This window comes from Bidens hawaiensis, unplaced genomic scaffold (genome assembly GCF_021521415.1).
Source record: "Bidens hawaiensis isolate Kalapana, Puna unplaced genomic scaffold, B.hawaiensis_p1.1 tig00009159_1, whole genome shotgun sequence".
Classification (NCBI taxonomy): Eukaryota; Viridiplantae; Streptophyta; class Magnoliopsida; order Asterales; family Asteraceae; genus Bidens; species Bidens hawaiensis.
The window spans coordinates 618,780-762,958 of NW_027491673.1; the positions used below are offsets into that span (position 1 = coordinate 618,780).

A 144,179-nucleotide genomic window follows, 5' to 3' on the forward strand; every position below is an offset into this window, starting at 1 on the left:
TGTCTAACCAAACTACTCAACATTTTAAACACACATTTCTCCATATTTCAAAAAGGTTATCAAAAGGTTCATATGCTCCATATATATGTAAATCATATATAGTTATATACCTCATCATAGACGAGAAACATATCCCCCAAAGACTTGGATGAAAGTTTGCAAGCGGACGAACAGCCACCTTCTGTTTAACTTCCATGCTTAATTTATATTAAGTAGGTTCTTATGTTCTTCTCCGATGATAATCTTCGGTTTAATATGCATGTATTTATAGAGTTGTGATGAAGTAAGACCCTCATGACGTCAATCTGAACCTGAGAAGAAAAAAAAAGTTAAATATATTGACGATGTACTTTTTAAATAAACGAGGTAGCAACTAACAAACTTTTGAATCTTTTGTTAAATCAGGACCACGTACCCGGTAGTACACTAGATAGCTTTTCTAGATGACTCACAAACTATGGAGGTGTGCTACATTTGTAAAAAAGACTTAAATAACAAGTACTGCATAAGTTGTACGTATAATGTGAAACATCAAGCGAACACGAAAAAATAAAATTACAGCCGTGTTAAAAACATGTGATTTGGGAAAGCGTACGAAGAGACAACATGTGTTTTTGGAAAGAGAGGTAACTTCGTCCACGTCATAAACACACACAAATCTAAATAATCACGTAATTTGTATGAAAGTTATGCACACACATAAATACATACATCTATAGTTACGTAACTTATATAAATAACTACATAACTATAGATGTATAGTTATTTATCAAATCATGCATATAAATGTGGCACCGCTAATGGTCCGCCAACAAATTGTGATATATCTATAAGATTTTGTATCAACGTATGTTAGTTATATTACAATGCAAATATTTATACACCAAATATGGAAATTATAACAAAATATCATCATCCAGAAATACATCAATTAGCTGAGATGTGAATGTTAAATATCTTTAATTTGAATATCTTTTTGTTAGAGCGATCAAGACGTACACGTTTCTCGTGACTCGACCAAAATAAGGACTGACGAACCACCGTTGAATCTCCTAAGGTTCACCGGGTGTGAGCTCTATCAGTACAAATATCGGGAACCAGCGAGCTCATTCTACCCATCTCTCCTCACATCATACCTTGAAAATCGTTCCCTAAACCCCAATACTCGATTCCCGATGCTGACGAGTTGTTTTCGATCTATTACGACATCCCAACGATCCGATCAGAAGTCATAGAAGAATTCTTGAGCTCTTAAACTAAGTAGAAGTGTTGTCCGGCCAATTTCCAATACCTTAAGCTATCAAGGTAGTAGTTATGCTAATAATATGTGAACACACGACACATAACTAGAGTGTTCACGTATGCTGACACATAGACTAATACCATCGATCTATAAACCTTCGACCATTACCTACGAGGACACAATTATATTCACTTTGTTAAAAATTGAAGACCTGAACTTTGTTTTCAATGGATTTTAATCGGTATGGTTTCTATTCATTCACCTACATGTAGGGGTGTACACGGACCGAACCGGACCGGACGAGAGCCTGTCCATGTTCGTCCGTTAAGCTTTTGACGGACAAATGGACAGTTCACGAACAGTCTACCGAACGAAAATTCATGTCCGTGTCCGTCCATTAGGAAATTGAGTTTGTCCGTGTTCGTCCATGTCCGTCCGTTAATATTTTGAATGGACGTTAACAGGCAATAATTGACAAACAGACACTAATGGACATTAACGGACAAATGAACATGTGGACACTAATGGAAAAATATAAACGGTTACATACTAATACCAAACAAAAATTTAAACAACTTCACCTACAAATTTTGAATTATACTATAACATTCAAATATACTTAACACTTAATATATAAACATAAAGTGGATCACTATAATATAAGAGACATCAGACATGAGTAGTAATGCAAATGCATAATTAATAACACTAAAAATTCAACAATTAAATTACAATACCGGATAGATCTAAACACTAACGATACCGGACGGACATTACCGGACGTAATCAGACGAACTTTACCGGACGTTCACGAACACTATCGAACGGACTTGGCCCTTGTCCGTGTTCGTCCGTTAAGCTTACCGAACGAAATTTTTGTGTCCATGTCCGATTCGTTTATTAAACGGGCGGACATAAACGAACTTATTGCCAAACGAACGACCGGACGTCCGCCGAACGTCCGGTTCGCTTACAGCTCTACGGCTACATGTACTTCCAACCCTAAAATTATTGATCGGTAACTGCTTAGATTACACTTTTATATCATATACTAGGTTATTGACCCGTGTACGACACGAGTGGAAATATATAAATCGTTAAACAACAACAATTGAAAATTATAATTTCATAAAGAACAAAATAACTTTCGTTTTACAATTAACACAAACTTGAAAATTAAAATTTCATAAATAACTAAATAGTTATGTGTGGTTGTTAGATAATTATCAGTTGCTTTAATCATAAAGTATAAAGTAGTATTTAATCGTATGAAGTTAGATACAACCGATTATGTATGCTAATAACATTATAATTCATGTTAAGTTATAATACAAACATTAAATTTATAAAGTTACAATTGCATGTTGAAGAGTGAAACTTGCATACCAAAATAAGTTTATGAATTTAAGTTATGAATAGAGTACAACTATAAATCATATTAATTATTAATATACCAAATATAAGTGAAGAGATTTGTCATGATTATTGTTGTAGATGTAGATGTCCAAAATAGGTGTATCATTAGTCAAATTGCATGTTGGTAGTACCAATGTGTGTAATAATGCTAGTATGATCACATTGACAAAGATTCCTTATTTTAAAGTTAAAAAAAAAATGTTATTATTAAACCAACATTATAAATAATAAACATACTAGTTGGTTTAAACTTATAATCCAAGGAGAATATAGAATACAAAGGAAAACAAAAAATCATTGATATCCATATGAAATTAATTGATAAAAAAAGACATAACATAAGGAAAACACAAATTCATTGATATCCATATCAAGTTCAAACATGAAAAATAAAACCAAACTCACAATGTCAAATAAAGGATAAAAACCTCAAAAACAACCAAACTCAAAACCGAAAAAAAAAGAATCCATAAATGCATGCAAAACGTTTAATTTATTACGAAAACTCAAAATCCTTTCCTTTTATATCTTTTTCCACTCCAACGATATCTCCCTGACCAACATTAGCCTCAACAATTTCTTGTTCGTCAACCTTCGTCTTGGTTGCAGACATACCAGTGTCATCATGAACATCGAAGGTGTCATCCAACTTGCGCTTGAGTTTTACATCAACGATGAGGAGGAAAAATATAAGGAGGAAAAAAATTATTAATAAAAAAAAACAATGTTAGTTATTAAATATATAAAATAAGGAGGAAAAAAATTTACTAAAAACAAATATATTTTTATAGAATAATACCATCTCATCTTGTAAAATCATTTCAATGGACCTATCCTTTCCGGTTTTATTGTTGTCCTTCAAACGCCATAGTCTGAATACGAACCTTCAGTACACAATCGTTGTTGGAAACATCCAAATCCTTGAACATGGTAATGTTTGATGCTTCCATGTTGTTGTGTCAGAAAAAATAAGATTAAAGCAAAGATTAAAGAATCAATAACTCATATTTATAATTTGAAGAAAATTAAAAAACCTTGAGAATGGCACAAATATGAATATTAAGGAAGGAAGTGAGAAATGTGAGATTTTCTTTATTCGATTTTGTAGTATTTATAAATGAACATATTTTGTTTCAAAATTTGAATTGTTAGATTAAAAGGAAATGTGTAATTATAGTAAATTTATGAAATAGAATTAGGGATTTCAAAAATGTAATTGATAATTCATATTTAGTTAATTTGAAAGTAATAACCGATTCTAATTAGGGGTTGATTAATAACACAATATCAATAATAAGTCATAACTCATAGCATACGAATGAAATGATATTATAATTCATGTTTACAAAATTAGACATATTAAGTTGATTTTAGAATCAGTTACACATTAAAAATTGAATATTTAAGAAATACCATAATTGCCCGAAATAAACATAGGAAACATAGTAAACATATCAATATGATCAATATGAATCAATTAAATAAAATGGACGATTCATGTTTACAAAATTAAACAAACTAATTTGAATTTGAATTCAAATTCAAATCCGTAAAAAGTTGTAAACTTATAGTAATGATATGATTTAATAAAAAGCAATTACTGTTAATAAAATTTGGAAACAGTTACACATTAAACAATTTAAAATACTAAGAAATACCATAATTTATTAGGAAACATGTCATCATAACAATTACATTCAAAATATAAGAAATATCATAATTTAAATTTTTTAACATTAGACATTAAACAGTAAACATTAAACATTACACATTAAACAAAGGAAACATATAAATTTACATAAACAATTAACAATTCAACCTGATAACCTAAGAATGTAAAATACTAACCTAGGTTAATAATTTAAACTATAGGTTAAAAAAAATTTACATTAAACATTAACCATTAACCATAGGAAACATATCAATTAAACATTAAACATAGTAAGCTAAGAATGTAAAATAATAACCTAGGTTAATATGTTAATGTAATACTAACCATCGATGTGAAGATACAAACCTAACAATGTAAAATACTAACCATCGATGTGAAGATCTGAGTAACAATCGCCATGGATCTTCTGAAATCGTTTCCAGGATTGAATCAAAGCAATCGTTATTATCCAATACCGTCACTTGCCCAATTTATAATCCGATATCCGGTTTCGATTTTATATGAAGAACATAACGAAATCATTATCCGATTGATATACAATAATGGCCGATTGAATGGAGGCTTTGGTTGATTAGGTTAAAATGTTTGGTATGAAAGAATGCGTGTATTAAATTGAAGATGAAAGAAAACAAAATTGGAAACCAGGTTTCTCTTTCATGGTTACATAACTATTTTAATTAAGTATTTTAATTATTAGTATTTTTGAATTATTTAATTGGTAAGAAAAATAGAGAAGTGGTAGTTATATTTGGAAGATATGGAAATCGTCTAATAGAAAAGGGCCATGTGGAGGCAAACTAATTTGTTTTAATAGTATAGTATGATTAACATTTTTTTACTTTATATTTTGTTATTTTTCAACCAGTGTGATACACGGGTCTATAACCTATTTGTTTCAATTAAGCTTTCTAAAATTAGATAACTTAGTCGACTTTCCTAAATTTAATTATCTTCATTGTTTTTTTTTTTTTACATTTTTCTAGATATAGTTTTTTGAAAGTGAAAAAAATAAAAACAAATAATAGTTATGTATAAAAAATACACAGGCCTACATAAGATTAACTATGTGTGGGAAGAGTGTAAGACTGTCTAAGTGCATTGTTCATTTTTTTTTACAATAATCACCAATTAATTTGTGTATGTAACAACCAAGTTGTATAAAGAAAATTTTAGTTATTTAGGTTGTTAAAAGCTTGTGTATGTATATGTTACTCTAGTTCTCAAAATACATACCGAATGCTGAATGTGTAAACTCTTAAAAGTTTGTGTGGGTATATGCTGATTTGGTTCTCCGAATACATATAACCTATGTAGACTCTTAAATATTTGTGTAAGTATATGTTGGTTGTGTAATGATATGTTATTTAATGGTAGTTCATGAATGCTTTCATGTGTAGATTTTATGCTAAGCGTAGATGAATGTTTATATGTTAGGTTGCTTGTATTATTTATATGTATAATTTGAAGTTTTATATATGATGTAATTATGAATATTAAACGAAATATATGACCGCTAAGAAAGATAGTATATATAATAGGTTTAAAAGGATTGGCTTAGGTGTCAGGTAGGATAAGAAATGGTATCAGGTACTGGTATCGATTTTATTCATAGTGTGTTTTAATTCTTTTTGTGTTAAGATGATTAAAGGATATTGTGTTTTTAGTTATATGATGTTCAAACATATTTGTGTTTTAGTTCATGATGCTATATTATGGATGTTTATATTTGTGTTTTAGTTCATGATCATGATGTTATATCATGGATGCTCATGATGGTACTCTGGTAACAAGTGTTCTAGAAAGATTAAATGATGCATGTGAGGTTGGAATCCTTGACGTCAATCTTAAAAGAGATAAAGCAATTAACCAGGAAACTTAATCATTAGAAGCCTATATATAACAAAACTAAAACATCATCAAAGGTAGGAGTGCGTAAAAAAGAATTGGTTGGGATACTATTCGTCACTTCTAAATTATTATATATGTAAACACGCGTTTAATAAGAAAATAATTTACTACAAAAGTGGATTTCGGCACGTGTAGTAAGATAATACTTAACTACAAAAGTTGATTTCGGCTAAACATGTCTTGTTTGACAAAAGAAAAAAAAATGTTTAAAACTGTAGTAATAGGTAGTTTTTGTTTTTCCTTTGTTAATGTGGTAGCATTTTGACTTTCATTGAACTCTTAAACCTAGCACTTTTATGTGGACTTGTTTTTGTAACTATCACTACAGGAAAAATATCATACATGGATGAAATCTGCAGAGACAATACAAGTTGTTTCTATAGTTCATCATATAGGGACGACATATTGTCTCTATAAAAGTTTCCTTCTTCTTAAGTTTGATAATCTTATAGAGACAACAGGTCGTCCCTATAGATTGAATATAATTTTTTTTATAACTTTCTTTAATTCGGGTTCGATGAAAATAAGCCCTAAAATGCGCTACTTTCCTTTAACTTCCAGGCTTCGAAGGATGTATAGTTCTAGATTCATAGCAAAAGACATGATTTGGCATAATACTAGACGTTCAACGGATGGTATGATGCGTCATCCTTTCGATGGGAAGGTGTGACACCCGGTAATTTCCCAATCCTATAAATTAGGTGATTGTGAATTTTATGCGCGCTATGTTAGAATCAGCACGGGCATTTGTTATATGCGCCCTGCGCGAGCGCGCTATGTTAGTCAGCGCGGGCATGTTATGTGCGCCCTGCGCGAGCGCGCTATGTTAGAATCAGCGCGGGTATTTGTTATGTGCACCCTACGCGAGCGCGCCATGTTAAGAACCAGCGTGGGCATATGTTATATGCGCCATGCGCGAGTGTTTTGGTTTTATGTTTCCATAACTTTATTATCTAATGGGTTGACCGTCCCGCATGATGCTAAGGCGGGTGCATCCCAAAACGTTTATGCGCATGCGGAAAGGGAACTAACCTCCCCGCATGGCGGGAACATTGAGAGCTAGTTTGTCTGAAGCTCCAAGATGGAATTGACTTCAACATGACTGATCACTATGTTGAAATACCAAGACCACCTGGAGAATCTACAAATGAAACTCAATGTCCCTAACTGCGAGAAGGTTACGCACCTACCCGCAGCAAAGAAATGTCATTCACGCAGAAAGCTATGCGCACAAAGTTATACGCGCAGAACACTTAGTCTATTCTCCAGATGTAAGGAGATTATTCCCGCCCAAAAGGAAACAGTAGCGTGTTTCAGAGATTTCCACTTTTTACTGTACAACTGACAAAAGCACCTAAAAAAAAGCACACTGTAACATGAAAAGTCAACTGTCAGCCACCCTACTCCCACCAACCACAGACCTGCATGTCCTGTCCAAATCAAATCAGAATCTTTTATCCACTCCTCAACTTTTAAATAAATAATAATAATTTCCATACTTTATCATCATTACACCTAGATATGAAAAGATTACAATCCCCTAAAGCAAGGGATTGTGTTCCCTTGAGTTTGCCTATAAATATGTAACCTAAATTATCACCCAAAACACACTTCAAACTTCTCTCTTAAAGTTGCAAATTGCACTAATCATCGCCCAAGCATCCGTTTGATTTTCAATTCCGTTCCTGTTACTAGGTAAGCCGAGATTATAACCTTGAGATCTACTTTCCAACCCTTATATTCTCCTATTTCTTATATACTTCTTGTTATTTAATCGTATTCTAGACCTTCAATTCCGAGGCCAACACCAAGAAAACCCGAATCTCGATTAATCCCTTAACAAAAACCACAGGTGAGTCTCACAGCCCCTATTTTCACTATTTTCACTGTTTTTAAACTGTTTTCGGGGCGAGGGACACATACTTAAATTATGCTTTATCATGGTACTCTTACAAGTAATGAAAACGATTATGTGTTTAAATTATGTTTCTTTATGGAATATTTTCGAGCAATGCAAACGGTTATCTATGGTTTTCGACGTAGTGCGCAAGATTCGAGTAAGTGATCACTTTACCATTGGAACTCTAAGGATAGGGACTGCTGGTTTGATCAACCCACTCGTAGGGGTCGCACCTCTTTGCATGGACGAGTGCCTAGTATGGTCATGGGGCAGTACTATGGGATTGAGCCCGCTCGTAGGGGTCGCACCTCTTTGCATGGACGAGCGCCTTGTTTTCCGGCACAACGTCCGCGCGTAACCCGCGGGACGGTATTATTATTTAGCTCGTAGTGGCAGCGCCACTTTGCATAGACGAGCACGTTTTTCAGAAATGTTCGCGCGTAACCCGCGGGACGGTATTATTGATTAGCTCGTAGGGGCAACGCCTCTTTGCATAGACGAGCACGGTTTTTCAGAAATGTCCACGCGTAACCCGCTGGACGGTATTATATTATTGATTAGCTCGTAGGGGCAACGCCTCTTTGCATAGACGAGCACGGTTTTTCAGAAATGTCCACGCGTAACCCGCGGGACGGTATTATATTATTGATTAGCTCGTAGGGGCAACGCCACTTTGCATGGACGAGCACGTTTTCCAGAAACGTTCGCGCGTAACCCGCGGAACGGTTCTATCAGAAATATGTTGTCAGATCTATGTTTTCATACGGTTTATCAAGCATATGTTTAGACATGAAATCAGAAGTGTGTTTCAATATGATTTTCGCTAAGACTATGATGCAATACGATTTATCAAGTTACTAAAACTTGTGAACTCACTCAGTTTATACTGATTCAAATGTTTTACGTGTCTTTCAGGAGATAACTAGGTAGCGCATGGAGTCACACTTAGAGCACCTCACGCTGAACATCTAAAACTAGCTTTTTGGAAAATTTTAGTTCTATCCCTTCGATGCGCGTGGTTGTTCCCGCCGCGCAAGGGGATATGGCGTGGAAATCTTCAACAGTTTTTATACTTGGATGTTTTTATGTAATTTTTAAACAATGTAATGTATTTGTATTAAACATTTCATGCGCAATGAAAATCTTACTTTGAATGTTTGCAATGGCCCGTGCTTAATTATCAATCCCCACTCGCGCGCGCCCGGCTGTTTCTGCCGTTCAGGGCCGGGTGTGACAGATTGGTATCAGAGCACTGGTTATAGCGAACTAGGAAAAGAAGTTTTAACCTAGACTATAACCGTTGGGGAATCGCATGAAATATTTTTCAAAGAAATTATTTTCAAAAGAAACTATACACACACTTAGGAACACGGGTCACACAGTGTCTAGTGAATAAAGATAAGAACATTATGTGCTCAGAGTACATGCGCTAAGTTTGATATATTTTCACTCTTTTAAAGCGAGAATGCCTCCAACTAGAGCCAAGGGAATTACCATGACACCCGAGGAAATCGCGGAAATAATCGCGCAAGCGATCGCAACACATGAGGCCAGCAAGGCCGAATCTAGTCAGGGTCGTCAGGAGAACGAGGCCCCAGAACCCGAATCAGGAGCCTTGGACAAAGGGTGCTCTTATAAGACATTTATGGCCTGTAGGCCTTGGCCATTCAAGGGTACCGAAGGGGCCATTGGGCTCTACAACTGGATTGACAAGATGGAGACAGTTCTCTCCATTAGCGGATGTAGTGAGAACCAGAAGGTCCTTTACGCGACCTGCATGTTCCAAGAGGCAGCTTCGTCTTGGTGGAAGCTTCAAGTGAAGACCTTGGGGCGAGAAGTTGCTCTTCACAAGACCTGGGAGGAGCTGAAGGAAATGATGATGAGAAAGTTCTGCTCTCGCGCAGAAATTCAGAGTCTGCAGCAGGAATTCTGGAACCACGCCATGATAGGAACGGATATCGACGCCTACAACAACCGGTTCAACGAGCTTTGCCAGTTGGTGCCAGACATGGCAAACACGGAGGAAAAGAAGATCGAGAGGTATATCTTTGGGTTACCTCCTGTTGTTAGGGTTCCGCTCAACGCCGCAGCACCTCCAACCTTTGATGAGGCGGGGTAGCGCGGGCCATCACCCTTACAAGGGATACGGTCCGTGCGGGTATGTTGACTACGCGCGGAAACGAGCAGCGAATCTCTGACTCTAAGAGGAAATGGAACTCTCACCACCGAGGGTCCGACTCCAAGCAGCCACCGTTCAAGAAGCAAGAAAGCGCAAGGACTTACGTGATTCAGGCCGCGGAGCCACCGCGAAAAGGATACAGCGGGCCTCGCCCATGGTGCAGCAAATGCAAGTATCACCACGAGGGTGAATGCGCAAGAATCGAATGCGCCAAATGTGGCAGACCAGGGCACAAGACGATGAATTGCCGTATCAGAGAAGCTGGAGCGAGCGACAACTGCTACGCATGCGGGAAGCCAGGGCATTTTAGTCGGGATTGCCCGCAAAAGGGAAACCAAGCTCGCGGGAGAGCTTTTGTGATCGGCGCGGGCGAAGCAAAAGAATAGCCGAACGTGGTAACCGGTACGTTTTTACTTAACGGCCATTTTGCATCTGTCTTATTTGATACTGGAGCTGACCTAAGTTTTATATCCGCTGAGTTTAAAGACTCCCTAGGCTTAGCGACCAGTAGGCTAGACACACCTTATACTATAGAACTAGCCAATGGTAGGCAGTTGTGCGCGATCGAAAGGACTGAGCAATGTGTGTTAGTCATGGGAGGTCACGAGTTCAATATTAACTTGTTGCCAATAGACTTGGGAAGTTTTGACATTGTAATAGGTATGGATTGGTTAGTCGAGAACCACGCGGAAGTTATTTGCCATGAGAAGCAGGTTCGGGTCCCACTGTTGAACGGAGAAACCTTGGTAATTCAAGGGGAAAGAAGGGGAGTTGCGACAAAACTGATTTCGTGCCTAAAGGCGCGCAAGTGCCTAAGGAAAGGGTGCTACGCCTTCCTGGCGCATGTAGTAGAGAAGAAAGGAGATGAGCGAAGAATTGAAGACTTACCAGTAGTGCGCGAATTTTTCCAGAAGTTTTTCCTGAAGATTTGCCCGGATTACCGCCGCCGCGACAAGTCGAGTTTCGAATTGATTTAGTCCCAGGAGCTGCGCCAGTAGCTCGAGCGCCTTATCGACTAGCTCCATCTGAGATGCAAGAGCTATCCAATCAGTTACAGGAACTATTGGATAAGGGTTTCATACGCCCAAGCTTTTCACCTTGGGGAGCTCCAGTACTGTTTGTTAAGAAGAAGGATGGTTCGTTCAGAATGTGTATTGACTACAGGGAGCTGAACAAGCTGACAGTCAAGAATCGGTACCCCTTACCGAGGATTGACGACTTATTTGACCAGTTGCAGGGATCCAGTTATTATTCGAAGATAGATCTACGGTCAGGATACCACCAACTTAGGGTCCATGAGGAAGATGTGCCGAAAACAGCCTTCCGAACTAGATACGGCCATTATGAGTTCTTAGTGATGCCTTTCGGGCTAACTAATGCGCCGGCTGTATTCATGGATCTGATGAACCGCGTGTGCAAACCATACTTGGACAAGTTTATGATTGTGTTTATAGATGATATTCTGATTTACTCTCGGACCAAGGCCGAGCATGAGCAACACCTGAGATTGATTTTGGAATTGTTGAGGAAAGAAAAGTTGTATGCGAAGTTTTCCAAGTGTGAGTTTTGGCTTAGAGAAGTTCACTTTATCGGTCACGTTGTAAACGAGAAAGGAATACACGTTGATCCTTCCAAAGTCAAGGCCATCGAAAACTGGGAAGCGCCAAAAACCCTAACTGAGGTGAGGCAACTCCTAGGACTAGCTGGCTACTATCGACGCTTCATTGAGAACTTCTCCAAGATAGCTCTACCTCTGACCGCGCTAACTCAGAAAGACAAGAAGTTTGTTTGGGGCGAAAATCAGGAAGCGGCGTTTCAAATGTTGAAACAGAAGTTATGTAGTGCGCCAATTTTGTCTCTGCCTGAGGGGACGGATGACATCGTCGTTTACTGCGACGCTTCACATCAGGGACTCGGATGTGTCCTTATGCAGCGAGACAAAGTCATAGCGTATGCCTCGCGCCAACTCAAGACCAATGAAAAGAACTACACAACGCATGATCTGGAACTTGGAGCGGTTGTCTTCGCGCTAAAGATTTGGCGCCATTACCTCTACGGTACAAAGTGTATAATCTTTACGGATCACAAGAGCCTTCAACATATATTTGATCAAAAGGATTTAAACATGAGGCAACGAAGATGGGTTGAATTGTTGAATGATTATGATTGTGAAATAAAGTATCATCCTGGAAAGGCGAATGTGGTAGCAGACGCTCTAAGTAGGAAAGAGCGAGCAAGGACGCTACGAGTTAAGGCTCTAAGATTGACCATTCGCGCAGATCTCACCACCCGCATCCGAGACGCTCAGCAAGAAGCCTTGAAACCAGAGTTTGTTAAAAACGAATCCCTTGGGGGTATGATTAAGAGTTTGGAACTTAAAGAGAACGGCAATCTATATTTCGCTAACCGCATATGGGTCCCTCTCAAGGGAGGATTACGCGAGCAAGTATTAAACGAAGCTCACAAGACGCGGTATTCCATACATCCTGGCGCAGACAAGATGTACCAAGATGTTAAAACGCTGTATTGGTGGCCCAATCTTAAGGGCGCCATCGCGACGTATGTCAGTAAGTGCCTGACGTGTTCGAAGGTAAAGGCTGAATACCAGAAACCATCAGGGTTGCTTCAACAGCCAGAAATTCCCATGTGGAAGTGGGAACAAATCTCTATGGACTTCATCACCAAACTGCCAATGACACCTGGGGGTTATGACACAATCTGGGTTATTGTAGATCGGCTAACTAAGTCAGCGCACTTCCTGCCGATTAAGGAAACCGATAAGATGGAAAGGTTAGCCCGATTGTATATTCGAGAAGTAGTTTCAAAACATGGAGTCCCAGTGTCCATCATTTCTGATAGAGATAGTCAGTTCACCTCAAGGTTTTGGAGATCGTTACAAGGGGCTTTAGGTACTCGTCTTGACATGAGTACGGCATATCATCCCCAAACGGATGGACAAAGCGAGCGAACAATCCAGGCATTGGAAGATATGTTGCGCGCGTGCGCAATCGATTTCGGGGGAAGCTGGGATACTCATCTCCCATTGGTTGAATTTTCATACAACAACAGTTATCACACAAGCCTCAAGGCTGCGCCGTTTGAAGCTTTGTATGGGCGCAAGTGTAGATCCCCACTGTGCTGGGCTGAAGTGGGTGACAAGCAAATGACTGGTCCAGAATTGATCCAAGAAACAACAGACAAGATTTTTCAGATACGGGATCGCCTTAAGACAGCGCGCGACAGACAGAAGAGCTACGCAGATGTGCGAAGGAAACCGTTGGAGTTTCAAGTAGGGGATAGAGTACTTTTGAAAGTCTCTCCATGGAAAGGAGTCCCCCGTTTCGGCAAGCGAGGAAAGTTGAATCCGCGCTACATTGGACCATTTGAGATCCTGGAAAGGATCGGTCCGGTTGCTTATAAACTCCGTTTACCCGCCGAACTCAGTGGAGTTCATGATACGTTTCACGTGTCCAACCTCAAAAAGTGTTTATCTGACGAAACGTTGATTTTACCGTTGGAAGAGATTCACATCGACAAACAACTGCACTTCGTAGAAGAACCTATAGCCGTAACCGATTGGAAAGAACAAAAGTTGCGCAGAAGTCGAATCAAGTTAGTAAAGGTTCAATGGAACTCAAGGCGTGGGCCTGAATTCACTTGGGAAAGAGAAGATCAAATGCGCCAGAAATACCCATACCTCTTTCAAAGCATGGCTCCTGCCAGCAACGTCTCCTAAATTTCGGGACGAAATACTCTTAACAGGGGGAGAATGTGACACCCGGTAATTTCCCAATCCTATAAATTAGGTGATTGTGAATTTTATGCGCGCTATGTTAGAATCAGCGCGGGCATTTGTTATATGCGCCCTGCGCGAGCGCGCTATGTTAGTCAGCGCGGGCATGTTATGTGCGCCCTGCGCGAGCGCGCTATGTTAGAATCAGCGCGGGTATTTGTTATGTGCACCCTGCGCGAGCGCGCCATGTTAAGAACCAGCGTGGGCATATGTTATATGCGCCATGCGCGAGTGTTTTGGTTTTATGTTTCCATAACTTTATTGTCTAATGGGTTGACAGTCCCGCATGATGCTAAGGCGGGTGCATCCCAAAACGTTTATGCGCATGCGGAAAGGGAACTAACCTCCCCGCATGGCGGGAACATTGAGAGCTAGTTTGTCTGAAGCTCCAAGATGGAATTGACTTCAACATGACTGATCACTATGTTGAAATACCAAGACCACCTGGAGAATCTACAAATGAAACTCAATGTCCCTAACTGCGAGAAGGTTACGCACCTACCCGCAGCAAAGAAATGTCCTTCACGCAGAAAGCTATGCGCACAAAGTTATACGCGCAGAACACTTAGTCTATTCTCCAGATGTAAGGAGATTATTCCCGCCCAAAAGGAAACAGTAGCGTGTTTCAGAGATTTCCACTTTTTACTGTACAACTGACAAAAGCACCTAAAAAAAAAGCACACTGTAACATGAAAAGTCAACTGTCAGCCACCCTACTCCCACCAACCACAGACCTGCATGTCCTGTCCAAATCAAATCAGAATCTTTTATCCACTCCTCAACTTTTAAATAAATAATAATAATTTCCATACTTTATCATCATTACACCTAGATATGAAAAGATTACAATCCCCTAAAGCAAGGGATTGTGTTCCCTTGAGTTTGCCTATAAATATGTAACCTAAATTATCACCCAAAACACACTTCAAACTTCTCTCTTAAAGTTGCAAATTGCACTAATCATCGCCCAAGCATCCGTTTGATTTTCAATTCCGTTCCTGTTACTAGGTAAGCCGAGATTATAACCTTGAGATCTACTTTCCAACCCTTATATTCTCCTATTTCTTATATACTTCTTGTTATTTAATCGTATTCTAGACCTTCAATTCCGAGGCCAACACCAAGAAAACCCGAATCTCGATTAATCCCTTAACAAAAACCACAGGTGAGTCTCACAGCCCCTATTTTCACTATTTTCACTGTTTTTAAACTGTTTTCGGGGCGAGGGACACATACTTAAATTATGCTTTATCATGGTACTCTTACAAGTAATGAAAACGATTATGTGTTTAAATTATGTTTCTTTATGGAATATTTTCGAGCAATGCAAACGGTTATCTATGGTTTTCGACGTAGTGCGCAAGATTCGAGTAAGTGATCACTTTACCATTGGAACTCTAAGGATAGGGACTGCTGGTTTGATCAACCCACTCGTAGGGGTTGCACCTCTTTGCATGGACGAGTGCGTAGTATGGTCATGGGGCAGTACTATGGGATTGAGCCCGCTCGTAGGGGTCGCACCTCTTTGCATGGACGAGCGCCTTGTTTTCCGGCACAACGTCCGCGCGTAACCCGCGGGACGGTATTATTATTTAGCTCGTAGTGGCAGCGCCACTTTGCATAGACGAGCACGTTTTTCAGAAATGTTCGCGCGTAACCCGCGGGACGGTATTATTGATTAGCTCGTAGGGGCAACGCCTCTTTGCATAGACGAGCACGGTTTTTCAGAAATGTCCACGCGTAACCCGCGGGACGGTATTATATTATTGATTAGCTCGTAGGGGCAACGCCTCTTTGCATAGACGAGCACGGTTTTTCAGAAATGTCCACGCGTAACCCGCGGGACGGTATTATATTATTGATTAGCTCGTAGGGGCAACGCCACTTTGCATGGACGAGCACGTTTTCCAGAAACGTTCGCGCGTAACCCGCGGAACGGTTCTATCAGAAATATGTTGTCAGATCTATGTTTTCATACGGTTTATCAAGCATATGTTTAGACATGAAATCAGAAATGTGTTTCAATATGATTTTCGCTAAGACTATGATGCAATACGATTTATCAAGTTACTAAAACTTGTGAACTCACTCAGTTTATACTGATTCAAATGTTTTACGTGTCTTTCAGGAGATAACTAGGTAGCGCATGGAGTCACACTTAGAGCACCTCACGCTGAACATCTAAAACTAGCTTTTTGGAAAATTTTAGTTCTATCCCTTCGATGCGCGTGGTTGTTCCCGCCGCGCAAGGGGATATGGCGTGGAAATCTTCAACAGTTTTTATACTTGGATGTTTTTATGTAATTTTTAAACAATGTAATGTATTTGTATTAAACATTTCATGCGCAATGAAAATCTTACTTTGAATGTTTGCAATGGCCCGTGCTTAATTATCAATCCCCACTCGCGCGCGCCCGGCTGTTTCCGCCGTTCAGGGCCGGGTGTGACAGAAGGCATGGCAAGAATTTGACAAGAAATATCCTAAATTTGCCCAAGAACCTAGGAACGTTCGTCTGGGTTTGGCTGCTGATGGGTTTAATCTGTTTGGTAACATGAGTCAAGGTTATAGTATGTGGCCAGTTGTGTTGACGACTTATAATACACCGCCGTGGTTATGTATGAAAGAGTCTTCTTTCATGCTGACTTTGCTAATTCCAGGTCCTAAATCACCTGGAAAAGACATTGATGTTTTCCTAAGGCCTTTAGTGGATGAGTTGAAAATGTTATGGGGCGAAGGAGTTCAAATGAAAGATTCGTCAACCAACACTTTATTCAAGATGCGTGCTGCACTATTGTGGACTATCAACGATTACCCCGCTCGTAGCAGCTTGTCCTGATGGAATGGTCAAGGGTATAAAGCATGCGCTACTTGTAACGAAGACACGCCCTCATGCCCCGTAAAAAGTAAAATCGCTTTTGTTGGTCACAGACGATTCTTGAGCAAGCAACATAAATGGAGGCAAGATTTGTCGTTTGATGGAAAAACAGAGACAAGAAATCCTCCTAGACGGTTGACTAATGCAAAAATATTAGGAAAACTAGATCGTCTCCCTGATCGTGTTTCGGGGAAACATCCTAACCATGGAGGGGTGAAAAGAAAACGTGCCTCGTCAGAGTTGAATTGGACTAAACGAAGTATCTTCTTTGAGCTAGAGTATTGGTCTCTCCCCTTTTAAAACACAATCTTGATGTTATGCATGTAGAGAAAAATGTGGCACAGAGCTTGCTGGGTACTTTGCTAATGAATGAAAAATCAAAAGACACGCATAAAGCAAGAGAAGACTTAGAAAAGATGGGTATTCGAGAAAATTTATGGCTAACAACGAATAAAAGAAACAAGGTCGACCAATCGCATGCTCCTTACTCTTTCACAGCTGATGAACGAGAACATTTTTCTGAGTTCATTAGAGGAGTGAGATTGCCTGATGGTTTTGGATCCAACTTTAAAAATAAGGTGCTTTCAAATAATTTAAATATAATTGGGTTAAAATCTTATGATTATCACATACTCATGCAACGATTGCTACCAATAGCAGTTCGGGCAAGTCTGCCTGCAAATGTTTCAACAGCAATCACTAACCTTTGCACCTTGTTTCAAAAAAATCGCATGCTCCTTACTCTTTCACAGCCGATGAACGAGAACATTTTTCTGAGTTCATTAGAGGAGTGAGATTGCCTGATGGTTTTGGATCCATCTTTAAAAATAAGGTGCTTTCAAATAATTCAAATATAATTGGGTTAAAATCTTATGATTATCACATACTCATTCAAATATAATTGGGTTACTTTAGCTATTATGCTAAACTAATTTAAACTTCGTGTTCCTTATCCAGAAAATTTAAAGCTGAATTTCCTCAACGCGACATAAAAATAGAATTTTCCTCATGGTTTAGATGTAAAGCAGATACATCTACATCTTCGTCATCATATAATATGTCTACTCACTATGCAAATGAATTATTTGCATTGGCCTATGGTCCAACGAGAGCATGTTCTTACGATGCTTGCATAGTCAATGGAGTTAGATTTGTGGTACATAACCGTGATAACCGACACATTACTCATAACAGTGGTGTCGTTTCAATAGAAGAAGATGGTACTCTATTTTATGGTCAATTAGAGCAGATCAATACTCGGTTGTACTATTTCGTTGTAAATGGTTCGACACGTCAGGTAAAAGACTAATTAAGAAAAAACAATACTGTTGTTATCGACATCAGTCATGAATGGTTTGTTGGTAAGGAATGGTATGACGATAAGCAATATATATTAGCGACACAAGCTAAACAAGTCTTTTATCTACAAGATCCTTCTCAAAGAGGCGGCAATTGGAGGGTTGTAGAAGACGTTCACCATCGAAAACTTTGGGATCATCCAAGTATGAGTAATGTTAATGAGATAGATATATTGCATGACACTCAATCGTCTGATTACAACTTAGTAGTCGACTCAGGCTTTGATGAAGATTTTACTGAATATGAAAATTTCATTGATGATAATGGTGACACAATAACTATTGCTCCGGTTGTGGATGATGACAATTTTATTGATGAAGACGAAGAAGAGGACGAAGACGAAGACACATACCTTTTAGATGAGGAAGACGATCTTATAATAGACACATGCTATTCTAGTGATGATTCCGATTGAATGCATGTATATAAGTTATTAATGTTAAATTGTGAATATTTATTTAGAATGTTTATTATATCTTTATAACATGTTATTTGTTTATGTGAAAGGAATGGTAGATGTTGCACATGGACACGGGGGGATGGTGGGAGTCAGGACCCCAATAGGAATCAAAATACAATCTCTAGCATTTTGAGTCTTGTAAGTTGTTCAATCAAATAATATGTCCTCGTATATTGAATATTTTTTTTAGTTTGCTAACTTTTCTATTTCATGTATAAATATGTAGCCCAAGCCAAAGGAAAGCGTGGACCAGGGAGAAATATAAAGTTACATAATAGAAGTCAACAAAACGAGGGTGAGCCACTTCCCCTTGAAGTTGTTGAAGGGGCACGCCAATATAAGTTTGTTGGACCGAACGCCTCGGATTTTGTAAGATTGATCTTCAACACTGTTCTAGCAAGAGTTCCTTCGCATTATGAAAATTGGCAGGCTGTTCCAGATGAGCATAAAAATAATGTTTTTCCCAAACTTTTCGTAAGGCCTCCATGTGTAATTAATTATATATTTGTATTTCAATTTTGTAACTTTTACATACTTTCCAATTATTTCTATTTTACAGGATTTCTTTGATCTCAACAAATTTAAAGATGGCGTTCCCATCAGGTGGTCAAGGATTCAACTTGGAATTACTACTGATTGTAGAGACGTTACACATCTCGAAAGTCTAGATTTAAGAAACATTTTGAAAAAAATGGAGGTTATGCCGACGTTGAAACAACAAAGAAATGTCCCTCAAAGAATTATGATGTGGGCAAGTGGGTTAAGCTTATTGATGATTTGTTCATGGATCCCAACTATAGGTTGAGATGTGAAGCAAATAAAGATAACAGAACAAAACAAAGATACCCGAGTTTTCAAGGTAGTCAATCTTTTGCCCAAATTCAACACATATCGGTAAGAAAAATTGTCAATATTACCCAAAGATTTATTAATTTTCATATTGAAATCTAGAAATTAGTATTTTTGGTGTTTAAAAAGGAGGAAAAAACCGGAAGTGCGAGTCGTATTGATATTTTCAAGAAGACGCATTTCAAGGAAGGGAAAGGATGGGCAAACAAGGAATGTGAAGCAGATTGGGTAAGTAAAAACCATTTTTTTGTATGATTTGGTATCTTATTATTATGTGTTGGTATCCAATAGAGCTTAAATGAGGTATTAAAAGTCTTTTGTTAAATAATTGTAAAAGTTTTCATTATGGCTTTAGTAGGTATCTAAAAGAGCTTATATTTTTATAAAAAACTATTTGCTATATGATTTAGTATCTTATTTAATTATGGGTTCTCTCTTTTGGTTCGTATAATGAGTACAATAACTGAATAACAGTTGCGCGAGTTTCGTTAGCTAGTTATTCTTAGGTAGTGTTTGGTATGCAGGAATGGATGACGAAATGGAATAACCCATTGTGAGGGAATGGAAAATAGTGTGTTTGGTTGACCAAAGGAATGGAATGATCTATTACCTAGTTCATTCCATTCCCTCTAAAATACCCCAATTTCATTTCATCCATACCCCATGTTTTTTTCATTTCATTCCCTCCATAACCTCCATCACCCTCCCAACAACACCACTGCCCAACATCAACACCCACCACCGCCACTGCCACCAGCCACCACCATCGCCGTCCACCGCCGCCACCAACCATCGCCATCGGTGGCAGCCACTCAGCACCGCTAGACGCCCGTCGCATATATCAACCATCACCCCACCATCACACATGCCGCCCACCGTCACCGCTGCCCTCCACTGCCGCCACTGCCGCCAATCACCACCATCGGCGTCCTCCGCCACCACCACCCTTCTCCACAAACCATCGCCATCAGTGCCAGCCACCCACCACCTCTAGCCACCCGCCGCATCCATCAATCATCGCCCCACCATCACACACGCCGCCCACTGTCATCGCTACCCACCACCACCTCCACTGTTACCGCCACCACCACCTCCACCGTTACCGCCACCGCTCCCACCACCACCACCACCACCCACTAACATTTTAATTTTATTTTTTTCTTACCTACCAACAATACAAAGTAATGATTCATTTCATTCCCATGTGGTAACCAAACATTTCATTGGAATGGTAATAACTCATTCCATTACCACGTCCATTCCATTCTGTCGTCCATTCCATTATCCCATACCAAACAGACCCTTAGTATGTTGCATTTGTTGAGATAGATGAAAGCTATTGTCTATTATTAATTATTTGAACATGTTGGTTCTGCTCGTTTTATAACAGTTTTGTTGTCATGTTATAGTAAAAAAAAACATCTTATGTATTGTTTAATGTAGGGTAAAATTCAAGACGAGTTAGCAAAAACGTTAAAAGATTCGGCTGATCCAGCAACAGTTGATGAGATTGGGGTACTCCAGCGTGCTTTAGGTCCTAAACGTGGCTACATACGCGGTGTTGGACGTGTTGTGAGAAATGTAACCCCAGAAATATCGTGGATACCCTCTGCCGCAACAACAACAATTGCAAGACATGCAAGAAGAAATGAAAAAAGTGAAACAACTGCAAGAATTGCAGCAGCAGCAGCAGGCCAACCAGCAGCAGCAACAAGTGTCACCATTCTCAAACCAAGCATTACTGGAAATAATGCAACAACAAAACCAACACCACCAGTTTCTAATGCAACAAATGACGCTGTAGTTCCGACAAGAAATAAATGCTTTGAAAAGAAAATTGCCTCAACTTGATTAAGATGATGAAGACGATGACTAGGAACTGAATGTTTTGCCTTTATTTAGAAGTTTGAATATCTTGCGTTTTGAACTTTAAATATCTTGTATTTTGAACTTTCGCTTAATATTATGTGTCGTTTACCTTTTTATATTGTTTAATTCATGTTAAAATGAAAATTAAAAACTGTAAAATATATATATATATATATATATATATATATATATATATATATATATTCCTTTAGAGGTGACATATCGTCCCTATTGGTTTATTAAAATATTTCAATTTTAAAATCTTTTATTTTGTAGGGACGATATATCGTCTTTAAAGATTTCATATAATTTTTTTGTTATTAGTCTGATTTCATATAATTTTTTTGTTATTGGTCTATTGAGACGACATGTAGTTCCTATAAATTGAATATATATTTTTTTACTTTAATTGTATTGAGGCGATTTGTCCTCCCTACAAACTAAAAGTAGGTATTTTCTACTTAAATTTGTTGACACCACATGTCGTTCCTAAAAGTAATCTATGGAGACAACACCTGTAGAGATGACTTAAGGACCTATCGGTACAAGCGTGTAGTGACCAAACCTGTGAAGACAACATGTCCCTACAGGGAATTTAGACCTATAGAGAGGACATGTTTTCCTTAAAAGCCTAAAAGGTCTCGTCCCCATACATCTAATTTCTTGTAGTGTATTCTAGACATCTTACGCTTGTTGTGTAGTATTGGGGTCAACAATGGCTATGGGGAGCTTCTCATCAAATTTGATAAAATGTACATAGGATGTAACAGATACATGTTGTGAATTAATACCATTCAATTCTATCGGTAGATCCAATTTAATGGATGACTCATCTACAATGATATACTTATAAGTTCTAACATAACGAAAGATCCCACTTGAAACTCAATGGGTGTTTTAACTTTTAGAAAAGAAAAACGTTGATTATTTTGACTTTTCAAATTCTTTAAATTGGAGAGTGCCAATGCCCCCAACTCTCACTCTGACCGCCAGAGTGTATTGTCTTAACCGGGTTTCAACGTTGGCTTGGGCATTCCAAGGAAAAAGTATCACCAACCGTCAATTGACGGTAGCACTTGACGGTTGTTGTGGCACCACAAGAGCATCTTGATTTATGCTCTTAATTTAGTTTGCAGTTCTTAATTCTTACAAATAAAGAAAAAAGAAATTTGTTATCCAGAAATCCATAAAACTTTCCACATTGTTAGACTACTTACAAAACATGTATAAGTAACATAAACTTGAAAGAAACCATACATTCATAAAATCATATATAGCTAACACGCATCATTTTCAAACTCTTTTAAAAGCTATAATTCATTGGTGTCGAGCCAGCGGAGGCGGAGTATTTTCCGGGTACCTGCGCTTTCCATCTTCGGTTTCGCGTTTTTTGTTTGCGTAATACAAGTAACCAATTGCGGAAGCGGTGACGATACCAGCAACAACCATGGTGGCGGGGCTCATCGGCGTACTACGCCGCCCCATCCACTTCACTTTCATATCCTCTTGTTGTCCGCTGGCCATCTTTCTTAATGTGTAATTTCAAATGAGAAGACAAGTTGAGTTGTTTTGAGTTTCGGTCATGTTTATAACTTTATAAGTTGTTACAATAATAATAATAATAATAATAATAATAATAATAATAATAATAATGTTGCTTCGTGTAAGAAATAGCAGCAGTCTGTCTATACGCGTGGCCGCCTCTCTTGAAGGATTGTGTCATTCTGATGACAAGTGTTTTGTTTGTGTTGTAGTTGAAGATAAGCCTCAGGGGATGCGAGAATATAATTATATAGTTCAAATTCTTTTGTTCAAAGATGCGTGTATTTATCTTTCACTTTTTTTATTTTCAATGTTTTCGAAGCAACTAGTTGTCGGGACTCGATCTTGAAGGGTTACATTATTAGTTTATTACTGTATACAAACTTAACATATCCGAGTTCGAAAGTTGGAATTGAACCGGCACTCAGAAGATAACTCTTGTCACATGCGTGTTTCGAATCCGTACATCATCATTGTCTCACACTTAATCCAGCGGTGTTAAGAGTTTATATATTTTTTTAAAACTATTTTATATTGTGAAAAAAGTTATTAGATTGTTGCATTTTTGCTAAAGATATTTTTACCGACTAACTGTAACTGCATGTTTACCTCGTATTAAAAATGAAGTTGGACTCATGATCACTATGCAAAAAACTTGGTATGAAGTTTGAGCATATCTACAAGTTTTTTTATGGAAATGAAAACAATGCCCTGGTAATTTTATTACTTTAGAAAACATAACGAGTAAAGGTTAGAAATCTTTCTTAGGACGAAGTTAAGCTTCTAACTCGCTTACTAAGAACAGTATGAAATCTAGACAAAGTGTTGTAATAACATAGCCTAAAACAAGAACACTACTTTTGGTTTCGAACTCGAATACCAGCAATGATCCAATAAGTGGATGACCGGATCTTACTTTTTGGTCTAAATTGACCATAAACCATAAAGGTCAACCACGACCACATACCAATTTTGACCATCAAAAAATCAAAGTCTAACACAAAGTCAGACTTGACTAGAACAATGACATTTTGCGGATTTTCAATAATACCCAAAATACCCTTCATGATACAAACATTTCATTGACCTTACCTGTTACTCCAAAGTCAAAACTGACCCATAAAAGATCAATCTTGACAAAACTGTTAAATTTCATCAAATTATGTGTTTCCATAAAAAAATTTATAATGACGAAACTACCCTTTCTGTCAAAAGACTATTTAAGATTTCTGAACCTGCAATAAATTAACCATACCATACTCAAAATTTGATAATTAGAAGTTTGGGACTCTACTTAAAGATCTTGCCCCCAACATATCCTAAGAGGTCCAAATATTCTAAAATAGAGGTTGAATATTAATAATCTAAACCATTTTGACATCTAAACGTATTTAATACTTTTTACATGTTATATCGACATTGCAACTAACTTAATACTTTTGATGCCATAAATTATTGCTATTTTACTTTTTTCGAACCACAGCCTGTTTATGTAACTTTTTAACTAGAAACACAAAACTTGTTACTTTTCAAAGTTACACTCCAAAGTCCAAACCTCATATTATTATCATCATATATCTTGTGTATAGTTTTATGATATAGTGATAATATATGTTCTTGTAAATGGTACACAATGCCAGTATCATAGGAGTAAAAGAATTTTTAAAGTCAAATACCCGAAATTTCAATTTCAAAATTGAAGTCATTTCATCAAGTCAAGTCAGATGTAATAACAGCCATCACACGGCTTGCTACCGAGGATACAATAGTGTTATCGTGTATTCATCAAGTGAGGAATCAATGTCAGCTTTACAGGTTTTCTCCTCTTCTGTAAAAAAAGCAGGCTGCTTTGGTTGAGGCAAATCACTGTCACTAACAAGCATTAGAAGTACCGATAACATAGTTGGCCTATCTTTTGCATGATGCTGCACACATAATAGCGCCACATGTATTGATCGTGTTACTTCGTGGACCACACACGAGGCATGTAAGGATGCACTCATAAGTTCAATTGACCTTCCTTGTTTATAAAGTCTCCATGCCTACATCATGCCAGAATTAATATTTTAGTTTATATATGCAAAAAGGATGTTGTTTAAAAGAAGCATTGATCACGACATCGGAATTTAGGACAACAAATTAACTTACATGTCCAAGAAGGTTGTCACTGTGGTCTTTGTGCGAGAATTCTCTGTTTTTCTTACCACTCACTATCTCCAACACCAAAACTAAATACATCGGACTTTATAGAGAAACGCCCGTGTACGGCGTACTCAGGAGAAATGTAACCACTCCAACATAGTAGATAATAATAAGAAAAACACATGTTAGTTTCATTCACCTTTAATATACTAGATCACATTAGGTATAGGTTCTTACTATGTCCCGACCACTTTTATTGTCTTGCCAGTGGTATCATGGCCTACAAACTTTCTAGCAAGGCTGAAATCAGATATCTTTGGATTCATGTCACCGTCCAGCAATATATTACCCGCCTTGAGATCTCGGTGGATAATCTGCACACGAGAATCTTGATGTAGATATAGAATGCCTCGAGCCATTCCATGTATGATACCAAAGCGTTGAGGCCAATCAAGCATTGAACTTTTCGTTTCATCTGTGCAAAATAATATATTACTCGATCTGTGTGCTACCGATATGTCAATCTGGTAAGAAATTCTACACTATTAACAGGTTTATTATACCAAAGATAATTGAGTCCAAGCTTTTGTTAACCATGTACTCATAAATTAAAATCATTTCAGTTCGATGAACGCAGTATCCCAGAAGCTTTACAAGGTTCCTGTGTTGAAGCTTAGAAATAGAGATGAGTTCATTCTTGAATTCTTCGATCCCTTGTTGAGATGTGTCTGAGAGGCGTTTCACAGCGACTTCTTGTCCGTCTTCCAACACACCCTAAAACATTATAGTTTAACTCATCCATTTACGTTTGTATCGTAGAAGAATCAATTAATTTAATTACCTTGTAAACAGGACCAAAGCCACCTTCTCCGATCTTATTGGACTCACTGAAGTTATTTGTAGCCTTTGCAACTTTATATAGGCTAACGAACGGTATATCGCCAAGAAGTTGTGTCCGGACACTTTCCTTCTTTTTATCAAGGGCATACTCAATGTCTCCTAAAGAAGACATGCCCAATTACTCTAGATTAATAAATTTTAAATTATAAAAACCATACTGTTATAAACATGCATAAATGCTTATTTGTGTTACCTTGTTTTTTTATCTGAAGCCTTTTCTTTCTCTGTCTACACACATAAACTAACACACACAGAAGCATTGCAGTTGTAAATGATAAGACACTGATAACTATTATTTTCCTTTCGGTGGAATCGGACTGGTAACCTTCCATTTGTAAACAGTAATAGTTAGTTACTTTTGGTAGACACAGAACAAGGTAATGAAGATAATAGCACAAAATGAAACAAAAGAATAAAACAGAGAACACAAGATTCGATCAAAACTTGTTCGACCTGTTTTTTAAACTTGTGTAAACCTAAATAATAGACTACTTCCAAGTACAGATCATCTACCCTAATTATTAACAATTCATATGTGAACTAAAAGATTAAGTCAAACAGAAGAAACATGTGTACCTGCTAACTCAGAGGCAGCCATTCTTATGTAAAGATGATGATCTGCATCGTAGTCTCGTATATCTGTTAGCTCGTCAAACCAAAGCAAACATCCGCTTCCCCCTTTACTGATATCTATATTTGCATAAGCCGTACAATTACATTTCATTCTGCAAGCCATTTCACATTCTCCAAGGGTCATGCTTAAATCATACCACGCCCTTCGAGTGTCTGGTAACTTGACTCCTGTAGTTTTAAGAAACCCATCCGCATTCATATCCGTACAATTCAAATGCGTTGTGCGTTTACACCCACTCGACCAATCAGATACGTCCCATTCTTCTTGATTCTTTGGTTCAAATCCCGGCATACAAATACAAGGTGGACGCTTGTTAATGTTGCAGCTTCCATACGGACCACAGACCGCAAAAAGATCACAACTATCTACTCTAAGATCAGAATAAACAATCCACTCTTGGTTTCGATCGATCCAACGCATTATCTGTAACTTGCCATCCCATGTTATGATCATTCTTTGAACAACAGAACTTCTAAGCTCATATGAATAATATACTTCCTTCTCATTAACAGCAAACTCGGCTTTGTAAATATTAGTTTCTTTTTCAATAGCAAGGCCACTGAACCCGGGACCATCCCATGGTCCAAGTCTTGATATTACATCTTGACCATGCAACCCCAACATTTGCGGATATCCATTTGTGTCAAATTTAGTACTATAAACACCCGTCAAAGGATCATCAGGATTCGTCCAAGAAGTGTACGTTCGTTCTATTCCCGTTATAAAGTCCTTCCCGATTTTCATTCCTGGTAGTAACGTGTCAGCAGGATGATCAAAACTTTGCCAAATCGTGCTATTATCGTCCCTCTCTGACACAAAAAGATTACCAGAATCCAGAAGCTGGACCATCACCATCGGATTAGAACTCCGCCTAGATACAGTCGACTTGGATGACCAAACCAAAGTATTATTACCACTCAGAACCTCCAGGTTTCCATTGCTACTTAGTTTGAACATGCCCGAATTGTCACTAATCGGTTTGTCCCTGTTAGCAACCCATACAACGCTACAGACCAATATCTTGTTGTACCATATCCCCAAGTATCGGTTCGTGGCCCTTCCGGGGCTAAAAAATCCCAACTCGAACATCTTCGCGGTCGAAACAATGGTTTGACCATCTTTGATAATTGGTTGATCTGCATAGACAGTATTATCAAGGGCAGCACAAACTTATAACGGTAACAGTAAAAAAGTTAAACAATAATAATATGCAATGATCATCCATAGATGATACAAAGCAATTATCTTATGCCACATTTTTTTTATTAATGTTGGAAGAGTAAAAAACTGCAACATACCTTTTAGGAAAGTTGTGAATACTAAATAATTCAAATGGTTGAATTTCTAAGTCAAAGTCCAAGTCCAAGTCGACTGCATGCATGATTGACTTACTGGTTATTAATCATTTGATCTGATGCAAGTTGGATGTAATCTGATTCGTTCAATTAAAATATTTTATTATTTTCAATAAATAAAATTTATGGTATTTTACAACCACCCATTGCCAATAGTCAATAATTCAATATTCACGATATTTGATATCTTCTAGTATGAGATTGGCCGGGTCGCTGTTTTAATAATTAATTAAAGCCACTTATAGCCTAATCATAACTTCCACAAGCAACGAATAAAGCCCGCCAATTAAGGGTAACCTAACGATAAAAGGCTACTATCTTGTTCTGGGGAAACCTGCCGGAAGGCGTACTGTGGTAAAACCGGTTGCGAGTGGATTTGAACTTGAGACCTTGCAGTCTGCGGTCCAAATCTTCACTTTCCCTTGTCAGTTGAGCTAAAACACAGAAAAGCTTAGAACTTAAAGAACACAAAAGAATAATTAAATTATATCTTGTTTGATGATAAAGTGAGATATGTGTTATAACAACTTTGATCTTGTTTACATACACTTATACATACGTGACTGACCAGGATATAGTAATGTGGTTCGTGTAAAGTATAATCAAACACAATAATGGCTCGGGCCTAAAGAACTTGACGGTTATTACTAAAAAGTGAAAAACAATGAGCGCTAATTGGAGCGGAATAAATTAGAAGTAATTGAAATAATAAATAAACTAAAACAACAAGTCAACAACTACGTTGAAAGCCATCCAATCATCCCATTGAAGCCCAAATAACTTGGCCCAATCCAGGGCCAACTTCTTCAATGATCTAAGCGAGATTTTGGGGATTTTGATTAAACACTAGACCGTTTTACACCATCCATAAGTAGAGGTGTACAAATCGGGTTTTTCAATTACCTAGGTTCGGGTATGGAACCAGGTTCGGGTATGACTGGGTACTGGAAAATCGGGTATTGGTAAAAACCGGGCCGGGTTCGGGTCCGGGTATTGCCTCTAAAAACCATACCCTATGCATCGAGTTCGGGTCAGGTATGGAACCAGGTATTTGAATACCCTATTTTCAGGTATTGAAAAAACCCTATTTGTGGGTTTTTTCGGGCTTTTATATGGGTATTTTTCGGGTATAGATTGGATTTTCTAAAAGGTTGTGGTTTTTAGGGTTATTTTTCGGGTATTTTTAAGGTATTTTTCGGGTATACATCGGATATTTGAAATACCCGGTTACATGTATTGGAAAAACCCGGTTTTCGGGTATGGAACCGGTTCGGGTTTTCGGGTATTACCGGGTATAAATCGAGTCCGGTTCGGGTTCGGGTTCGGGTTTTAGTACCTAAATGCATACCCTATCTGTACCCTACGGGTAGGGTCGGGTACGGGTATTAAAAAAGCCGGTTCCAGGTTCGGTATTTTATGCACCTCTATCCATATGCACCAAAGAGTAGACAAGATGACCTCATGGACCACTTTAGCCTTTTTCTTAAAAGGTAACGATTCGTTTAGCTAACTCGAATAATATTGGTAACCTTTCCATTTCTGCCCTTCGGGCTAAGATATATTATGACTTTTATTGGCAATAGATTATTCCAATTTAACACATAATTGAACGTTACCCGGTTGACCGATTGCATATGTTCCTTTATGCTCTTAACTAGAAACCTTTCTGCTTCATCCAACCCACACCTCCATTTAAACCATAACGACATCATAGCCATTGGACAATAGAAAAATCATCCATTTCACTCGGCAAAAAGTAAGTGAGGAGAACGGTCGCCTGGACTACTCGCGTTACTAATGACGGTGTAACCTAGGGCCCAATAAATGAGATTGTCTTTAAATTGATCAATTCTGACACCCTTCATTTTCTAGTGAGTTAATACAAGCTATTACACCAATTAAGACCAATATTTATGTCAGAATTCAAACTCCCAACCATTTTACCAAAGGCTATTTTAAGATAATGGGGCTGTTAAATTTTTATAATCAAACTAGAAAGGAAACTAAAACTTATCATTTAAAAGATAATATATTTTTTTGTAGTATTATTTAAAAACTATTATCTAAAATAGATCTATGTATAAACTAATAACATTAAGTACTTACAACCTTACGTTTAAATCTCTCCTAAAAGATTTAACATTTAACCACCCACTATTGTTATCTTCTTGGTGACAACATAATGATGAAGTGTCCCAATAGAATGATATTTGTAAGGAATCAATTGGTTTTCTCGTTTGACTTCCTCATATTTTATTCTTCTGATTATTATTTGTTTGGATTATTCAACCTCCGCAAATAACGATCACATGTAAACATATTTACGTGTCACTGTCCCAAACAAAAGAAAACTTTAATAATGCCTCCAAAAGCACATTAATTTTTGCTGTCTCGAAAATTATTGCGCCACTCAAAACTTTAATTAATTAGTTGCTAGACTGTTCATCTTTTATTTAAACTTATGTATATAAATTTACAATTACGTATTAACATATATATGGAGGACTATCATACAAAGTTTACAAACCAATTTTTTTGATACACGCGCAAATTGAAAAAAATTAGAAAAAAAAGTGTGGTAGCAAACTTGTAATAAATTCACCCTCAAATTTGAACAAAAAAAAGCATTTAAACAAATGAATTCTTCGGAAATCAAACAAAATATCAAACAAGAAATCACAGCAGATGACATAGCGTAATCACTTGGATGGTGTTTAATTTAAATAACTGGGGTTTATCAACTATTTTGCACTTGATTTTTGTTTCTCTTTCTCTCCATACAAATAAATCTTCGTCTCCTATGAAAATAAAGCCCTAACTGACATAACTTCCCTATCGCGCTTAGCAATTCAGATCTACTTTCTTGATGTAAACAACAAATCATATAGTTTGAAAATTTTCAAGTGCATCGACTTGGCGAACTAGATTGAAACATAATGATGGTCCAATTTGCAAGCTCAATTGATAAAGCATTTGATTCACCTTATCTTATCAAGCAATTGATATAAAAAGCAACAACTTCGGTGGTAATATAAGATTCAGACAATGTAAGATTCAGACTCATGAGGAAAAAATAGAGTAAGTGAAAACAAGATTCAGACTCATAAGGAAAAACAGTTAATTTGATTAAGTATTTACACATTTGCCACCGCTCGTTTTTCTAATTTTCTTTGATTCGTATGTTTAAGTATGATAAATTTATTGTATTGGATCCAAACATTATATACACACATCTATAATCTATAATATATATAAACGAAGACATAAAAATACCACGTGTCGCGATTTGGTCGCTCCTCCATTTTTTCGAGTCATCAGATTTGTTTGATTTTTAAATGGAAACTTCTCATGCATTTGACCCGAATTCATGGGTATGGATCTTACCAAACCCAGATATTTCTTAAATGGGTTATAACATCTCATTAAATTAAAAATTATTCTCACCAAATCATTGATGTGAAAATCCTATAAAATAGTATATAATAAAAATTAATATCTGATTTGTTTAAAAAAAGATATATGTTATTTATAATTAAAAAAATCAATTTATAGTAAAAAAAATAAACGGGTCTTTGGTCCCATCAAAATCATATAGCTTTTAAACCGGATTATATCATCTCATTTATTTGTGAAACAATTTAATATCAAACCATGAGTATATTATTAACTTTCATACAATAAAAAAAATAAAAATTCAAAAAAATAGATAAATATTATAAAAAAATAATATAAAACGACCCCCGTAAACGAGTCTTGGGTCTCATCAAACCATAAGTATATTATTAACTTTTATAATATTATTTATAATTAAAAAACAAACTTTATAGTAAAAAAAAATAAACGGGTCATGGGTCTCATCAAAACCATATAGCTTTTAAACTGGGTTATAACATCTCATTTATTTATGAAACAATTTATCATTAAACCATAAGTGTATTATTAACTTTCATACAATAAAAAACATATAAATTCAAAAAATAAATAAATATTAGAACAAACAATATAAAACAACACCCATAATACGGGGGATAAAAATTAGTATACATATATATGTATATCCGCAAATTCGGGTCAAACACATGAAAAACCTCAAATCATAAATCAAGTAATCTGCTGGTTTGAAAGGAGGTATGAAAGCAATAGGCATATAAATTTTTGGTAGAGATTTAGATAGATAGATATAAGAGTTCATCTCACAAATGGTATTTATAATATTATTTCGGCTTTCTTTGAATAAATGGTAAAAGTGTAGGAAAATATTAGAAATAACGAGAAGATGTTACAAACACAGTGAACCCCACCCCTTGACAATACAATGGGAGATAAAGCAAACCAACAAGAAATGATCAAGATATTGTAAACATCTAAACAAGTATCCACAAAATGAAACAAAAACGTGAAAACAATTGGCTACCAGCCAGAACAAAGACAAACTCAAATAATTTTGTTGTATGCTGCCCCTATATTACATGAAAAACAAATTGCTTAGAAAACACCACTAATTAAACGTTGCAAACAAATATTACAATACAATGATATTTAATATTCATTCTATTGCAAAAATTTCTGTATAGTAATTACTAATTAGTAGACGTCTTAATTATGGACTAGTAATTAATACTCAACCTTACGGAAAATATTCACTGGTAACTTGTAAGTAGTCACTTATACGAAAGTTGCTAAATCGTGTGAGGATATTTTTCTTTTGGCCCTTCACCTCCTAATTTGTGTACCAAGACGTTGATGAGCCAAAGAGATGGCGTTACGGATTCACCAACAAATTATGTTTCAAATAAGAATTAACAATGCTTGTAGCTAATATCTCGTGATTGTCTACGGATCCATCAACAAATTCTAAAAATTATATTCCAGGTAAGGTTTTGTACAGGCTTTTCAACCTTGTCAGTGATTTACAAAATTTTTAGTGCTGGTTTCATGTTAGATTTCTTAGGATTTTTAGTCAGTTGTCTGCTGAAACAAACTAGCAACATGGATTATGTCAATTATTCGTCGTAAATGTTTATTATTGATGTTCTAATTAAGCTCACTTTGGTTTCTTTTTGGGTTACGATTTTCACATTATATGTTCGCTCTTGGTGAATTCGTCGAATATATACGATGTTAATCTTGGTTCTCAACCTAACGCGCTTGATGGAATCGATATTGGAATAATTTTTATTAAAATCTGATGTTGAATATTTCATTTGGACTAGTGGGGATTTCTACATGTGTGTCCATAAATGGTGAAATACGAATTATGCAAATGTGTGTGTTAGAATTGGTTGTCTTGGAATTAAAATCGGCCGACAGTATACAATACAAGCTGACTAATGTTGGGATTGATTAGACTAATGGACTGTTTGGTTCATTCAGATCTGAATGAGTCAGATCTGATTGAGTCTCTGTCCCATTCAGATCTGAATGAGTCTCAGACCTAATTTTAACCATTCAAATGTTTTTCTGTTTGGAACCAAACAGTCTGAAGTCTGAATGAATTAGATGTTTACATCTGAATAGTTTCATTCAGATGTAAACAAACAGCCAATATATTAACATCTCTAATGTATTATGTGTGCTCAAGCGAAATGCTATAAGACTTTCACATGACTACGGGTTATTCATAAGTCACTAGAATCTATTCATAAGTCGCTAGAAATTGGATTCGGACTATGTGTGCATCTGAAACTTATAGTGTACATGCATGGCATCCTCTACTTTGAGAAAGGTGTGGTATAATGTAGTAAAAAAATGTTTGTACCAACCTGTAAACCTTAAAATGTATGTACGACAACAATATTTGACTTTTGAAATATATTATATTTTATTTGCATAATTTTATACTAGTACACTTGCGTGATGTGAAGCCACTTGTGCGGCTGAATACAACACAATTTCACATAATAACACATTAACACCTATCAAACATAAGTAATAAGTTACTAACACTTATCATACAAAAATATGACCCACGATGACTTGCTATAAATCATTATGGTAAATTAGATCAACCATGGTAAAACATAGAAAATATGGATCAAGCATGGTTAATTGTGGTTAGACATAGTCAGTCAATCAATCATACCCAGTGGAATCCCACAAATAGCAAAACTATAGCCTATAAGGTCTGGGGAGGGTGGCTTCCAGAGAGACCCTCAGCTCTAAAAAACATATGTACGATGAAATATAAGAGGGAATCAAAGTTCTATATTAATATAATAAATAATAGCACGTAGTAAAAAATAATATGACTAATACATAAAAATATATTGTATATGAAAAGAAAATAGCATAATGTGGTGTGATAAAAGTAAGGTAAACAGAAGCCCTTAAGGCACTCATTTCTCTCTAAAAATCATTAACCTTAATTCTACGTCTCCAATAGTTCATATCCTCAACCATTTCCTCTCATCCCAAGTCAATTTAGGTCGGCTTCTACCCCTCCTTCGCTATATATTATTTTTTTCTACAGATCTAACAGGGTACACCGTCTGTCTTTCACATGTCCAAACCATTTCAATGTCCACTCTCTTATCTTGTCGGATATGTTAGTTACCCCTAATCTCTCTCGAAACACATTGTTTCTTATTCGGTCTAACATTGCGTGTCCACACATCCAACGTTGCATTCTCATATCTGCTACCTCCATCTTCCGCACTTATGAATTCTTGATGGCTCAGCAATCTGTTCCATATAACATTGTAGGTCTGACTGCGACCCTATAGAATTTTCCCTTTAGTTTAGCTGGGAATCTCTTGTCGCACAATATACATGTTGTAACATCGCGTCTTTTACCCTCTTTAATTTAAGTATAAATATATTAACTTAGAAAGTATAGGGACTGAAAATGAAAATTCTGAAAATCTTGTTCCGCCGCGGTACACGAGTGGGTAACATGGAACCCATCGCGTAGCGCGATGGGGTTGGTGAGTCATCGGACACGTGTCCAACACCGTGTCAACACGTGGCGCAATGTGACAGGCCACGTGTCACCACCGCATAAGGCGGCGCAATATTGCGGCGTCGCGGTACGCGACGGGGCTCAAAAATGGCTATAAAAGGGGAGTGACGGGTATGAGCCTCATTCATCCCAAACACACCTCCATTTTCACACACCTAGCCTCAAAAGGCGTGCCTCGTTGCCATAGCAAGCCGACGTGCTGTTTCATTCGTGCAAGAAACGAAGTTATAATCAAGTAGCAATCATTTAAGCGAGTAGATCAATATCCTGCCTTTTTCTTATTATCATTCTAAGTATCCGAACTAAGGTAGAAGTTATGTTTAAGTTATTTGAATTATAGCTTAGACTATCAATCGAGGCTATGGCCTTTAACCTTGATCGTATTTTGCAAATCATTCACAATCATGTTTTCATAAACGTTACCTCATGATGAAGTAATGTTAAACAAAAGAGATATTTTGACGGACATGTAGTAACTGGAAGGGGGATATCATTAGTAGTAATTTTCTTGCCTAAGGAAAAGTAATTTGCATAAATCCCAATTAACCGAGGGACCCGTTTACTTACCTGGAGAAACTTACCAACGTGATAGAACCTATTAGGCCAAAGCATGCTATATCAAACGTCACATAAAACAAGTGTTGTCATTCACAATCAAGATAAACGATTTCAAGGTTAAGCTTACAATCATAGCTTAACATCATTCAAAACATTTATACGAACCTATTTATGTATAGGTTAAGTATCATTCACAATCAATCAATCAGTCAAGGTTTCCAACACCGACGGTACAGGTGAATACGTCAACCTTTTTAATCAGTCAAAACATATTATACTCAATGAGACGAACGGGTGTTTGTCTTAGCGAGTCAATCAATGTCTACATGAGATCATGCAATCTCTAAAACTTTATAATACAAAGTAGAAAATAAAGTCAACTCAGACCGAATACACATGTGTCTGGATCCAAACATAACCGTTCAGCCTAATCATTCTAAGGCTACGTGGCCGCGGGCTAATGGTCATAACTAGTCTCCCGGTAAGGGCTACGTAGCTCGGGAACAATTGTGTGTGTAGGGCAGTGGTACATAGACAAGAAGTAGAAATGCTTCTGCTGAGCTTGTAGAGAAAACTATATTTGTATTATATTGTCATTCAAATGTTTTATTGAGTCATACGTGTTCACCAGCATATAGCTGACGTATTTTTCCAACCTATTGCAGGTAATTAAGCATAAGTAGCATTAGCAAGGATTGGAGTCTTATTGAAGATAGAAGCGCGTACAAGATGGCTCCGTTTTTTATATAAAATCCTTGTAATATGAAAACATATCTTTTGTAAACCAATACTCGGGTATTTAATTCCCGAGTAAATTTTCAATGTAAATTAATATTATATTCAACCTAAAGTCTTACGCTAAAATTTACCCATAAACTCTGATATATTTACAAAACAGGTACCAACTTGAGGTCACACGCCTAGGCCCTAAGTCGGGGTGTGACACATGTGGCTGCTCTGCATCTACACATCCTACGTACCTGAACTTGATGGGCCACATCACTGTATAATTCCCCATCGCTCTGAACATATGATCCTAGATACTTGAACTTCGTTACCTGCGGAACCACTTCCCCTTTAATGGTGATCTGGACGTCCTCATTGCTAATTTCCATACCAAAATCATAGTGAAGGTACTCCGTCTTAGAGCGATTAATCCTTAAACCTTTTGTCTTTAAGGTTGTTCGCCACTCTTCTAGCCTCCTGGTTAGATCTTGTTTTCTCTCAGTAACTAAGACAATATTGTCTATGAACATCATGCACCACGGGACTGCCTTCTGAATCAGATTTGACAACTCATCCAATACTACTGCAAAAAGAAACGGGCTCAACGCTGACCCCTTGTAAAGGCCTACTTCCATGGGGAAGAAATCTGTATCCCCCCACGGGCGCACAGACACTTGTTGCACTTCTGGTATACATATCCATAATTATCTATATATATTTCCTCGAGGCCCCTCTACCATCTAGGCATTCCCAAAGCACTTTGCGTGGCACACTATCGTACGCCTTTTCTAGGTCAATAAACAACATGTGAAGGTCACACTTCTTCTTCCTATACTTTTCCACTAATCTTCTTATAATGTGTATTGCTTCTATGGTGGAACACCCTGATATGAAGCCAAACTGGTTCACCGTAACCTGCGTTTCCCGTCTAAGTCTAACTTCAATCACTCTTTCCCATAGCTTCATAGTATGGCTTAGTGGTTTGATTCATCGATAATTACCACAACATTGGGCCGGCGTCTCCTTTGTTCTTATAGATAGGGACTACGATGTTGCTCCTCCACTGGTTTGACATCTTACCAGATTTGAGGATAATATTAAACAAAGTAGTTAACCACATGATTCCTTCTTTGCCCAGACACTTCCACACATCAATGTGTATATTGTCTTGGCCAACCTCGTTAGCCCTTTCCATCATCTTAAGTGCAGTTTGCACCTCAATGTAGGTCAATCATGAAAGAAAGTGGTCAAACATAGACATATAAGACCCTTTTAGACTCCTAACGCCTCGCTATGACTTATAATAACCACTTATGACACACAAGGTCAAAAATAAAGAAACTTACTCAATGTAGATAACTAGGTATCCGTCATTAATTGTATCAAAATATATGTCGGTCATCTCTCGAAAAGTTAATCAACGTTAACCATTGTTTGGCCTACTTCCAACGAAACACCGACGGACTTTATCAGTTAATAATTATGCATCTATACCCCCAAATAACAAGTTGGATTTTGGCGTTTTGTCTTTACTCAATTGTCAGGACATCCATTTTGTTGGTTTCTTGCTGATAAATACTAAATAATATATTATGTCAATAGCTTTTGAACCCGTATATTACACGAGATTTGTCAAATAATAATAATAAATAAGGTTCGTTATTTCAATTATGATTCTTAAAATACTTATAAATTAATTTAATGTGGATTTAATGGTAAAAACAAACGGGGTTAACGAAAAGTACTAAAATAGCACGAGTTTTTTGGAAACGCCAAGTGTTGATTTGCAAAAAATTTAGAATAAGAACTAAAGTTGGTTAGTTGGTCAAATCTCAGTATGAAAATGACAACTCAATAATAAATAAAATTCACACACTAGGTTATAACCCACTTGATAAATTGGTTTTGACCCATGATCCATGAATAGATAGAATGAATGAGATAATATATTAGAAATTAAAAGAAATATAGGTATGACACCTAGAGGTGCACAAACCGGTTTTTTTAAAAAAACCGGTTCGGTTATTAACCGGACCGGTTTTTTTTGGCCCGGAAAAAAACTGGTTCGGTTAATAACCGGACCGGTTAATAACCGGTTTTTTTCTGTCAAAACCCTAACCGGTTAGGACCGGTTTAGAAACCGGTTAGAACCGGTTAATAAACCGGTTTTTTTATTAACCAGTTTTTTTTATTAACCGGTTTTTTTTATTAACCGGTTTTTTTTTTTTTTTAAATTTCGCGGTTTCAAATACGAATATTTGTTTTTTATATTTTGTACTTAATGAAGACCATTATTTTTTCACAGTATAAACAAACCGGTAACTACAAGGCAAACCGGTAACTACAAGGCAAAACGGACTGACCGAAGCCATTCTTTGCTTTCGTTGTTAGGGTTCTTTGCTTGGAAGATGAGTATGAGTGTGTGTTGGTGAATGTGTTTTCAACAAACCAAAGATTAAAAACACATAACTTTCATTTATAGTTTTTACATTAAAAATACAAACATTAAATCGTTATCGCATATTCGTAACTCAAAAATACAAACATTAAATCATTAACACTGAAGAAATCTCTGCCAAGAACTGTTGTTCATGATTTAACTCAAAAATACAAACATTAAATCGTGAACTAGCAGATGCTCCTGTTGTTCCCAATCGCAGTTTGTTCATGATTTGCCTCCATGTTTGCTGTTTCTTTAACTAAATTAGAAAAATCCAAATCAACAAGTAAATAAGAGCACATATTAGGAAAAAGAATGCTTAGACACGATTACATGAACAACTTGCTGTTTCTTACTCATGATTTGCCTCCATGTTTGCTGTTTCTTTAACTAATTTTCTTCGCTACCCGATCCCGAGCTATTTCTTAGGTAATCGTCGTACGCGGCTTCTTCATCGGTCATTGGTTGAGTGTGTCCTTCATTGACCTCGTCTTCATACAAGCCCGCTTCATACTCCATTTCCCCCTCGAGTGAGCGTTGATGTGCCCTATCTAAAGAGTCCAAGTAATCCTTGTAGCAAATCGACATCTCTATAGCTGGTGCAGTGAGTCAAGTCCTCCTAATCGATATAACCCTGCTAGAAACAGAAAAAGCAGACTCCGAAGCTACCGTGGAAGCTTGGACCGTTAGTAAATCTTTGGCCATGGCGGCGAGGATCGGAAACTCATCCTCCTTACCTCTCCACCAAGCCAGCAAATCAAGACTTCTAAATTCATCCGGAGTCATGTGTTTCACAAAGTTGGTACCACCATACCTTCCAAGTTCACTGCTTGGGGTGTTTACCCTTTGACGTTTACCGGCGTCTTCCCAAATCATGTAGTACATCCCCATTTCAAGGTCGGTTTGGGATTGGGATTGGGCAACAGCTCTTAACGAGTCATGAATTTGGGAAGACGACCCGTATTTTGTAAGGTAGACATCATACATGTTTGACAATGTGGTGTTGAAAGCATTCTTTAAAGTTTGGCTATAATAGGGGTTTTGATCGTCGTTTAACCCAAGCTCATCACAAATTTTTTCTATTAAAGCTTCAACACCACCAACATTGATGCAAGGGTTTAACGCAGCAGCACATGTCAAAACAGCGGGTAGTTGTTGAAAATATTTTCTAAATTTTTCTTTCTTTTTACACCCATATCAAAATAAGGTGCACCCCTACAATCAAGTTCACTCAACTTTGTGCACATGACAGCAATTTTTGGTAAAGCAATGGGGCTTGTTGGATAGTAAACCCGGATAAACTAGTTGTGCAAGATTTAAAAATTTGAAGGACCTCCGTAACGATCTCAATCAATAACCAGTTTCTAGGATCATATGGTGCACATTTACCCCTACTTGACAAAATTTGATGAAACGCAATTAATGATTCTTTTTGTTGGATGGCTTTCTCAAACATATTACAAGTCGAGTTCCATCTTGTTGGACAATCCCAATTTGGCCCCAACCATTGACAATTAGCTTCTACACAAAATTTTTTGTATCTTGAAAATGTTTTATTGTTGCTAAAAACATCTCGTAACATTCTTTTAAAACTGTTTCTTTGCGTTTCGATCACGTTTAACCCATCTTGCACGGCCAAGTTGATAATATGTGCAATGCATCGGCTATGAAAAAACGCTCCATCACAAATAGGTTTATACTTTAATTTTAAATGGCCAACCGCGGCCGTATTGTTGGACGCGTTATCAAACGAAATTGAAAAGATTTTATCTTCAATTTTGTATTGTCGAATGACTTTATCCAAGATTTGAAAAATATTTCTACCCGTGTGCGGGTAATCAAACAATTGAAACGCAACGGTTCGTTTCATCATTTGCCACGACTCGGGGTCAACCCAATGAGCCGTCACACAAATGTATGAGTCGGGCGAACCATGAGGTACCGACCAAACATCCGTTGTTAAGTTTACACCAGTTTATAAGTTTGAAAAGTATGAAATTAGTTCGGATTTAGCGTTTTTCCATGCTTTAAGACAATCTCTTCTAAGGGTCGAACGACTTACGTGTTGGTAGCGTGGTTGAACATAGTTTTGCATCATCTCCGTGAATTGAGGGTTGTCGAAGTGGTTGAAAGGAAGTGTTTGTTGAATCACAAAGTTTGAAAACTGTTGACGTACCGCTTCAACGTCGCACGTAAACACCCCTCCTTGATTCGTCATCTCCGGCTGCGAACTACTTCCCGCTTCGTCCTTCAAGGCCTTGCAAAAGCGCTGTTGTATATGCGCTTTTAAAGTGGAGTTTGCATCTTTGGCATAGAACTTCAAACAGTGCTTACATCGAGCTTTCTGGCGACCGTTAGACAGTTCGCATAGGTCGAAATGTTGCCACACATCTTGGTTTCGTTTCGTGGGGATGATCCGAACGACCGTTATGTCTGTGTTCGAGGCACCCATGTTGACGGATGAAGCAGCACTTTGGGAGGCCATGATAATAAGAGCGTATAATCGAGTATGAAATAAACGAGTACGAGTATGAAATAAACGACTACGAAATAAGAGCGTATGGAGTGGTAATGTGGTATAATTGAGTGTGAGATAACAAAATAATCGCGTATGAAATAAACGTTTAGAGCTAGTAGAGTTGTATAATCGAGTGTGAGCTAACCTACCCAACCTAAACTATATATAGTTGTTTGTGGGGGTAAAATGTTAAAAAAAACGGCTAGAAATCAAGAAAAAACGGGCAAAAAAGGACCCAAACGGTCATATGGCCGTTTTATAACGGTTAAAAACCGGTTAACCTAAAAACCGGTTAACCGGTTTTTAGGTTAACCGGTTTTTGACCGTTAACCGGTTAACCGGTTTTTAGGTTAACCGGTTTTTAAATAACCGGTTTTTAAATTTAACAGGTTTTTTTACTAACCGGTTCAATAACCGGTTTTTGTCCACGAATGAGTAACCGAAGTACTAACCGGCGGTTCAATAACCGGTTTTTTAATAACCGGTTTTTCTATTAACCGGTTTTCGGTTAAACCGACCAAACCGGTTCTATAACCGGTTTATTTGAACACCTCTAATGACACCTAAGCTTTAACATTTTCTTTTATTTGTATAGTAAGAAAGAGTTAGACACAGATATAGATATTTTATTAAATGATAAAACTCATAAATCAACTCTATATCTATATATTATAATTATAATAAATATATAGATAATAATTTATATGCTTGGGTAGATCAACGTGTCACTTAAACAAAAATAAAATAGTATGAAGTATAAAACATTAAATTAAGAGTAATAATATAAATTATAAATTATATTTTAGATAAAACAAACTTGGATCCATTTCATTTTCACCTTTTCCAGTTTAGGGACTAAAATAATTGAAAATGAACCCACAAAGTTTGAACAAATTAGTTTATTTCAGTTTTCAGCTTACACATATACTCATTGGTCCTATATATATTCTCACGCAACCAAACTCAACACTCAAAGTCACTCTCAATTCTTATTCTCCTAAAGCATGTCAAAGCAAACATATAGAGTTTGTTGGTGTTTCCGTCGGCGGTTCAAGCCCCGTGAGGCTGAACCGCCAGCGGACATCAAGGAACTCTTCATTCGTTACTCTGAGAACGATGTCATGACTGCTGAGCATTTGCAACGGTTCATGGCAGAGGTACAAGGAGAGGATAAGGTAACAAAGGAGGAGGCGGAGGCTGCGGTGGATGCTACGATCAAAGAGCTGAAACACCTCCCGATCTTTCATAGGAGAGTTTTAAATCTTGATGCATTTTTTCGGTACCTGTTGAGTGACTACAATCATCCTTTGCCTTTTCCTCATAAGGTACTTCTTAGAAGCTTTCAGTAATTAGTAAATAGTAATTATGTTATCACTTTGTTGGTTATTGGAAGATAAATTAGTGTTGAAGTTTGTTTTTATGTTATTAAAATAAGGAACTAAACATCATGCTAAACCATACACAATCTTAGATCATTTTTAGTCAACCTTTCTAGGGCTACTTTCTCTTGTTTATCTTCTTAAATCTAAACACTAATTTAATCTATTGTTTAGTCACTTATACTTATCCTTGTATTAGAAAAAAGGTAAATTGGATATTTAAGAATTCATATTATGACAAATTGGTTGATAATAAATTCATCGTATATATTAACATAACGAATGGCATTTCAAACATTCCCTTTAGATATCCAATACAATCTCCATGGAGAATCCACACAAGTGGGACTCAAAGCTCCTGACTTGCGAGGAGGTTACAGACCTACCCGCATCATACCCAAAGATCAAGCAGGAAAGTCGGGAATTTCTGCAAGTGACAAGGGCTTCCGCGGGAAGAATCCCCATGGAAAACCTTAAAACTAAACCCTTTTCAAAACCCTTTGCTTAAGTCCAAAAGTTCACCTCACTTTATTAAACATTCATGAGAAGAACATTGGACTGGGGGGACTTGAAGAGGTAGGTCCCAGCAGAGCCCAGTTGGACCAGCAAGACTCACCTTGAAGAGGGACGTCTGCGCATAAACCAACTGGATCCGCAGGACCAACCATGCTCAGAGACGTGACGTCCTTACGCGCAGTACGCAAGCTGTTCCCGCAGGAAATGCCTCCCAATGGTGAAGTAATCTGCATGTTCCCGCAGCTGCGGATACAAGCCATCAGGGAAGGCCACCCGCGCAGCAAGGCTACACGCACAAGGCACTTAGCTCTCACTCAGTGTCACCTGAAGGAATGAGCAAAGCCGGGAACAATCCCGCACAAAGGCGGGAGGGGGAATACTCCCGCCCAAAAGCCAGTCCGTACGATACGGGAAGATCTTCTGTACTGTACCTGACGAGGTATGGGCAAAAGATCTGACTAAAGATACGACAGCTTATTGACAGCAGTATGGCGAGCAACATGCTCCTGTACTGTATGTCACTATTAACCGCTGCCTACTCACCAACTCCTGTCATACCACGTGCATAGCCGGCAGTTGGTGGAAAAGGAATAGTACACAGCAGGCCTGGTTAATGTCAGCCGCTGCCTACCCACCAACTACCAGCAGGGCACGTGCGTAGGCTACAGTTGGTAGAACAGGAATACTATTCAGCCGGCCACACCTCCTTGGAAACCTACCTTCGGCTATAAATACCCCAAATGGTATGATCATCTTATCTTATCACATTATCATCATATTATACCTGATATCTGCTCTAGCAATCTCTTAATATACATTTATATTTAAAGAGCAATCTAGTCTGATTCTCACGCCGGAGGGTGGTCACAAGGAGGAACCCCCCCTTCTCAGTGACAAGCTCACGGTGTCTGTTTTGCAGGTTATCAGAAGAACCATCTTTGCCGGGTCTAACCCATCGTGAGAAACATCTATCTAACCCCCAGGTTACCCGTAATCTGCCCGGGGTCTGGTTAGTGTTTCTTCAATCTCCAAGAATATTTGAGGGCAAAATTAAACATAAATGGATTATAATCATGGGAGTGAGTTTGAGCTTGAGTTTGAGCTTGATAATCAAAATTAAAAGATTTTATTTATGATCGGCAATGAATAGTTGGGTTATTGTAATTCAACTGGTATGAGACAAAAAAAAAATTCAAACCGGCAATGAATAGTTGGGTTATTGAATTCAACTGGTATGAGACAAAAAAAATTAAAACCATTCGAACTAAAATTTATTAATTTTTTAATGCCAAATTGATATAAAACTCCCCGTTTGTTAAAATATCCTAACCGGGAATTAAAACAAATTACATGCTAATCAAGTAAAGAGTTTCTAAGCCATTCTATCCAATTCAATTTAAATTTCCAATTGTGAGGTGAAACCCGTAAACAAGAAACAATCGATTCAAAGAGAGTATCTTTAAATTCAAATTGAGAACCAAAATTGACTCATTCTAAGCTTTTCCAAAATAATCCACCAAATAATAAACATGATCATCTCTCTCTCTCTCTCATTTAAGGCTGAGGGGTGTGGGGGGCTCTAACGGGGGCGCGAGTGGGGGCTCCAGCCAATAATATTGTGACGTGTGGCAGAGAGAGAAACTGGATAAGGTGGGTGTTGGAGCCCCTGGCCCTGGTGTGGAGGGGCTCCAGCAGGGGCTCCAGCGGATTTTTTTTTTATTTTTTTATAAATATATTCAAAAAACGTATTATTAAAAAAACTCATAAATTATTAAAAAAACACACACATTAAAAAAAACACATTAATATCTAAAAATAAAATAAAAATTAAAGTACTAAAAAACATTATTCTTATTCTTCGGCTTGGTCTTCTTCGATCAACCTCTTTCGGATACGTTCCTTTTGCTTTTCCATCAGCATTTGATCGACCGGATTTAGGTTACTGAAGTCTCTTGTAAGGAAGTCCAAATCTCTCATTCGACTTTTTTCCTTTTTGTCATTAGAGACCACCTCCATGGTTTTGTTGAATTTATTGAGGGATTCAACAAGATCGACGATGTTTACGGCTCCCCCCTCAGCCGGTTTTTTCCCCTTGGCGTCCCGTCCCAATGGGCGCCTCCTCGGCGGTGAAGACGTTTACTCCCCCGCAATGTTTAGGTCGAATCCAACGCGGCAATCCGACCCGGCGGAAGTGCTATACGCTCCAGACGAACTAGTTTTAGTCCGTTTCGGCCCTACTTCCGCATCATGGTCCGGCGCCACAAGCTCAACCCACTTGGAACACCTTTTCAACCTCTCCCACAACTTTAAATCGTCCCACGTCTTTACCGTCCCATACCTCCGCAAACACTCCTGCCTCCACTCTTCGACAGTGAAATTGTAAACCGCCAAATCATCACTGCCACTTGGTCTCATACGACCGGCGTTCCTGTTGAAAAGATTAGTAAACAAGCCGACAAATTTTCTGATTTCGGACCACCGACCCGAAATCATATCGGCGTTTCGCTCTGTACTCCCAACGAGCGTATAGAACGTCTCCCTAACCTTTGTCCAAAAAACCTTGCTTTTTTGGTAGTCGGCTGCAAAATGAGTAATTAAATTAGATTTCCAGTTAACTTTTTTATTTAACTTTTTTATTAAAAATCATTTTTAAAAACGTTAAAACAATTACCGCAACGCCGATCCTCAGAAATGACTATCCAAGCCCGACACAAGGCTTCCTTCTCATCCGATGACCACGGAGTGGTTTTCCGTTTCGTCCTCGGAGTCGAAGCCGGTCCCGGCCCGTCCGTTGCAGGTTGTTTTTTCCGGTGGACGCGTCTTCTTGCTCCGGTAGCATCACCGTGTGATTCTTGTGTCTCTGGAACAACAAAGTTAGGAGACGGTTGTATGTTGGATGGTTGAAAGCCGGATGTTTCTTGCGGCCCCGAATAAAACATCGGTTGGTCTGGTGACGACCATAAATCGTCGTCAATATAATCTGAATCTAGGTTTGGGTACCAATTTCCAGACATTTTTGGGTATTATATAGGAGTTTGGGGTATTATATATGAGTTTGGAGATTGAAGTTGTGTTTTGATATGGTTGAAATGGGTTGATTTTGGGGTATTATATAGGAGTTTTTAATGTTTTTTTTTTAAAAGTCGGAGCTCAACGGCTCTTTTGGGCGGGCCCACCAGCTTTTTCTCTCTCTTCTCCCGCGACCACACTCACGCCTGCCTGGGGGCTCACGCTCGCGCCCCGTTCGCGCCCCGGTTCGCGCCCCGTTGGTGTGGGGTTAGCGCCTGGGGGCGCGAGCGGAGGGGCTCACGCGCCCAGGTTAGCGCCCCATACCCCTCAGCCTAATAGAATCCAACCATTCAATGATATTTTTAAGGCCTGATTTGATGGGAAAACAACATCTTATCACAGACCAATCGAGATCCAAATCTTACCGACATGTTGACATTCTTCGAAAACATGGCCAAAAACCTTCGTTTCGAACACACAGGGCATTATTAGACACATAATTTTTCCATCTTGTCGAACGCGGAGCATCCGGGAGGTCCACCGATCAAGGTGAGTTTGAAAATCTTTAATGGTAAAAATATCCAAGAACGAAACAACGAACCAGACTATAAATTATTGGTTTACATTCAAACTATAATTATTTGTTTGCTCACAATTCACATCATAAAATGATGCGATTAGTTCTCATTTCAAATCATAATAATCAATCTAAACACGTAGCCTGATTCCATTATTGACTTGTCTCGAGTCCTATCACACAAATACATTGAGATGTGCATATGAGGATTCAAAGAAATAATAAAAAGAAATCTCCAATATCTATGATTCTTGTTTACATACAATTAAAAACTAACTACATTATATAACAATTAACATTTTCACTGTATTACATTTTGGTCCTTTTGAGTGTGACAACGTTTGGGATGGGTTCTTCAATGACTTTATCTTACTAATCTTTATTTGAATTTTCGTCTTACTTTTAGACCTTTGCAGTAGCGAACGTTAAGCTTTTCAATTATAATCTTGTTACTTCTTGAAGGGCTATATGTATAAACAATAGTAAGTCATTTCTTGAAGGGCTATAAGTGTAAAGAATAGTAACTCATTGACCAGACTTAACAATAAAAACAAATTAGATATTAAAACGGTGGAGCCTTCATATTCAATGTCTAAAAACCCTATCCTAGCAACCTAACCCGTCATCTTTGTCTAGTCGGCTTCAACTTTATGGCAAGTTCATCTTTCGGCCCTAGGGATGCGATTTAATTGAAAAACTTGATGCCCGTAAGTGAAAATGACCAAAAACGAGATGGAAGCCCAAATGAAACATTGTAAGTGAAAGTCATTTCATAGTTTAGGATATGTTTAATTAAAAGCACAAACTTGTAACTTAATTGAATATTTAATCACTCATCTATATTTATTTTATGCGACTGATGTTTTTAATAGTTTCATATGATTGTAGCTTAATAAATATATAATTAAAAAGATAAACTAGATATCGCTAAGTAAATAAAAAATAGAAGATTAATAATATATATTATTTAAGTCGCATATAAGTTGTAGATCGATCAAATATGTTTTATATGCTGCTATAATTTGTATTATTCGTTAATAAAAAAATATCATTTATACTCATATCCATAATTTTTGATATTATGTTTCTCTATACTTTTTATATAATGTTTGGGATTGAGTTTAAAAACTGCTTATTGCCTTATTGACTTTTTCAAAAGCCATTTTAAAAACCAGGATTTTGGGTTTTTATAAACAGCTTTTTAATCCGTTCAAAAAGCTAAAATAAAAGAATTTTTTGTGATTACCAAACACTATTTAACTTATTAGCTTTTTGAAAAAGCCAATAAGCCAATAAAGTGTTTTCAAACTCAATCCCAAACATATCATCTAATACCAAGGATTTGTTTAAATACTTGTTTTAGGGTATATATAATTTGCTATGCGTGTCGAATCAGACACCTTTAAGAGGATGAAAAGTTGTGTATAAAACAGATAATTAATACTTTCTTTCACATAATAATCTCTTTCTGTCCATTTTTGTAATAGTCTTTCGATATTGCTTTGGATTAAATCTTTATCTAAAATGTGTTATATGGCTTGTTCTATATATACATATAAATATACATTTTTTGAACTACCAACAAAACCCGACTACCTGGGGTAATCTAATGGTAAAATGCGACGTCAAACACCCGCAATAAAAAACAACGCTAGATGGTACAAATCCACCATCTCTTGTTCGGAGGAAAACCCGCTACTCAAAGGCCAACCTTGATAAAACCCGATTGAGATCGGATTTGAACATGAGACCTTGCGATTTTCAGCCCAAATCTTCGCTACCCTTCAATGTCAATTTATTTAACAAATTTTAATAGTCCTTTATAATTGGTAGTATATATTTTTTTTTCCATAAGTTGGAATAGAACTACATCCATACTAGAGGTGGCAAATGGGTTGGGTTGGGTCGAAACGGGTTAGGGTCGAAACGGGTCACTTAAAAAAGAGTTGTTTTGGTTTGGGTCGGAACGGGTTAGGGTCAACAGGTTCGGGTTAGAACGGGTCAAGGTTGGAACGGGTCAAATCGGGTTTGGGTCAAAACTCGTTTAAGTGATTTTTCATTTCGTTTCATCACGTAGAAGCTCATTTAAGCGATTTTTCAGTTCGTTTCAGCGCGTAACAGCTCGTTTAAGCGATTTTTCAGTTCGTTTCAGCGCGTAACAGCTCGTTTAAGCGATTTTTCAGTTCGTTTCAGCGTGTAACAGCTCGTTTAAGCGATTTTTCAGTTTGTTTCAGCACGTAACAGCTCGTTTAAGCGATTTTTCAGTTCATTTAAGCACGTAACAGCTCGTTTAAGCGATTTTTCAGTTTGTTTTAGCACGTAACAGCTTGTTTAAGCGATTTTTCAGTTCGTTTCAGCACGTAACAGCTTTTTTAAGCGATTTTTCAGTTCATGTCAGCACGTAGTTTTAGCATCTAATAGCTCGTTTAAGCGATTTTTCAGCTCGTTTCAGCACTTAACAGCTTGCTTTAGCAATTTTTCAGTTCCTTCCATCACTTAACAGTTTGTTTCAGCATGTTTTTGTTTCGTTGTTGTCGACTTTTCAGTTTCGGTTAATTTGCCGATTTTTTTTGAACGAGGACAACGGACGAAACGTTTTAGCTTTTTAACATTTTTTGTTTTTGTTTTATTTTTCGAGTTATAATTTTTTTATTAAATTTTTTGAATATTTTTTGATGATTTCTATTAAGATCAAAATCCCTCAAAAAAAATTCAAAAAAAAACAAATAAAAAATCATAACTCAAAATATAAACGAATAACGAAAAAAGTAAAAAAACCAAAATATTTTCGCCGTTAACCTCGTTCATCAAAAAAAAAAACACGACAAATTAACCGAAACTGAAATGTCGACGAAAACGAATCAAAAACCTTAATCGACCCGTCTAGTGCGAAAACTCGAAAGAAACCGAAACCCAACCCGTCCAGTGCTAAAACTCGTGTCGGCACGAAAGCTGATCCGAGCCGAAACCTAAACCGATATCGTTCCAATCTAAAACCCATTTCAACCCAAACATGTCACTTTTCCTTAAGACACTAACCCACATCGACCCATGTAGTTAAATTTGTCAACCCATTTTGACCCAAAAATAAGAATGTGGAATTTCAAGTGACCCGTTTGGACCCATTTAATTAAACCTATGAACCAAATCAACCCATTTGAATTTTAAAACAACCCAAATTGACCCATTTGGAATGGTTTGGGTCAAGGTTGCCACCCCTAATCCATACCAATCTATTAATTGTTAGTACTTTATTTATAAATATAAATATAAATTGGTGATGGTTGTTACAAAAGAAATGTGATCCTTTGGCTTTCTCTTTCTAAAGGGGTGTTTTCTTTGTTAAGACTTGATGTAGCCAAAGACGTCATAGGTAACATGGTTGTTGAGCACTTACTCTAGACAGGGACATGCTGCCTACCATAAACTTTCAAGATTTAATTTAATATTATTTTTTTTAGTAATTAGCCATGAGAAATCATTACTGAGGACTTGGGATCCTTGTAGATCATAACAGGAAACCATCAAAATAAGATTGGAAAATAAATTCTCTGTTAGAGGTAAATCAGGCTACGTAGATCACCGAAAGTAATGCATAATAATATGGTATTATCCTTTTCACGTCGTGGATCATTTGGTTGGTTTGAAATGTGTTTTTTTTTTAAATATAGTGGACAAAACTAAAATCTATAATTTAAAATGGTTAGGCTAAACGTACTCATCTCTTCTACTTGTCATACCCCATCACATATACTTTCGATTCCTTTGACAATTTATTTGACAAGTTTATCTAACATTTTTTTTCTATTTTACAGTCTCGTTTAAAATATTATATCAAAAACTTTATAGTTTCTAATTTAGTAAAAATAATATTTTTTTTAAAACTAAATACAAATTTAATAGTTATAAAACTTAAAAATACTTTCTCTAAAAAAAATAAAAATCATTTTTTAAATACATATTCATAAAAAATATAAAAGTATAAATGTTTATATAAAATGATAAAAAAAATATTGTATATTTTTTCTTATCATACACCTCTTACCTCATACAAAAAAAAAAGAAAAACAAGCAATTTGAATTATTTTTTATTTAGGTTGATGTGCATGAGATTAATAGCACCTAACAACGGAACCACTTATTGATCAAGTCATATGTTATTTCATCTTTTTTTATTTGCTAAAAACTAATACAACAATTTTTAATGTAAACTATCCCTATTGTTATTTAAAAAAACACTTACTAGAAAATTTAAAGAAAAAAAAATTGTTTAAAGAAGGTAAAAAATATTTTTTTGGTTGTTTTAAAATATTTAGAACGAATGATTTATAATATACATAAAAAAAACTCTCTTTAATGTGATTTGAGTGTAAAAAGGAAGTTGAGGGTAATCCCTATAAGCTATAGAGTAATTCAAAAAAAAAAAAGACTGTCGGATTAAATCCAATAATGTTTTACACTTGTCATTTTTATATTAATCCACACAATTTAAAACCAACTAAATCACCAAACTCATTCATTATTATTTATTTGTTAATTGATAATTATTATATACAAATTTAAAGAACGAAAAAAATAGACATTTAAATTGTAAAACGAGTGCCTCTTAACAATATATAATAAGTTTATTGCTTTTTTGCATTTCATATAATTATAAATTGATTTCATTAAAAAAGTAGTGTTTATAGCGAGACAGAATGCAAACGGTTAACAAGTAGTCCCTTTTAAATTACAAAACTCAATCTTTTAAAAACAAAACTGATAAATCCTAGAGTCATAACATTATTATTATGCATGACACGTTGGATTCAGAGTCTCAGCTAAGTAGCACCACAACACAATTTAAGGTGAAGAAATCAAATTTATTTTAAATCAAATTACCATATTCTCACACTTGCAATCATTGTTTGCAATTAAAATCAAATTTATTTTATGCAACGTGTTGCACACATTTTAAAGTCTCTTGTAAGGAAGTCCAAATCTCTCATTCGACTTTTTTCCTTTTTGTCATTAGAGACCACCTCCATGGTTTTGTTGAATTTATTGAGGGATTCAACAAGATCGACGATGTTTACGGCTCCCCCCTCAGCCGGTTTTTTCCCCTTGGCGTCCCGTCCCAATGGCCGCCTCCTCGGCGGTGAAGACGTTTCCTCCCCCGCAATGTTTAGGTCGAATCCAACGCGGCAATCCGACACGGCAGAAGTGCTATACGCTCCAGACGAACTAGTTTTAGTCCGTTTCGGCCCTACTTCCGCATCATGGTCGGGCGCCACCAGCTCAACCCACTTGGCACACCTTTTCAACCTCTCCCACAACTTTACATCGTCCCACGTCTTCACCGTCCCATACCTGCGCAGACACTCCTGCTTCCACTCTTCGACAGTGAAATTGTAAACCGCCAAATCATCACTGCCACTTGGTCTCATACGACCGGCGTTCATGTTGAAAAGATTAGTAAACAAGCCGACAAATTTTCTGATTTCGGACCACCGACCCGAAATCATATCGGCGTTCCGCTCTGTACTCCCAACGAGCGAATAGAACGTCTTCCTAACCTTTGTCCAAAAGACATTGCTCTTTTGGTAGTCGGCTGCAAAATGCATAAATAAATTTGTAAGTCATTTAACTTTTTTATTTAACTTTTTTATTAAAAATCATTTTTAAAAACGTTAAAACAATTACCGCAACGCCGATCCTCAGAAATGACTATCCAAGCCCGACACAGGGCTTCCTTCTCATCCGATGACCACGGAGTGGTTTTACGTTTCGTCCTCGGAGTCGAAGCAGAACCCGACCCGTCCGTTGCAACATGTTTTTTCCGGTGGACGCGTCTTCTTTGTCCTGCAGCTTCACCGTGTGATTCTTGTGTCTCCGGAACAACAAAGTTAGGAGACGGTTGTATGTTGGATGGTTGAAAGCCGGATGTTTCTTGCGACCCCGTAAAAAACATCGATTGGTCTGGTGACGACCATAAATCGTCGTAACTATAACCAGAATCTAGGTTCGGGTACCAATTTCCAGCCATGTTTTTAAAAAAAGGTTTGAAAGATGGGTTGATTTTGGGTTTTTTTTTGTAGTTGTGGTAATGGTTTTATATGATTTTGAGTGTGGTATGTGATTTTGGGTGTGGTAATTGGTATAGGTTTATATATAGGAAAAACTGATTTTATGTTAATAAAAATATCTAAGCCCAACGGCTCATTTATCCTCCCAACGGCTCTTTCACGCTTTCCCACGTCCCTTTACGCCTCAGCCTTCCCGCGACCTGCCTTGCGCCCGCCTTGGTTCCCGTGCTCGCGCCCCTCTCGCGCCCCTCTCGCGCCTCGGTGGTGTGGTGCTCGCGCCCCCAGGCGCGAGCGGAGGGGCTCTCGCGCCCCCGCTGAAGCCCCACACCCCTCAGCCTTAAAGTTTTGATTTAAACTTTTAACACTAAGGCAAATATACATGCATATATTTTAGATTATTACTAATTGTAATACAAAAAACTGGAATTTGTACAAAATAGATTATCAACAAAATTTAGTTTTCAATGCTTTGAACACTTTGACTAGGTGGATCAACTTAACCAGTAAAACGAAAAATAAAAACCGTCTAAATATGAAGAAAAATTGGCGTACATTGACAGTTTTATAGAACAAGTCATAAAAAACAAGCAAGGATACTTTTTTTAGACAAAGGCCAAAAAAATAAGCCAACAGCTACTTACAGCTTCTCCTTTTATAGCTATTGTCCCACATAATTTTTTGCTTTAGCTTCTCCTTTTATAGCTATTTGTCCCACTAAATTTTTTGCTTTGGATTGTGGGATAGAACGTGGATTCTGGTTTAATTAAGTATTATATCTTCTTGAATAAACAAACAGTTATATTCTTTTTATTGGCCGTTTTCTTTCCTTGTTTTTTTATTTTCATAATAATATCAAATAAATCTAACTAAAGGAAATTGTTGTTTTAGAGTACGATCCCCTAACCATTTATAAACTAGTAGTTGACCCGTCCGGTGAACGGGAATATTAACTTCCGAATATGATGACTACATTAATTTGGTTTTAACCTTTTCTTTTGTGACTTAGATATGATATGAGTCGAAACATTATGTTGAGAAGTAATTATTCCCACGTTCGATCCAGGCTCCACACATTTTTTTTCTTTAAATTTTAAAAAATCAAAATAAATATGAAATCAAAGTACAACTAATATAACTTCAAATATACCAAACCTCAAAACAATATTTATCACTGGTGCACTAATACCAATGCACTAGTCTAGACTTAGGAATAATGTTATATTTTCCAAGCCGCCTACAAAACAATATCTAGGTTAATGTTTGCAAATGTAAAAAACATATAAAAAAATCAACTTAATAGTTTATTGTGCTCATAACATACGCATATGAATGTAAAAGTAAAAGTTTTAATAAATATATTAAAACTACAAGAGAAAACACCGTTATAACGTTGTCCTTATGTTAATAATTCCGTAAGAACTTTATTGTATACTAGTTTTTATCCCCTGTATTACGGGGGTTGTTTTATATTGTTTGTTCTAATATTTATTTATTTTTTGAATTTATATTTTTTTATTGTATGAAAGTTAATTATAAACTTATGGTTTAATGATAAATTGTTTCATAAATAAATGAGATGTTATAACCCGGTTTAAAAGTTATATGGTTTTGATGAGAGCCAAGACCCGTTTATTTTTTTTACTATAAAATTGGTTTTTTAATTATAAATAATATTTATGAAAGTTAATAATATACTTATGGTTTGATGAGACCTAAGACCCGTTTATTTTTTTACTATAAAATTGGTTTTTTAATTTAAATAATATATATATATATATATATATATATATATATATATTTGTTAAATTAAATAAGATATTAATTTTTAGTATATCCTATTTTATAGGATTTTTACATCAATAATTTGGTGAGAATAATTTTTAATTTAATGAGAAGTTATAACCCGTTTAATGAATATCTGGGTTTGGTAAAACCCATACCCATTCATTCGGGTCAAATGCATGAGAAGCCTCCATTAAAAATCAAGCAAATCTGGTGACTTCAAAAAAAGGGGGAGCGACCACATCGCGACACGTAGGATTTTTATGTCTTCGTTTATATATATTATAGATAGATACGTGAGTGTGTGAACGCGTACTTTTGAATAGATTGGATATATTCTATTTTTAAGATTGGTCTTACATATTAATACATGATTTTTATATTTACTTTTTTTTTTGGTTTAATTATTGTACTTAATTTTATTAAATCATTGGTATATGCTTTTGAAATATATAGAAATAAAAAGTGTAGAAACATTGTGCAACTAACAAACAAAAACCATCTTTTATATATTTCATAGCTAGAGAATACTACAAGTAACAAATATAATCAAACATGCATATTAATATATTTCCAAGTTGATATATATAATATACTAACTGAATCTCCAATTAGCAGGTGACCCATGATATGGAGGCTCCGCTAGCTCATTATTTCATATACACCGGACACAACTCGTATCTTACCGGAAACCAAATAAGTAGCGATTGTAGCGTTGTGCCCATCATCGAATCCCTTAAGAGAGGCGTTCGTGTCATTGAGCTTGACATGTGGCCCAACTCCACCAAAGATGATATTGATATTGTCCATGGAGGGTACGTACGTACGCTCCCTATTTGTTTCTCACAAGTTGATCTATACACATTTTACTGTATGATCATACTTATAGTTATATAGACACTTGTAAATGGTGAAGTAATTAGTGTCATCAAGTCATTTTAGTTTAGTAACTTTAGATATATTAACCGGGTCATCTTATAACAATATGGTCAACATAAAAATGCAGGACATTAACAGCACCAGTCAAATTAAATAAGTGTTTGGAAGCCATCAAGACCCATGCATTTGTTGCATCTGAATATCCTGTCATTCTCACACTTGAAGATCACTTGACTCCTGATCTTCAAGCCAAAGTTGCCAAGGTGATTATATATATTTTTCCTATATATATATATAACCTGATTTGCATATTAGCTTTGTAATCTTATGTTGTTTTGTTAGATGGTGACTGAAACATACGGTGATGTGTTGTACTACACTGGATCAGACAGTATGATAGACTTTCCATCCCCCGAATCGCTTAAGAAACGGATCGTTGTCTCAACAAAACCACCAAAGGAATATCTCGACACCGCCAAGAGCATGAGCGAAAATGAGGGCTCAGTGAAGACGAAAACCATATCTGAAGACGATGCGTGGGGTGTAGAATTTTCGGACCCTGTTGAGAAACAGATGCCCTTAGATGAGGTTGGAAAATAAACGTATTCGAATCATATGATAATAATACTTATATGCAAGTGTTTTGAATGGAAGATGGCTTTATAACATAATGCAATTTTTGTCAGGATCATAAAGATGAAGAATTTCACTATGAAGAAGAGTCCATGAAGCATAATTTAGAACCTGAGTACAAACAATTAATCGCGATCCAAGCGAAGAAACTAAAAGGAGGAGTCAAAGACTGGCTACATGATGATCCTACAGCTGCTAAGCGGATAAGCCTCAGGGAAACCCGACTCGAAAAGGCCATTGAGAATCATGCAACAGATGTCATCAGGTTAAACAGCATTTCTATTAGAGTGATTGGTATACTATAACAAATAATATTACTACACTTTTATAAGTACTTAAAAGTTTATAAATGTGTATAAATAAATACATTTCATGCATATTTGCTGTAATGGTAAGTTGTCAATAATGTGTCTCAAGGATGGTTAATGTCTTGAAGGTTTACCCAAAGGAACTTGTTGAGGGTGTTCCCGAAAGGCTCACGAGTTGACTCATCAAACTACAATCCGTTAATTGGTTGGACTCATGGGGCTCAAATGGTTGCATTTAACATGCAGGTTTGGTTCCTTCTCAATTTGTTTATTTTGAAGCAAAAGAGGGTCAAACTGGTTCCTTCTCAATTTGTGTTATTAAAAGACGTGTTTGATTTAAAAAAAAAAAAAAAAAAAAATTAACACTAACTTATGTTAGAAATTCTGTTAAGTCGATGTAAAATGACTATTTTATCCTTTTACGAAACTGTTTATGTAAGTTATAACGTTTACAAAATTCAAAACTTGTAACTTTTCAAAGATATTATATTGGTTATTAAGAAAAAGAATTAATAAAATAGCGGCACAAACCGAATTCGATGTTGTCTTGTTTGAACTTTTATAAAAAAAATTGACGAGATTTGACCCGTTAGCCTACCCAGCTTGGCCTGTTTAGTATAGTAGAGCTAATGTTTTCGGTTACCACAGACCCATGGGAGATCACTATGGCTGATGCAAGGAATGTTCAGAGCCAATGGAGGCTGCGGGTACGTTAAAAAACCAGATCTGTTCCTTAAAAACAGCCCGGATGACAAGATCTTTGATCCTAAAAACACACATCCTGTCAAAAAGACACTAAAGGTATCACAAACTTATAGTTTTTTTTAACTTTCACTATGTAATTAATTCAGCTTTAATTAACTGTAGACTTAATTATAAATGTTTTGAAGGTGAAAGTATATATGGGTGATGGGTGGCATTTGGATTTCAAAAGAACACATTTTGACATATATTCTCCACCAGATTTTTATGTCAAGGTTCACTCTACTACCCATTTGCCAAATTAAGTTGACTTTTTTATGTTTTGACTTTGAAAATTGATGAGTCAAACCTATGTTTTAGATTGGAATTGCTGGAGTTCAAGCTGATTCAGTTATGAAGAAAACAAAGATCCTACAAGATGACTGGACACCAAAATGGGAAGAAGAATTTGAGTTCCCGTTAACGGTTCCTGAGCTTGCATTGCTTCGTGTAGAGGTTCATGAATATGATATGACCGAAAAAGATGATTTTGGAGGGCAAACTTGTCTTCCCGTTTTTGAATTACGGTCAGGGATTCGAGCAGTACCGCTTCATGATCAAAAAGGTGACAAATACAAGTCTGTGAAGCTGCTTATGCGTTTTGATTTTGTATAAGTTATAAACTTGTAATCATATATCTTATGTTTTGTTTTATGATATTGTGATTGTAAATGTTGGACAATAAAAAAATATATGTTTGTATACAGTATCATAGGAATAAAAGAGTGTTTAAAGTCAAATACTCTAAATTTCAGTTCAATATTGAAGTAATCTCATCAAATTTTCAAGATAGGTTAAGTAATTACATAAAAAATGAAAAAAAAACATAAAAAATGATAACTTTTGGTGCTAAATAAGTGATGGTTTTCTCTTGATTTTGAACTTTGGGATATCAAGTTTGACCTTTAAAAGTCAAAGATCATCTATTACTTTAAAAGCAATTGGAATTGATATTTTGGGTAGGGCATTATCATTTACCATATGTTACCATCATAGACATTGACAATGTGTACAACAATTCTTAAATTAACTTCAAAATGTTTCAAAACTTGAAGGGACATAAAGATCCATGGGTATATTTGACTTTTAAGGTCAAAGTCAATATGATAGTCAATTATTTTTCCCCACAGCTTGTAACAAAAGCAGGAGCTTAAGGAAGTAATAAGAGACACCTCCAATGGTGGCATACTGCAACTTCTCTGGCCCCTCAACTTCTTGAACATCTCCTTCAATGGCACGGTTGAATCCGCCGGCCAACCATCCCAAATTAGTATATCCATTGTTATGTAACTTTGATGTTGCCATCATTGACCTGAAACATACAGAATTAATAAACAACTACGGACCGAAAATCAAAATATGACAGCAGTAAGGGTTAAAACGCGTCCAATCAGTTGCAACATAAAAAAACTCGTATTTAAAAAAAAAAAAAAAACCTTTAGGGTAAAGGATAAAAACACTCAAAACACTTCCATTGCAGCACCACTTTTTAAATTTATTATTAACTAGTGTTTCATCTAGCGTGTTGCGCAGGGGCAGGTCGGTGATAAACCCAAGCGTCGATGCGGTAAGTCGACGCGAATTCGGTCGGTTTCGGTTACGTGCGTTATGGTATCGAAACTAAAACAAAAAATATATATATAACAGGGTTGTGTCGGTCGGTAAAACTCGGACGTTGGTAAACCTGAGCGTTGTCGATCCCGGCCATTCAGGCGGCGTCAGTGCAAATTCGGCCGGTCTCCATCACGTGTGTTACCTTACTGAAACTAAAAAAAAAACAATAACAAATCTGGCATTCAATCGGTTTTCGCTACATCGTTACAGTACCATGACTAAAACAAAATACAGTGAGTCTACACGAATTCGGTCAGCTTCCATCATCATGTTCGTTATAGTACTGAAACTAAAAAAAGACATAATTGACATTCGGTCGATTTACCTTATGTTCGTTACTTTATGATAACTAAACAAAACACAAAAAAAAATCCCAATCAATCATTAAGATGCCACCAAATGGCCTAATAGAGCCCTTGCGACACCAAAGTTATCTTTAATAGTATAGATAAAATAACTAATTCATTTATGCATTATAAACTATAATAAATTTTTTAAAATATTAAAAAATACGAAAAAGAAAACCCAACCTAATCCAGCACGTTCGTCTACAAGAACGCGCCCCCCCCCCCCCCCACATCCATAAAAGCGCCCCGAAACCGCTACATTGTGATGCTCCGATATATACACATATAAACATCCATGAATACTTTTAAAGTTACTTAGGTTAGTTATTAATTAGTTAATGTTAATTACCTTAAACCTTCTCCACATGCAACAATAAGTTTGGTTGACTTATCAGGAACCATCTTCTCCACTTGTTCAAGAGACTCACTATTAATCATAGTAAAACTCTGACCAGTCCACAAACCAATATAACCAAAGTGAACCCATTTCTTCAACAGTGTTACGGGTCCATTATCCATATCCTGGACAAACACGTGACTTCTCTCTCTCCCATTCTGGCCTGATATCCAAGAGCTTGTAACCTCCTTCATTCATGGCTGCTGCTGCATCCTTCGGGAGAACGGCCACCACCGTGCCGGACTGTATCAGTTGCTGTGCGTTGGCGTGGACTTTGACGGTGGTGGGGATAGGTGGAGAGAATGTGTGAAGGTGATGATGATTTACTAGGATTTCCATTTTATCTAATTCTCTTCTCTCTCCTTATCAAACACCAACGGTCCAAATAAAAGAAAAACTAGACAATACAAACATAAAATAATGGTGACAATTAAAATAAACGATTTGGATAATGTGTTAGAAAGATAAAGTTGTAGCCAAGTGTAAAAGAAAGATAATGTTACACCCGGAGGGGTTGAATTATTATATTACTCACATTTATATTACAGCTCACATGAAGCCAATGTTTTCATAATCGGACCGGACATTAAACCAGACAGCCTCCCGGTTCACCGGTTCAACCGGTCGGACCGACCGAACAAATTTGGTAAAAAATGACGGGTCAAGCTTAAAAAACGATTTTAAAAAAAAAAAAAATTTCATACAAAACCGGTTTCAACCGGTTCGGTTTTCCGGTCCAACCGGCTGAACCGGTTCGACCGGCCGGTCCGGTCCGGTCTCAACAACATTGCATGAAGCTTAGAATTTAGAATGTTACTTCACTCAGCATTAATGGATGTGTTTAGTAGAAGGTAACGGAACGACTACGAGGGACGGAATAAAATGAACGAGGGAATAGAATGGATAGGAGAATAATATGGATCATTATTATTCATTTGTTTTGTTTGGTTAAAGTATAAAAATAAAATTAATTATTACATTATGTTGTTTGGTAGTAAAACCCCCGCAAATAATGACATACAAATGACAAAAATATACACACCTAGCTAAAAATAAAATAAAAGGTTACAATATAAAAAAAATGGCAGTGGTGACAATGGTGGTTAGGCGGGGACAGTGGCGGTGGTGGTTAGGCGTTAGCAGTGGCCGCAATGATGGTAGCGTTAGTGGTCAAGTGGTGGTGGCGGCGACGACGATGGTGATGATCAGGTGATAGTGGTGGTGTCACGCTTCGTGATTGAGTTTTGTGAGACTCACGTCGCTTATCATGATGGGTTTGTTTATGGATGGGACTAGATATCAATTTTTCATCTTTGGTTCTTCATCTTTTGTAACTTGTCATTGACTCGAAAGTTTCAGGATGTTGCATTTTGTAACCAGCTTGTCTCGGTTGCTGCGTTTGCAACTGTAACACCGTAGGCAAGTACCACATCGGTCGTGGAGATGAGAGATCCTTGGTTCATAAGTAAATGTTTTGCCTTTTAAATCACTAACGCGTTTTGGGCTTAATGGTAGTAGACGAGATGAGAGCTCCACAATTAAGCTTGCTCAGATGAGAGTAGTGGCAGAATGGGTGACCTCATCTTAAGTCTCCACCTGGGCAACAAAAACAAATCCGTGAGCTCATTGTGGGCAAAACAGACACTATTGGCTATGCGAGGGGCCAGATGTTACAAATGGTATCAGAGCCACGCCTGTGTCGTTCGGGATGGTGGGGCAAACCTCATCAGAGACGGTGAGTTCCTAAGGGTGTCGTGAGGTACACCTTGGCAAATCTCACATCTTGGATTGGATGGTGGGTCAATCCTCATTGAGGATGATGAGTCCAAAAGGGGGTGGGGGTTGTAACACCTTAGGCAAATACCACATCGGCTGTGGACATGAGAGATCTTTGGTTAATAAGTAATTGTCCCGTTTCTTAAATCACCAGTGTATTTTGGGCTTAATGGTAGTGGACAAGAGGAGAGCTTCACTGTTAAGCGTGCTCAGGTGAGAGTAGTAGCAGGATGGGTGACCTCGTGGGAAGTCTCAACATGGGCACCAAAAAACAAATATGTGAGATCTTCGTGGGCAAAACGGACAATATTGTTGGTGCGAGAAGCCGGATGTTACAGCAACACTCCTATACTCTTATTTGGTTTACAACTGGGAATAATCGGTTGTCGTCGTTTGGATGACGACGACATTATGTTGTCCCCCCCAAGAAGACACAATAAGATTGGCATGAATCCGGACACCCCCTCCTCCTGAGTCGACATCTGAATATGCAATCAGCTGTTGGGATTATAATAGTAAGATGCATACACCATGTTCAATGGTACCCTTTAAGCAAAGAAGGACCCGTTTTAAAAAATGTAAATGTAAGGTTACTATACCACATAAGTTAAGATAAAGTCGAGTAAATGTAAGGTACTGCAATACCCCAAACTAACTTGTTAGTATAACGTACCATCTGATAGTAGATTGCCACTAGTTGCACTTAGATTTGAGGTTGTGTCAACCGAAGTTGCCAATGATTTACAGTAAGACTTGGTTGCTCGAGCTAGGATTTTGCTGGCATACTTTGAGAAAGAAGCAGGCCACCATTACTTCAAGTGACATGTATCCAAAGAAAATGGTGAAGTCTGAGATACAACATTCATGACTCTTACGATAACTGGTTGATTAATGCGTCGAAGAAGGGTATTATTAGAAGTGGTCTAACCAATATCGTCCACGTATAGTAACAAATAGCCAATTTGGTTTCCTCTTGTATAAACAAAAAGCGAGTTCTCACTAATCGCAAACCACATTTTTGACAATGTGGCAAACCTCTCAAATCATGCTCGTGGTGCTTGGTTTAACACGTATACATATTTTGTTAACCTACAAACATAATTAGGATGGATATTATTTGTAAATCCGGGAGTTGAAACTTGTATACCATCTCGTTTATAAGACCATGGAGGAAGGCGTTTTTAACACCTAGAGAGATGGGAATGCTTAGAACTGTGCGTATGGTCATGGGATTAACCATGGGGTTGAACGCCACGTCACAGTCTATGCCAATTTGTTGACTTTTGCCATTGACCACTAAACGGGCATTATACCATTAAGGGTATAGTCAGCATTAAATACAACTTCAAATTTTCAAAATTCGAACAATTTCATTCAAATAATTAGAAAATTCGAAACGAAACAAAATGAAATTATTGAACACCCATACGCTAACATGTTCATGAATTCTCGGATTGCATATTATAGAATCATTTTCTATTTCTGTTTCATTTGATTTGTATATTTCTCGCGGTATAAATAATGGAATTTTCTTTCCTTTTACAAGTTCTTTTAGTATTTGTTTTACAAATAAAAAATGCTTTTTCTTCTTTTATTTTTTATTTTTTATAAAGCTCTTTAAACTCTAAAATTCCATTTTCTTATTTTGACCTATATCTTTCAAAATTGGGTCAAAAAAGGAAGGTGTTTTTCATGAAGGACTAAAAGGATATTCCGTTAATTCCAAAAACCGTTAAACAAGAAGAATCAAAATCGTTACTAGGCCCTGGCACGACACTTCTAATACGAAGTACACGAACACAAAATAATATTTAATAAAAATCTCCAATCGCTAAAGAGACATATGTAGCATTGTACTTCCAACCTAAATACCAAATCTATAGTCTAGAAGTTTACCAGAAGATCATCCAAAACCACATACGCAAAACAAAATTTATCTCCACAACTCAAAACACCATAAACAACAAAGATTCCTTAAAAAAATCCAACACCCTACTATACTATAACTTCACCCACAAATGACAAAATACAATTAAACCCGAGCCGCTTCAAGAAGAACTCAACAACCGCTTCATCCCGGTCTTCTGCTCTGAAGTAAGTCTAGTTGGAAATTTAATATTAAACTTAACCCGCAAGTTACCTTTTTTACTTGGTTCTTTCGGTATTGGCATACCTTCACCTTTAACCACTTCTTCATAAGTTGGACTAATTACCGAATTAATAGGAATCGTTAAGTTTCTACCGTCAAGTGTTGTGATTTGGGCTGTGTAACCCGTCAAAGCTTCTGCTAGTGATACTTTTTGGGTGGCGACGAGGTCGTTGCCATCTCGTTTGAAAACCGCGTGTGGTTTCTCATCGATAATGAAGACGAGATCTGAAGGGATTACACCTCGCTGTTCATTTCCTTTTTCAGGGAATGTTATTTTTGTGCCTTTTTTCCACCCGGGTTTGATTTCTATTGTGAGGATTTCTTCCACTGTTGTCGGTCTCCTACAGTCATGATTAAAGGATTCATTAGTTACAAGAAATGAAATGATTGTTATAATTAGTTGTTCAAAATGAAAATAGAAAAGGGTTTTTGTCTGGCCCGTTTCAACACGTACTATAAATGACCTAATTACCCTAATATGATACATTAAATGCAAGACTAAATAAAAGTAATATTTGAACCTAATTATATGATAACAATGTTATGACAAGATTTACAGATGCAAATATGTCTAAAGCGAGTAAGTCACATTTGCGTATACTGTCTAAAGCGAGTAAGTCACATTTGCGTATACATTATGAATATTCTTTTTCTTTCAGTTTCTTTTAAGCTTTTGCTATAATAGTTCTATGTCACACAACACTGGGAAGTATATTCATTTTCATATGATTATTTCGTGAAATCAAAAACGTTAAATAGTCAATAATATTGACACCTTTTAATTCAAACAATCAAACACAATATTTTCCATCTATCAGATGATCTTTCACCAGAAAAAACTATAAAAAAACTTATGTGAAATACAGGGGTTTTCTAACAGCTTTAAAAATCAAATGTTTTTAAAACAGTTCTCGATAATTGGATAAACGTCATATCCATGTTTGAAAGTTGCACAAAGTCTCGACCTTCAAGGTCCAACGACGAAATTAGAAACAAAGTGAAAGTAAGTCGAATATTCGTTACTATTTCTTATTTAGGTATACAGTTTAAGATACACCAAATTTGGAAGGTTTATGAACGTTGCCATAACTTGATAATAAACTATCCTAAGACTGCAGCATATATAACTTATTATTCACAAAGACCAAATTCAGTAATCTAGAGCATAACTAATCAACTTACCAAATTCAGTAAAATTGTCTAATATGTCAAAATGCATGCAAATTAATATTGTCAGAACCAAATCTTACCCAGTAGCATCAGTGGTGTCTCTCGAGATCTTCATCTTCTTTGTGGTCCCTTTATACAAATCCTCCAAGCTACACGGCAATGTCCGCTCAATTGCCGCCGCTTTCCTTGGCGGCATACTAGCAGACCCTTCACTGCCGCCGGCCCCTCTAAACTGAGAGAATATATCTTCACCAAACACGCTCCTTGGAAACTGTCCGCCACGTGACCCTCCCATGTCTCCCATCCCACCAAACGGGCTAGAAAACCCAAAAAACTCAGAGAATATATCATCTGCGTTTCGGGGATTAAACCTAAACGTCGTCGAGCCACCATCACTCGACATTCCCGAAAACCCACCGGCACCCGGTGGTGGTACCTGCCCCTTCAATCCCTCCTCACCATACTGATCATAAACTGCCCTCTTTTGTGGATCACTCAATACCTAAGAATAAAAAACAAAAATTTATCAAATTTCATTTCAATACTTAATAAATTTCATAAAACACTAGCTCAACAAAATAATTTATCAAATTCAATCAAATTAATTCATCAATTTCAATACTTGATAAATCCCACAAATCAACAAATTAACTCATCAAATTCAATCAAATTAATTTATAAATTTAAATACTTGACAAATCTCAGACAATCCGAGCTCAACAAATTAACTTATCAGTTTCAATCAAACTAATTTATCAATTTCAATCCCAGCTCAACAAATTAACTTATAAATTTTATCAAATTAATTTGTAAATTTCAATACTTGATAATCTCACAAAACCCTAGCTCAACAAAATAACTTATCATCAAATTCAATCAAATTAACTTATAAATTTCAATACTTAGCTCAACAAAATAATTTATGAATTTCAATCAAATTAATTAATCAAATTTAATCAAATTAATTTATAAAGTTCAATACTTGATAAACCCCAACAAATTAACCCATCAATTTCAATACTTTATTTAATCTCCCAAACCCAACTCACCAAATCAAAAATCAACCAACAAATTTTGAAAATTCAAGCTTAATTTAACAAATACCCAATACACACAATTTAAAACAAACAAAATTAGACAAATAAACATCAAATTAAGGTAATAAAACCAACATTCCGATACACGTACATCGTAGGCTTCAGAAATCGTCTTGAATTTGGCTTCTGCATCCTTTTTGTTATTAGGGTTTTTATCTGGGTGCCACTTCATAGCTAATTTGCGGTAAGCTTTCTTCAAGTCATCGTCTTTAGCGTTCCGATCGACCTGAAAAATCTTGTAGTAATCAACGCCCATGGCTGCCGGAGTTTCAATCGGTTGGTTCTTGAGGCTCGCCGGAGTATTTATCGGTGGTGTAATGGGTTTCTAGAAGCTTCTGTTGGTTTAAATTAATTGGTCCTGGAGTTTGGGCTTTCAAATGCTTGTTTTAGGCCCATTGTGTCTAGCTTGGTCATCTTTTAGAGTTATAGTTATGCGATCCGGGTCGGGTTTGGATGGTTCGGATTTTGACCAGGTGGAGGTGGAACCAGTTTTGGTTTGGTTTTGGGTCCAGGTAAGATTCCTCTGAAAAACTGGAACGTGATCTGACCCGAAGGTTCAGGTAGGGTGGATCCGGTGAAGATATGTCGGGTTGGGTCCGAAAACTTTTGAATCTCTAGTTGAGTGAGTTGAGTTTTTAATGTTTGGAAATCTCTACTCGTACATTCATTAAACTAAGCAAGTGGTTTGAGAAAACATACAAGAAAAAAACCAAGCAAGTTAAAATTAATCGAAATTGAAACTTCGTCATTTCTCTCAATCTAAAGTATTGAGTATGTCTGACCATATGTAAGTAGTTGATTTTTATATAAGCTTATATTTTTCTCCATCTTTCACTCGGTGTTTAACCAATTAGTTGAATTAAATAAAAGTAAAATTTCAATAATAACAATAATATAATATATTTTTATGTATACATTTCTCAATGTTGGTGTGGATATAAGCAAGTACATTATGTCGTTGATCTATTTATTTTATATTCGAATTAACTTACTATCGGTTACTGATTGATTTCCTATCAAAGATACCTTTTTTAACAAATGATTTATGATTCATAAATTCATTGATTAGCTTCAGATTTATGTTTTTCCGGCCACCTATGATGAAGAGTTGTAGGTTTCCAACCACAACCATGGTTTTTAACAGATAAACCCCCACTCGTTGCCAGTCACATATGTTTTCATATGTGTGTATTTGTGGCCACATCCATTTCTTGAGTTTTGACCGACCAAAACAAATCCTCACCCATCGCTTGTGCCATCTCCAATCAACAAAAACATCACATCCTTTTACCCGATTAGGTTTCGACTTGGTATTTGGATAACGGGAGAGAGAGAGAGAGAGAGAGAGAGAGAGAGCAACTGGCTTGATCGTCGTTGTCTTCCTTCTTGATCAGTCGAACCATGAACAATCATGAGTCAAGGTTCGGGGGTGTTTGGCTAAGCTTTTAGAAATTGCTTATTTGTTTATATGCTTTTCAAGAAGCAAATAAGTAATTTAGAAAATCTCTTTTTTAAAGCTTTTAGAAATGACTATTGCTTTTTGAAAAAAACAAATAAACAATTTCTAAAAGCTTTAACCAAACACTCTCTTCTTTGATTTGGGTTCGAGTCTTGTAGGTTATTTGGTCATCGAAGAAAAATGGTAAAGTTGTAATTTTGATAGATTAGAGGAAATATGTAATTGAATTTTTAATCAAAAAGAAAAATAAAAGGTTAATAAGAGGGGGAAAAAGGTACAAAAAGGGTGTTTTTATCAAAGACCCTAATTTCTCATCTTATTTTATTCTTCATATTCTCTGAGTTAGTTTGAATAGAGGACGTTGCAGAAGACTATACTGCCGCCGCCGCCGCCTGAGTCCAAATCAACCTAACCTTAACTTGTTCGTTCATTTTGCTAATCTCACCACAATATATTTCTTTTCTTCTTAACCACCATTATTATTTTCTTCCTAACCACAAAATGTTTTATTTTATTTAATTATCTAAGTAACACTTGGCTACGATGACACATGGACCCCATACACAAAGACGATCTCGATCAGGGGCATGACATTTTTATATAAATATATATACTTTTTTTAAACTTTATTAGTAAACTGGGCTGAAAATGTTTGATAGGAAACACTAGGCTGTAAACGAACATGAACAAGGGTATGTTCGTGTTCATTTAACTTTAAACAAACGCAAACACTTAATCAAACACATATTTTGTGTTCGTGTTCGTTTATTTAAAAAAATGAACATGTTCATGTACGTTTATGTGTTTGTTTAAAATCTAAAAGAACAATTCACGAAAACATAAATGGACATATATGAACAAATTTAAATGAACACAAACAAACGTGAACGAACATAAATGAACACAATGAACAAATATAAAACCATTAAGTAGATAAGTCTTCCAATTAATGTTTAATTATTTGCTATTAATATGTAAACAAACATAAATAAACAGACATAAATGAACATGAATAAACAAACAAAACATGTGTTCATGTTCGTTCGTTTAGTTAAAGGAACACAAACTTTTTGTTCGTGTTGGTGTTTGTTCGTTTATTAAATAAACGGTCCCTCCGAACAGTTCACCAAATGTTCGGTTCGTTTGCACGCCTAGGAAACACCAATAAGTGCCAAAAATACATGAAGAAGTTCATTAAGCGTTAAAAAATCTAATAAACTGTTATTGGGTCTGAGCCTAGTAATGAAGTAGATCAGTAACAGACAATCAGTTTTGGGGAAAAAAAATTATAGAAGGGTATTTATTAGTACTCGTCTTGGGCACTTGAAACCTTGGATACGGCCATGTCAAACTCACTCGGGTATTATGGGTGGTTCTAAACGTTGTTAAGAAAATATCTTTGTAAGTAGTATAAAGTTGAAAACATCAAACAAAATTGCAGAAGCATTTGTATATTCTAATTAATAGTAAAAGAAGATTTAAGTGTAAACATGAAGAGGGCTAAAAAGTAAGGTAATTTAAGATACATTTAGATATTGAATCCAATATTACATCCTTTGCTTTTTGACTTAGGTTTATTTCATTTGATGTTGGGAGAGTATGGCCAGACAAGGAGAACTTGAGATCAATAATGGAGTTGCACCCGCAATTGGTATCGACCTTGGAACAACATACTCTTGTGTGGGAATTTGGCAGCATGGCCAAGTTCAGATCATACCCAACGATTTGGGCAACAGGACTACACCATCATGCGTTGCTTTCACACAAGCTGAACGTCTTATCGGTGAAGGTGCGAGGAACCAGGTCGCTATGAATCCTACTTGCACCATCTTTGGTATGTGCTTTATACATCTTGTCCTTGATTTAATAAACCATTGTGTGAATCTAGCTAGTCCACTATCTACAGCAGACTTCAAATCATTTTGTAAGGACTATTAACAAATACAATAATAATAATAAATATATTTAGATACATTAAAAAGGACTAGGCAAATCAGCTTGTGCTGGTTAGTTGAAGTCCGATAGCAGAGTACTTCACTTTTCCACAGAAGTACCTACTTTTAAAAAAACCAATTCTATGTCATTAGAGTTTAATACATTTTTGAACTCTAGCTTCTTGACTTTTATATGCTAAAATATTGATTGGAAAGAGATGTAGTGACGAATCAGTGCAGAATGACATGATATATTTTGGACTCTATTTTTTTGAATTTCAGATGCTAAACGATTGATTGGAAAGAGATTTAGTGACGCAACAGTGCAGACTGACATGAACTTATGGCCTTTTAAAGTCATAAACGGGACTAGTGGCATCCCCAAGATTGTAGTTACATACAAGGGTCAGCAGAAGCAATTTTCAGCGGAGGAAATATCATCTATGATACTAGCAAAAATGAAAGATGTTGCTGGGGCATTCCTTGGTCAAGTTGTACAAGATGCTGTTATCACGGTGCCTGCTTATTTTAATGATTCACAACGCCAAGCAACAAAGGATGCCGGGTATGTTGCTGGACTTAACGTTTTACAAATAATTAACGAGCCTACTGCAGCTGCTATCGCGTATGGACTAGATATGAAAAATGATATAACTCGTGAAACGAATGTGCTTATTTTTTATTTGGGTGGTGGTACGTTTGACGTCTCTATTGTCACGATTGATGGGGAGGGAAAGATACAAGTGAAGGCTGTAGCAGGGGACACTCATTTGGGCGGTCAAGACTTTGATAATGAAATGGTGGATTACTTTATTAAAGAATTTAACCGAAAGCATAAGAGTGACATCAGCGACAATAAAAAAGCTTTAGGGAGGTTGAGGGTAGCGGCTGAAAAGGCAAAACGGGCCCTTTCTTCAACTGTTGAAACGACAATCGAACTTGATGGCTTGCACATGGGTATTGATTTTTCTGCAAGAATTACTCGAGCAAAGTTTGAGAAACTTAATGCAGAATTGTTTAAGAAGTGCATACAAACAGTGGAGAGTTGTCTGAAGGATGCAAATATGAACAAAACTAATGTAGATGAAGTTGTTCTCGTTGGCGGCTCGACTAGAATACCCAAGGTACAAGAACTGCTGCAAGATTTCTTCAATGGAAAGGAGCTTTCAAAGAGAATCCATGCTGATGAGGCGGTTGCATATGGTGCTTCAATTCTTGCTGCAAAGTTACGTGGTGAGACGACTCAAAAGGTTCAAGATTTGGTGTTATTGGATGTCACTCCTTTGTCACTTGGTGTGGATACATATGATGGTACTATGTCTGTTATGATTCCAAGAAACTCAACAATACCAACCAAAACGTCAGGAATTTATTATACAGTTTATGACAATCAAGGTTCTATAGATTTCCCGGTATATCAGGGTGAGAGAATTAGGGCTGAAGACAACAACTGGTTAGGGAGTTTTTATGTTGAAGTTCCACTTGCACCTAGGGGTATATCAAAAGTAAATGTGGTCTTTGAGATTGATACTAATGGTATTTTGAGCTGCTCGGGTGAGGAAGCAACCACCGGCCTTAAAAGGAAGATGGTGGTTACTAACGACAAGGGAAGGCTTTCCAGTGAAGAGATTGAAAAGATGCTGATAGATGCCGAAAAGTACAGGCTTGAGGATCAAGAGTTTAAAAGGAAGGTATGTGCTCGCAATGCCTTGGAAGAATATATATATGACGTTGAATCAAAAATCAAGACTATAAACAGCTGCTCGGAGAAAAAGATCCATAAGAACGACATGCAGAAAATTGAAAATGTGATTGTGAACGCAAGTCAATTTCTCGACATCCATGAGCTTGCAGGTGCAGATCAGTATGAGATGATGCTAAATCAATTGCAAACCTTATGTGCTTCCATCATCTACTAAATTATGTAAGTGTTACTGTAGTACTGTATGAGTTTCCTTGTCGGGGTTCACCTTTCTAAATGAATGTTTGAAATATAAATTATTATGTGATGGTCTTGACATTAGTTATTTTGTTTAAACTACCAAACACATATATAATTTCTAGTACTACTATGAGTTTTGAACTTTTGATTAATTTGGTTTACTTCTTATACACAACACTTTGTAATCGTATATATTAATTTCTTGTGACATGATCCTGGTAGTTAAATAAATATTGTGGAATCCTATACTGTCAATTGGCGTGTTTGGATAGAAAATGCGGATTAGAGTATATTCGACAAGGGAAATATATACTCAAGCATTCATACTTGGCGTGAATATGGTAGATTGGACCACGTCATTTAATACACCGATCAAATTGGTTTAAGGCTTGAGTTAGGCATGACTCATATATAGCCTACTATTTTATCATGTTGTGTAGGCATTTATCATGTTATTGTTGTGTTGTGTTGACAGTGTTGTGTTGTATTGTCATGTATCTTATAAATAATAGAACTTGTATTTATCTGAGGGTGTTATAAGCATATATTTCACTTAAATAATAATATACTCGTAAACTACTGTAAAAAGTGGCTCCGTCTGAAAGTTGAAAAGGACTCGACCAATTATGAAATCATTACAAAAAAAAACAATGATCTCGAATTCGTTGTTGAATATTGAATCTAGACGCCTAATTGATGTTGAGAAGAAGAATATGGCCAATTGGAACTGTTAGAAATTTAGGCCGAGAAAAAAATTAAGGATTTGAATCAACAAACCCTAATCAAATGGATCGTTGAAGGAGATATATCAATATGCATACGGTGGTAGACCCAACTTTGAACAAGACGAATCTTATATGACAGGGCTGCGCGTGCTTTATGGGTATTGGGTGCAACTTCACGACATGCATTTTTAGTATGTAGAGCAACTTATTAGAAAAAGTTTGATATCAACCTCCACGAAAATTTTGACACCAAACGCCTTAAAATTTTGAAATCGACTCCAAGAAATATTGACACCGACTCTCATGAAAAATCTATTTTAAATTATAGATTATACATATATATTTATCTCTATTACCTTATTGCATATCTATTTCGGGTAAAGTCCGTATTTCACAAAAGTTTAAGATGCTCTACTCAAAGGTTGGCCTTGTTCAATGACCATCCTCGGTTCAACCATATTTAGATGATCACCCACAATTTATAGGTTTTTAAATAAAAACATTTTAAAACAATAACTAGTAACTAGAATGGTGTGTTTCTCGGTTCAGATCATCAAAACACTACCATTTTGGCATGAAAACTTCTTTGAAAGCTTTGTAAAATGCCTTGTAACTTAAATGAACAAGAACAAGTGTGTAGGTGAAGTAGAAATGTCTTAAATGAGCATTAAGGTACGCTTTAAATAGACAATAAACTTTACTCATTAAACATTTGTTGGTATAAGCTTTAGTTAAAACCGAGCTTGGTCAAAATTTATTAAACATTTATTGAACATTTTGATATAAATTTGACACGGCTCGATTTTAATTAAAATTTATGACAACATGTAGATAAAAAAAACACTGTCTCCGCAGTATATTCGAAATTATATATATCTACATATTCTAATAAAAGAAAATAATTGTTGACACATGTTCTTTGAAGATTCATTCATAGTATAAATTTTCCGCTCAAGTTATTCTTCTATTTTTTATAAAAATACATTTATGTCAGTGTAATCAAATTAAACATATCAATTCATCATTTAATCACCAATTATCTAAATTATATGAATTAAAAATATACGCGTATTTGTGTCAATATAACTAAAATATTTATAATTTTAATGAAGACAGATCTATCGTTTTTTTATTACATCAATTTATATACATTTTTTAGTGTAGGAAATAAATGTGATAAAATTCAATAAATGATAATTATATGTCTAAGAAGATAAAGACAATAAGAAATTATGAATGATATTTATAGGTCACGGCGCGTTAGTAGTTAAAACAGGCAGATCACGACACGTTATAGGTTAAGGCAGGTCACGACACATTAGTAGTTAAGGCAGGTCACGACGCGCTAGTAGTTAAAACAGTCAGGTCACGACGCGCTAGTAGTTAAAACAGGCATGCCATGACGCGTTAGTAGTTAAAACAGGCAGACCACACCGCGCTAGTAGTTAAAACAAGCAGACCACAACGAGCTAGTAGTTAAAACATGCAAGTCATGACGCGTTAGTAGATAAACCAGGTAGGCCACAACGCGTTACCGTTGGATAATTAACTCGATCGTCGTATCGATAATCTGATAGGTTGTCGAGGACGAGATGGCTTGGGACAAACCTGGAAACTTGAATTAGGAGAGATATATTTGGAAACTCCATTAATAAAATGGGTCATTTTGGGAATTTTTTCTTTTTTTAATATGTTTCAATGAATAAGTTAATGGGGCTACGTTATTCTACAAAGATCAACAAAAATGAGAAGTGTGAAAAGTCATAATTGACTGACATGTATCAAATAGAGACCAAAGGAAAAATGTATAAAAGTAATGGTACATATTTTATCTCTTCACATGCAAGTCACATGTTATTTCTCTCATCATTTTTAAACGTCTATAACTTTTTCATATGATATTAAAAAAAATCACCATAGTAACAAGCGTTTTTTATCTTTAATATGAGTATGATTTTGTTATATAAAATAAAAAAATTTACGTCATTGTGTCTTTTGCTTACCATTGTATCTTTTTTCATTATTATATTTTTCTGTTTGTCAATGTGTTTTTGCGTCATTGTGTTTCAACTCATCATTTTGTGTTTTTTTTAAATAGTAATATCATCGTTGTGTATAATTTGTAAATATAATGAAAAATACCAAAAAGAAAATATCTAATACATAAAACATATTGATGGATGCATATTACACAATAACCTGAAACGTAAAACACAATAATGAATACATTTTGAAACGTAAGACACAATGGTAAATACATATAATACAATGACCTAAAACATAAACACAATGAAATCTACATATTACACAATGATTTGAACATAATACTATTTTTCTCAACTTAAGTGAATCTTGAGCAGAATGACTAAAACACAATGATAAGTATAAAGACAAATGTTGAACATAAACACACAATGACGAACAAAAGACACAATAATGTATCTTTTTTTAATTTTAATCTTTAATATAAGTACCAATTGAAAAATACAATGACCAAAATCTATAACACAATTCATAGCTAAAAACTTAATTAAAAAACACAATGGACAATCAAATAACACAATATAAAAAAACCACTAACTTTTTTTTTATTTTTAAGTAAAAATATGATGTTCATATTAAAGATAAAAAACGCGTGTTATTATGATAAAAAACCAAAAGAAATTGTCGTATGAGAAAGTTATTAACGTTTTAGAATGATAGAGGAATTGAGATGTGTCTTGCATGTGAAGAAAGTCATCATAAGTGGGTTATTATTTTCATGCCCTTTTCATCAATTTTTATTCTTAAATTAATCTCCACCATCCAAATTTAAAATCAATGAATTAGATTACTTCTAACCATTCTTATTTTTGTTGTATTTTATATTTTAACCTTACCTTGAGTTAATGAGCTTATTATTTGCAACATACTAGGCCAAAATTTAAACATCGTTATTATTGCCTAAATTAAGCTGCTAAACCAATGTCCAAATTCATTCCTGGTATTTGAAAGTGGTAGTATACTTCTACCTTAAAAAGTTTTAGGTATCTCATCATCCATCCAATCTATTTCATGGAGAGAAAACTCATCTATGTCCAAGAAATTGATAAATTTCATCCTACCATAGGTTTCACCTTCTTCCTAGGAAGTTCCAAAAGACAGCTGCTTAATGTAGTTTGTTAGAGAAGAAATTTGGGTGACATGTGTTATATATTCATAGACAAAAAAAGAATGGGAAAAATGAATACGGTGCTATCATGCGTCTAAGCTTACACGCAAAACCTTTTAAAACTACGTAGTGAAGTTGGATGCAAGAATTGGGGAGAAAAAGGTGATACTGGAAATAATGGAAGCAAATCGTGAGATTTAGCTTTCATTTTTAGGATTTTTAATCAAAATAACGTGTAAACTTAGGCGTGTGACAACACCGTATTCACTTTTTCCAAAAAGCATAAAACAAGAAATGTTTTGGATATAGGGTTTTTAAACATCTTATGTCGACATTCATGAAACATAGTGTGCGTAAACACATTGTAGGTCAAAATCATCGTTATGATCCCTGATCTCCCAAGGCATACGGCTCTTAAGTAAGTAGAAACTTCAATATCTAGATTTCGTAGGGTTTGATTTCGTCTGGGTTTGACTACTCTTTACTGAAGGAGTTAAAGAGCGAATGGTGTAAGAAGATGAAAAAAAAAAGACCGGGAGGGGAAGTCATAATTAATGTTATGTGTAGTAAAGGACCTAAAGTAACAAGCGTTTTCAAATAGGGACTATAGCCTATAGGTGCATACACATGTACCATCCATGTAATTAAATTTTGCATTTTAGAGTGGAAATCAAATACAAAATATGAATGGAATAAATAGGGAAAGAGAAATCATAGTAAAAAAAATGTGATCAACTTATCTATCTTCTTCTACAAGCTACCGGAGATCACGTCCTGGTTGGTATTTAATCACCTAAAACCCTAATTTATCATTCTCATCTTAATATTATTATTATCACGTTATGGGAGGAGTTGAGAACAAAAGGGGTGCAAAAGGAGTTGCACCAGCAATTGGTATTGATCTTGGAACAACATATTCTTGTGTGGGATTTTGGCAACATGGTCAAGTTCACATCATACCAAACGATCTGGGCAATAGGACTATGCCATCATGCGTTGCTTTCACACAAGCTGAACGTCTAATCGGTGAAGGTGCCAGGAACCAGATCGCTATGAATCCCACATGCACAATCTTTGGTATATATGTTCTTTATATATCTATAATTAATATAATATACTTTATTATTTATGTTGAAACTGATTGTTAAGGCTTAAGTGTTTGATATATTATCATCCCACACCGACGGCGTTTTGACCAAAAATTATCTAAGTTTGACTGTCTATGGTCAAGATATTGTCCGAACAATATTCTTACCTATAATTTTCAAATATTCGTCTAGATATTGTTCACTTCACATAAATTGTTTTCTAAGTTTTGAGATTTTTGGTTGTTCAGAGTCTAGATATTGTTTAGACAAATAATTTTCAAAGTTTTGACCTTTTTCATAAAAAACGAGTAGTGTAGCTATAGCATGACCTTACATACATATAAACTCAACATTCTTGAATTATAGATGCTAAACGTTTGATTGGAAAGAGATTTAGTGAGGCAACAGTGCAGAATGACATGAAATTATGGCCTTTCAAGGTTGTAAACGGGATTAGGGACATTCCCAAGATTGTAGTTACATACAAGGGTGAGCAGAAAATTTTTTCGGCAGAAGAGATTTCAGCCATGGTACTTACGAAAATGAAAGATGTTGCTGGGGCATTCGTTGGTAAAGTTGTACAAGATGCTGTTATCACGGTCCCTGCTTATTTGAATGATTCACAACGCCAAGCAACAAAGGATGCAGGGTATGTTGCTGGACTTAATGTCTTACAAATAATTAACGAGCCTACTGCAGCTGCTATTGCGTATGGGCTAGATATGAAAAACGACATAATGTGTGAAACGAATGTGCTTATTTTTGATTTGGGAGGTGGTACTTTTGACGTGTCTATTGTCATGATTGATGGGGAGGGAATGATACAAGTGAAGGCTGTAGCGGGCGACACTCATTTAGGTGGTCAAGACTTTGATAACCAAATGGTGGATTATTTCATTAATGAATTTAATAGAAAACACAAGAGTGACATCAAAGACAATCTTAAAGCGTTAGGGCGGTTGAGGGCTGCCTTTGAGAAAGCAAAACGAGCACTTTCTTCAGCTACTGAAACTACCATAGAACTTGATGGTTTGCACAAGGGTATTGATTTTTCTGCAAGGATTACTCGTTCGAAGTTTGAAAATCTTAATGCAGATTAGTTTAATAAGTGCATACAAACAGTGGAGAGCTGTCTGAAGGACGCGAGGATGAGTAAAGATAATGTAGATGAAGTTGTTCTTGTTGGCGGATCGACTAGAATACCCAAGGTACAAGAACTGTTGCAAGATTTCTTCGATGGAAAGGGGCTTTCCAAGAGAATCCATGCTGATGAGGCAGTTGCTTATGGTGCTTCAATTCTCGCTGCTAAGTTACGGGGTGAGACTGCTCAGAAGGTTAAGGATTTGGTGTTTTTGGATGTCACTCCCTTGTCACTTGGTGTGGGAAAATATGATGGTACCATGTCTGTTTTGATTCCAAGAAACACAACAATACCAACCAAGAAGTCCGGAATTTATTATACAGTAAAAGACAACCAAAGTTATATAAACTTCCCAGTGTATCAGGGTGAGAGAATTAGGGGTAGTGACAACAACTGGTTGGGGAGTTTTAAAGTTGCAGTCCCACTTGCACCGAGGGGTAAGTCAAAAGTAAATGTGGTATTTGAGATCGATACGAATGGTATTTTGAGTTGCTCGGGCGAGGAAGTAACCACCGGCCTGAAAAGGAAGATGGTGGTTACTAACGACAAGGGAAGGCTTTCCAGTGAAGAGATTGAAAAGATGCTGATAGATTCCGAAAAGATGCTGATCGATGGTGGTTGCAATAGTTGAAGAAAGTGTCCGCTTTGCTTTTTCAGCCGCTACCCTCAACCGCCCTAATGCTTTAATATTGTCTCGAATGTCATTCATATGCTTTCTCTTGAATTCTTTGACGAAATAATCCACCATTTCATTATCAAAGTCTTGACCACCCAAATGAGTGTCGCCCGCTACAGCCTTCACTTGTATCTTTCCCTCCCCATCAATCATGACAATAGACACGTCAAAAGTACCACCTCCCAAATCAAAAATAAGCACATTCATTTTACGAGTTATATCATTTTTCATATCTAGTCCATACGCGATAGCAGCTGCAGTAGGCTCGTTAATTATTTGTAAAATGTTAAGTCCAGCAACATACCCGGCGTCCTTTGTTGCTTGGCGTTGTGAATCATTAAAATAAGCAGGGACCGTGATGACCGCATCTTGTACAACTTTACCAAGGAATGCCTCAGCAACATTTTTCATTTTTGCAAGTACCATAGACGAAATTTCTTCTGCTGAAAACTGCTTCTGCTCACCCTTGTACGTAACTACAATCTTGGGAATGTCACTAGGCCCGTTTACGACAATCAAAGGCCATAACTTCATGTCGTTTTGCACTGTTGCATCACTAAATCTCTTTCCAATTAATCTTTTAGCATCTAAAATTAATTAAACCAGAGTTCAAAAATGTATTAAACTATAATGAGTAAATGACATTAAATTACAACATATCTTCCATTTTAACCTCTCTAAGCGGACTTGCCTCGTCCTCCCCAAAAATTATTTGAATTCCATAGAATAATTTGGTTTTTTAATGGCCATCTAACAACACATTGGTTTTCAATAAAACACCTACTTCTAAAAATTCTCCTTATATAAAAAATTATTAAATCAAGGACAAGATGTATAAAGAACATATATACATACCAAAGATTGTGCATGTGATATTCATAGCGATTTGGTTCTTGGCACCTTCACCGATTAGACGTTCAGCTTGTGTGAAAGCAACGCATGATGGCGTAGTCCGGTTTCCCAGATCATTGGGTATGATGTGAACTTGACCATGTTGCCAAATACCCACAAAAGAATATGTTGTTCCAAGGGCGATACCAATTGCTGGTGCCACTCCTTTTAAACCCTTTTTGTTTTCAAGTTTTCCTTTTCCGTCCATATTAATCTCTCTACAGAACATGAAAGCCAAAAGGCAAAGGGTGTATTGGATTCAATATTTGCATGTATCTTAAATAGGCTAATAACACCTTCCATTTTTTAGCACTTTTCATGTTGACACTTCATCTTCCTCTACTGTTATAAAATATATAAATGCATGCATTTGAAATACCTGACAAGGTTAAAATACAAAAAGACAAAATAAGAACCATAACTCAAATATAAATAAAAAACTAAAAAGTAAAAAAAAAACTAAAATATTTGCTCCGTTTTTCTTGTTAAAAGATAATAAAAAAAGACAATGTCGAAGAAAAAAGAAACAATGACAAACATAAACAAAAAACACAGTGATAAATAAAAAAAAGACACAATGCCGATCAAAATATAGCACAATATCAAAAAAAAAATACACAATATTAAAGAAGAAGATAAAATCAATGATGGAAATAAACAAAAAACACAATGAATAAATAAAATGACATAATGATCTTTTTTTCTCAACAATGTGTCTTTTTTTAATGAGGGAGACATGGAAAACATTTTATATATTTATTTAATATTTTGAGTTATGAATTTTGTTATTAATTTTTTTTTTTTAGGCTATAAATTTTTCTCATCCTTTTCATGTTCTCTCTTTATAGAATAACTTGACACTTGAAATACTAGCAACTTTGTTTGATATTTTTAAAATAAATATTAATTACAAAAATACTGATTGATAATTAAATAAATATTCTGTTCTCGAAAAAAATTGTGGTGACAGCAAATTATAAATGATTAGAAAGTTAATAAATATGAGAATTTATAATTGATATTTGTTAGTGTTTTTTAATCTTGCAAACTTTTTAACATTTTATCTTCTGTACTTTGTTTAAACAAGTATATTTTAGTGGTCAGTATATGCAAAGTTACGAGGAAAATAATTACAGTTGTGACCTTTGATTGCCACAACATATAATATTTTTTAAACTCTTTATTGCTTATCAACTATTCAACTTACTACATTTGAAATTGTTGGCTCGTTAATTTTTTTTAGGAAAATACAGTGTGATAAGACCCATAACTAAGAAAAGACAAGTGAAACATGTATTTTTCTTTTTCTATAGTTATGGTTTAGTTATCAAAATAGCTTTAAAAAAAACTCAATAAGGCAAAACTTAGTGAGAGAAAAAAAGTGCAATGCAGATAACTTTTCATCTCATTTTAGCATGTATCATTAAGTGACATGTGCCGATCTTTTGTAAAAGTTGCTAAAAACTTTTGTAGTCGATGCTTTTTCGCTTTATCCTTTGACTATTTCTTAAGTAGAATCAGGCCCGCCCGGCCATGGGGGAGGGCTGGGAGGGCTCAGGCCCCAAGCCCACTCCCCCTTTAGGGCCCATGGGATTTTAAAAAAAATTATATATGCATTTAGTTTAAGCCCATCACCAACAATTGAAAAAAGAACATATACGATAATAATGATAATAAACTTGGTCATTCTCAAAACTTAGAAGTTTAAGTTGTTGACTTCCCATTTTAAAATATGCAGTTAAGACTTTTAGAGTATTAAATCTTTTTATTTGTTAATTAGTTATACTTAGTTATACTAATTAGTTATTAATAAACAAAACAATAATTTAGCATAAGTATTGTCTGTTTCTCTTTACTGATTATTGAATAAATGTTCTTAGTTATCAATTTTTATGTTTACTTTTTTAGATATCATGGCTCCTAAGCCTAAACATTTATTCGGTAGTCAAACGTAAAAGTAGGAAAATAAAAGAAGAATCAAGAAATGCACAAATCAAAGAACGCGAAGATACATACGTGTTTTAAAAACAACATCAAAGTTGTAATGTTAATGAAAAAGATGTACATGTTGATGAAGATGGTCAAGGTAATTTTGACGAGTATGCAGCTAATGTCAATATGAACGGAGATGCACATGATCATGCTAAACAAAAAACTTTTGTTTTGTTATTGTTATCGCATTTATCTGAATTATATAAGAGTTTTTTATTTTGTATTTTAGGGCCTTTTGTTTTTCATGTTCCAGGCATACTCTTTATTTTTTTATATTCTCGGAGACGGCCCTGAGTAGAACATCTAAAACTTGTACTGTCTTCTCTCGTAAACAAATGCCACAAGATCTGCAGTTGTGTTGTGTTACATTCCTTTAATTTCAATACTTTTTTTTTGAACTGTTACACACCGTCATCTATCTCTACTTCTACTCATAAACTACTTCAAGAGAATATATACTCTCGTGCCAAGTTTTGAAAGGTGGTCTTCATTCCAAAGGCAAGAGCCTTTAACATCCAGCCAAGGCTTGAATGACAAATTCATATCATCTTTACCTTAAGGTAGCATTGAATGATAGGTGAATGGAATGGATCATTAAGAGTGAATGAAAAAAAAAAGTGTTTGGTTAGTCAATGTAATGAAATCAAAAATTACATAAGGAATCTTATTCCAACAAAACCATTCATTAATTTAAACACCCTATAGCCGTTAGAACCGGTTCCAATCATTAAAACCGACTTTTTATTCTAAAAAATAAAAATAAAAAACCGACTCTACATAGTTTTCGGGTAGAAGCTGACCCGGCTCTAGCGGGTATCCATATAGGTAACCTTGGTGTTTGTCTTATGGTTTCTTACTTGTATTCATCAGTGTTCTCGTTCACTATAATTATTAGATTCAGGTAACAAGTACTAATGTAGTCCATTACTTAAATTTACAAGTGACAAGTAAACTTCGTGGCTTAAAGTAAACTTGCTAAATCATATTTACTTGGTACATGACTCACTTGCAGTTCAGTTTGAAGCTCATTGTCTTTCGGTGCAAAACAAATACCGTAAAATTGTCACAATACCCTACTTTTACAAGGTAACGCGACTCCTCACAACGGTCCAAAATCAAAAACTACCATTCTTTACAAACAACGGACCAAATAACTTAAAAATACATACAAAAAACACGACAAAATGTGAAAAATTGATGCTATTAATACGATCTAGTGTCAACGGATCTGACTTAAAACATATCATTTGAAGATGAAGCCGAATATTGACTTCTAGAGTTTTCTTCAAGACTCCCTCTCATAGTTTGGAATCTTAAATCCTCAAAGGAACCTAATGCTGGTGGAGATGGATCAGGAACAGGTGTTCTGCCTTCAAGCATACCGACAACCTCGGACATCGTAGGCCTCATTGAAGGAGATCCATTTGTGCACAAGATTGCCACTTTCAACACGGCTGCTGCTTCTTCTTTGTTGATCTTAGATTCTAGCCTCTCGTCGAATAGCTCCTCGTACTGTTTTTTAGTTTGCAACCGACAAGCCTGTAATCAATATTCACCCCTTAAACCTCATATTGTTCCATATGAAAAGTATGTAGATATCTATACGTATGCATGTTATCTTGGTTTGGAAAAGCAAATCCGAGGCGCAGCTCAATGTACAACCAAATAAGCTTTATTTACAACCAGAAGCTATGTCTAACTCTATATGTTTACATATCAAACATTTTGTTAAGTAAACATTAAATAAATTCTTAATTCTGTTGGTTGTTTTACATATACGCCTCCTTTAAACTCTATTTGACCCAGAATTACATGAGGCGCCGCATCAAACACATGATGCAATTTCCAAAGTGCCGCTCGGCACTCGCCTTTTAAATCGGTATGTACACACACACACACATAGAAAAGCATTGATTTCAGAACCAATAACATGTTGAGAACTGCGCTAAGATGTTTACTATTTATTACATAACTTTACAAAAATGTATGTAGATTACAATCTTTTTAAGAGTTATAATTAAATAATATAACAGTAATATTCAGCAAAGAAAGAGCAGCAAGAGACAAATAAACACTTGTTTTCTCAATTTACCATGTTAATTGAAGTGAAAGGTACACATTTTATGCAGTTATTGTATTTCTCAACATAGTATTGGTTCTAAAAAAGAGTACACCGCTACACACACATATTTAACAGAAATAAAGATATGGATTAGTACCCAATCAAGAAGACAAGCACTATCGTTGTTTGGTATGTATCTGTTATTACTTTTCCCACTCACAATTTCCAAAGCCAAAACTCCAAAGCTATATACATCCGCCTTGTGACTCAAGTGACCCCAAAGTGCATATTCCGGTGCCATATATCCTCTACAACAAAAAATGTTATGGTTTTCATCACTCTTCCATAATACTCAAAACAAGTAATATAACTACTAAATATAACATGATAATTTAGAAAATTCCATGCACTATAAGTACACGTTGGGTGACTTATGAATTATGATCCCTTTTCTTTTTAACTATCTTTTACTCTGCCAATTTGACCAGTTAGAGATTAAATGAAGAAAGAAGAAGTACATTGTTCCAGCAACGCGTGTGCTAACATGAGTCCGGTCATCCTCATGTAACCTAGCCAATCCAAAGTCTGATATTTTAGGATTGAGATCTTTATCAAGAAGCACATTAGTGGCTTTAATATCTCTATGAACAATTTTAAGTCTCGATTCTTCATGAAGAAAAGATAAACCCCTCGCGATTCCAACACAAATTTTAAACCGTGTGGCCCAATCCAACATCAATTCACTTTCATTCCCACCTACAAATAAGCATCTTACATGAGAATAATAAATCAAAATAATAGAAAAAATAATTTTTTAAGAGCTAATTACTCGGATGGTCCCTGTGGTATGTTAGTTATGCAAATTTGATCCTTAAGTTTATGAAATTACACATAACTACAAAACTTATTGTGAGGCCCATAGTTTTTAACATTTTAATTTTATTTTTTTTAATAGTAAATGCAGTTTAGTCATTTCACATACACTTAACTGTTACTTAACTGAAAAAACTAACGCTCATCCATTTCTAGGACCATCCATGTTATGCTTTCAAAATAGTTGGGACCATACGTGTAAATTTTTCAAACTAAAGAACCAAACTTGCAATATGGACATACCACAGGGGTCATCCGGGTAAATTAACTCCAATAACAACAACAACAATAATAATAATAATAATAATAACCAAATAATAAAAGATAACAAATAAAGAAAGAGTATGATTAACAGATCAAGTAATAAACACTAACCAAAGAGTGCATTTGCAAGGCTATTGTTTTCCATGTACTCATATACAAGCAACAATTGATCTTCTTCAATACAGCATCCATGAAGTTTCACAAGATTCGGGTGCTGTAAACACGATATCACACCGATCTCGTTTAAGAATTCACGGTTTCCTTGCCTTGAATAAGAAGAAAGCTGCTTCACAGCAACTACAGTGCCGTCGCTTAATGTACCCTGTAACGTTATACAATATAGTTTTAGTTTTTTATACATTAATTAAATAAAACCAAATCTACCGCGTGCTAGATTATTACCTTGTAAACAGGTCCGAAGCCGCCTTCACCTATTTTGCTTGTTATGTTAAAGTTTCTTGTAGCGGATTTTAGTTGTTTGAAAGAGAATGATATGGTTTTCAGTTCGACCCCTTGAAAATCGGCTCAAAGCACATCATCGACATTAATATAACTACATGATATATATCAGACATAGATTCCAACACTTAGAGATGTTTACGGTCTGGACTGGCCGGTTTAACGAACCATTAAACCCGCCAATATGTGAAAACTGAGTCGTGAACTGAACCGTTTGGATCTTAAACCAGATGGTTTTACCAATTTAATGGTTCGGTTCTGGTGGTTTGAATGTATTTTAATATATTTTTTAGATCACTAGTTTGTATTTGAAATTTAAACGATTAAGATGCTTAATGATTATAAATTATAATAATAACACATATACATAACTGTGTATTCCAAAAATGAAAATAAATATAAAATAATAAATGTCAAACAGCTGGTTCCATTATTCAAACTGATAAAACAGTTAATACAGCCAAATCGTGAAAACTGAGACGTGAACCGTACTGTTTGGAACTTAAACTGGCCAAACTTGCCAATCCGGATGGTTTTACCTATTCAACCGTTCGTCTTGGCAGTTTGAACTTTTTTATTATTTTTGCTAAAACATTAGTTTTAAAATTTTGAAATGATAAAGATGCTTAACGATTATAATACATACACATAACTACATATTCCAAAAATGAAAAGTATTATTTAAATAACTAATGTCAAATAGCCAGCTCCCAATTTCAAACGACCGAACCGTTAAAACAGCCAAACCATGATGCAAATCGTTTAAATCTCAAACCAGCCGACTAGCCTCAGTTTGGGCGGTTAAGTTAGAACAGCCCTAGATCCCATTTCCTATGCATATATAACATTTAAAAAAAAAGAGCCGTACCGTCATTCTTTTTTCTGCCTTTTGAAAACCATTTCCACCAGATGGCACCAATGATTATCATCACGAGACACAACCCCATAATTGAACCGACATAAGCAACTGTGTTTGTCCCCCCGCGATGACCATCAATTGAACAGGTTTTAGAATCTGCTTTTGCAAGAGTTTACTAATAAGCCAGTATGAGAGTAAACAATAGACACAAGAATGTCAACAGGATGATAAGAGTCTATAATAAGTAGCTTGACTTATGCTTATTGGCCTCACATAAGAAACATGATTCTCATAAAACCATAACAAATATATAAATTGTAACAAAACCGACTCCGTAACACAATCATGTTTTATACTCACATGGGTTGACAGAGATAGCCGATACGAGGGGCCCATAACGTCCTCTTTTGGGAAACCGTGCAGTCCCTTTACCAGCCCAATAAAACCATATCTCTAATATGTTATTTACCACACTTGCATTAAATGGCACTACAAGAGGCCTTCCTATCCCAACCTCATTTTCAATATTAAAGTCCTTTTTAACAAGCTTTCCCTAAAATACCAAAAAAATAAAAATTAACACCTACGCGAAAATAAAACAAAGTATGAAGAAATTATCTTATCGTCCTTTACGTGTGTAGAAAATATCAGGTTTCGTAAAACTAAGAAAATAAAAGAAACGATCCTTATATTCAAATGTGTTTACAAGTTTCGTCCTTTCCACTAACAGGCATTAATTTTCCTGTTATGTCCAGTCATGTGCCTTGCATGTGAGGGCAAATTGGTCTTTTACCATTTTAATAAAATAACTTTGAAAACAACCCTCATGGGCAAATTGGTCTTTTTACCCATTCCTCTAAAGTGGGTTAAATTTTTCTGTTAAGTCTAGTCAAGTGTGTTCCACATGAGGGCAAATCAGTCTTTTAAAAACTGAAATCTACCCGCATTGGCAAATTGGTTATTTTACCCTTTCTGCTAATGAAAGTCAAACTTTTTCTATTAAGTCCAGTCATGTGCCTTGCAAATAAGGGCAAGTCATTCTTTTCACACTTTTAACAAAAAAATATATATACAAAAACTACCCTTATGTGCAAGGCACATGACTTGAATTAACAAAAAAAATTGGCACCCATTGGTGGAAAGGACGAAATATGTAAACTCAAATTTCAACATCAAAAACAAGTTCTGTTATTTCCTTAGTTTAAGAATGAGACCTGAAATCTGCTATATACCTAAAGGGCGAAAAGTGTAACTTTTTCCAAAAAACGTCAAATTTAATCAGATTATTACCTGTATATAGATATCAAATATCCGCCTACCGAGACTTCTGTATGTAGTATCATTAGTATACTGTATTTCAGCAAAGTGGAGATTAACAATATAATCATCATTTTGTAAACAATAACTGACATAAGTGAGAGAAAGAGGAGACAGGCGTGCGGTTGTGTAAAGAGAAGGTAGGTTGTTTGTTGCATTATTTTGCAACGATGCTACGTAATGGTTTGTTTGAATATAGTCATCAAGGAAGTCTCCGGTGCTACTAAGTCCCCAATTATTGTTATTACGGCTGGTATGGAAACTTCCAGCATCACCATCAAACGAGGCGTCTCCTTCATAAAGAACGTATTTATTATTTTCTTTAACTGTTAAATCATTTCCTCCACTGTTAACGTGTAAGGAACATCCATCTGTAATAAATAAACAAAATGATAATAGTAAATGCCAATTCACATAAATGGAATAAGGGTATTTTGGTCATTTTTAACTTCACATAAACAGAATCTAACTTCAAAACCTTTTTTTATATATTTGTTTTGTTTTTTTAAATGGGTCCCACTATTTTATTTTTAATATAAGAGGGTTTTGGTCATCTTTTAAATTTATCAAGAAAACTTAATATCTGTGTTACCGTCAATGACAGTGAGAACCACCTGTGTAATTTTTTATACTTAAGGGACCAAACATGTATTATAGGTAAACCTAACTCCATTTTAAAAATCAAAAGTGTAGTGAGTAGTGACATATGAATGAAAAAGACTGTATACATATCTGACTTTCTAAGTACAGCCACTAGTTATTCATTTATTAGTAGGGATTTTTATGTTTTTATCTATCACTCCAAAAATGGAATTTGAAGAAACCTTAACTTCCATCATATTGGGTTCAAAAACAAGAAGATGGAGAAACATTTAAACATTATTATAATTATAATAGTACTAAAATAAATTCAAAAGTAAATTACGCTTTTAGTCCTTGTGTTTTGGACAAAATAACCCTTCTAGTCCAAAAGTTCAAATGAGGGGAAAGGTGCAGCTTTAAGATGTTTTATTTTTATTTTTTTCAGTTATTTATTATTTTGGGTAAATTACACAAACAGTCCCCTATTATGAAATTATTGTAAGTTACATTGTTAGTCACTATGTGTAAAAAGACCAAAATGCCCTTCCATTTAACATAAAAGTTAGACGGCTGCCTTTAATTGAAAGGTGAATGAAACCTCATTGATTAAAAAATCAAATGAGAACTTTTAGACTAAAAGGATTTTTCGGCACCAGGGCTAAAAACATAATTTACTCTAAATTTAAATATGGGTGCTCAAGTATAAACCACTTACATCAAGGACACTTGGCATCCTCTGTGCATGGAAGTATATCCTGTCTATTATGACATTAATGTAAATAATGAAAAACAGGTATTGTGATTTCAAATAACTAACTAAATTAACACGTTATACTTACAATGTGTTCCCCGATGAAGAACTCTTAAACAGGTTAAGGAATAGATTCCTGATACGAACACAAGAACGGATCTGTGTTACCAACTTGAAAAACATGTCAAAAGTTGCATATGAAGCTAAATATGAAGGCTAAATAGATAAGTTGTCTCACATGTTGGGTCGGCATGTAGGTTGGCCCGGCCCTTGCAAAGTGAAATTGTTGTAGGATAGGTCACTAAATCAAATGAAATCAAACATATGATGAAAGCTGTGTTAATATTATTGTATCAGTGGTTAACATGTAATGTGCAAGTTATAAAAATACTAAAATAGATCATTATCATTGCTCCAACCATAGGGATATAGATTTGACTTGACAAATAAAATGGAATAAGTTTCAATTCAAAATTCACCTCAATCATGTTGCATGTCAAAAAAATTTCCTTTTATGGTATTTGTAAAAGTCAAAATGCATTTAGACTGAAAAAGATATTTTTAGTACAGGTCAAAACGGTTGACATGAGGACCACTTTTTTTTCCATTTCTAGAAAGTAGTAACATTTATGCATTAATTATGATCATACAAACAAACGTGTTATAACAATAATCTAAACCTTTGTGTAAAATCGATTTAGGAGGTTGTATGCCCTATTAAATAAACAATAGGAATAATTGAGCCATTTGAAATCAAATAAAATCCAAATGATCACATTCTTATGTAAAAATTGCCATATCAAGGCATTGTTATACCTTTACAAGAATGACTAGATTTAACATTTTTTTTTCAAAATTAGATGAAGCAACAAAAACTTTGAAGCTGAAAGTTAATCCGTTAAGCATTAAAGTAAAGCAGTATGAAAAAGACATACATGGTAGCTCCTTCTATCAAAAGTGTGTCTGGTATATCTCCACTTAGCATGTTGCCAGTCAAAAACCTAATCAGATCGCCTCACATGTCTAATAAATGAGAAATATACATATGCATATATGTATACATATACATGCTTATATACTTACATAAATATACTTACACGTAACGCAAGCTTCTACCAGTGATGTCACCGGATATTCCTCCTATTATCTTGTTAAAGGTCACATCCCTATACAGTTTACAGTATATAGATGCCAATAATTATATTGACTTAACAGAACACAACCCATATTTTTAAACCGCTAATACAGCTACCCTATAAAGAGATCTTGTGATCCCCCCCCCCCCAACACACACACACAACATATTTGACCATTATATCAGTGGAATCATCGCATGTGCTACTTACAATAATTGAAGATCTCGCCTTTGCCAAATATAAGCAGGTATCTCTCCAGAAATGTTGCAGTTTCTCAACACACTGTACACCAGAACAAAAGTGCATTGAATTTATGTATATTCATTGTGTCAGATATGATTAGAAACTTATAGCATTTCATAAATAATCCAATTTCTCCAATATAAACCAGAACCTTTTACATACAGTGTTAGTAAACCAGTAGCATCATCTAATGGAGGGAATCTCTGAGTCGGTCCACTTAGTTCACAGATTCTCCTGCACAGTAATAGAAATTCCCCATCACACAAAATAGAAAAAGGGGGGGGGGGGGGGGGGGGGGTCAAACGATGTTAATTATTTACACTCACAAATCAGTTAAATTCAGAACGGAAATGGATGAAGGAATTGGTCCTGAAAGCCCTGTCCCAATTAGTTCTCTTCAAAAACGATTACAAAAAAAGGGGAATAAATAAGCTGCACAATTGCATATGTTAGTATTCAATTCAGTATGCATTATGATTAAAAACTGAGCTTACAGTTTATTCAGTTGTCTCCAATTCTCTATGAAATTAGGTATAGGTCCACTGAAGTTGTTGTCACTTATCCGGCTGTACGATAAAAAAAATCTATAAATTTTTTACTTTTAATACTATGTAAAACTTGATAACATAATAGAAATGTGAAAGTGTTTACAAATCTTTCAAATTTATTAATTCAGCTAGGGACGGTGGCAGTGTTCCAGTTAACCGGTTTGATGACAAAATCCTGGAGAAAAGTATAAAAGAGAAAAACAGAATAACTATTGAATAAAGATACATGATTAATACAACAATAAATAAAATGAGGGTTTATCAGACTTACATTGTTTGTAAATTAATTAACTTTCCCAGTTCAAATGGAACGGTCCCAGATAAGTTATTTGCTTCAAGGTTCCTGTTTAATATATATATAGTTACATCACTACATATAATAACATTATACATATGTACTCCTTGAATTAATGGTGATAAGTTATTCAAGACCAATTAAAAATAAAGTTGGTATTTTATTCCACCACCTCAATATTATGATGTAATCAGCTAAATAATTTAGGGGTGTGCATGAAACTGGAAAACCGATCTGAGACCCAAAAAAACAAACATAAACGAAAACTAATGGTTTGGTTTTATGTTTCCATGAAAACCAAACTTTTTGTTCAGTTCTGGTTTTGCATGTAATAATAATCGAAAAACCAACCAGATTTGTAGGTTTTCATTTTATTGTGAGTTTTAAGTAATTTATAATAATTTGACAAATAGTGTAACCCAAATGCATAATAATAATAATTATTATAATCTAATTATTCATTAACAAAATATTTAAGCCCAGATTCATTATTTTGACCAATTTTTTTCGGCCTAAAAATTTTAAGCCCAAATAGCAAAACACGACAAAACCGAACCCAACCTGAAAACAAAACTAAACGGTTTTCAAAAACTCAAAAACCGAAACTTCGCCTTTTGGTTCGGTTTGAGCCCAAAACCCGACCCATGCATGCCCCCAAAAAAATATGACCATTAGTAACAAAACATAAATAAGACTTACAAATATGTTAAAGTTGTAATATTCCCCAAGTCGCCTGGTATTTTTCCAGAAAAGCGGTTTGCAAGAAGAGATCTGCAAATTTAATGGCTCAATGCGATAAAAACATAACTAAAAGATTCATAGCTTATTGATTCAAGAAAAAATATTATATAAAAAGATTGTTAGTTCTTTTTTTACATTGATTGCAACTGTGATGAGCCCAATTCAGACGGTATGGAGCCACCGAGGTAATTGTAAGCAAAATCGCTGCAAAAACTAAATATACATTAGCCTTGTTAATATGCCATTCATCCACTGCAGCTAGAAGACCAATACTTACATATTTTGAAGATAAGGAAGCTTTAGGAGTTCAGGTGGAAGCACACCACCAAGACTATAATATTTATGTATGCTGCATTAACAAAAATACCCTTTAAGAAAGACAAACGAGTTACTATATGATGAACATTCAAAGAAAGAATATTCTCGTTTACAGATTTCTTTCCAACAAAACGTAAAAAGGAAAGTTTTTCGTTTATATTATGTCATAAGTGAAAGATTCTTCCGCATACCAAACAAGTTTTACATCTAATAGTAATAAAAATTCATCCTTATGAAACATTTTACTATTGTTCCAAAAAAACACATGCGGATCAAGCATTTTTATCAAACTGATTGCTTCCTAAAATTAATATAAATATGAATATTTGTTAAAAACTTAAAAAGAATGAGGAAAACACTTATGATCTACATAAGTTCAATCCTAGACGATTTTTAAGCTACTCATGAACTACTCGAGATTGACTTGCTAAAATCTCGAATCTAGCCAACCTTGAACGAGTTCGAGTCCGAGCTTGAGCCTAAAATAATTAATAAGCGAGCCCGATCTTCACTTGTCAACCTCCAGCTGACTTGCAAACGTAAACGAGCCTATTATTTATATAACTTTTTTTAGTATACTAAATTAGTATTTGTATAATGATTATTACGATAAATAGAATTATGACAAAAATAACTGAAAATATAAAATGTGTTATGTGTAAACACTATAATAGACATATATATATATATATATATATATAAAATAACTTGCAATCTATATAAATTAGTTACTAAGAAAGAAAAAAAAAGAGCCAAGCTAGAGCTTGAAAAACTCCTCAAGAGCTGAGCTCAAGCTTTAGAAATAGAGCTCAAAACGAGCCGAGCTTGAGCTCAAGCATAAGCTAAACAAGCCTAGCTCGGCTCGGCTCGTTTACACCCCTAGTGAGAGGTAGCCCCTTTGACCTCAGTAGACAAAACTCATATCTTCCTTGGATATTGCCTCATTGGTTTATTTAAATATTTCATAGTTAAGGATTAAATGTTACTAAATCGTATTCTATATATCAATTCCAGATACACTATAGAATAACAAAACAAAGGTTTAGACTGATTTTAGATTCAAAAACTATATGGAGAGAAATACAAGATATCTGAGCGCAGCGAAATGGAAAATGAGAATACTACATGCTAATGATATGACAGTTGGTGGAGTTTCCACTGTTGCAATCTTTGTCACACAGGACCTTGGCTTCAGCTTCAGGGTGAGGCTTTTGCATTTGATCTATCATTTCAAGTTGACATGAGTTTGCATTAAGCCTCCAATTCGTTGCACCCATTAACTCCAGTATTTGTTCAAGTCCTTCAACTGAACAATAATAATGGATAATATTGTTAAGTTCTACAAAGAATTTTTACAGCAACACAATTACATACTACTGCGGGCACGGTTTATCTGTATATATTGTAACCCTCTATTGAATGGAATGCAATTCATTCTTTTACTATCTTGAAATAAATATATAACTAGTTTCGATCTCGGTCCTTACTTTTTGGTCTAAAATTCTGCCAAACATCCATAAGCTTCTTGATTATTCCAAAAACAATAATCCATATTCTTCAATAATCCATTTTTTAAGATGCTAAAAGACTGAGTTCCACTCCATTCAATAGAGGGTTACAATATATAGGGATAAACTGAGCCGGTGGGCTCGATACTATAACCCTAAATACTATAGGTTCCAATAAATAAATCCAACTTCATGTCAAGGCCTATAGGACTCATATAGCCATATAGGCCCTATACGTCTCGTATAGGACATAATCTCATTCTTGTTCAAATATTTCAAAATTTTCACCTTCACTCGTATACACACTATTCAACTCTTTTAGGTTTTTGTCAACACCATCCGACATCTATACAACCTGTATAGGCCTCAGTCGTATAGATGTTAGAGCATGTTTGGGATTGAGTTTGAAACATGTGGGGCTTTTGGAAAACTGCTTTTTAACCCTTTCAAAAAGCTAAAATAAGAAAGTTTTTTGTGATTAACACATTTAAGCCAAACATGCTCTTAGACGGTGTCCAGATATAAGTAGTATATAAGGTCCCAGTGTCTAAATATTTCATGCCTTTATAAAACCCCAAATTGAAATGAAAAACCAACCTAATTAACCTCTCAATTTAGACATACAAAGGTACAATACAATCCCTTTGAATGAATCGGGATAATTACAAATTACGGTACGAAATCACTCATATTTAAGCTAATTAACATCAATTTGAGAATTAAAACATGATAATAATAATAATAATAATGAGTTGATTAATTCCAGTGTAAAGAATTGTACCTTCTTCTTTTGGAACCGCAGAATCAGCAAGTGATATGAAGACTAGAAACAACATCAACTCTGGTTTCCACATCCTCATCTTGTATAGTGATTTTGTGCTTGCGGTAGGTTATATTATTATAGTTAATAATGATCATCTATTTGACAGGACTAACCCTAAATGATTGAATATACGAGACAAGTCAAAAAGAGTAGTCCACTGCTACTGCTACTGCTGCTGCTTCATGTCTTTATTGCTATTTATTACGGAGTATTTTATTTTGAGTTTTTTTACCGAGTAAGTGTAGTTAGGAAAAATATTTACCAAATAAGGGTACTTTAAAAAATAATTCTCAAAATGGGTGTTTTCCAATTTAATGTTCAAAAAGAATTAAAAAAAACTCAAACAAACTCTTCATCTTCTTTAATTATACCCTAACAAACGATATTAAGAAGTATCTAATAATCAAACATTCAAATTAATTAAAACCAAATATGAATATAATCAAATATTTTTGTGAAGCCCACAACTTGCATTGACGTGGCAGTGAGTAGCCGGAAGCCCGGAAGAACACAAACTTGTCGCCGCCATGAACCGCCATTGACAGCCGCCTGACGGCGTGAATCGAAATCCACGTTTGCAGTGGTGCGGCGGTGAATAGCCGGAAGACACACAAACTTGTCGCAGCCGTAAACCGCCAATGACAGCCGCCCGACTACCGGAATCGATGTTTGCAGTGGCACGACAATGAACAGCCGGAAGAAACTTGTCGCCGCCTTGAACCGCCATTGACAGCCGCCTAAACCGCCATAATCGGAATCAAGATTTGCAGTGATGCCGCCGTGAACTGCCGGAATCATAATCGAGTTTTTTAGTTCAGTTTTGAATTAGGGTGACAAGTGAATTATGGTTATTGGAGGAGGAGATGAAGTAATGGGAGTTTCTTGAGTTAGTGTGTTTTTTTTTTAATTCTTTTTTAACATTAAATTGGAAAACACCCATTTTGGAAATTATTTTTTAAAGTACCCTTATTGATAAATATTTTTCCTAACTACACTTACTTGATAAAATTAAATACATAATAATTTATTTTATAATAATAAATACATAAACAAGGACTTGTGAGTAACCTTTGACAAACAAACGTCTACCTCTTGGAATTATTTATTTTAATGACAAACGAATAAAAGCACGGGTATCCGAGTTAACCTACCAGCAAAAGACTCCCTCATACGTTCACCACTGAATACAAGTCCAAGCTACCACCTTTTGAAAGAAAACCCGCGGCTCGAAAGTTTATTGCAGTAAAACCCGGTTGGTATCGGATTTGAACTCTTGAGACCTTGTGACCTCCTCCAACCCATTTTTCACTTTTCGTATAATACCAGTTGAGCTAAAACTCATCGGCAATTATTATTATTATTATTATTATTATTATTATTATTATTCTCCCGTGAAAAAGTTGGCAATTTGTAGTTTTACTAAGACCATTCATAATGGGGCTTTATGCCCGGCGTTTTGGAGCATAAAGTCGGGGGCACACCGCCAACCACCCCCCCCCCCCCCATCACGGTGTTTTGGGGTAATTTTTTTTGAGCGTTTTGTGTATAACGGATGGTGGAAGGCACAAAAATAAAAAAAAAAACAAATAACAAAATTATGACTTTATGGAGGCTTTATGATTACACCATATTTTTGTAAAAAAAAACATAACTCTGACTGGGCGCTAAATAACACATAACGCCTAGGGATTAGACTTTATGACTACGCATGGTCTAAATATTGTGCATTATGTAGGTAATAATGATTCAGATTTTCGTTTTTTATACCTTTTTTCTTTCTTTTTTTTAGTTAAAGGCAATGGTGTAACATATAGTAAACTTCAAATATTGTTACCTTTTGCTTATGGGGATTCAAAACCACTTTGTAACATGTGGATTTGAATAACATTAGTAAACTATTTATTAGAGAAAATAGAGTTTTTTTTAAGTGAGATTATCAATGATAACGAAAATAAAAATCATGAGTGATTAATTGCATTGACAATTGAGTTATTTTGACCAACGAACATAATTTGACTTACAAAAAGTTAAGTTGTTAACTATATAAAGATGTTATCTAATTTCTAAGACTATGTGTAGTGGAGGGCTACAAAATTTTTGACAGGTGACGCCACGTTAGCATATGGGCAATTTTCATTTTAAGGGTGTAGTGGTGTTCAAGCCAAAATCGGCTCCCATTGAATAACATAAGATTTTTTTTAAACCCAACCAGCAACAAGTCTATGTCGCCATCCCCCCCCCCCCCACCCCACCCCACCACATATCCCCCCAATATCGCCTGGGGGCGGTGTTGTGGCCCATTATCACTCAACAAGCTCACTACTTGTTGTCCATTACATTCACTCTATTCGATAGTTTGAATGATCTATGAGAAAGATTACATAAGTAAAATAATATGTCTTATATGGTTTTTAAAGTCAAAAATATATTAGTTGTTTGTAAAACCTTAATGCAAGTTGACTACTATTATATATTTTTATATAATTTAGTTTAAGTGGTTATGAATAAAGTTGTGTGTTTGTTTTTAAATTCAAATTTAATATATAATTAAATAAAATGAAAGAATAACATGTGGTTTATTTTAACTTTATTAAAAAAATTCTATCATTTATGTTTTTTTATTGGTGCGAAATGTTTTTCAGAAAGTAGTCTCTGTATCTTTAAGAACAAAAATAATTTACTATTATTTATAGAATTTCACCATCACTAAACCCTATCAATAGCTTTATTGTTTATAGAATTTATTGGGTATAATTATTGTGATTATTTAAAATTTTGAACCTTAAATTTTATGTTTATGTCTTATATTTAATTATTAATGTATTAGTTTATTACACTACAAGTAGTTGATAAATTTAGTGTTAAACTATTATTTATTTAATATGTGTAAAGCTTGTGACAGAGATAGATTGTACTAATACTACTAATTCGAAAACCTAAACATAAAAATAAAATAATAATCATAATAACCATTTGTAAAGTAAAGATAATAATTATTATCCAATATATCATGAGAGGACTATTAAATTAAAATAAATAAGTGTCGCGTTGTAAACTTTTTTTTGCCACAACATTGCTTGAGTTTCTTACTAGTGTTGTGTATAGGTTCACAATTACGAAATATATATACATATACTTTAGAGGTAAAGATAGATATAGAGATGAAGATTTAGATGAAAAATACAAATAAAATAGAATATTATAATTTAGAGATTGAAAAAAATAAAAAAAACAAAAATCCAATGTAAAAGAATTAACAGTAGATCCTTTAACCATCTCTATAAAGTCACATTTCTATAATTTTTTTCTAAAGGGTTGTAAGGTAGCCTCTTAATGGTTATTTATGAATCAATTAGTAGTAAGGAGTTGTTTGATAATCTTGTGTTAAATTATTAAGATGTGTGACTAATTAAGATAGTCTCTGAATCATTTAACATGTATGAGAAACTTAACCATTAAGATGTGTTTTTTTTGTGAAACAAACACATATAACTCTAACCAATTTATAGGTGGCATTTTAATAGAAACATTAAAAGGATATGAAACAACCCCAAAATATTGTTTAAGACCATTTGCATCCTGTTATGTATGTTTGTCTATATAATATAAAGATAAATCAATTTTGGAGACGGAGATGTGTATGCTCTAACATCTCACGTATGAAAACATTCACATTGAAGTCTCTATGTACATACTTATAATTTAACTTAAAACACATTTTTCTTTTTAATTTTGTTTGCCTTTCAAAATCTCTCACATCCATATCTAAATCGCTATCTATGTCTCTATAGTCTATCCTAGTCAAACAATTATTTTATTACTTTCCTCTTTTTTTATACACTCACCAAAAATTAATGAATTATAAGGTATACTTTGGTTTTCTTTAAATTTTTATATGTTATAAAGATTCCAATATAGTGGTGTTTTAATGAGTTGTTTCCTCTATTTCCTATCGAAGACTATTTTTTAGTTACCGATGAAAGATATTAAACTATTATTGGAGACCCGTTTTTAATATCTAACATATTCGAGACTACAATGACATGGTTTATGAGATTCATTTTTAGTTCCTAAAAGAACATATTAATGACTTCAATGACATAGTATCAAAGAGTAATTCGCAGTCTTAAAAAATTTTCTTAGGGATCGAATTGTCATGGAATCGTAGCTCCTCATAAAATAATTGAGGACAAAATAAACATTGTTAAAATTGATCTTCAAACACTAACGAAGTACATTAGTGACTAAAATATCATAAACTTAGAGACAGACTTTCAGGGGGCGGCTCGAAGGGTGTGCGAGCCGCACCGTTGGCGGGGCACATAAATTTCAGGGGCACAAACAGATTACATACTTATGTTTTTTGGTGTTAAAAATAAGGTTTTTTGTAATGTTTTATGAGATAATTACATGCACAAAATGATTTTTGCTTATAATAAATCGGTCGAAAAACGTTTTATCCATGTACGCTAGCGAGTAAAATTTATTTGTTAAAAGCCTACGGGTCTTTTATTTTGGCTCGACCGATGTATTTAAATTATCGAAGACGGGCATGCAGACTTTTGTCACGTAATAAATGTATTGAGGAGGATTGAATTGACGTGCTAACAAGAAACAATTTGACGACTTAATTTATATGTTTTCAAAATTGAATGTTATACGATGTGGACTGTTTTCAAAATTGAATGTTATACAACTAATTAAAACACCACTGAATTTGAGGAATTAACGTGTCACACAATTTGAGGACTGAATTGAATGTTAGTCGCGGTTGATGGTATACAACAAGGACTGATTTTCAGTAAATAAAACGACCATTTAGGACTATAACTAGGGAACTAACTTGGATTGTTAAAATCAGTCCCTAATATCCATTAGGTATCGATATATAGATATTATAGACTAATTTAACAGTCCTAGATACCATTATTTTTTGTATCGATCTACAAGACCAAATGTAAGCAACTATAAGTAATCAAATTTACACGAAAACAAAGCGAGTAACACCCGTTTCACACAATTTCCGGTTTTAAAATCTATCATCGAAGTCGCTATCAAACCTAGCAAGTAACACACTTTTCAGACAACTGCTAAAAGTCCCTATTGTCAATATCATACATTATGAAATTAACAAATTAAACTCTTACAAAAAGTTCACGTTGCACACTGCTTACAAGATAATATTACTAAACATAAAATAATCCAGACTAATATGAACTTCACATTTTTTACTCTAGTGCATCAATTATACTCACGGCAATGCATGAGATAAGCAATACAAGAGTAAACATTATTCTAGCTCAAAAGATACAAGTACTCAACTAGAAGCAAAACATGATACTTATTTAAGAAATCCTCTTTAACCATTAAGCATCACTAATAAAGTTTTCCTTTGATGAGGCATAAAATGGGGACATTGCTGCATATACTGATGCTCCATCTACAAGACTGATACTCTCAGTTGGGTGAAATGCGTCCCAAAATACATAGTTTTGCCTAGCAGCACATGGCACTTGATTAGGAGCACATTGGCCCTCACCAATTCCAATCGTTGGGGAGACGTCGCAGCAGGGTTGGTCCGTAACATTGAAATCTGGATGCATTCGAGCACACAATTTAGATATCGATCTTTAGCAGAATCCACTTTCATCAATATATTATTAAGGGGAAAGTTAACGTACAAATTAAATTAACATGCTAACTGTCAGAATCAAGTAGAGTAATTATATATACAAGTAATAATGCAATTCCATATGTAATATTTGTATGATGTACAATGATTACATAATTAATCTATTTATATGGAGTATATAATTACTCATATTATATGAACTTTAATTTATATTTGATCCAAACTCATATTATTAATTGACTACGTTCTAGTAATCTTTTTTTCACATATTCGTTTCATAGTTCATTACTTTGATCGATTTTTGTAACTAAAAATTGAAGTATATATATAGTACGTACCAGTAGAATATCCCAAGGGAGGGTCAATGTATATGAACTTTGCTGTACAGAGTTTACTCCCAAGGTCAACAAGAGCAGCCGCAAGCCTGGCATTGAATTGTACAACAGCAACATTTACTTCATCAACACATACATTTGTTTCATACCTAGCCATAATCGCAGGCGCACAACCAGAATATCCGGCTCCTGATACCGCAAAATTTCTTGCTCCATAATCATAAAGTTGCTACTAACGAACAAATATTAATAAATTAAAAACAATAGGTTGATTGCAAAAACTAAAATAAAAAAAATTCTATAGATAGGTAGCATTTGAAGTACCAACCAATAGTTGTTTGGTATATTGTTGTACAAGGGTTTCTGCGTACTCTTCGGTCGTGTATAGGCTACTTGTTTTATAGTAATTTGGAGCGAAATAGTTGTTGATGAAATCATTATTTCCCATTGCAACCGTGTATATGCATTTGTTGAGATGTTCTCGTACTTGGGATAAATTCCCATTTCCATTTAAGTCTACTAGTTGCAATATTGTTGTAGCATGATGTGCTACTTGCTGATTCAAGCTTATCCTACCTCCCTGTTATCACATTATCAAAATAAAATTCTTTTATTTCGAAATAAAATTATATCAAGATCAATGGATTAATAATCGGTACGTTCATGCATATAAGCCATCCATGCAGACGTTAATTTGATGAATTTATGACTTATATCCATGCATGCATGCTATATGTCTAGAGAATACGTACCATGTGTTGGCCACTTTCGTCACGAATTCCGGCAGATCCAGATGCATAATTTACGCCACGATGGATATCTTCGCGGTTTGCCGACGCGTAAGGTGGGATGGAGTTTTCAAACCCGAGTAGTTGAGCTGAGAAGAATGGAAAAACTGAGTAAAATTATGTTTTTATGAACACATATAGGATATTAGAGTCGTCGCACAATAACAAGCTACTGATTTTAAGTTATTTATGGAACACATATAGAATATATCATTATTAAAACATGTTATATAAATGAAAACATATACAATATGTTATTATGAACACATGTTATATTTATGAGGAAGAGAGAAAGAATATGTTAATTAGTTATTTTAAGCTATAGATTTTAAGTTATTTATGCAACACATATAGAATATGTTATTATGAATACATGTTATATAAATGAGGAAGAGATAAAGACCGATAACGTCTGCGATATTTCGACCATTGGAAAATCTTCCGGTTGGACCGTCAGGAAAGTCGATCCCATACGGTGGGAAGTTGGCTCTTGCCTCTGTAACAAGGTGATTATTATTGCCGTTATCGTATAACGAGTCACCGAATATGAAGTAACACGGGACTTGTGGAACAGCAACGGTGAACGTTGATAGTGTTGCTATGATTAACATAAGAACATAGGCTTTAAAATAACTCATTTCTAGCTTTTAAATTATTGTTGAAGGGTGGTTTGGATGTCGTCAACATGATGTACTTATATATAGACAAACTCTTGAATTATTGTTTTATATATAATGCCATATCAATATAATTGTGCGCATGTGATATTGTTTTGTTCCATAGCGGAACAGTGTTAGTACTGTCTCTGTTACTCTATTTTTGGCGCCATGGCCACTTAAGAACCATAGAGGTCTTATCCAAAATCTTACTCGGTTTTATAGATAACTTTCTTCAGGTAAACATTTTTCACATGTTAAATTATTCGTAGGGGTATTATGATATTTTCTTGAAACGACATCATATTCCAGCTATGTGTGCGTATAGGAACCAAGGATACAGAGAGAATATATTCACAAAAACATGGAAAAGTAAACCATGATGAAAGAAATGAGAACATGTACAAACGATGCGTGTACACCGACACTTGAAATTGATTGCATAATATGGAGAAGTGTTAGCTTCTCCACTCTTTGATTTGATTAAATTATGTTGGGAGAAATACTGTAGGACGGAATGATTCATTGTTATAGAAGATCAATCTACGTTTATAGAAAAAAGAGAGGGAACCCCTAAAAAGAAAAATTAACCCGCACTTGGCACAAACTAATGCCATTAATCAAGCCTTGGCTTGGTTTTAAGGCTTTTGACTTTGAAGAAGATTAGAGATCAAATCTTTGGCATTTATTTTCTTAGGAGTAGTTTAGAAATAGAAAGAAGATGAGTGTGTGAGTCGTAGAAAAAAGAAAATAAAAACTTAACACAAACAACATTACAGCCAATTAGGCATTCTATTTAATAGTAATTTTTCTAGCTAACACCTTGTAACGGATAATTCCAATTGTTACCACTATTTGAACTAGGGGTGAGCAAGATAAGGGTGGTTAAGGGTCTCTAAATTTCATCTTATAGTCAAGGGTCTAACCTTTTGACCCGTTTACTAATTTTTAAATATACATCAAATTCTTGATTCATCTTAAATTTAGGAGAGATTTGTATTTCAAATATGATTCACCCACAATTTCCCAACTACTAAGAAAAATAAAACTTAATGAGCCGTACTACTAACTGGAAACAAATATATGGGAATCACTGAATTGTTTTCTACATATAATTTATGAATGCGAATATTATTTGCATCGGTTCAAATGGTTGATAAGCGTACGAATTTAGATTTTACTATGTTATTTAATGAAAGTATATTTGTTGAAGGATTCATATTCTAAAGTAATGTATGAGATATGCAACTAGTAAATGTAGAAAAAGAGATGTGATTATTGTCTTAAGTGTAAAGGGTTGGACCCTTAAAACCCTTATTTATACCTGACTCTTTTATTGTTTAGAGGGTAGGGTTTCGGGTCCATGTTTCTTCCTAAAGGGGTAAAGGGTCCGGGTCGAATATTAGGCAAAAGGGTCGGGTCTTACCCTTTGAACAGTCATAATCTGAACTAATCATTAGTTTTCGACATCTCCCCTTAATTCGACTACTTGTAACTACTAATATTGCTTATAAGTGGTATTTTTCATTCCCAAAGCTTGTTGAAATACCATTAATGGTTTTACATGGCACAGTCGTCTTGGACATTTACCTTTATACAACTTGAAAAGTTTGAATGTTTATCATATTGTAATTTGATCCATGAAACTGGGATGGTCTAAACCCTAACATGATTAAAATTTTGGTTAGAATATTTATATATATCGACTTATTTTTTTTATTCGTATGGGGCATTCCAAATCACGGAGACCGCTCTATTTAGTAAAGACCTCATATATAGCTTATTATTTCCTCAAATGCATTACTTTGTCTATACCAATGCTTCCGTGCAGCTTATGATCTTTAAACAAATCTTATGCGAATAAAATCAAATAATTGCATTCAATTGCTAATTTATTCCTTTTGTTTTATTGTTTATGTTGGAACTTTAGTATGATTGTCGGGGGTCTAGAGTTATCTGCAACTCAAAGGACTGTGATTCTCTGCTACAATTTTATTGAGAAACTTGATGATTGTTTAAGTTGATCAATTACTAATTAAACAAGTTACTCATCACAAATGATCACTCGGTCAAGTTTGAGAATGCTGAAAATAACTCGTTAGTATGGCCTTATGACTTCAAAACAAAACATATGCAAATAAAAGTACATACTTATCTTAAATGGTGGTTTATTCCTATGTTTTAATGTTTTATGTTGGAATTTTAGTATATTTGTTGGAGGTCAAAGAGTTTTCAGCAACACAAATAATTGTAACTCTATGTTTTAGTTTTATTGTGAAACTTGATGATTATTTAACTTGATCAATTACTTAACAAGTTACCCATAACAAATCATCACTTGGTCAAATGAGAGAATGTTGAAAATAACATGTTAGTATAGCCTTATAAAGCATTTGGATTAAGTTTACCAATATGACATAACTGATTTTTGACAATTGCTTGATGAAGGTGATTGTATATAATGAATACTTAGGGGGGGGGGTGCAATCTTGGTTAACCTTAGATATATACCTATTCATTGTGGAAGAGTTACATGAATTAGTAACAACAGATCATTATTAGAGATCTTTAGTATTCCTTATGTACATTTTAAGAGCACAGTAAGCTTTCTTTAGTGAAATATTCATCCATCAAATTAAGGCATCATAATAGGAATCAATCATGATATCATCATCTTCTTCAAAGATCATGATTCCCACAAGTATCCCTAATTTATTGATCATGTTAATGTATGTGATTTAATAATTTTGATTATAGTCTCAATTTGACCCATGTTTAAAGGACATATCAGCATGTGTTATCTACACTGCAAGAAAAGAGTCTTTTAGGGTCGACGGTTTTAGGGGTGACGGGCCACAATCCGCGTCCACTTTGTTTCCCACTCACCCTGGCCGTTGATCTGAGATGGATCCATCGGCTATGGTTTAATTGTACTTAAACCTAATAGGAGCGACCGGCGTCGCCCCTAAAACACCCTTTTCTTGTTGTGCTACTGGTTGAGGTTTTAAGGATATGTGAGCTAACCGTTCTAAATTTATATATATTAATAAATAGTTAGCAAAAGAACGATATCTTTTACTAAACTTTACAACAAATATGAAATAAGCAACCACATTCATAATACAAGATGATACGGCCCATTATATATCTCACTACTTACTTGTCCGGAAAGATTTATGAGGTGAAGGTTTTTACTTTTTATTACACAAGTTCACCTCACCGGCCGCACATTAAATCTATACTACAACAATAAGTTCAAACTCTGAACTTCATACATATTTTTTTATCCATATACACGAATCAATATGAACCAATGTCGACTTTGATTGAACCCTTATGCATCACTGATATAGCCAGTTTCTTTGTCATTCGATAATGCAATGGCCTTGGAACTGTAAAATGAAGAAAGGGTTTCATATGCCCTTTTCCCCGCAATAACATTAATCCTTTCTGTCGGATGAAACGCGTCCCAGAAGTAATAGTTTTCCCTATTGCTACATGGAACTTCATTTGGAGCACATTGCCCTTTGCCGCTTGTGCTTGACGCTCGGCAACATGGTCTATCAGTAACATTCATATCTGTAGATAAAGACAATGTTTAACTTAACATGTTTAATTAAAAATTTAAAACCTTGATTCAAGATGAAATAACTATCAAAATGATCATGGCGACTCAACTATTTTCGAGGCTCAAAAAGGATTCATTCGATTTCTAAAGAAAATTGAACTTTTTATATTCAACAATTATTACAACCAAAGTTAGGTTATTGGGACTTGACCATAAACCACAGCAAAGTTATTTGTTAATAAGATCAAACCACAACTTACCATTAGGATAATCTAAGGAAGTGTCGAGTAAGATAAACTTTGCATCAAGGAGCTTATTGTTCAGATCATCTAGTGTGGCACTAAGACGGGAGTTAAATAATGTGATCGCACTATTAACCGAATCCACACAGGAATTCATGCCAAACTCGGTCATGATCCCTGGGGTACACCCCGAATAACCAGCTGCAAAGATCCCAAACATTCTAGCTCCACTTTTGTACAATACCTATGGATCAATATTAGAGCTTGTTAATGTTGTAATTATGTAATATTTTTATAAAACAACGATGTTTGCGATTGGTTATTGACGACGAACCTGAAGTTGTTGAGAATATTGTTTGACAAGAGCTTCGGCATATTGCTCGGGCGTGTAAACACTACTCGTGTTATAGTATGTAGGAAGGAAGTAGTTGTTAAGGTAGTCGTTGTTACCCATTCCAACAGTGTATATGCATTTATTAAGGTACTTTTTCGTTTCAAAGAGGCTTCCCTTTCCAATCAAGTAAGTGGGCCGTAAAATCGTGATCCAGTGATTTTTGATTTGGTTATCCAAGCTTATTCGAGCACCCTGTGACGACCAACCGTCGCTTATGTTTAGTATGATCATATGAGCAAATAATCAAGAACTGCAATCCGTTAAACTTGGACCATTTCATTTTTAAGGTACAAGTTAAATGCATGGAGGGCCTAGGGTGCGAGTACAACTGAGTGACTGACCCATTTTTTATTTATTATTTTATATGTAACATATAATTTATTTTTTTTATATGTAACGTGTATTATGTTTTTTTTCGACTGAACCAGAGGTTTTTGAAATTGGAAAACTTTAATCTATACATATCATGTTAGAAAAACAAAGTGAAAAGCATAAAATAAAAATGAATATCTAATTCGGACGATTAAGTAGAGAAAAATTACCTTTGGGGGTATTCCGAAGGTGTAACCTAGGCAACAAAAAAGGGGCCCGATACTTCAACTAGAGGAACGACCTGTTGGTTCACCAAACCCCGACTCAGCGTCACACGTTCTCCAGGTATTCAGTTATTCCTTTCTAAATGGTTATGGAAACATACATTACTTTTTCGTTGACTAGTTACCAGGGCCGGCTCCGAAAAAGCAAAAAATAAACTGGGTCGAAGGCGAAATTTTTTTTGGACCTTAAGTAAAAGATTTTGTTGGGTTTAAACAATTTAAAAATATATATGGGTTTACTTGGTTATAATTTGGGTTGTGTAAAAAACAATTGTATAAAAAAAGGATTAAACATGTGTTAAATCCTTTGCCACTAGACCAAACTATTGGTTATGTAATTAGATTTAAACATTAAATATACATTTTGTATTTCATAAAAATACAATACGATTTTTTTTTAAAAAAATCCGGGCCTAGCGGGTGTCGGGCCTGTGGCCGTCGACCACCTTGACTCACCCCAAGGCCGGCCCTGCTAGTTACCTCAAAAACCTAATCGTAGTTTTAGTGATAGCGGTCGCAACCGGTTATTATTATTATTATTTATATGACTAAACCATCACAAACTAAAATTCCGGACATCAAGTTAAGATACCTCCTAGCACAGAGAAAAACCGACATGGTGAAAAAAGCTTTTTTAAGTCCTCTGGTGAAGATATGTAATCGGACTAATAATCAAGTCTAACCAACTTATTAGCTAAACGGCAAAATTAGAATCTTAGTCTGTTAAATTGCCTTATATGAATTTTTTTTATTTCGAAAATTATTTCTGCTCAGATGAATTTTTTTTATATTTCAAAAATTATTTCAAGTGTATATATATATAACTAAATAACAATATATGACATATCTCAGTTCACGTTAACTTGGTCATTGTCGTACGTAATAAACTGCCCATTTGGTATTAGTGGTGGGTAGTCATACACGTGTTCACTCCTATTTATTAGAAAACGAGAAGTTTGTCCAACGTTATTATTTATTCAAAAATATGCTTTACCAAATGCTTGTATCTTGGTGGTACGAATTGAAAAAGAAAAATATCTCTCTTTATTAGTCAATTTTTCTATTTCTATTGAGACAAATGTTTTAAAAGTTGGATGACTACCCGCAACTAATACCAAACGTGCGAGATATTTAAATTATCGAAGGCGACCCTGACCCTGAACATTATGAATACCAAGAAAGAAAAAGTACCAAATGTTGTGCAGTTTCGGCTCGAATACCGGCTGCCCCAGACGCATAATTTACCCCGGTTACGATCTCCATGTCTTTCGCAGTAGCGAAAGGTGGGATGAAATCATCAAACCCAAGTAGTTGAGCTGTTTAAAACAAAAACATATAGTAATATGAAATTATGAAGTTAACATACATGAAAATTGAATAAGTTATCTTTATAGTTTATACACACCAAGGCTATATAAATATTAATATTATTATACCAATAACATCGGCAGTATTCCGGCCATTGGAAAACCGGCCGGTTGGACCGTCCGGGAAGTCGATCCCATAAGGTGGAAAGTTAACTTTTGCTTGAGTAAGAAGGTGGTTGTTGTTGCCGTTATCCATTAAAGAATCACCGAAAATGAAGTAACAAGGGACTTGAGGGTTGCCATTGGCTGGTAGTAGTAGTAGTGTCGTGGTGAGCATCAACAACACCAAGGTTTGACTGGAAGCCAACGTCATGTCCAGAGTCTTGCATAAGGCTCCAAGAGTGGTGGTAGTTGTAGATGACTCAACACCTACCTTTTTTAATGTGTATGGTCCTCATGTACTTATCTTGAAATGTGCATAATGTGATTGAGAAAACTTGTTTGTAATTTTGTGTAGTTTCATAATGTTATTGATTAAAAAAAAGTAAATTAAATTTTAATAATTCAACCTTTGTATCTTTTAAATATTTTAATTTTATTGGACATCTGTAAAAAAAATACTTAATGGTGTTAAGTTGTATCTGAAATTCGGACTAATGTTTTAGGGCTATTAATCGGAAAGAGAATACGAGTCGATTAATATAAAAGTTACTTCTAAACGATGCTCCAAACGATCATTGGAAGGAGGATACGTGTATTTAAACTTCCAATTAGTCAAGTCGATCATTGTTTGGAGCATCATTTCGAGGTAAATTTTACATCAGTCGACTCATGTAGTCCTTACGATTAAAAGCCCTAAACCATCAATTCCAAATTTAGCTAAACTTAATGTTGTTGTTGTTATTAATGGAGATCCAATGAGACAAAATTGTTTAAAAAAGTGGGACTTTTAACAAGATTATTTTAATGTGAGATTATTGTTGGCCACACAAAAATATGAGATATTAAAATTCAAATTTAATTTTGAGTATTAATATTATTTAAGTCGGGTTAACGTAGAAAGTGAGAAATCATGCAAACCATAAGAACATTCCCAATCGGTTCTTCAATTTCAAATATAAAATTAAACTAAAAATCACTAGTTTTTTTTTCTTTTTTTAATTAAATAATATTATTTTATACCTTTATCAATATATTTTCTATCTCTTTCACTTATAAATACTTTTAAAAAATATTTATAAAGATATGGAGGATGAATAGTGATTTAACCATGACCGCTGAAAAGTGATATTTTCGATCTCTCTTATCCACTCAAAACAATTTCAATCACACTCTAAATAATAAAAACACACCGACATAATATGAAGTACCTATTATGAACGCTCAAGAAACTGAGAGGCAAAGACGTGATAGCAAGGTAATAATCATGTGGATAGCGTAATTCTATAAATGTAAAAAATATATATTTTTTATTTTCTTTGTTTCTAGTTTTTTTAAATGGCAGGCCACTCAAATATCAGAAAGAAACAAGAAGGTATGGCTAGGTTGGCTGGGCTGTCTAATTGTCTGTGATATGTTTAATCAGATTACTTTTTCGTATATGCAAGTTTGAAATATATGTTAAAACTATTGCAATTCCCAAATTTGGCACCCGAAAATATACTAGGAAAAGAATGAGAGCATCTTTGATCAGTTTTTTTTTTACCATCGGCCGGGGCTCAAAAATTTCGGGAGCACAAACATTTTTTATACATATTACATATATATGTTTTTTAGTGTTAAAAATAAAGTTATTTTCAATGGTTTATTAGATTATTACATGCTCAGAATAGTTTCTGCTTATAAATCGGTCGATAAAAGTTTTATCCATGTACGCTATCGAATAAAAAAATTTCGTGAAGGCCTACAGACTTTTTTATTTTGGCTCGGCCGATGTATTTAAATTCTCAGAGACGGCACTGCATCTTCTCAAGCATTTAGTTTTATTCCAATAAACAAGCGACAAGTTATGGTAGCTAGTCAAGCTTTAGCCGGCATTTTATGGGTATTGAAATTAGTCAAAAGTACATAAGACTCACTTTTAACCAATACAATATCCGCCACGTGCAAACACGACTAAACTTAGCCTACAACTCTAGTATTTTAGCAAGCATCCTTGATTCATAGTCGGCTTTAAGATCTGTATTTGTTCACTTCGCCAACTTATTATTTTCCCTCTTATTAAGAGCATTCTCATCTAATCCACCATCTCTAAATCCAAAATTACACTAAAAACTAATATATATTTTTCTCTCTTTTTTCAATTAAATAATAATTTTTTATATCTTTATTTATACTCTTTTTCTCTCTTTCCTCACAACCACTTTCAACAAATATTAAAAAATATAAAGGGCGTTTTTCAAATATACAGAGAAATTAGTGCATTTTCTCTCTCATATATTGTCACAACACCCTAAATCACTCCATAAATTATATAAGACCATCCACTATGGGGCGCGGATGGGGTCTTTTTTTGGGTGCGGTGGGCGGCAAACACCGCTGTGGGGCGCCGTTGAGGGCTGGACGCGGTGGGTGAGATTGTTGCAACGACCGGCAGGGATGGGGAAATCATGTGGGCCGTCTCTCTATCTCTCAAACACACATACATATGTATACCTTGTCAAAGTTCTGACCAATTTCCGGCCGACGATAACCACGAGCTCCGGCACACCTAATCCGAACATACAGTTACAAGAGTGATGTATATAAAAATATACATCTTTTTAGCATCAAATAATCTCTAAAAACTGCAACTTCTATCGTATAATATAGTTAAAATAACTACTTATCATGTTAAAATGTATTTTCAGGTAAATCCAAGCCTCAAACGAAGAAACGAATGAAAAGCCAAAGAAAAACCAAAGAAAACAACAAAACATGGGGTTATGCTTCAGGAAACATGGGACCGTGCTTTTTGAAACACGGGGCTGTGCTTTCAGGAAACACGGGGCCGTGCTTTTGGAAGCACGGGGCCATGCTTACCTTTCAGAAACGACAAAAAGAATTAACACATGTCAGTAAAAAGCACGGGGGCGTGCCTCAGGAAGTACAGGGCCGTGCTTACCTTCTAGACACGACAAAAAGAATTAGCACATGTCACTAAAAAGCACGGGGTCGTGCTCATCAAGCACGGGGCCGTGGCCACGTCACAGAAAAGACAAAACAAATCTGGCACATGTCTTAAAAATGCACGGGGGCGTGCTCATCAAACACGGGGCCGTGCTTCACACTCCAGATTGCCTGTAAATAGTGGCTCTTGTGCCATTTGAAGAGTGTGCCTTGAAAAGAAATCTATTCGGTTCTCTCTAATAAAAACACACACTAACACTCACTTTGAAGATCTAGTGAAGAGTTTGAAGGCTTGGAGGTCATCACTATCAACCATCATCATCATCATCATTAAGAAGGAAGATTCATCTACATTTGGTTAGATTGTTCCAGGTTTAATCATGTATATGTTATTATCATTCATCTTAATGTTTATCATCATGCTCATTATGAGCTAAACTCATTTTACCATCAAAAATCTATGAAGAAGCTTTGTTTTACTTGATAATTATATAAAACATGTGGTGTAGTCTAGTAAAGTACATGGTTATATTACAATTATATTTTGGTGAAAAATGTTCCACCATCTTAAATCACTAATTCAAAGTTGGTGGTTGTCAATTCCATTGGCAATCGTTCATGATCGATTCATGTTCTTGAAAGATAGAAATACTTTGATACATTATCGAAACATGGATCCTTATATTGTACTTAGAAATGATGAGATATAAGTTATGATGTATTTTTCTAAACCTTGGTAATCCGAAAATGGCTTTGCTTAGGATATCAAATTAGTTAAAGAAATCATATGTTAATGGAATGTGTAATTATAGCCTATATAAATCAACCAAGGGGAGGTTGTGTGACTAAACTACAACCACCCGAAGTTGTTAGAATTGGTATTTGAGAAATCGAAGTCAATCCTAATCTTTCTATTTTACGAAACTACTTGCCAACTTAAATTGACATCAATGAGATGGCATGACATTAGAAAAGGGTGGACTTTAAAATGCGCATGCTATCTCCTTAGTGCCAAAGATGCTCACTTAAGGTTTAAGAAGCTATCTATCATATATTATTATGGCAAGTTTACCACATGTTTAAATATTATTTATCAATGCTAAAATGAAGTGAATTCTTGATCTTAGATGGTAACCTTCGCATAATTGAACAACTCGTTTAGATACTCTTGTCTCGGTCACCTATATATATATATATATATATATATATATATATAGTATTTATATTTTATAAAAAGTTTAAAAATTAACCCCAAAATGATTAAACCTCCGATTGAAGTAAAACAACGATTTATTATTAGAAACCTTTGTGTCCACGGATCGATACTTGGTTCTTACCAATACTATTCTACATGTACGATAGGTATACTTGCCTATTTTGTGTGTGTTTAGTCTTTGTAGAAATCACTTTTATAAATTTAAAACACGATCTTGTGCAAAAGCAAATCATTCCATCCTTTCATATTTTATACCACTAGCACGCACAACATCAAAGTTTTTGGCGCCGTTGCTGGGGACACGGTACGTTTCTAAGAACGATCCAAGTTTTAATTTAATCATTGTCTATAATTGTACAAATTTTTTTTACTTCCATTTTTATTTTTATTTTTTTATACTAAATTATATAATTTTACGGCTAGCCTACTTTTTACCTTTAGTTACCTTACTTTACTCTAGCATTAATTAACTTAGACCTTAGATAGTTTAAAATAGCTTAGCCTAACTCGTAGTTTAACTTAGACTAACCTTTAGATTAACTTTAGCTAACTTTTACTTTAGTGTTTAATTTTGATTTAGTCCCATGTATGTCCTCTATTTTTGAGCCCGAGCTTGTTTCTCCACTTTCTGAACCGGAACGACTCTTACGTCGACGAGCACGTAAACGGAAGCAGAAACCGCCGAAGCAATCAAAGACGAATCAGTAGACGCCACCACATCAGGAGAAAATCAAACCGAAGAAATGATGGCGGCCCAGAACAATGAGCCGAACATGAGCCAGTATGCCAAGCCAACTCTCGAAGGCTACGTCAATGGAGTGGCTCCACCCGAAATTACCGAAAACTTCGAAATCAAATCTAGCACCATTCATATGGTGGAAAATTCAGTTCAATTTCATGGTCTCCTCGACGAAGACCCTCTTTCTCACATATCTCGATTCCTACGAATAGCACGCGAGAGAGAAAACATCAAATAACACGTGAGATTTCAAATTCCCAAAATAGCCCGTCAAATCTCACGTACACGTGAGTTTGTGAGATTCCCCGTGACTTTTCGTGGTCCAATCAGATTCTGCCAAGGGTGTTCCACTCCCACCTACCACGATATTTTTCATCCCAAATCTGTCGGAAGCGTAACTTTTGACACCAAATATAACCTGAAAAAAACCAACTTTAACGTGATATTTCAAGCTGTTTTTATCGGCAACGTGAGTTTTCAAAATTATGGTTTTTAAAGTTATTTTGAAATTCATCTCCAAAGATGAATTTCAAATGAATTTTGTAAATTTCAAAAAACCTAAAACATCTTCATCTTCTTCATCATATTTATCACCTTCATCATCTTTAAACATCTGATCCTCCATAACATCCACCCATACATCAACCACATCATCATACTTCCTCAACACACCTTTTAACTCATCCACCATATATATCACCTCCTAATCCATCGCCGCCGCCGGACCTCTCCAATCACCCACCATCCCCTCCGGCATCGGCAACCACTCATCGGAATTCACATCATAAACAACACCTTCTTTACCACCATTAAGTATATAAAGCTTCTCTTTTCATCCCACACCTATCTCACTCGCGACGACCACGGCGGCGCGTGAGACTCCGGCGGCGCATCACCGTAGTGGTTTTTGAAGTAGGGGTCCAGTAGACCAAGTCTTGGTAACTGGGTTGAAGATTAATGGGTGTGAAAGATGATTAAGGTGATGAAGATGAAGGTGAATATGAAGAAGAAGATGTACAAGATTATGAATATGATTTTTTTAAAGACAAAATTAAAATTAAATTCATCTTTAGAGATGAATGTTAAAAAAACATAAAAACCATCTTTTTTGAAAACTCACGTTGGAGACGGAAACAACTTGAAACATTACGTAAAAGTTGGTTTTAATCAGGTAAGATTTGATGTGAAAAGTAACGTTTAAGAAGGATTTGGGATGAAAACTTGCGTGGTAGGTGGGAATGCATGACACATGGCAGATTTTGATTGGTCCACGAAAACTCACGGGGAATCTCAAAAACTCACGAGGACGTTAAATTTGGAGGGCTATTTTTGGAATTTGAAATCTCACGTGCTATTTGATGTTTTCTCTCTCATGAAACGGGCTATTTTTGGAATTTGAAATCTCACGTGCTATTTGATGTTTTCTCTCTCATGAAACGGGCTATTTTGGTAATTTGCTCTTGATAATATTGTATGGTTTTTATTATTAAAACAAGGTTTTTTTCCTTTTTCGGATATCCGAAATTTCGGATATCCGAAGTTCGGATATCCGAAGTTTCGGATTCGGATTCGGATAGTGATTTTCACTATCCGAAAGTTCGGATATCCGTTTTGAATAGCCCTATTTTGAAGCCCCCGGTGCCCACGTGGCGCTGCCGTGGCACTGGAGAGGGGCTTCGAAACCACTCACCATAGAGGACAGTCTAAGGGGCAATTTCATAGAATAATAACCAAGTTTCAAAAGTGTTTCAATTAGATCACTCAACTTTAAAAAGTGTTCCAATTAAGTCACTCAACTTTCATATTTTATTAATTAAAGGTTTTTAACATTTTTTTAGCCCTTTTCTTTTTTGTTACATCGGAAATCTTTTATCTTTTTTTTATGCTGACGTTGAGTGACGATGTGATTTTTATTTTTTATTTTTGAATTTTAATATAATCAACGTTTTCTAAAAATTACTAAATTTAACTACATATATTGCAAAATCCGACCCCCACATCTTATCCTTCATTTATTGTTTGACGCACATAAAAATCGGTGAGACTCTGTTTGAAGATTTAGTGACCCGATTTTGTAATAATATGCATGAGTAAACTAATTGAAAGACTTTTGAAACTTTATTAATATTTTACAAGATACTCCTAATTATATAAAAATCTCACTCAACAAATTTGATGATTTAAATGTGAACGCTTTATGGTTCCAATTCAGCTCTAATGGTTCCAATTAACAAAACAAAAATAATGACAACACATTTTTACTTTGTTTGCATAAATTGTATGTATAGTTTTTATTTTTAATATTTGATTAAAAGAAAATTTTAAATTCCAATTTCACCTTTGTTAACTTTTTATTAATGTAAATCTCTTACAGATTTGGTTCATTAACTTTTATAAAAGAAAAATTAAACATGTGGTTATGTTTTTTTCTTTGTAAACATTTCTATAGGGTTGTAATTAAAAACGGAGTTGTTTGACAAATGCGACGTTATTATAGTATCCTAAATCATACCGATTGCTTGTATCATACCAGTACAATGATGAAAAGAAGTGATCCAATCCAGTTTTAAAGATTTAATTTCATCTCTAATATGATATACGCATTTAGCACATTTCATGGTTTACTAATTTAGTTTTTCTTTGTTAACTTTCGTTCGTTAACTTTTAAAAAGAATAACTAATAACGTTAGTGTGCTTAAATTTTCTCTGAATGTTTCAATATAAGATTTATTAAAAGTGTAGTTGTATTTGAAATAAATTAATTTTTACTATGGTAAATTGTACCGAGTGTTGACACCAAACACCAACAAGTTCGATGACAAATTGAACCACACTGGTCGAACGATGTACCGGTGTTGTATTATCAAGAGCGATATCGGTACCATTTTTTATGGTTTTTGATCGATGTATGACATGTATCGAGAGTTAAATTATTCTACAAAATGGAACAAAAATAAGAAGGATGAGAAGGATTTGTAGCTACATAGAAAAACCACTCAGAAAAATTTTAAAAAAATAATAAAATCATAACTCAAAATTTAATAAAAAAACGAAAAAAGTAAAAACACAAAAATGTTTCCACCGTCTTTCTCGTTTTCATGAAAAAAACAAACAAAACAAAAACACACTAGTAAGTGAAAAAATTCGTTGTGTCCTTTTGTTTATAATTGTATTTTGTGTTTATTTTCTTCATTGATTGTGTCTTTTTTTTCCTTAAATTGTGTCTTTTTTTCTTTATATTGTGTTATACTACTAAACATTTTGCTATATTTTGTTCGACATTTTGTTATATTTTACGATCTATTGTGTCTTGTTTTAGTTATAATTGTTACTTTTGTTCATTTTCGTCATTGTGCCTTTAATATCGGCATTGTGTTTTTTCATCAATTTTTATGTATATTTTTTGTATATAATTTGAATGGGAATGATGGCGGAAACATTATTTTTTATTTTTTTGTTATTTATTTATAATTTGAGTTATGAACTTTTTATTATTATTTTTAAATTTATTTTTAAGGAGTTTTTTTGTGTGGTCACAAATTCTTCTCACACTTTTTATTTTTGTCTTCTTTTTGTATTGATATCATTTTAGACATATCATAACTTTATATTATTGGTTATGGTACACACCTTTTATTTAATCAATTTTGTTTTTTATTTTGTAATACATTAGTATTTTTCCTCAATGCAATTACTCACAAATTCATATTTCTAACAAATGTTTGTGTTTTATAAGTATATTCCTCTCTGTAGCAAATTTGCGCCGCCAACACGTCGAAAAATCTTATTAGGTGGATGGATACTCCACTTGAACTCACAACCACCCGTAACACTAAACAATTAACGCGTGTCACCTCACTTCAACCATGTTACAATAATTAAAATAAAAAAAAAAAAACTAAAAGTTGCATTTCCGACCATTTTTTGTCGCTATAATTTCGATTGCAACTTCGTCTCTACTTAATTTTGTTTCGTGTATCTATTGCAGAAGTGTGCCTTTTTTCGGTTGCCAACACTTATTTCGTCATGGATAAAAATTTATTTGTTTTTTTTGGAAATAAATGGTAATCAAATAAACTATCATTAATAAAATATTCACTTTTAAACTAATATCTAATCTAACTAAACTAATATGTATCAATGAGATACTGGTATTGATCAATTGACAAATATAAAGTGTTCAAATATCCACTAGCGGATCTAGATATAAATTTAAGGTGTAATGTTAATTTTTTTTTACTGTATTTCATACAATATAAACAAAACAAAAGTATATACACGTTAATAAATATAATTAAACACATTGGTGCAAATTTCCTCTCTTCGGTTACTAGACATCGAGCAATTACACCATTTTCTTTTATTTTATCAAACGTTTCTCTTTCGACCGCACATATTAAAGCACTGCTCAAATATTCAACACTTATTTGCTTGCGCAAACCTGTATTTATAACATCCTGAATATTATAATGATAAATAAAGAAAGTTACGTTTAGTGATTTCGCGTTATTAATTAAGTAATGTCGAGTAAAGAACGGATCATGGACTTAGATTAATTAAGGTGGGTTATGTGACATCTGCCCCGATCCGACCCGACCCAGGTACCCGTTTCTCCGATCCGATCTCTTTCTTTTATGATTTAATATTTATACTTATATTTTACTTTTAATAATAATATATATAATTTCCTTCCCGCCTCTCCCTCTCTTTCTTTCCGCCGTCCCGTCCCTCTCCTCTCTTTCCGCCTTCTTTTCCCTCTTGTCGCCGTCCCGCCCTTACGCCTTGTTTCCCTCTTTTTCTTCTAACTCTTTGCTTGTCCTTTGTTCCTTCCCGCCTAAGGTTGTCTGCGCAGCTCCACGCGCCAGACCCCTTACAAGGAATCCTGCGTGAAGACCACCTGTTTCAGCGATACGCGAGACGAACTCTTCTCGCAGCGCGCTAAGAACAGTAGTTCTTCCCGCGACGCGCTAAGGATTTGTAGTTCTTCTCGCAGCGCGCTAAGAATCGTAGTTCATCCCTCGACGCGCGAAGAATTATAGTTCTTCCCGCGGCGCGCTAGGAATTTTAGTTCCTCCCGCGGCGCGCTAAGAAATGTGATTCTTCCCGCGGCGCGCTTAGAAATGTAGTTCTTTCCGCGACGCGTTAAGGTTAGTTCTGTCTGCCTTCGCGCTCGCGCTCTCTTGACCTTCTGTGTCTGCCTTCGCGCTCGAGCTTTCTCGCGCTGAACCCTTTGAGTTTTCTTCTGTTTAATCTAGCCGTTTGCTTTTGTGTTGTCTTATCTTTTGTGTTGTTGATCTAATCTGCTTTATGTCTGAAAAGTTACTTTCGGCGCAGCATGCGCACCAACCCCATTGGTTGGCAGATAAAGTGACTGACATAATCTTTTGAGATCTGCTTTTGCCATGCTTGACCAGTACCTTTTTCTGAACTGCCCATACCTTTTTACTGTTCCCTGTCAGCTTTTTCTCTTTTTCCCTGCTGCCATATCTTTCCATATCTTTTGCTTTTGTTTTCTTATGCTTTTTGATATCTTTTGCTTTTGAAATCTTTTACTTTTTGGAGATCTTTTCCCCTTTTCTAGGGATTGTGTTCCCTAGGGTTTCTCTATAAATAATAGTATTATTTTTCCTAACACTACACACACAAAACACTTAATCTCTCCTGTTCTCCTTGCTCTCTCTGCCGTCTTCCTCTCTGCCTCCGTCTTCCTCCCTGTTCTGTCCTGCTTTTCCGGTAATATATATATATTATATATAATAATTTACTTATTAATTATGCTAACTTATAATCAAGACATTAAAACAAATCGTTAAAACAATAATCTTATTTATAGGTTAACTTGTGCTTGTTTAAAGTTGGTTCTTGCTTTATCTTACACCGCATCGTTTATCAAGTGAGTAATCTCGTACCTAATCCCTTTTTGCTTTTAATGTTTTGGGATGTTCATGTGTTCATACAAACTTAGAGTCTTAAACTTGTTTATGAACTTTAGTCGCGCAGTATCCCATGTGTTGAGGACGTTTACTTGGCTGTTAATTTGTATGTGTGTATCATTAACCGATTTGTTCGGCCTATTCCGCAGTTTTCATGGATCCATTAGATGAACACGGGAGACCTATCGTTTACGGTTTTCTTTGTTTACACTTGCACAGATGTTTTATCGTTTTTGTGCTCAATTGGGAGCACGGATTGAACTATGAACTATGAGCTATGATCTATCTAGGCTTGATCACAATCTGATTGCACCCTTGTTAAACACCAGACATACACGTGTTGCGCGCAGATTTATTGTTATCTATGTATTGTATTAAACTTGATTTCTCACCAACACGCAAGTGTTTGACGTTTTATTTTAACACATGTTCAGGTTTGCAGTAGCTGTTTTGGAGCTTGTGGACACGTAGGAAGTTTTCTTCATTTTGGACCTAGATTAAAATGTATCAAGACAAGTTTTTGCTGTTCGAATATTATGATTTATAATATATTGATTTATGATGTTTTATGTTATCTTGTTTACCATGCGCGTGCGCGAATGAATGTATTTATTAAATATTGACACCCAATAGTGTCACGAGTAATGAAACAATATGTGGCGCCCCGATGTATAATCCGCCTTTGGTCGGGGTGTTACAGATTGGTATCAGAGCTCGTTGACTTTAGGATAGGTGGTTAGACGTAACGGCCTAGAATACCTAAGAGTCCCTTCTCGCGCATGAGAGAAATCTCATGTTTGCACGCTTATTGTTAATTACTCGTTATTTATGAATATGCTCGCGCTTGCGCAGTATATGATTTTATGTTTTATTCCGCGATATTTCGATTTTTGTTGAATTTCGATTTTTATTGATTTTACTTACATATTCGTTTGTTGGATTTGAAAATCCGAAAAGTCATGGTGATACATGAATAGTTGATTTTCAATTTCCATTTACGATTATGTTCTGAGGTTGGAGACTTGAAAAGTCATGGTGATACATGAATTGTCAACCTCCAATACTCATTTTCTTGTATATTTTATATTGAAGATTGAAAAGTCATGGTGATACATGAATCGTCAATCTCCAATACTCGTTTGCTCGTATATTTTAAATTGGGAATTCGGAAAGTCATGGTGATACATGAATTGTCGATTCTTGATTCGAATTCGTTACCTTTATTAAGTCTACATTTAGGGTCATTTATTTTACTTTAACTTTTGATAGTATCTGACTCCGTGAAACCAAGCTTTTCGAGGTTATACTTTGCGATAAAACCAAGATATTAACTAAAATTAAAATTTTTATAGAATGCCTCCGCTATCTCGCCGATTTCAGAGAAGAGAAGCCTCGCGCAGACGCTCGCAGCAACGTTCCCAGGAAATGGCCGCCGCAATAGCCCAAGCTTTGAGCCAAAACAATACCAACACCTCTGGTTACAACATTAAATCCTTTAACGCGGGTAACCCTCCAAAGTTCACAGGTCTTGAAGGAGCCACTGTGATGCTCCAGTGGCTTGAGAAAATAGAAAACACTTTCCTCCACACCCAATGCCCCTCAGACAGACGAACCCTATATGCTTCCAGTGTCCTGGAATCTAGAGCGCTTACATGGTGGAATGGAGTAGCTCATGCGCGTGGCGCAGAAGCTGCTTCTAGCATGCTCTGGGAGGAATTCAAGGAAATTCTGACGCGAGAATTCTGCCCTCCCAACGAAGTTAAGCGCCTGGAGGAAGAATTTTGGAACTTGAAGCAATACAGCGGTGAAGCGCGCGAGTACGCGACGCGCTTCCATGAACTAAGCCTGCTTGTCCCTCACCTTGTTACCCCTTCCCGCCGAGCCATAGAGAAATTCCTTGGGGGTCTCCCCATGGAAATTCAAGATTCTGTATGGGCCAGAAACCCAGCAACCCTCTCTGACGCCATCGAGTTGGCCGCTGTGCTCAGCGACAACCATGTCAGAGCAGGAACCCTGTTCCTGCGGGGAACTGAGAAAACCAAACCCACCAAGACTGCCCCTGAACCAACAGAAACCAAACCAGAACCCTCAAACCGTAACAACCTCAAGCGCAGGCGCAAAGCCTATGCGCTTACCAACCCGCCCATTGTCCAGCAACCCATTTATCAACCTCTAGTTTACGCGCCTAACCCTCTGTCAGCCTACCCAACTCCCCCTATAGTCCACAACTATGCCCTAATCAATCCCGCACTCCCTGCCCCGCCAACTAAGAAACCTTACACAGGAAACCAACCCTTTTGCCCAACCTGTAGACTTCACCACCCAACCCAAACCCCGTGTCGACAATGTAACCGATGTGGCCGCGTTGGTCACTCTGCCGAATACTGTAGAGTCCCTCTCGCCAACCCAATTGCGCCAATACCACCAGTCTACCCGCAGAACCCACAACCAACCTACCAAAACCCACGACCCAGATCGTGCTTTAACTGCGGTGATCCCAGTCATTTCCGGAACGCGTGCCCGAGACTACAAGTGCAAATCACACAAGCGAATCCGGTGAACCAGATTTCAAACCAAGTGACGCGTGGACGAGCTTTTAACATAACCGCGCACCAAGCGCAAGCGAATAATGACGTAGTTAATGGTACATTTTTGCTTAACGGATTTTATGCTTCTGTACTTTTTGATACTGCCGCCGATCGAAGTTTTATCTCTCGCGCCTTCGAGCAGAAGCTTGCGCGACCGCGCGATAACTTAAAAGAAGATTTTTCAGTTGAATTGGCTAACGGTGAAACTGTTTTAATTAACTCTGTGATTAAAGATTGCACGCTTAACCTTAACGAAAACGATTTTCTGATCGACCTCATCCCCATGCCTCTTGGGAGCTTTGATGTTATCATTGGTATGGACTGGCTTACGCATAATCGCGCCGAAGTTATTTGCGCCAAGAAGATGATTCGCATTCCTCGAGAAAATGGTGATCTTCACATCTACGGCGAAAAACCCTCCCGCGGTCTTAAACTTATGTCTTGCGCCGAAGCCCAAAGACTCATGCGGAAGAAGTGTATTGCATTCTTAGCCCATGTGGTTAAACCCGATGAAGGAAAAAAGAAGCTTCGCGATATCCCTGTTGTGCGTGATTTCCCTGAAGTTTTTCCTGATGATCTTCCTGGTATCCCTCCCGCTCGTGAAGTCGAGTTCCGTATTGATCTTGTCCCTGGTGCTTCCCCCGTAGCTAAATCTCCTTACCGTCTTGCGCCCGCTGAGATGCAAGAATTGGCAAGCCAACTTCAAGAGTTGACTGCTAAAGGATTCATTCGCCCTAGCTCTTCGCCCTGGGGTGCTCCGGTGTTGTTCGTTAAAAAGAAAGATGGATCGTTTCGCATGTGTATTGATTACCGCGAGTTGAACAAACTCACCATTAAGAACCGGTATCCCTTACCGCGTATTGACGACCTCTTTGATCAACTCCAAGGTGCCTCTTGTTTTTCCAAGATTGATCTCCGCTCTGGCTATCACCAGTTGCGCATCCGCGATGAAGATGTTCCAAAGACTGCTTTTCGAACTCGTTATGGCCATTTTGAATTCTTGGTCATGTCCTTCGGTTTGACCAACGCACCCGCCGTTTTCATGGATCTAATGAATCGGGTGTGTAGGCCTTTCTTGGATAAATTCGTGATCGTGTTTATCGATGATGTTCTGGTGTATTCTAAGACCAAGGCCGAGCATGAGCAACATCTCCGATTGGTATTGCAAAAGCTTAGAGCTGAGCAACTCTATGCTAAGCTTTCCAAGTGTGAATTCTGGTCTGATGAAGTACAGTTTCTTGGTCATGTTGTAAACAAGATGGGTATTCATGTCGACCCATCCAAAATTGAAGCAATCAAGAACTGGATTACGCCATCCTCTCCTTCTGAGATCCGTTCCTTTCTGGGCTTAGCTGGTTATTACCGGCGTTTCATTTCGAACTTCTCAAAGATCGCTTTGCCTTTAACAGCTCTAACGCACAAAGGTAAACCGTATATTTGGGGCTCGAAGCAAGAAGAAGCCTTTCTATCGCTCAAGCGATTGTTGTGTGAAGCTCCTGTTCTTGCGCTACCTGAGGGTAATGATGATTTTGTCGTGTACTGCGATGCCTCCAACCAAGGTCTCGGTTGTGTTCTTATGCAACGAGGCAAGGTTATCGCTTACGCATCAAGGCAACTTAAGGTTCATGAAAAGAATTATACAACTCACGACCTCGAACTTGGTGCAGTTGTTTTTGCCTTGAAGATCTGGAGACACTACCTTTATGGTACTAAGTGTATCCTCTACACTGACCATAAAAGCCTTCAGCATATCTTTGATCAGAAGGAACTTAACATGAGACAACGCCGATGGAACGAACTCATCAGTGATTACGATTGTGAGATCCGGTATCATCCTGGTAAGGCTAATGTGGTAGCCGACGTGCTCAGCCGAAAACCCTGCCAGCTTAACTGTATCTTGCCGCGCACGCAGCTTCACTTCGCGCCGATCCAAAGCAACCTTGAATCGCGCATTCGTGACGCGCAGCGCGCATCCATCAGTAATGGTAACCTTCGCGCCGAGTTAGCGTGTGGCGCGGAAGCGCATTTTGTCCCTAATCTGGGTGGAATTCTCTGCTATCTTAATCGCATCTGGATTCCCTTTGATGAGAATCTTCGCGCTGATATCCTGAGTGAAGCGCACAAATCTCGGTATTCTATTCATCCTGGCACTGATAAGATGTACAAGGATTTGCGCATTACTTATTGGTGGCCCGGTATGAAAAAGGATATTGCTGTGTTCGTAGCTAGATGCCTGACTTGTTCTAAAGTAAAAGCTGAACACCAACGCCCATCTGGTTTGCTCGAACAACCAGAAATTCCTACGTGGAAATGGGAATGTGTAGCGATGGACTTTATTACCAAGTTACCTTTGACAGCAAGCAAACATGATAGCATTTGGGTAATAGTGGATCGTTTGACTAAGTCTGCTCACTTTCTGCCCATTCGTGAAAACTACCGTGTTGAGCATCTCGCGCAGCTTTATGTCAAGGAAATTGTCTGCCGCCATGGTACTCCTTTGAGCATCATATCCGATCGCGATGGCCGTTTTATATCTCGCTTTTGGAAATCTCTCCAATCTGCGCTAGGAACTCGCTTGGACATGAGTACGGCATATCATCCTCAGACTGACGGTCAGTCTGAGCGAACTATTCAAACTCTTGAGGATATGCTCCGATCTTGTGTTCTTGATTTTGGAGGTAATTGGGATTCACACCTGCCTTTGATCGAGTTCTCTTATAATAACAGCTATCATTCCAGTATTGGTATGGCCCCATTTGAAGCACTTTACGGTCGTAAGTGCCGCTCCCCGATTTGTTGGAGCGAAGTGGGAGAAGCTCAAATCACAGGACCTGAACTTGTTCAAGAGACAACCGATAAAATCGCCAAGATCCGTGATCATTTGCTGACTGCCAGAAGCCGACAGAAGAGTTACGCAGATCGCAGGCGGAAGCCTCTCGAATTTCAAGTTGGTGATCTTGTTCTCCTCAAAGTGTCGCCTTGGAAAGGTGTTGTCCGCTTTGGGAAGAAAGGTAAGCTTGCTCCTCGTTATGTTGGTCCATTCAAGATTCTCGCGCGTATAGGAAAAGTTGCTTACAGACTTGACCTACCGCCCGCGCTCAGTAATGTGCATCCAACGTTCCATGTATCCAATCTCAAGAAGTGTTTAGCTGACGAGAACCTTCACATTCCACTTGATGAAGTTCAAGTTGATGAAACTATGCATTTCGTTGAGAAGCCTGTTGAGATTATGGATCGCGAGGTAAAGCAAACCAAGCGCAGTCGTATCCCTATCGTGAAAGTTCGCTGGGAGTCCAAGCGCGGAGCCGAGTTTACATGGGAAAGGGAAGATCAAATGAAGATCAAGTACCCGCACCTGTTCTCTGCACAACCTACTTCGAGATAAATTTCGGGACGAAATTTCTTAAAGTAGGGGAGACTGTGACATCTGCCCCGATCCGACCCGACCCAGGTACCCGTTTCTCCGATCCGATCTCTTTCTTTTATGATTTAATATTTATACTTATATTTTACTTTTAATAATAATATATATAATTTCCTTCCCGCCTCTCCCTCTCTTTCTTTCCGCCGTCCCGTCCCTCTCCTCTCTTTCCGCCTTCTTTTCCCTCTTGTCGCCGTCCCGCCCTTACGCCTTGTTTCCCTCTTTTTCTTCTAACTCTTTGCTTGTCCTTTGTTCCTTCCCGCCTAAGGTTGTCTGCGCAGCTCCACGCGCCAGACCCCTTACAAGGAATCCTGCGTGAAGACCACCTGTTTCAGCGATACGCGAGACGAACTCTTCTCGCAGCGCGCTAAGAATTGTAATTCTTCTCGCAGCGCGCTAAGAACAGTAGTTCTTCCCGCGACGCGCTAAGGATTTGTAGTTCTTCTCGCAGCGCGCTAAGAATCGTAGTTCATCCCTCGACGCGCGAAGAATTATAGTTCTTCCCGCGGCGCGCTAGGAATTTTAGTTCCTCCCGCGGCGCGCTAAGAAATGTGATTCTTCCCGCGGCGCGCTTAGAAATGTAGTTCTTTCCGCGACGCGTTAAGGTTAGTTCTGTCTGCCTTCGCGCTCGCGCTCTCTTGACCTTCTGTGTCTGCCTTCGCGCTCGAGCTTTCTCGCGCTGAACCCTTTGAGTTTTCTTCTGTTTAATCTAGCCGTTTGCTTTTGTGTTGTCTTATCTTTTGTGCTGTTGACCTAATCTGCTTTATGTCTGAAAAGTTACTTTCAGCGCAGCATGCGCACCAACCCCATTGGTTGGCAGATAAAGTGACTGACATAATCTTTTGAGATCTGCTTTTGCCATGCTTGACCAGTACCTTTTTCTGAACTGCCCATGCCTTTTTACTGTTCCCTGTCAGCTTTTTCTCTTTTTCCCTGCTGCCATATCTTTCCATATCTTTTGCTTTTGTTTTCTTATGCTTTTTGATATCTTTTGCTTTTGAAATCTTTTACTTTTTGGAGATCTTTTCCCCTTTTCTAGGGATTGTGTTCCCTAGGGTTTCTCTATAAATAATAGTATTATTTTTCCTAACACTACACACACAAAACACTTAATCTCTCCTGTTCTCCTTGCTCTCTCTGCCGTCTTCCTCTCTGCCTCCGTCTTCCTCCCTGTTCTGTCCTGCTTTTCCGGTAATATATATATATTATATATAATAATTTACTTATTAATTATGCTAACTTATAATCAAGACATTAAAACAAATCGTTAAAACAATAATCTTATTTATAGGTTAACTTGTGCTTGTTTAAAGTTGGTTCTTGCTTTATCTTACACCGCATCGTTTATCAAGTGAGTAATCTCGTACCTAATCCCTTTTTGCTTTTAATGTTTTGGGATGTTCATGTGTTCATACAAACTTAGAGTCTTAAACTTGTTTATGAACTTTAGTCGCGCAGTATCCCATGTGTTGAGGACGTTTACTTGGCTGTTAATTTGTATGTGTGTATCATTAACCGCTTTGTTCGGCCTATTCCGCAGTTTTCATGGATCCATTAGATGAACACGGGAGACCTATCGTTTACGGTTTTCTTTGTTTACACTTGCACAGATGTTTTCTCGTTTTTGTGCTCAATTGGGAGCACGGATTGAACTATGAACTATGAGCTATGATCTATCTAGGCTTGATCACAATCTGATTGCACCCTTGTTAAACACCAGACATACACGTGTTGCGCGCAGATTTATTGTTATCTATGTATTGTATTAAACTTGATTTCTCACCAACACGCAAGTTTTTGACGTTTTATTTTAACACATGTTCAGGTTTGCAGTAGCTGTTTTGGAGCTTGTGGACAGGTAGGAAGTTTTCTTCATTTTGGACCTAGATTAAAATGTATCAAGACAAGTTTTTGCTGTTCGAATATTATGATTTATAATATATTGATTTATGATGTTTTATGTTATCTTGTTTACCTTGCGCTGTGCGCGAATGAATGTATTTATTAAATATTGACACCCAATAGTGTCACGAGTAATGAAACAATATGTGGCGCCCCGATGTATAATCCGCCTTTGGTCGGGGTGTTACAGGTTAAATGGGAATGGGCCTTAGGTCCATGGGCTTTAAGGGATATAAATATCCCCTAAACCAACCTAAAACCCAAAACCCTCATTCATTTCCATCTTATTCTCTACACACTCAAAACACACACACACCCTACACCACCATAAACCTTACGACCGAGAGGGAAGAGGGAAAACGAGATCGAGCGAACATCCGTTTATGGTAGATCTTTGCTATACGAGCCATACACGAAGATCTAGAGTCCATAAGCAAGCTAACCGAGACCGAAAGGTAAGCCGTTTTACTTTAAAGTTTACGTTTTCAGTAACGTTTAACCTTGAAACTTAGAACGGGGATAGATCGGATACAAATGAAACGTAAAGTTGCGAACTTGATGCTAAAACGAACTCGTTAGACCTGCAAACATGTGCGGCTCGTGTAAAATGAACCCTAGATCTAGTAGTAAACCTTTAAGCCTTAAAGATTCATGCTTTATGCTGTTACGTGTTAAGTTTTATCTGAAAACGAACATAAGAATGTTTACGGGTTTGGTTAAACTCGCATTCAAGGCTTTCGTGATGAAACGATGATGATTTTGGGGTTTGGGGACGAACAGTAGGCCGCAGCTGGATAACTTCACCTAAGGCCAAGTTCGCTGTCAAGGTTAACTTCGCCTGAGGCCAAGTTCGCCAAGCCTAACTTCGCCTGGCTTAAAGTTCGCCATCAGGTAAGTCCGTCCTATATGTTCGCTTCCTAGTTAACTTCGCTGGATACATAAGTTCGTTGGTTATATAAGTACGCTGCTATATAACTTTGCCCAAAGCTAAGTTCGCTTAAGGTTTAAATTCGCCAAGTTAACATTCGCCTAAAGTTAAGTTCGCTTAGAAAATAAATTAAAAACCTAATGGAAAATGTGTTAAGACAGTTAATGTAAATAAAATTTTTCCAAGCTGACCTGGCAGCTCGAACCCAGCCAGGGGCTCTGCCCCTTGGACCCTGCTAGGGGCTGCCACCCCTAGACCCCGCTGCCAGGAGCGCTGCCCCCGGACCCCCGTTCATTGTGGGTTATATAAAGATAGAAATACAACATGAGTAGTAGTAGTTAATTGATACATGTAAATATTATACAGTCAGCCGTGCACAGCTCAAGAAGGGAATAACGATTAACGGAGAGCGTAACAAGATTCAGGTGAGTTTCTAGCCCCACTTCTGTGTTATGTTTTCGGGGCTGTGTGCATAATCGATATGTTTGTTAATACACTTATCCTAAGTGATAAGTGTATGCCTTATATGAATGATGTGAAATGTATGAATGATTGCTTGTTAGTACGTGAACGATCTTCGGATATTGCACATACTGTCAGGTTGTAGTGTTACGTATAAGGTAAGTATAATGTATTTGCTTATATGTATGAATGCGATAAAGTTAACAAACGAAGGAAAGGCATGGTTGTATGGTAACGAAGAGGGACCAGACCCTAATAATATCTATGATGTTAGGGACCAGACCCTAATAATATCTGTGATGTTAGGGACCAGACCCTAATAATATCTGTGATGTTAGGGACCAGACCCTTATAATATCTGTGATGTTAGGGACCAGACCCTTATAATATCTGTGATGTTAGGGACCAGACCCTTATAATATCTGTGATGTTAGGGACCAGACCCTTATAATATATGTGATGTTAGGGACCAAACCCTTATAATATCTGTGAGGTTATAGGGCGAAAGGCTCTTTAAAACGTTTGATTATGTATGTAAAGAAAGTATGAAGGTAAGAATGAAAGTATATGCACTTATGTGTGTATGAAAGAAAGTTAAGAGGTTAAGTATGAAATGTAAGAAGGTATTGTATGATTATGTGATTAACTAGAACTCACTCAGCGTAGCTGACTTTTAGTATGCACGCAGGTGAGTAGAATGAGGCAGGTAGCTTGAGGAGGACACATGACAGAGTTGGACGAAACTGACATCTGAAAATTTTGCTATGATGTTTTATTTTAAAAGACTATGTTTTGTTTTTAAATGACTATGAATGCTCGATAAGACAAGAACTATGGTTATGGAATGTAATGGTTTGAATGTTTTTAATGTTCCGCGAATTTTTTAATTAACTCTGATATTTAGAACTGCGTTTATGAGTAAATCCAACACGAAAGTAGGGCTACCGGTAACGGGGCCTTACAGTATTGGTAGGCTTTATTTTAGAAAAAAAAAACATATTTCAAAAGTTGTGGTTGCAATCGGTAAAACCAACGCTAGCTTCAATATTCGATAAATCAAAGGAAAGTTGCGTGCTTTCCAGTTTCCACATTTACACGAACAAGGTCACACATTCCATCCAATCTTGCAAATTTATCATTTTCCTTTAAAATGTGATAAAATGTCATACGATCGCGTGAATTACACCCTCTTCACATTACTAAAATCATTCGGATATATCTCCGAAAATGCCACTATATTAGATAAGTTAAACTTGGACAACGAATCTAATAAATTTAAACCAGACATATTTTCTAACAAATAATTGAGACCTCAGTGAATCTATTTCCATGTTTTTGAATTTGCATATTATAAACCGTATTAAAAGCTTCAACCTCAAAATGATGATTCTGCTGAACATGTTTCCGTTAGATGTTTCTCGTTCAAACGAAAGAAAAATTGGTTAAGAGTTTTTATTTGCTTTAGGCTATAAACTTTGCTTAGGCTTTTAAAATAATGATGATTCTGTTGAGCGTATTTATATTTGAGTATGTTTCTATTTGATGTTTCTTGTTCAAATAAAAGAAAAAAAAGGTTAATAGTTTTTATTTGCTTTGTGTTAGCAATTTTGTTTGGGTTTTATCTGATTTAACTTTTAAATTGGTTGAGTTTTAAACAAATATGGGTAACGTAATATTTTTTCAGGGGTAACGAAATACGAAAAACAACTCAAAATGAAAAAAAATTACACTATTGACGAAAAGTTCAGGGATAGTGGAGGCTACCCTAGTTATACTACACATTCGCCCATGCAAATATCTACGCTTTTAAACATTTACGTTTTAAAGAGCGAGATCTTAGATTCAATTTTCACAAACAACAATACTTAAAAAAAGAAATTTAACGTTAAAAGCAATATGTAAAATAAAAATAATAAAATAATCACATTTCACTCTACCCATTTACCCAAATTTAAAATCAAAAGAATAAAAAAATATATATAATAACTATCGTCACCATTCACCATCACCGTGTACCTTCCATGGACCCATTTGAAGTTCTTTTCGTTTTCGATCTCAGTGAACAGTACAATTACAACTTTTAAACTCTTTCGCAACCGACAGCTACCGCTATTGTTCATAAATAACATATTTTTTTAAATTAATAAAATTAACGAACTCAAACGATAATTCCATTAAACAACCGCCATTACTTTTTTCTTATTTTATTATCTTTACCAGTGGCGGAGCCAGAACTTTTTTCTTATGGGTTCGCCGTCATTTAAAGAATTGATTTATTACTATCCAACGTCAAAGTTTACGGGTCGGGTCGGGTCGGGTCACAAAACATATATTTACTTGCGAAACTATGTAACCTTTTAACTCTAGAATAATTCTACCATAAGTAAAACTCTAGAAACACAAAAACAATTATTAGCTAATAACCTTAACCTGAGCATTTTATCAATAACTTGCTTTGGTTATTTTTAACAAAGTAAAATTTTCAATAATATGTCCGTAAATAATAAAAAATATTCTTCGATTATGTATCTTGTTAAAATGATAAAAATAAAAATAAGATATTGTTAAATAAACTAAACAAATCTAATTATGAAATGTAAAAGTCATTTATCGATTAATTGTTAGAAATAATAGTAAAAACTCTAGCGAAAATCACATAACATAATAACTATCCTAACTAAAAAAATTACTATATTAATATATGAAAAATAAATTTCATAAAGTTAATATGTTCTCTCTCAAAGTAAAAAAGTAAAATAAAAACAAAATTAAAAAACATTTAGTGCTAGTGATGCATAAAAGCTGAGTTAACCTGAATTAATAAATAATAAATCACCTATTTTGTTTCTTCTTCATCAAATACAAGTAGCTAGCAATTCCACCATTGATGTACCTTCCGTCCGTCGGAAAATTTTCCGATATGCTTTCTTCACTTTTCATTTCTTAATTAATGGGTTCGGTCATAAAAATGAATGGGTTCGCTCGTTAATACACTACTACATGCTATAAATAAAACCGAAAATTGAATGGGTTCGCGCGAACCCGGAGCCGTATGGGTAGCTCCGCCACTGATCTTTACTAGGTTAAAAACTCATGTATACACGGGTTAAGTAAATAAATTTCTTCAAAAGCGCATATTCCACAACTAAATAATGAAAACAATACAATTTTTAAATCTCATAATACTTCACACGATTAAAATTTAAGTTTAAGAATGAAAAATGAAATATAATCAATACTAGATACAAGATTTAATATAGTTACACAAAAATTAGATCAACAATGATTTAGACTCTCAATAGCAAGCATGTCATATATTTTTTGTTAAAACTCGAAAAACTAATCAAACATAGTTAGTAATCATCCTTGTCTAAATAGTTGAACAAATTAGCCAAGATATTAACTTGATGAATCCATTAACCGAATGCGATCTCCCAATCTAATGAGCTTGAATTGCCGATCCTTACTCCAAAACTACTCCTTTGATCCCCGGTAATATCCTAGCCGTCAACCTTCATGAATGCCGTCCTCCTCTGTTTCTTTCTTTTATGCGTTTATTCAGACTCCTGCCGTCACCATCTATTTATGCTTTTATATTTTACGTACCTTCTTTGTGACATGCTTAATATAGCCTAACTTGATTACAACATTTGATAACCCATTAATCATTCCTTTTAATTTTACTAGGTTATTGACCCGTGTACGACACGGGTGAAATATAGAAATCGTCAACTAAAGACATATTTAAGATGATAATAGTTTGTTTCATATGTTTATTGGGAGAATTATTTGATATAATTGCAATTCATATTCCTGGGTAAACAAAATACTTAAAACAAAAACTTACTAAAAAAGAATATTCATAAAACATTGTTTAGAAACATAATTTAAAACTTTAAAAATTACAAATTCATAAACTGCTAAATATTTCCTTATAAACCATATTTGTTGTCTTGTTTGTAACTTTACCTTACTTTTCCAAAATATATATTTTAATACAATATCTACTCTTCACTATTGATAATGCAACATATTGTTGACCATAAGTAGAAAAAGGGTCTCTCATATATATTCCAACTCTTGCTAAAGATCTGTTTTGAGTCGTTACAATTATATCGCGCTAATCTATCGTGTCACCAATATCACCAACGATTAACGCTGCAACTTTAGAAATTTTTGGCAGGTTGTAAGTCCGTGCATCCTTTTGCCTTGTTCCAATAATGCACAACTTTAAATCCATACCGGGATCGTTTTTAAAACAATCGCTTACCATACGGTATCCTTGAACCAAAAGATTTTGAGAATCCAACATTATCTTCAAGTAATTCTTTATTTCTTTACTAACATTTCCGAACTTGATTTTAAGTCGTTACGTAAGAAAATGATTATGTGTTAAAAATAATAGATTTTTCATAAAAAATATTGAAAATAATAAATGATGTTTTAAATATCCACCTTGAGTCGTGAAAATTATGATATACAATACGTAAATTCAGTTATTTCATATAATAATCTTTATTTATGATTTTTTTAATAAGTTTTTGATATATTTATCCACTATTAATTCAAAGTGTCAGACCAAAATTTGGTGTGATTTATTATAGAAATAAAAATTCATGCCGATATTATTATATTACATTTTGTGTGCATAAAAATGATATTTTCGGAAAAAAAAATTGTCACGGATTTAAAATATAATTTTACAGAGACTAAGATTTTGTTGTAAAAAAATTATCTTAAAATAAAAAGAGAAATGTTCAACACGGGTTAGTAAATCAAAGAACCGTTTACCACACAGGTGGAAAATATATATTATGTTATACACTATAATGAATTGTAAAAAGTTGTATTTCTAAAAAAAATATAATTATATATGAATTATAAGGTATTTATAAGAATAAAATTACAAGTTCAATCATCTTTATAACTTTGACCATGAACCAAAAAAATACATTAAGAATAACATGTAAAATCTATTTAATTCATATGTTACATGCCCAAAAGCTTTGTAACATTAAGAAAAACGTTCAAAAATATATGCTTTAGTAGGTTATGGGTTAGTGACCCGTGTACTATACGGGAGACAATTATATAAAAAATGTCAATTATAAATATATGCTAATATATTGAAATATATTGTGAATTGTTTACTTATATGAACTAAATAATTTTATATAAATGTTATGTTTTTGAAATGTATCAAAAAAATGGAATGTGTAGTAAGTCATTGCTAATAATTATAATATTTCATTTACTGAACTACTAACTAAACTTTATTTGAAAATGATAAAAAAAATGCAAGCATTGTTATGATCCTTAAACTCCTTTTGTTTTAGCATATCACATTTAAATACAATCACAAAAATAATATAAAGAAAGTCAATTGAATGTTTAAGAATCCACTTGGTGACATCGTTACCATAAAAAGAAAAAAATCAATCACAAAGTAAAAAATAAAATTAGAAATAAAATATATATATATGTCAAAATTTGAGAAATCTTAAAATCACTTAATGATTTTATTAATTTTAATTTTTTTAAAGTATTAAAATCCTGTAACAATAATATTATATAAGACATTTATGAACGTATTAAAAGATAAGTATTCAAATATTGATATTGATATAATAAAGGAAATCATTATTGTAAGTCAAATCAAATATTAAATGTTACCACAATTATATTAATTATACATCTATATACCCATAAATAACTATATAATTATGATAATGTTTTGAATAATTGACTGAAAGTTTAAAAACTGCAATATAACTTGTTGATCATTCAAAAAAATAACTACAATATAATAAAAATCTATAATACCTAAAAATAAAATATGAATAATAACGTGATAGTAACCCAGTCACAAACTCCATATATTAACTCACAAATCTGTTACCTATACAGCTTGAGAAAATATTGACTAAATAATTTATATATAATTACAAAATTTATAATCAAATCGATTATTTAGAAATACTCCCAAAAATTATAGAAACATTTATGATTTTTGAAACATTAAAATAGGGTGTTTATTTTAGACATTAATTTTGATATTTATGAACAATTAAAAATAGTCAAATATAAAAAATGAAAACTTGATGAGATGAAGAAATGAAAACCTTTAAAGGTTTGTTGCAAAATTGTCAAATTTCGTATTTAAAATAGGTTTAAATTTATTGTGTATATTAAGACTAAATTAATGGTATTATATAAAAACATAAATAAATAAATGTATATTTTATTATAAATGAATTTTTAATTTAACTTTTGTTTCATTACATTCAATGACTCAAAAGTTAGATATATTAAATCGAAAAAGTAAGGTTGTATTTTACTAATTTTACTAAATAATTTAGACATAATTGTAAAATTTAAAACAAAACTGGTTAATTAGAAAGCTTTCAAAAATTATCGAAATGTTTTTGACTTTTGAAACATTAAAATGATGACTTTTGAAACACTAAAAAATGGTCAAATATAAAAAATGAAAATCTTGATAAGATTGAAGAGTATTGAAACCTTTAAAGGTTTGTTGCAAAATTAGTCAAATTCCGTATTTAAAAAGGGTTTAAATTTTTTATGAATAATAAGAATAGATTAAGGGTATTATAAAAACATAAATAAATAGAAGCCAATACTAAACTGGAAAATAAGTTGTGTAAAAAAATAAAAAATAAATAAAATTAACGCACATGTTAACAATTGATATAAGTTTCAAGATAAAATTCACACGTGTTAACAGCCAAAATAAAAATTGATCATATAAAAATGATTTAATTTAAATGAACTGTGTAACCTACATAAATACATAAATAATCGTAACTTAATATCCATTGTTGTACAAAAAGAAAACCAGTTTTTCATCAAATATTCCTTCCAGGAAATTAGCTATTTTATAAGTTGGGTCGCTATAACCTGAAATGATTAAAATTAAATTAATGTTACATAATATACTATTCCGGCTAAATTAAAAATAACTACATATATTTTGGTCTAGTTAAATTCACCAATGGTGGATAGATGCAATTAGAGAAATTTTAATCACAACCTAAATAAATCATTCATTGTATGAAAGATAGAGTAGTTATAGAAACTTCAACATGTAATTTGAATCTTGGAGTTTGATGTAGAACCTAAACAGATTATAGGAAAATCATATTAGAATTAAAAACAATACAAACAACAAAGTGGAAAGAAAATGAAATGACAATGACAATAGCGAATAATACATAAGAATCGACCATTAGCGTAGAATAAATACATTACCGGAAAATATGGAAAAGAAAGTCGGCAAAAATGGCTAAACCGCAAGATATATATATATATATATATATATATATATATATATATATAGAGAGAGAGAGAGAGGGAGAAAGATATAAAATCATTTCTATGGACCAGTCCTCTCCTGGTTTATTGTTGTCCTTCAAACGCCATAGTTTAAGTATACGAACCTTCAGTACACAATCGTTGTTCGAAACATCCAAACCGTTGAAAGACGTTGACAATGTTGTCGTGTAACAAATAAAAATTCAAGCAAAGATTCAAGATTCATTAATTAACTTTTAGATGAGTTAAAAAAATATTTATCCGTATGAAAGAAAATGAAAAACGTTGACAATGATACAAATATGAATCGAAGAGTAAGTAAGTGAGAAGTGTGTGAATCTCTTTATTCTGGTTATAGTATATATAGATAAACAGTATTTGTTAGAAAGTTTGAATTGTTAAAAAAAAAAGGAAAGATCTAAATACAGTTAATTTATGGAATACAATCAGGGATTTCAAAAAATGTAATTGATATTGATATAAACTTATTTTGCTACTAATAAATATAATAAAATTAAAAAATATATTAGGGATTTGTATAATAACCGATTAATAAATATAGTAAATTTTCATAATGTAATTAGGGATTTATTTTTAACAAAATCATAATAACTCATAAGTCATAAATGATATAAATTCAATTATATTATAATTAATGTTTACAAAATTAGACATTAAGTTGACTACGAATTCAAAATGATATAAATTCAATTATATTATAATTAATGTTTACAAAATAAGACATTAAGTTGACTACGGATTCAAATTCCGATTTTGAAAAGTTGTTATGTATTATTAATAATATGAATCAATAAAAATCAAAATACTATAATTGTAATTTGGAATCAATTAATTACACATTAAAAATTTAACAAATACCATAATTGAAAATTGGAATCAATGACACATTAAAAATAAAAAATTTAACATTTAACATATAATTTAATTGGAATCTGAATTGAATTGTACATTAACTATTAACCATAGGAAACATAGGAATTATCAATTAAAATATTAATTAACATTAACAATTAAGATTAAGAATTAAACATGTTATCCTAACAATATAAAATACTAACCTAGGATAATTAAACATACTATCCTAACAATATAAAATACTAACCACAAAAAACATCGATTGACGGTAAAACAACTATCGAAGTGAAGATCTGATTAACAATCGACATGGATCTACTCATCGATTGACGGAAATCGTTTCCAGGATGTAATTGAGTATTCCGTTTATCGTCGATGCCCTTATTTAGACGAACGACGGTGTCAATTGAATATGTCGGATCTAATCAAATCATTGTCCGATTGACATAAACTAATAGCCGATTGTATGGAGGATTTTGTTGATTAGATAAGGTTGAGTACGAAGGAAAGGGTATAATGAAGTTGAAAGAATTGAAACTTGGAAACCGGTATTATTATTGACTTAAATGAATACATTAATTATTAGGAATATAATTTATTTTTGATTTATTTAAATGGTAAGAAAACTAGAGAAGTGCAAGATAATTTTGGAAGGAAAGGTAATCTTCCAATAGGAAAGAGGCATGTGAAGGCAAACAAATTTGTTTTAATGGTATAGTAGGATGTTAGGAAATATTTGTGTGGCTTTCAGTTTTGACCATTTAGCATTTATACAGACAAAATATATGTAGCCTCATAATTATGGTTTCTGAGTTAATACCATAAAGGGTCAATATGAAAGTATGGTAGTTAAAAGATTATTGAGTCGTTGTCCTAATTTAACTGTCACAACACAACAACACTAATTTCCTTTTTGATTTACTATCATGACAACTTCCCCATGTTTACATTTTTTTTATATAATTATTATTATAATTATTATCTAATTATACTAAACACGAATGCAACGCAGGCTTTTTTTTACGAAATATTTGTTTGTATATAATAGATACCTTCAAGTTTTAGAATAACTTTACTGGTGATCGTGTGTAAGTCCAAAGTACGTGAATATAAACAATGAATAGGATCAATCTATATTCAAGGAGCGTCCAATGCAAAAAGGGTAAAATGAAAGATGTTATTTTCAAAAGCTTAGGTTTCATGAATACCTCCAGCCTCCGCCCTCCAGGGTATTTATAGTCCATGGCCTAAAATACACTAAAAAGTCCATAAGGGCGGCCCATAGAGCGTTACAAAGGATAAACTGAAATGCGACAAAGTTAAGTGAGTTCAATGCAAAACGTAAATACATACACAAACTTTACAATATATTTTAGCTTTACAAACTCTCTCTAAGCTTGAGTATATTGAGGCACCTTCATCAATCCAATCGTATCTTCTCTTTGTCTTGAGGTAATATAGATGTCTTTGTCCAATTCGAAGGCGGATCCATGAGCTCTTCGTGGACAAAACGAACAATATTGGTGGTACGAGAGGCTGATTGTTACATGACAGTTCCTATGAAGCTAAATTTAGGAAAGGGTAATGAATTTCGATATAGCTTCATAAGATCGCCTTTGTTGAATCGAATCAACTCAAACTCATCAAAGAAACGATACTCTTTTCATCACACTTTATAACAGTTTCACCGGTTGTTGTGTCAAGTTCCCATTCTTTAAACTTCGCCAGGGTGTTATTTTGATATAGCTTCGTAAGATCTCCTTTGTTTTATAAATTGACCCAATACATGCAGTAACTCATTAAATTATTCCATAATAGCCTATTGTTTACCATCTTGTATGAATTAGAATTTCTTGCTTGATGCATTTTCTACCATGTATTTTGACTCAAGTGAGTCCCAAAGTTCGTTAGCAGATGCAGCCTCCTAGTACACATCAAACAGTGCATCTACCATTACATTCATAATATGCCATCTCTAGATATAATCATCATTTTCCATTTAACTCTCCTCTATTGACTTAAAGTTTCGTTTTTCACTTCTTCCGCCATCGGTGTTGACGGAACATAAACGTACAAGTTTCAAAGTTGTTAACAGAATATGCATCTTTTTCTTCCAACGTCTGAAATTGTGACAATCAAATTTCTCTAACTTTGCAAACTTACTTGACATATTACAAACCGATTCTCCCGTCACCATCTTCAATTAGTTGGTTTTATCTTTGTTGTTGATTTGTGTTGGGGAAAATCAAAATACAGAAAAAGCAAGTTATCCTTGGAAAATCCGAGAGTCGTGATATCGCACTTTCAGATCAAAACTATTTGTGGTTTCTAAATGCCTTGATCGGATAAAACTCATATTGAATTTAGCAAGAATTAAGTATGGACATTGAGAGAGTTTTTGAACTAAAGAAAATCATACTTATGATCAAGATGTAGTTATTAGTGTTAAGAGTTAGTAACTGCAATCACGTATTTGAATCCAAGTTACACAAAATACGCTCTTATTTTTTACACCAAAAAGCATACGAAATTTGACGAAAAGGGGGTTGTAGCCCCTTGGACACCAGCTCGGGGATCTACCAACTGGCCCTTGAACCCCGCTTTCAAGGGCGATGCTCCAGACCCCGCCAATAGGGCGTTGCCTTAAGAGCATTTTTAACCCATTCTTCATCTCTATCTCTATCAGAGCATTCTCAACCGGATCTCCATCCCCATGTTTATAATTACACTACAAAATACTACATTTCTCTTTCATGTTCAATTAAATAGTATTATTTTATACATTTATTATTACAGTTTTCTCTCTCCTTTACTTACAACCAATTCAACAAATATCAAAAAATAAATAGGGACAAACAAAGTTTCCCCAAATTTACAAAACAACACTACCTTTTCTCTCTCCACCCTATAATTTACACTCACAACCACTCAAAACTTCACCCTATAATTTACAAACACTTTTCACAATAATATAGGTAATGGGTTGGGAATGCTCTAATTACACTAAAAAAACACTCAAATATCTCTCTTGTTCAATTAAATAATACTTTTTATACCTTTATCATTACAATTTTCTCTCTCATCTACTCACAACCAATCCAACAAATATTAAAAAAATAAATAGGGGCAAACAATGTTTCCCCAAATTTACAAAAAATCATTACATTTCTCTCTCCACCCTATAATTTACACTCACAATCAATCACAATCTCACCATATAATTTGCAAACTTCACTCACTTAGGGGTTGCACCAAGAAGGTTATTAAATCATAATACTTAATATCAAATAATTGTGCATTCAATGCCCGACTTTTTTCGATTCATATTACAATTAACTTGATAAATAAGTTATCAGTTACACTAAAATAGCCAACAATTTGTTGATATATGATGTCTAACAAAATATTAGACTGATTTTTAGAATGTTGAATTAGATAATTCATGAGAGCAAAGTGTGTGTAGTGTATTCCATATTTTAACCTATTTATGCTGGTTTCCTATATATATATGTCGATGGCCTCTCAAAAGTGTCATTCAAGTAATCTCTATTAATTGCAATGCTCAAATAAGCCCAAGTCCATGTCTATTAATTTAAAAACCCAACTAAAATATATAGCCCAAGTAGAGATGCCCAACTAACAAAACACGGCAAAAAACTCGTTAATAATTAACAATATTTACTAGATTATCAAGTTGATCCAGTAACACCAAATCATGTCGGATACAACTTAAATTTGACTAACATTTATCCTGAATCCAGGAATTTTTGTGAGTTCGGGGAAAAATCGATTGGGAGAAAACAAGTCGGGTCTAAAATCTAAATGGATGAAGTCAAAATAAGTCGGATCTAAATGCTTTGGGTAAAGACAATTCATTATTATTTATCTAACAATATTAAAAAAAACTATATAGGTGTAGGCATATAATGTATGTGTGTGGGCCATCGGGGGCAAATGTAAATTGTATTAATTTTGACATTATTTTAATAACTTTGTGAAAATAACATTAAAAGTGGCAAAAAGGTTAATCATGCATCATGTGATGATGTTGATAGCCGAAATACAATGGTTCATGCACCAGTCAGCAAGTGTTATGATGGTTGAGTGTCATGTGCTTTATGCCCAAAGTTTGATGCAAAACTACTATCGAGTCAGGGGGTCTCATCGGAATCAATCTCTCTATTCCTATGGGTAGAGGTAAGACTGTCTACAACATACTCTCTTCAGACCCTACCATAGCTTTGCTATTGGTGGGATTTACGGTACGATGATGAAAATTGGATGATTAACGAATCGTTGTTAGTGTTTACTCGTTTCAATTTTATTCGCTAGTTTAAAAGTCATTTTATTGAAACACGGGCCGCAACTTGAAAACCGGGTTGCCGGTTTAAACCGGTATTTCTTAAAAAAACCGATGGAACGATGTTCTAATAAACCGTATCAAAAACAGGGCTCTACATACCAGTCGCCTTACCGAAATCTGTTATAACCGGTTCAACCGATCGTACCGATTTTTAAAACACTGTTTAATATGATTCTAAGCCCACCTTAACTTTTCTTTGAACTTGCAGCTCAAAATGTTTAAATTATTATCCTTCACAAAAGACAGTTACTAAACGAAAGAAAACAGTTATTAAAACAAGAAAAAACATTAATTTATATTATAAAGTATACCTCAACTATTGTGTACGTAGGCTATAATACATTTTCCCACAAGTCTCGTAATGGACAATAAGAGGAATATTTTTCTTAATTCATGTGATTACAAGTCTATTTTATAAACCCAAGACATAATAGTCCACTTTTCACAAGGTCAACAACATCTGCATTTACAAAGAAAACGACACTAAATAATAAAAACAAAAACCATTTATAGCTTGTAGCTAACTGAAGCTTTTCATACATCTTGTATTTATTGGGCAAGTCGCCGGTTGATGTAAACTAAGACAATGAATGTTACAACTTTCCAACACTATTAAAATTGTGCTTAGTTTAGTCCGAACTTTCACAATATTCAGACATTATATAGCATCTTCCTCCTTAGCCCAAATCGCCTCAACATCTCCTTATTACATCCTCTGAACCACTTGTGTTTGGCTAGTGAAACATGGGTTCGAATCGATGTGATCAAGGGTCTGGGAAAGAGCGGTTAAAGTGGACTCAAGAACTCCATGATTTGTTTGAAAAGGCAGTTAATCAGCTTGGTGGTCCTGATAGTAAGTGCATAGTTGTGTTGTTTTATTATGTTGAACCATAAAGCATGCATGTTATATATATAGGCTACATCATATCATCGGCTGGCAGCCCGTCTTTGTATAATGAATCTTGAGTGATGTGAAATCGCAGGGGCGACGCCGAAGGGTATATTGAAGGCTATGGGGATTGATGGACTTACAATCTACCATGTTAAAAGCCACTTACAGGTTCTATATATTGAATGTTTTTATGTTATTTTTTAAGGAACACAAACACTTAGAGTAATGATGCTTGTGTTGTTTATTCTCATAGATTTTGTGTTATGAGATTTAATCATTCTAATTTTATTATATTTTTTGTTATGCAGAAATACAGAATGTCAAAATTTATTCCTGAATCATCAAGAAGTAAGCTCCACATGCTTCTGAATTAATTAACTTTATAAAACAGAATAATTTGATTGCTAGAATTAGGTTTTGCATTTGCATGAATAATTATATGTACTTGCCAACTGATGTCTACATGTGACTAACAGGAGACAAGTTTGAGAAAAGAAGCATGTCCGAAATGTTTCCAAATTTCAGTGTAACATCGTGAGTAATTTCGTGACAACTTTTAACGTCGATTATGAGGCACCAAAAATTTATTCGATTTCACGTTATGATCTTTTTATATTATATTAAAATTTTCGCAGTGGCGCTCAGCTAAATGAAGCATTACAAATGCAAATGGAAGTTCAAAAGAGATTAAATGATCAACTTGAGGTACCTATTTCTTGAATTGGTATTCAGAGAATATATTATTTTGTATTTATTAAAGGATGATCTCTACACAGGTAAGGAACACCAACATAAATAGTAAATAAAAGAGCCCAAACAAGGTAACTAAAACTGGCGACAGCCTGTGAGATCTTCTAATTAGGAGACAATATTGAGAAGCTGACCATTACTCCTTTGATTTGTGCTTTTTTCCTTTTTTAATATTTTAACACCCCCCCTCAAGTTGTGTAGTGGGATCTCCAATACCCAACTTGGTTAAAACTGATTTAAGCGCTTTAGTTGCAACGGCCTTTGTCAGAATGTCTGCCAGTTGATCTTCCGACTGACGAACGGGAGTTCGATGGTACCGTCTTCAATCTTTTCTTTAATGAAGTGACGATCTATTTCAACGTGCTTGGTTCTGTCATGTTGTACCAGGTTTTCTGAGATTTTAATGGCAGCTTTGTTGTCACATCTTAACTGAGTTGGACCTTTAAGTGCAGCACCAATTTCTTTCATTATCTTCCTTAGCCACAGGATCTCAGTAATCCCTTTAGCGATACCTCTAAACTCAGATTCTGCACTTGATAAAGATACTACCTTTTGCTTCTTACTCCTCCACGTTACTAAGTTACCTCCAAGAAGAGTGAAGTAACCGGAGGTTGATCGTTTGTCATTCGGATTTCCTCACCAGTCGGCATCTGTAAAGACTTCAGCATCTAGGTGACCGTTTCTCTTAAACACGATTCCTTTCCCTACTGTGCCCTTTAGATACCGAATAATCCTCATAACCGCCTCCATATGATCTTCTTGAGGGTTGTGCATGAATTGACTTACAACTCCCACCGCGTACGAAATGTCTGGTCGAGTGTGGGCCAAGTAGATTAGCTTTCCCACTAACCTTTGGTACCTTTCTTTATTTGCTAGTTTGGTTCCTTCAACCATTCTCAGTTTATGGTTCACAATCATGGGAGTATCATTGGGCTTGCAATCCACCATGCCTACTTCAACAAGCAAGTCCAAGATATATTTTCATTGAGAGATAAAAATCCCTTCTCTTGACCGAAGCACTTCAATCCCTAGGAAATATTTCAATCCCCCAAGGTCTTTCATTTCAAACTCGGTGAAAAGATTCTTCTGGAGGGAGTTAATTTCTTCTTCATCACTTCCTGTTATGATCATGTCATCGACATAAATTATGAGACATGTAACAAGAGTTCCCCTCCTCTTGTAGAACAAGGTATGGTTGGCGTTACTTTGTTTGTACCCATAACGTTTCATAGCCATAGTAAACTTCCCGAACCATGCGCGCGGAGATTGTTTGAGCCCATACAATGCCTTTTTCAGTCTACACACTTCATTTCCTTTAAAATCATCTGAGAACCCCGGGGGAGGGTCCATATAAACCTCTTCTTTCAAGTTTCCATGCAAAAAACACATTTTTAACATCAAATTGATGGAGAGGCCAGTCTTCATTTGCTGCTACTGAGAAAAGAACTCTGATAGTATCAATTTTTGCAACTGGGGAAAAAGTCTTAGAATAATCGATACCATAAGTTTGTGTCTATCCTTTGGCTACCAATCTGGCCTTGTGTCGTTCAATGGTGCCATCAGATTTATATTTGATATTGAATACCCATTTGCAGCCAACTGGTTTCTTCCCTCGAGGTAAAGTACATTTTTCCCATGTGCCACTCTTTTTCAAAGCCTCCATTTCTAAATTCATTGCCTCTCTCCATTCGGTCATCTCCTCGGCTTCTTGGACCGTGGTAGGAATCTTTTCTGAAAAATGTGTGGCTGAGAAGGCTTTTGCAACTTGTCCACCCTCCCCCTGTCAGTTTTTACTGGGTACTTGGAGGTACGAGAGGTGTGCTCCGAGGAATATCGTTTAGGAGGGACTCCTGTTTCTTCTGGGAGGGAGGGCTGGAGTGTTTTGTTGTTCTTCGTGCTCCACATGTGAGCTTTCTAACCTGTCATGATTAGTAACATTTGTGGAATTATCGTGATGTTGTGAGCTGTTTACCTCATTGTTTGTCATATATGAATTTAGCTCTCCGGCTTCGACTTCTTTGACTTCATGTTGGACACCGTCCTTAGGAGAATCGTTGGTTGTGTGAGCTAACTTGTCATCCTCTTCAACGTTGGTTGAAGCAGGTTCGTTTGCGCCATCTACCGGCCCTGTCGGAACATCCGTCGAGCAACTATGATAGAACAACCAATCGAACCAATCTAGTGACTCACTTATTTTCTCCCCCTGAGCACTAGATTGATGGTCGAAAAAATAGTCAGATTCGATGAAGTCAAGGTCCATGGTTACATGAACCCGACGAGTGACAGGATTGTAGCAACGATAACCCTTTTGGTGGATACCGTACCCAACCAAAACACATTTTTCAGCACATGCACTAAGTTTGTTTCGATTAGTTTTTGGAGTGTGAATGAACACCGAGCATCCGAACACACGAGGAGGTAAGGTCATTATGGATGGAACTTTTACTTGGGTGGCTAGGACATCCAATGGGGTTTTATGTCCTAGGGTTTGAGTTGGAAGGCGATTAACAAGATATGCAGATGTGGCAAGAGCTTCTGGCCAATAGGACAAAGGGACATGAGATTCAATCATAATTGCACGCGTTTTTTCGAGTAATGTGCGATTTTTTTGTTCCGAGGTACCGTTCTGTTGTGGAG

General features: G+C 35.4%; 6 protein-coding genes and 5 pseudogenes across 11 annotated transcripts in view; 4 read left to right on the forward strand and 7 right to left on the reverse strand.

Annotated features, from left to right (window-relative positions):
• The window catches only part of LOC143531343 (sesquiterpene synthase TPS1-like), a 4,441-nt pseudogene extending 4,225 nt beyond the window's left edge, over positions 1 to 216 (reverse strand). The window contains exon 1 of the transcript XR_013135005.1: positions 111 to 216. The product of XR_013135005.1 is annotated as a sesquiterpene synthase TPS1-like (transcript). The remainder of the gene's footprint in view (positions 1 to 110) is intronic.
• A 24,454-nt stretch (positions 217 to 24,670) lies between these two features.
• LOC143531344 (G-type lectin S-receptor-like serine/threonine-protein kinase At4g27290) lies at positions 24,671 to 27,926 on the reverse strand (annotated as a pseudogene). The gene is made up of 7 exons (XR_013135006.1): positions 26,685 to 27,926; positions 26,302 to 26,433; positions 26,050 to 26,207; positions 25,772 to 25,982; positions 25,446 to 25,683; positions 25,215 to 25,357; positions 24,671 to 25,108 (listed from the first exon to the last, which is right to left on the reverse strand). The product of XR_013135006.1 is annotated as a G-type lectin S-receptor-like serine/threonine-protein kinase At4g27290 (transcript).
• A 14,292-nt stretch (positions 27,927 to 42,218) lies between these two features.
• Positions 42,219 to 57,844, forward strand: LOC143531398 (phosphoinositide phospholipase C 2-like). Its single transcript, XM_077026707.1, has 9 exons — positions 42,219 to 42,622; positions 55,244 to 55,440; positions 55,632 to 55,767; positions 55,847 to 56,092; positions 56,191 to 56,402; positions 56,574 to 56,691; positions 57,094 to 57,246; positions 57,336 to 57,422; positions 57,508 to 57,844. Exons 1-9 carry the CDS (start codon positions 42,302 to 42,304, stop codon positions 57,799 to 57,801), a joined length of 1,764 nt encoding a protein of 587 aa, XP_076882822.1. The 5' UTR covers positions 42,219 to 42,301; the 3' UTR covers positions 57,802 to 57,844.
• Positions 57,845 to 58,212: 368 nt separating this feature from the next.
• Positions 58,213 to 59,883, reverse strand: LOC143531363 (rhodanese-like domain-containing protein 10 pseudogene; annotated as a pseudogene). Its single transcript, XR_013135012.1, has 2 exons — positions 59,497 to 59,883; positions 58,213 to 58,498 (listed from the first exon to the last, which is right to left on the reverse strand). The product of XR_013135012.1 is annotated as a rhodanese-like domain-containing protein 10 pseudogene (transcript).
• A 3,299-nt stretch (positions 59,884 to 63,182) lies between these two features.
• LOC143531395 (uncharacterized) lies at positions 63,183 to 66,034 on the reverse strand. Its single transcript, XM_077026705.1, has 3 exons — positions 65,828 to 66,034; positions 64,720 to 65,141; positions 63,183 to 63,810 (listed from the first exon to the last, which is right to left on the reverse strand). Exons 1-3 carry the CDS (start codon positions 65,990 to 65,992, stop codon positions 63,369 to 63,371), a joined length of 1,029 nt encoding a protein of 342 aa, XP_076882820.1. The 5' UTR covers positions 65,993 to 66,034; the 3' UTR covers positions 63,183 to 63,368.
• A 2,645-nt stretch (positions 66,035 to 68,679) lies between these two features.
• Positions 68,680 to 71,205, forward strand: LOC143531396 (heat shock cognate 70 kDa protein 2-like). The gene is made up of 2 exons (XM_077026706.1): positions 68,680 to 69,029; positions 69,412 to 71,205. The coding sequence occupies exons 1-2, from the start codon at positions 68,795 to 68,797 to the stop codon at positions 71,046 to 71,048; spliced, it is 1,872 nt and encodes a 623-aa protein (XP_076882821.1). The 5' UTR covers positions 68,680 to 68,794; the 3' UTR covers positions 71,049 to 71,205.
• A 4,584-nt stretch (positions 71,206 to 75,789) lies between these two features.
• Positions 75,790 to 77,807, forward strand: LOC143531364 (heat shock cognate 70 kDa protein-like; annotated as a pseudogene). Its single transcript, XR_013135013.1, has 2 exons — positions 75,790 to 76,024; positions 76,402 to 77,807. The product of XR_013135013.1 is annotated as a heat shock cognate 70 kDa protein-like (transcript).
• Positions 77,808 to 81,823: 4,016 nt separating this feature from the next.
• LOC143531397 (putative LRR receptor-like serine/threonine-protein kinase RFK1) lies at positions 81,824 to 93,679 on the reverse strand (annotated as a pseudogene). Its single transcript, XR_013135017.1, has 24 exons — positions 93,473 to 93,679; positions 92,309 to 92,489; positions 91,143 to 91,214; positions 91,001 to 91,069; positions 90,824 to 90,895; positions 90,101 to 90,172; positions 89,933 to 90,004; positions 89,776 to 89,847; positions 89,608 to 89,676; positions 89,444 to 89,515; positions 89,249 to 89,320; positions 89,000 to 89,068; positions 88,838 to 88,903; positions 88,141 to 88,203; positions 87,991 to 88,038; positions 87,867 to 87,910; positions 86,543 to 86,940; positions 85,613 to 85,805; positions 85,262 to 85,408; positions 84,337 to 84,458; positions 84,046 to 84,256; positions 83,316 to 83,553; positions 82,955 to 83,105; positions 81,824 to 82,274 (listed from the first exon to the last, which is right to left on the reverse strand). The product of XR_013135017.1 is annotated as a putative LRR receptor-like serine/threonine-protein kinase RFK1 (transcript).
• Positions 93,680 to 98,749: 5,070 nt separating this feature from the next.
• On the reverse strand, positions 98,750 to 100,917 carry LOC143531401 (GDSL esterase/lipase At5g45670-like). The gene is made up of 5 exons (XM_077026709.1): positions 100,673 to 100,917; positions 100,234 to 100,358; positions 99,810 to 100,061; positions 99,485 to 99,710; positions 98,750 to 99,107 (listed from the first exon to the last, which is right to left on the reverse strand). The coding sequence occupies exons 1-5, from the start codon at positions 100,905 to 100,907 to the stop codon at positions 98,881 to 98,883; spliced, it is 1,065 nt and encodes a 354-aa protein (XP_076882824.1). The 5' UTR covers positions 100,908 to 100,917; the 3' UTR covers positions 98,750 to 98,880.
• A 3,086-nt stretch (positions 100,918 to 104,003) lies between these two features.
• On the reverse strand, positions 104,004 to 107,446 carry LOC143531400 (GDSL esterase/lipase At5g45670-like). Its single transcript, XM_077026708.1, has 5 exons — positions 107,162 to 107,446; positions 106,917 to 107,041; positions 105,070 to 105,321; positions 104,754 to 104,979; positions 104,004 to 104,504 (listed from the first exon to the last, which is right to left on the reverse strand). The coding sequence occupies exons 1-5, from the start codon at positions 107,403 to 107,405 to the stop codon at positions 104,260 to 104,262; spliced, it is 1,092 nt and encodes a 363-aa protein (XP_076882823.1). The 5' UTR covers positions 107,406 to 107,446; the 3' UTR covers positions 104,004 to 104,259.
• A 33,011-nt stretch (positions 107,447 to 140,457) lies between these two features.
• The window catches only part of LOC143531345 (uncharacterized), a 6,577-nt gene continuing 2,855 nt past the window's right edge, over positions 140,458 to 144,179 (forward strand). The window contains exons 1-5 of the mRNA XM_077026664.1: positions 140,458 to 140,753; positions 140,884 to 140,960; positions 141,101 to 141,140; positions 141,269 to 141,326; positions 141,428 to 141,497. Of these exons, the coding sequence (XP_076882779.1) occupies positions 140,645 to 140,753; positions 140,884 to 140,960; positions 141,101 to 141,140; positions 141,269 to 141,326; positions 141,428 to 141,497 (354 nt within the window). The 5' untranslated portion in view covers positions 140,458 to 140,644. The remainder of the gene's footprint in view (positions 140,754 to 140,883; positions 140,961 to 141,100; positions 141,141 to 141,268; positions 141,327 to 141,427; positions 141,498 to 144,179) is intronic.

What these genes read in the sequence shown, in the direction of transcription:
- LOC143531400 (XM_077026708.1), bottom strand. Translation starts at nt 107,405, where the DNA reads ATGACGTTGGCTTCCAGTCAAACCTTGGTGTTGTTGATGCTCACCACG. An exon ending in CCGAAACTGCACAACATTTG is followed by an intron (nt 105,322 to 106,916) that starts GTACTTTTTCTT and finishes TGGTCGTCACAG; the next exon opens with GGTGCTCGAATAAGCTTGGA. An exon ending in TTCCTTAGATTATCCTAATG is followed by an intron (nt 104,505 to 104,753) that starts GTAAGTTGTGGT and finishes CTTTATCTACAG; the next exon opens with ATATGAATGTTACTGATAGA.
- LOC143531401 (XM_077026709.1), bottom strand. Translation starts at nt 100,907, where the DNA reads ATGAGTTATTTTAAAGCCTATGTTCTTATGTTAATCATAGCAACACTA. An exon ending in AATATACCAAACAACTATTG is followed by an intron (nt 99,711 to 99,809) that starts GTTGGTACTTCA and finishes GTTCGTTAGTAG; the next exon opens with CAACTTTATGATTATGGAGC. An exon ending in TCCCTTGGGATATTCTACTG is followed by an intron (nt 99,108 to 99,484) that starts GTACGTACTATA and finishes GAATGCATCCAG; the next exon opens with ATTTCAATGTTACGGACCAA.
- LOC143531396 (XM_077026706.1), top strand. Translation starts at nt 68,795, where the DNA reads ATGGCCAGACAAGGAGAACTTGAGATCAATAATGGAGTTGCACCCGCA. An exon ending in TCCTACTTGCACCATCTTTG is followed by an intron (nt 69,030 to 69,411) that starts GTATGTGCTTTA and finishes TTTGAATTTCAG; the next exon opens with ATGCTAAACGATTGATTGGA.
- LOC143531395 (XM_077026705.1), bottom strand. Translation starts at nt 65,992, where the DNA reads ATGGGCGTTGATTACTACAAGATTTTTCAGGTCGATCGGAACGCTAAA. An exon ending in CGATTTCTGAAGCCTACGAT is followed by an intron (nt 65,142 to 65,827) that starts GTACGTGTATCG and finishes TTTTATTCTTAG; the next exon opens with GTATTGAGTGATCCACAAAA. An exon ending in GACACCACTGATGCTACTGG is followed by an intron (nt 63,811 to 64,719) that starts GTAAGATTTGGT and finishes TCATGACTGTAG; the next exon opens with GAGACCGACAACAGTGGAAG.
- LOC143531398 (XM_077026707.1), top strand. Translation starts at nt 42,302, where the DNA reads ATGTCAAAGCAAACATATAGAGTTTGTTGGTGTTTCCGTCGGCGGTTC. An exon ending in AACAGATGCCCTTAGATGAG is followed by an intron (nt 56,093 to 56,190) that starts GTTGGAAAATAA and finishes AATTTTTGTCAG; the next exon opens with GATCATAAAGATGAAGAATT. An exon ending in CACCAGATTTTTATGTCAAG is followed by an intron (nt 57,423 to 57,507) that starts GTTCACTCTACT and finishes CCTATGTTTTAG; the next exon opens with ATTGGAATTGCTGGAGTTCA.